The 144,179-nt window shown below is 44.2% G+C and overlaps 1 protein-coding gene across 1 annotated transcript; it reads left to right on the top strand.

Moving 5' to 3' along the window:
• The first annotated feature begins 32,637 nt into the window (after positions 1-32,637).
• Positions 32,638-141,593, top strand: PAQR4 (progestin and adipoQ receptor family member 4). Its single transcript, XM_085618493.1, has 3 exons — positions 32,638-34,403; positions 111,522-111,740; positions 136,201-141,593. Exons 1-3 carry the CDS (start codon positions 33,947-33,949, stop codon positions 136,632-136,634), a joined length of 1,110 nt encoding a protein of 369 aa, XP_085474619.1. The 5' UTR covers positions 32,638-33,946; the 3' UTR covers positions 136,635-141,593.
• The last annotated feature ends 2,586 nt before the right edge of the window (positions 141,594-144,179 follow it).

Genomic DNA, 144,179 nt, shown 5'->3' with positions numbered 1-144,179 from the left:
GCAGCTGCCCGGTAGGAGGTGGAGGCAGCATTGTCCAAGTGAGAACAGGCCCATTCAGGTGTGAAAGAAATCTCTTCCCCCTACTCTAAACGCAGCCCAGGTCTACTCAGCACAGCCCTGACTCAGCCTGGAAAGGCAGGACACATCGAACCCCCCAAAGTGGCAGTATGAACAGAATGCACATCCCCATCCCCTGTCACTACAAGGACAGACAGTCAATACACAAAGCTAGCAGTGGCACATTGGATGGCTAAGCAAGAAAATACCTTCTTTCTAAAAGTGGTATTTTCACACCCAGAATGTAAAAATCATCTTTACTAAAAGATGCATCTTTAGATTCTAAGTTCAGGCATATTAAACTCTTGTCCCAATAGGAAGTTATATTTATAAGATGTTATAAATAAACTCCCATTCTATCCTATGGGACAGATAGCCTCAATACTGAAAAAGGAAATTGGCAGTATTTCACTATCAGGACATGTTACACACATTAGGGCACACCCTATCTTTCCCATAGACTGCACCCTGCCCACAGGGGTACCTTGGGCCTACCTTAGGGGTGACTCACATGTAAGAAAATGGAAGGTTAGGGCCTGGCAAGTGGGCGCACTTGCCAGGTAGACATGGCAGTACTAGACTGCACACAGACACCGCAATGGCAGGCCTGATACTCTGTTGCAAAGCCGCTTGTGTGGGTGGTACAATCAGTGCTGCAAGCTCACTAGCAGCATTTGGTTTACAGACCCTAGGCACACAGAGTGCACTGTACTAGGGACTTAACAGTAAACCAAATAACCCAATCATGGCTGCCTGGTCTAACACCGCCATTTCGTGATGGTAGGCGGAGGCCCCCATGTCCATGCCGTTGCATTTTTACTCATGGTCAGGAGCAATAGATTGGCAATTAGCTTTCTTCTGCGCAGTGGGAATCCTACCCACATACCATACTTGTGCAACAAGAGGGACGTATCCATTTGATAGTCGGTATTGTTACTAATGGTTTGAAAAATAGACAGTGCCAGGTCAAATAAATAAAATCAGCTGTTCAATATTTAGTGGGCACACCCACCCAGCATGCTCGAGGCCACCATATATGCCCCATACTCTATATGTGCGTGGTCCACAGTAAATGCACCTGTGCGGCAAATACACATTTGACATGAATACTGGGCATTACAAAATAAACAATTCACTTTAATGCAGATTAATAGGTGACTGGCATCACAGATCTATACTAAGAATCCAATTGTGTGGACAATGAAATTATGCAGCAATGAAGGGCAAAAGTATGCAGCAGGGCTGACTAAATTTGGCAGCAGAAAAGGCAAATTACCTTCTCGTCTATCTTCCATGAGCCAGTCCTTACCTGCAAAATTTCCTCTACTTCCTGCAGAACCTGTTCCCTAACTAGCTGACCTGTAAAATTCTCTCAACATCGCTGTCACTACCCAACAGCCAGTAGATAAGGGAGGAACACTGATATCACTTATTTTCATCTAGAGTGAAGCTGTAGAATCCTATTGTCCGAAAGCTAAGGATCAATACAAAGAAGATCTGAGAAATGGTTGCAAATCTTCCCGTAAAGCAGAGAAAGAATTATTTTCCACTCACATTTTGGCAGCTTCAAATACCTCACGTGAGGTAGCAATAATTGTCCATTCTTTCTCGCTCCTGAGGCAGTAAATATTAAAATCAGTCCTTCTTGCAAACATTATGACAATCTATCTTCATTTTTTCATGATAAAATTCTGAAATTGTATGCAACCATTCCCACAAACATAACACTGGAGGTGCCTGCAGACTCGTGGGTAGAACAAAGTCCTCTACTCTCAAATATTCTTAAAATGTCAGAGGAAGTTTAGCTCAAAGAACTTGAGAAATGTAAATCAGGATCCCCAGCAGATCTTTGCCCACCTTGAATCTTATAGTTGATTGCCTCTAACATCAATCTTGTGTACAACAAAATTCTGAACACCTCCCTAGAGGTTGGCCGTTTTCCCTTCTGACTGGAAGCACTCTTTTCTTCAGCCCTTACTTAGGAAGCCTAATGCAGATCCGGCCACCTTGAGCAACTTTAGCCCATCTCCCTTTTACACGAAGCAGCCAAAATCTCTGAGTAATTGGTAAATGGCCAGCTCTCCTCCTTTCTAGAACCTAATGGCTGGTTGCACAACTCATAGGCTAGCTTCCGACAAGTTATGAGTACTGAAATTGCCTTATTTGAAGTGACCGAATATATTAAGGACCATCTTGATGCTATAATGGTGATTATGTTGGACCTATCGGCAGCATTCAATATGGTTTTACATGCCACCCTTTTGGATCGACTTAGGGTAATATTTACAAGTAAAGTGACGGAGCGTGACGTTAGCCTTCTTGGCTCAACGCAGAGTTCCGCCACTTGTAAAATGCTGGGCTGCAAGGTATTTACAACAATACGGTACAGCCCTGCGTTTCCCCCTGGGCTGGCGCTAATTACAGCTGACTAGTGCCAACGCATGCACCATTGCACCATAGTGCAAGGGTGCCTGCATTGTGGGAATGATTGTTAATGTGCAGGATGGTGTCCTCTCCTGCAAATAAACAATCTTAAATTGCGGTTTGTAACTTCTATGTGTGCTGCTTGGTGCAGCACACATAGAAGTTGCAACTCGTCATTTTTAAAATGATTTTTTATGTGCAGGAAGGGACACCTGCACATAAACAATCATGCATGGCGTTTTGCTGTTTCTAGTGCGCAGCACAATGCAGCACACATAGAAACAGCAAAAACGAAGAGAAATAAAGCATTTCTTCTCATGGTGCCATGTTAAGACCAGCTTTTTTTGGTCTTAATATTGGCGCTGCACCATATTTACACCACCCTTGTAAATATGGGGCAGCGTCAAAATAAATGGGTGTTGCGGCGTAATGCCCACTGCAACACCCATTGCCCACCGCTTTCACACTAGGTATAGCGTGAAAGGGTGCCTTATTTATAAGGCAGCGTAAAGCCACTTTAAGTGGCTTAACACTGCCATGTAAATAAGGCGAAGCCCATATCACCACAGGAAAGTCAAAAAAAGTGACGTTTCTGTAGTGAGAGGGGCTTGTAAATATGCCCCTTAGTTCGGCTGACATACTAGGGACAGCCTTCTCTTGGCTGAAGTTGTTTTTAGAGGCTAAATCTCAGCAGGTTTATCTTCATCTTTTCTCATCCCACTCTAAGCTTCTTCTCTTTGGAGATCCTCAGGGCTCAGCTTTGAGTCCCACTTTGTTCAATCTTTATCTAGCACCACTGGGCCAGTTGATTGAGTCTTGAGGTGTGCCTGTGGCGTCTTACGCGGATGATACCCAACTACTATTGTCCTTCCAGCATCAATCAGATGCTGTCCTCAGGAAGCTCAAGGAATGTCTAAAGGGTGTTGCTCGTTGGATGTATGCCAATTTTCTCAAATTAATTTCAGACAAAACAAAAGTTATTTTCTTAGATCCAAGCAGCCCACCTCCCCCTAGTCGTTGGTGGCCTGAGAAAATAATTCCGCACAACCCCTGCTTCTACAGCCTGGAAACAAGTTCTGCAGGACGGAGATGAAATCTGGCATGTAAGGACTGTGTCAGAACAGCCTTTGACTTGGAGTATTGAAGATTACTGATAAGTAACTGGGAAATAACGGGGCATAATGTGGGAGCCCACCTCTCAAGATGCAGGGGAAGGGAATGTGCAGGGGCAATTTTGCTGTCTGACCTCATTTTTCTTTCATCAAGGTGATTATCCCCTTAAATTGTTCCTATTCACCTAACAATTCCATATGCATACTTGAGGTAGAGTGCCTTTGAAATAAAAAGAATAAGCGGATAATTACCACATTTATTTAAAATTTTCAATTGCATCTAATAAATTGAAATATCGCCACAATCATTTTATCTCATTAATACTTGCAACCATAACCTATTGCGGGGTTAATTCAAAATCACTCATGCAAAGTTGAAGACACACACTGAATTCATTTGTCACTCCCTCTCTCCTGCTTTGCTTCTCTGATCCTACATAACGTCACAGAAGAACTTCCTTTTTTGCAACAATACCCACTACACAACACCTTACTAACTAGATTTATTATCTTCTTTTCTCAAACACAACACATAGCTTCCCTGACAGCACACCAGAACACTAAAGTCATATCAATCAATCAGTTGGTATTTGTATGGTGCGGATTACCAATCCAGGGGTTACACAGATGCTAAATATGGTTGGCAAAGTGCTGCCTGCTCAACAGTTCTACCCAAGCAACTCATCAACATGTGTCTTAGAGGCATTCGGATAACCTTAACCTAACCTAGGATCTCTACTATAACCTCTCAGTAAATATTTTGATCCCTTTCTGCAACCACTTGTTAAGAAGATACCCTCATACCTTCAAGACACCAGGGATGTCTTGAACCCGATCGCTAACATAGAAGGGAGTGAGGAAATCAACCTTTTGATGACTTTAGACATTGAGGTGCTATATACAAACATTCCCCAAGAAGCGACATTGAGAGTCGTGGAAACGTGTCTACTAGCTGAAAACTGGACCTCACAGACAGTTATCAGCTTCATCAGTGACTGTGCCACTATAGCAATGCGGGAAAACATCTTTCAATTTCAAGATACCTTGTACCATCAAACAAAGGGCACGTTAATGAGAAGCACCTTTGCGCCTAGCCTTGCATGCCTGTACGTGGCTGAGTTCGAGCGTCTGTGCCTTTCAAACAATAATCCTTGCTTGGATAATATTCTGATTTGGCGAATTACATAGACTATATTCCCATCCTTTGGAAGGGAGATGACAGCACCTGCAACTCCTTTTTCACGTGGGTGAACACACTGGAACCCTTCCTTAAATTCACATGGTCTATCTCCCCCACTGAAATCCACTTTTTGGATCTAACCATCACGCTGGACAATGGTGAGATGTCAACCAACACCTTCAAAAAACCCACGGACTTTACTAACCTATTGCTTTACGGGAGCCACCACCCAAAGGCGCTACGGGACAACCCCCCCTTCGGACAATTTCTGAGGCTGCGAAGAAACTGCAACACTGTCCACAGCTTTAAGAAGGAAGCATCCTCACTGAGCAAGAACTTGGAAGCCCGTGATTACCCACCATCGGTCATCAAGAGGTCCTGTGAGAGAGCACTCAATAACAACAGAGAGGCACTTCTGGAACCCAAACAGAAGGACGAGGAAGACATAATTACATGTGTAACTACCTTCACATCAGATTCCAACAGGATACAAAGAATGATCAGGAAACATTGGAAGATTGTCCAATCTGGCAACCTCAAAATCCCGATACCCACTTTGCCATGAAACGCACGAGCAAATTAAGAGACATGTTGATTTACACACGTCCACCTATTACACCTAAACAGACACAAAGGAAACTGTGGTACTCCACACCTGTAAGGGGGCACTACCCCTGCGGCCAGTGTGGGGGGTGTGCTGTCTTACAAAATATACCAAGGAAATAACCCTCAGAGACAACAAGATCTGGACACAATGTACCTATACTGATTGTAATACTAAGAACTGCATCCAGCTAATCAAATGCCTGTGTCCCCTCAGATACATCATTATGACTACCCGGCCTGTAAAGACTAGGATTATCGAACACCGGAGTAACGTTAGATGCCAGAAAAACACCATGAAAATGAGTACTCACTTCATATCTCATCCACACAGGCCAGAGGATATATACTGGATGGTACTGGAAACCAATACTACCTGGAGCACACAAAAACTGTTTGAAATGGAACAGCGTTGGATTTTCCGCCTTTCCTCCCAGTCTCTTGGACTGAATGATGATATACCATGGAACAAACTAAATAACCTAACAATAGAAACACAGTACTAGCTCTGCACCTTTTCAGTGCCCCTTCTAGACTCCCACACTGAGAGAGAACCTAGCCTCCACATACTCTGACATGGTGTATGTCTGATCCATCACTAAATCTTTCGCTTTTTCTTTTTAAAATAAGGGGGAACCGTTAGACCACCTACAGCTGTAGCGGACCCTACCGACCAACTCTGCATAATAATAAGAGGCAGGAGTTTTACTTCACTATGGACCATTACACCATACACTTAGAATAACCATTCTCGGTTTGTGTCTCCTACCAATTGAATGAGACATCAAGAGCAATGTAAACATTGTGTATGGCAGATCACCGTTCCTGATACACTAAACCAAAAAACACATATGATGCCCCCACTCACAGATGCCCGCCACGTTCATCCCCTAGCCTCACGCTGCCAAGTACCGGTGGGCATCGCCGTGTCCCATGTGACTCACGCTACTTAGTCACCAACATGGCTGCTCCGTCCCAGTAATCCAGGTTGGATGGAGCAGGGTAGGTCTGACGGCAGTGTCTTGTCCAGCAAACAAGTAAGTGGTGCAGGGAGGGGGGTTGAGTTCCCCTCTTTCATGACTGCATCCTCGTATCACAAGTTATTTAGGCACGGGGACAGTGCTGCAGATCGGAGCATATAAATTTTCCCTACTTCCACGGACAGAGTAAATCCACAGTCGCACGCACATACACTCATCATACGCTAGGGCCCATCACACTGACATTCATTCTATTACTCTATCCACACTGAATATAGGAGAGAAACCTAAACCAATCTGCATCTAAAACGAGGTCAATGCGACCATAAAGAAATTGTCCTGAGTCATGATTTTAAACATAGGAAATACATTTGTAACTCAATAAATGACAAAGAAATAACCACCCGACACTGGAATTCAAACAAATGGTTGTTTATCTAAATTAATTCAAATGAAAGTCAATCAATAGCAAAATCATTATTCTCATAGTTACCTATTCTAGCTAAATGGGTCAGGACAGGTCTCTCAGTAAAGTCTCCCGAGTCGCCGTCCTCACGATCAGCATCGATCCTCACGAGCATAGGTTCAGGAAAAAGTGGCCTTAGACCCTCCCTAGTCTAACATTATTTATAATAAAACTTGCAAAATAAAAGTTACAAACAAAACTCTGAATGTCCGTTGAGCCGTTGAGCAGAGCGAGCAGGAAAGGATGTCGTTTGGCAACATTTAGAAAACCTCCGCTCAGAAAAATCACAAAAATAAAAACACGGAAGAAGGAAACTCGAGCTGAGGGAACGATACATTTATGAATGCTCTTCCTTGGTACCATAGTGAAGCCACCGCACGTTATCTCAGTTCATTGTGGCTTTATTCTTTTCCAAGGGCAAATGGAAGCAAGCCCGGAGCTGCTGTCCTCACGGAAACTTTTAATTCAGACAGAGGCTGTGGTCAGGTGACTTCCAACCATGTTCAGCAAGGCCTCTTGTCAAATCTCAGTCACTCGAGTGCAGGCTGTAAATAGCAGCCATCTTGGTTTAGGCCAAAACGGACCATCTTAATTAAAAGAAACACAAAACAACGTTACCACATCGTAATGATTATACAGTGTTAATCCCCACTAATACCCTTATGTGTATGTATTTATCTAGCCGTCTGCAACACAAAGAAGCATTAGAGCACGTTATTTAAAAGTGCAAACACGAAACAAATAGCACCTTTGCGACACTCATTTAATTAATTTGCTCACCAATTTAGTTCACGTATTAATAAGGCAACATATATGCATTCCCGCGTGTAATTTTCTCTTCATTAGTAATGTTGGTTAATCAAAACTTCTAACAAAATTAATAATTAATGATTATAAATTAGTAATTTTAATCATGACATATAACATAAACTGGAGTTTAAATCTCAATAAATTTTCAATAGAAAACCCTGCTCCAGCAATCCCCCCTTTGGTGATATATATCACCACAAAAACCAACCCAAAAAAAAATGTAGTCCCAATTTTTAGGAGAAATTGAAAATGTCTTTTATGACACAACATTAAACACCAGATTCTCTTTCATTATCCCTCTTCGACTCCAAGTAAACACTCTCACTCAATTCTTCTAATTCTATTTCTTGTGGGTCTCTCTTTGACCTCTTTTGTTTCTCTGCAATATTTCCTCTAATTATTCTCTTTTTCCCTCCCCTGTTTTTACAACACAAACACCCTAATCTAAGCATCAATAAAGCAACAATCACACATGTCAAAGGAAATAATATCTTACCAATAATGGTACTACCTATCTTAGCAATAAAACTCTTAACAGCTAGTAGCTTATTAGCTATTTTAGTCCAGATACTTTCAGCTTCCAGTGGTACTAATTCTTCATGCAAATCAGTAATATTTTTGATATAGACCTTTAGATCTCTGCTTTCGTCAGGAATGTAAGTGCAACAATGTTGAACTTTCAGCATTCCACAAACTCCACCCTCCTTGGCCAATAAAATATCAAGGGCAAGTCGATTTTGCATAGACATGGCACGTACGGCAATCATCTCCGTATTCACCAAAAGAAACCCTCCAGCGGTACTTGTCGATAAGCGATCCACCACTGTTGACAGTTTCCGGATTCCATACGCATTTAAAGAAATTCCCACTGCTGGAATTAAAGCTCCAAAGATATCACCTACAATTTCTGACCAAGTTTCTCTCTTAAAACGTGTTAGTAAATTAATGTGTTCTACATCTTCTATTCTATCTATATGAAAAATCTTTGGAAAGACCAGGCCAACATAACACGTGCCATACCAATGGTCAGGCAACCTGTAATAAGCCCTATTCCCACAAATATAATACATTCCCGGGAAAACTGGATCTTCACCACCTTTAAAACCCCATCCTGTTGCAATAAAGTATGTATCATGACACTCACTAGTCCCAACAAAATGACTATCATATTGGGATCTCCTTCTGGTAATGCATAGTTTACCCTTCTGTGGTGCATCTAAAGCCAAAGTTGGACTGGCCCCATCCTTCAACTCTTTTCCCATCTCAATATCCCATATTGTCTCACTCACTTCATATTTCCCTGCCTTCTCATGCATGCTCACTCTCCTTTCCTCTACCAAGTCTAGGAAAGCCTTTTCTTCTTCCTTCAAACTACAGGTTAAATTGTTTCTAAAAATGTAATCTAATGTTAATTCTTCTGCCTCAATAAAAATCTCACCAAAAATGTTAGCTTCTTTAGCTGGATTCAGCTTCTTATCCATAGGTAATTGCCTAAAAATGTTATCTTTGTTAGACATTTCATAATCTATTTTCCCTAACAAATAAAAAACACTACTTAGCACACTACATGAAATCCCATACGTAGCTGGTAAATGGTGATAAGTAACACCCTCTGAAACGGACGCAGGTAATTGCATACAGACGTAGCAATCCCTAACTTCCATTGTCTTTACGTATTCATACAACAACTTTGAAAAAACATTGCTAGAAAAATCATTAATTGACCTATCTTTATGTATGTAAATGTTACTACTTCTAGTTGGAACTACTTTCTGTGAATTCTTCTCTATGTTAGTTATATTCTCAGTATGTATCCCAAAAGTGTCTATTGTAACCCTAAAGGTAACTAGTAAAGCTACTACACCCCATAATAGCATTAATAATCCAGTACAGCAGCAGCACATTCTACACCATCTTTTCAAGAAGGCACATCTACTTCGATTATTTTCTGTGTTAGCCATTTTACTACTTTGGCAGTGTCTTTTGACTTAGCCTCTTCTACTCCACTACCGAAATTTAGTACTCTAGATTATTTCAAACAGCTAATTTCAGACTTTTCTTTTCACTTTTCTCCAAGTGACTCCTTCAGTTCACTCAGTTTGGATTTTCATCACTTTTCACTTCTTCTTCAGCAACATCAAATTGTATCAGATCTTCAACAACATCCTGTGCATCCGACTCTTCTCCAATGTCAGTCAGGATAACTTTCAGGATTCCAACAGTTTTCTCCTCAACCACTTCTCGTACGGTCCCCTCTGGATTTCCTTGACTCTCTGCCTCTTCGCCTTCAGACAGTGCCACATACGTCCATTCCGGTGACCTATACTTCTGGTTAGGTTTTCTGATTCTCTTGATCTCCTCTGGTTCTTTTGAGACCTTTTGTTTTTCACCTTTTGCTTGATTCTGACTCGACACCTCGTTCACCTGTTCAGCTTTCGATGAACTTGAACTTGTACTTGCTCGTGTCAGTCTGTACCTTAGCCTCTTTATTCTGTTAGGCCAAAGATCTCCTCTTACACTCCTCTTCGGTCTCACTTCTTTATTATTTCTCTCTCCAATCCAAGTTCTCTTTCTCAGAACTCGACCCTCTGATTTCTCATTCTCACTCTCATCTGATTCTGTCTCATTTGCCTCTTGTCCATGAACAATTCTCTTTTGCTCCACAGTCTTTTCCACCACCGATTGAGATTTCCCTAATTCTGTCCCTCCTCGGGTCTCCGACACGCAATCTTCTTGCTGTCTACTTGTCCCTTCACCTAGCTTATCAGGAATGTTCCCTACACCTCCTCGGGGGTCTTCCGCAATCTGTCCCTCTCTATCTTCTACTGACCCTGCTTCTTCAGGTGTAATCTCAAGTGGATTTTCAACATCTGATTCAGGCGTAGTCTCTGTGGAATTGCTCTCTTCTCCTCTTTCTTCTCCACTGTTCGTTGGAACTTCAGGCACTCTTACAGAATCTGATCTCTCCTCTGAGACTCTCAATGTTTCTCTTGAAGCCTCTCTTGGAAAGAAAAAAGAATCACCTGACTCTCTTTCTCCTTCCCCTCTTTCAGGATTCTTTTTTTCTTCTCACTGGTTCAGTTTCTGCATCATCACTGGAATCTGACTCTTCAAAATACTCCTTACCAGTCCCATCCTTTGGATTTGGAACTCTCAAAGTATGACTTGCATGAACCCAGTTCTTCACACCAGCACACTTTACTGCAGTTGTCGTAGTCAAAATGACTTGTCTTGGCCTTCCCTACCTTGGAACCAAGCAATTTCTTCTTCTGTGCACCTTAATCCTCACCCAGTCCCCTGGACTCAGATCATGGGCTTGCTTCTTCTCAAGTGTGGTAGCGTCTTCTCCAACCTGGTGAAACACAGAATGAACTGCGTCAGCCAGGCCTTTACAGTAATCCAAAATCATGTCATCAGTTATTGTCATCAACTTATTGACAGGCACGAATGCATGTCTCATCGCACGTCCCATTAATATTTCATGTGGACTCAACCCTGTGGTTCTATCTGGAGTAGACCTAATAGTCATAAGTACTAGAGGCAAGACATCAGGCCATTTCATTCCAGTGGCTAAACACATCTTACCAATTCGGTTTTTGATTGTGCCGTTCATCTGTTCAACTACACCAGAAGCCTCTGGTCTGTATGCACAATGTAGCTTCTGCTGTATGCTCAATGCTTCACAAATTAAACCCATGAGCTCATTGTAGAAGTGTCCACCTCTGTCTGACTCAATTGTCACTGGGAACCCGTACCTAGGAATCAACTCTCTTAACAGTAACTTTGCAACTGTTATTCCATCATTCCTCCTAGTCGGATAGGCCTCCACCCATCTTGAGAACAAACAGACTACCACTAGAACATACCTCAATCTGTTCACTTGGGGCATTTCAATGAAATCTATTTGCATTCTGGTAAAAGGACCTCCTTCTCTGCCTATTGTTCCTAGACTCACCACTGTCTTTTTCCCAGTATTGAACTGCTGACAAATCAAACATCTTTGACAGATGCTTTCTGCAATTAGCCTGAACTTTGCATTGTACCAGGTTTGTTTGAATGACCTAATCATCGCGTCCCTCCCCAGATGTCCCTGACCATGATACATCCTTGCCATTGTTGACAGCATGCTATTTGGCATGACTGGTCTTCCATCTCTATAGATCCAAACATGATCTGTCTCTCTTGGGGCACAACCTGCCTTAATCCAATCTCTCATTTCCTCATCTCCTGCTTCATCCTGCAACTGTTTCACTTCATCCCACGTTTCTAGGACATTAGTAAACATCACAGAACAAAAAGACATTTGCTTTTCTCGTCCCCTGTTAATCAAATTATTGTTCTTTGCACAATACTGTGCTATGTCATTGGCAAAACGATTACCAAGAGTAACAAAATCATCTCCTTGTCCATGAGCAGCACACTTCACAACTGCTAATTCTTTAGGCAGCTGTATCGCCTCAAGCAATTTTCCAATCACCTCAGCATTCTTTATTGGAGTCCCACTCGACGTCAAGAAACCTCTCTGAAGCCAAAGTTGGCCAAAATCATGAACGACTCCAAATCCATACTGACTATCAGTCATCACAGTCACCCTCAGATTCTTCCCAATCTTGCAAGCTTTTGTCAATGCCACCAATTCAGCCACTTGAGCAGATCTTACTCCTTTCAAAGACGAAGCTTCCATAACTTCTGAAACTTTGCACACCGCATATGCTGCACTCAGCACACCATCATCAGTTCTCAGACATGATCCATCCACAAACAGCACATGATCACTCTCAGGCAATGGCAAATCTCTTATGTCGGGTCTTGGTTTCGTGCAGTAATCAAGCACATCCAAACAATCATGATCAACATCATCTCCCACATTCACATTGTCAGCATCTGGCAACAAAGTTGCTGGATTCACATTCACACATCTCTCGAGAGTCACATTTGATGCTCCCAGAATGATTTTCTCATATTTAGTCAGCCGACTGTGTGACATATATTGAGTCCTGCTTCTTGTCAAAAGAATTGCCACATCATGAGGTACGAATACCCGTACAGGATATCCCATTATTATACCCTCACTCTGTTCCAAGCTTCTGCATGTAGCAGCTACTGCTTTCAGGCAACCTGGCAAACCCACAGCTACGGGGTCAAGTGTCGATGAGAAGTACGCAATTGGCCTTCTCAGTTGTCCATGTTTCTGAATTAACACTGAAAGTGCACATCCATTTCTCTCACTGCAATACAACTCAAACTCTTTCTCATAGACTGGCATTCCCAAAGCAGGGGCTTCACACATTCTGCTCTTTAACTCCTCAAATGCTGCCATTTGTTCTGCATCCAATTCCAATGGGTCTTTCACTTCACTTTTGGTCAATTTAATCAGTGGCTTTGCTATCAGGGAGAAATTACTTATCCACTGACGACAATAACCCACCATCCCCAGAAACATCCTCACTTCTCTTTGGGTCATTGGGGCTCTCATTCCTCTGATAATTTTGATCCTGTCATCGGTCACCTTTCTCAGACCTTTCTCAATATTGTGTCCAAGATAATGCACCTCTTTCTTGCAAAATTGCAATTTGGCTGGAGATACCTTTAACCCTCCATCTGCCAGATGATTCAGTAAAGCTATGGTATCTACTTCACAAGCTTCACGTGTCTTCGACGCCCCAAGTAGGTCATCGATGTACTGTACTAGTACTGAGCTCTCAGGCATGATCAAACTCTCCAATGATTTTTTCAACAACTGATTGAATATCGAAGGACTCTCTGTATACCCCTGTGGGATACGACACCATGCCAAAATACGCTGTCCAAACCGAAATGCAAAAATCGGCTGGCTATCATGATGCAATGGAATTGAAAAGAAAGCATGACACAAATCAATCACCGTATACCATTCAGCATCATGAGGAATCTGGTACAAAATCACTGACGGATTTGGCACAATGGGACAACATGACACCACAATTTTGTTAACCTTTCTCAAATCTTGTACAATCCTGAACTTTCCATTAGGTTTCTTTAGCCCCATTATCGGTGAATTACACGGGCTACTCAGTAACTCTCTCAAAACACCCTGTTGAATCATTTTATCAATTATAGGGGTTATTCCTTCAATTATCTCTGGTGTCAATCTGTACTGTGGGATATTAGGATAAACAATCCCCTCTTTCACTGAAATCTTCACTGGATCTACATTATTCATCAATCCCACATCTTCTCCAGTAAAATCCCAAACCGCTGTTTTTACTGTGTGTCTCAACTCCTGAGGCAAATCATCTGGATTAAACACAGCATATGCACCAACAATCTCACTCTCTCTATTGTCTAGAGTCATCCTGTACAAGACATCCTCATCTGGTGTCTCAAAAGCTATTCCATCCGGAGTACAGAAAATTGTACAATTCATCTTGCACAATAGGTCCCTACCTAACAAGTTCACTGGACTAGTGTCACAGACTACAAACCTGTGCATGTCTGAAAATTTCCCTATTCTTACCCTTACTGGTTCGGTAAATAAAGTCTTAATCTGTGTATTTGCTACACCAACCACTTGGATTGCTTCGTCCGAGAGAGGAAGATTTCTAATATCTGCTGACCTGACAGTTGATCTCGTCGCTCCTGTGTCTACCAAAAAAGTAACACTTTCCCCATTTATTTTCCCATCTACAAATGGTCCTGCCTGGTCTATTTCTAGAGTTGCACCAAGTATGCACTCTTCCTCCTCTCTTCAATAGTCCCCTTCAGACTCACTCCCCTCATTCTTTTACCAGTACTGCTGTACCAGGTTAGAACGTCTCGGTTTGTTTACCTGCTCATCATTGTAGAATCCTGAGTCCTGGTTATACTTTTGGGACCCTCTATTCTGCGGCAAGGGCGGTTTTGTCTCTTGGCTCTGCTGTCTGACAACCTTCTGCTGTTGTTGCTGTTGATTACACCCCTCGTTCTGCACCTGTTGATTCAAGGGTTTATTCTCATTACTCACTAATGGTGGATTGGTACACTCGGATCTCCAATGCCCCAATTGTCCACAGTTGTGACAAGGGAACTTTTTCTTTGCCTCTTCTAGATTCCCTTTCCCTTTTCCTGCATATCTGGGTCTATTTCCTTGATTATTCGCCTGTTCCACCATCTGTGCTTCTTGTCTTTCAGCAACCTTCACCTGTGCCCACATTGCTTTCTCTTTCAGCTTTCTCTGTTTTGCCTCAATTTCATCACTGAAGTACTTTGCATGTCTCAAGATTTCATCAATCTTTTTACTCTGCCAATCAACTGTATGCTCACGTATTCTTTCACTGATTTCAGGTCTCAAGCCATATACAAATCTGTATACAAAATGACTCAAATCCTTGTCAAATCAAAATCAAATCACAAAAAGGAGCTAGAGGGGCAGAGAACAGGTCATCCCCCACTCAGAAGTCTGTATACAATAAAGGACCTGTTCCCATAGTGAGCATTCGATTCATGTATCCATTGATGTTGTCATGTAATTTTAGACAAACTATAGAGCACGTGTTTCAATGTCATCAATGCTGCTTCAAGGTATGACTCACTTATTCAAAGAAAAAAAGAAGTATTCAAACGAGATAAGGAAAAGACTGTCTTTTTATCCAACAATAGTAATATCTAAAACCACCCCCATGTGGAAAAAAGTGTAGGAAAGGAGTGATGGCGCCTCACGGTAGCAACACCATAGAGGATAAAGCAGGAAGGTACTCGCCTGCTACCTCAAGATCTCATCATCAGCTGCCACCACTCCGTAGAAAGGAAATGTGTGTGGGAAGGTGTGGACAAGAGATTGGGTAGTGACCCAACACGTAAAGACTGCTAGGGTGTGTATAACAAAAGAAAGAAAAGTAGTGCAGAGAACCGTGCACCGTAATAAACCCCACAGTGTATGTACACAGATTTGAGTTGGTTCACACTAGCTTTCTACTTTTTATTCTGTGCTGTGTGACCACTCATATTTAAAATGCCGACATGTTTCATTGCCAATTGGAAAAACTCACGGCAACTTCTTCAGGGCGTGGGGTATTGTCATTTCACCCTTTAGCCTTGCTTGATCAGTTAAAAGCAGTTCTGTTGGAAAAAAGACAGACAAACAACACATATCCAAAATATTTGGCTTCAGGTTCAGAGGCGCCCGTTACTGTATGTACACCTTTCCCAACTGAATGTCCCCCAAAAATGTTTACCGGGATGTCGCCCATCGTGGGCATACCTTTACCCTCGGGCTTGTGTGCGTATAACAGCGGTCGCTTGTTCAGGGCTCATCCCCTCGACTCCTATCATGAGTCTGTAAATACACAGTGAAAGACACAGTGAAAGACATGAATCGGAAAAGTTAAGTTAAGAGTTTTCTAGAGGAAACAGATATAGATTTCCCTCCATTCCCTGTGAGATGAATAGCTGTTTCTCTTTATTGCTGTTGTGTGTCTCTTCAGGTATAACTCCTGCTTAGCCAGGGTTAGCGGGGGTTGATCTTATATCAAAAGAGGTGCTCCTTTTAAGTTCTACCCGCTGTATGGGGTATTATCCCTCCCATGTCTCGCTCATGGTACGCTTTTTAGTACCTGATGTGTGGCTCATACTTAGTGTGTCTACTTGTATTTTAGTGGTGCCAAGCTCTTAATTAAAGTTTCTAGACAATTGGATTACGTGACAGGTCTGTGCGTACCCTTTTGAAAAAAGGAATCCCCCCGACCGAGTCACGTTTCCTAGTGCAGGTGTCCCTTCGCCTATGCTCTATACCGCTTTTTACGAAACCCCCTCTGTTTTGGAAGAAAAAGAAAATAATCGGACTCACCGATATGCTGTGCGTGTCTGGCGTTCACTCAGCACTGCAACAACGCAGCCGTTGTCAGCCGTGATAAAAGCGTAACCTCCCGGATCACGTGGCAGCGCTAAGTCGGTCCCGCCCACTTCAGGTCGTACTTGTAGTCCGGGCCGACAAAACGCGCCATCTTGGAATGGTAATGTGTGCCTCTGCAGGCAATCAACGTCTCAGTATACGAGCGTCCGTCCACCCATTTTCGATATTAATTTTACTCTTAGATGAATAATTCAGGCATATCATCACCCCGGAGTTCCGTTTATAACTATTGGCTTGTTTCATAGATACAGTATGGCGTCAAGTGTAATCTGAATCATAGCTGTATTTTGAAATGCTGCAGTGGACGGTGTCAACAATGCCGGGTGCCCCTAGGTTTCTCATTTTGTGGTCCTGGTTTCTCATAAAATGCCGCACTCCCATATCGCGCCCTCCTTTTCCAATGTTGATACACTGACCCTAATGGCTGGACTTATACTGACCATCAGGGGGAAGGGAGGAAGAGGTATGAATGAATGGTACATGAATTATGTGTAAACCTTATTCCACTCGATGGAATCATTCGGATTGAATGGTCAGTATAAGTCCAGCCATTAGGGTCAGTGTATCAACATTGGAAAAGGAAGGCGCGATATGGGAGTGCGGCATTTTATGAGAAACCAGGACCACAAAATGAGAAACCTAGGGGCACCCGGCATTGTTGACACCGTCCACTGCAGCATTTCAAAATACAGCTATGATTCAGATTACACTTGACGCCATACTGTATCTATGAAACAAGCCAATAGTTATAAACGGAACTCCGGGGTGATGATATGCCTGAATTATTCATCTAAGAGTAAAATTAATATCGAAAACGGGTGGACGGACGCTCGTATACTGAGACGTTGATTGCCTGCAGAGGCACACATTACCATTCCAAGATGGCGCGTTTTGTCGGCCCGGCCTACAAGTACGACCTGAAGTGGGCGGGACCGACTTAGCGCTGCCACATGATCCGGGAGGTTACGCTTTTAATCACGGCTGACAACGGCTGCGTTGTTGCAGTGCTGAGTGAACGCCAGACACGCACAGCATATCGGTGAGTCCGATTATTTTCTTTTTCTTCCAAAACAGAGGGGGTTTCGTAAAAAGCGGTATAGACCATAGGCGAAGGGACACCTGCACTAGGAAACGTGACTCGGTCGGGGGGATTCCTTTTTTCAAAAGGGTACGCACAGACCTGTCACGTAATCCAATTGTCTAGAAACTTTAATTAAGAGCTTGGCACCACTAAAATACAAGTAGACACACTAAGTATGAGCCACACATCAGGTACTAAAAAGCGTACCATGAGCGAGACATGGGAGGGATAATACCCCATACAGCGGGGAGAACTTAAAAGGAGCACCTCTTTTGATATAAGATCAACCCCCACTAACCCTGGCTAAGCAGGAGTTATACCTGAAGAGACACACAACAGCAATAAAGAGAAACAGCTATTCATCTCACAGGGAATGGAGGGAAATCTATATCTGTTTCCTCTAGAAAACTCTTAACTTAACTTTTCCGATTCATGTCTTTCACTGTGTCTTTCACTGTGTATTTACAGACTCATGATAGGAGTCGAGGGGATGAGCCCTGAACAAGCGACCGCTGTTATACGCACACAAGCCCGAGGGTAAAGGTATGCCCACGATGGGCGACATCCCGGTAAACATTTTTGGGGGACATTCAGTTGGGAAAGGTGTACATACAGTAACGGGCGCCTCTGAACCTGAAGCCAAATATTTTGGATATGTGTTGTTTGTCTGTCTTTTTTCCAACAGAACTGCTTTTAACTGATCAAGCAAGGCTAAAGGGTGAAATGACAATACCCCACGCCCTGAAGAAGTTGCCGTGAGTTTTTCCAATTGGCAATGAAACATGTCGGCATTTTAAATATGAGTGGTCACACAGCACAGAATAAAAAGTAAAAAGCTAGTGTGAACCAACTCAAATCTGTGTACATACACTGTGGGGTTTATTACGGTGCACGGTTCTCTGCACTACTTTTCTTTCTTTTGTTATACACACCCTAGCAGTCTTTACGTGTTGGGTCACTACCCAATCTCTTGTCCACACCTTCCCACACACATTTCCTTTCTACGGAGTGGTGGCAGCTGATGATGAGATCTTGAGGTAGCAGGCGAGTACCTTCCTGCTTTATCCTCTATGGTGTTGCTACCGTGAGGCGCCATCACTCCTTTCCTACACTTTTTTCCACATGGGGGTGGTTTTAGATATTACTATTGTTGGATAAAAAGACAGTCTTTTCCTTATCTCGTTTGAATACTTCTTTTTTTCTTTGAATAAGTGAGTCATACCTTGAAGCAGCATTGATGACATTGAAACACGTGCTCTATAGTTTGTCTAAAATTACATGACAACATCAATGGATACATGAATCGAATGCTCACTATGGGAACAGGTCCTTTATTGTACTCAAATCCTTGTCACCCAGGTGTTCATCTCCACTGAACTGTTTAAAAGCCAGTAGCAGCCTTTCATAAAAAGCATGAACTGATTCTTTCGCCTCCTGATGTGTTCGATCTATCTTAACCCAGTCTGTCTCTTTCGGGGGTACCTTATTTTTCAGGAACACAATTACCTGCTCGTATTTCTTCATAACCTCTGGGTCTGGTGCTCCCGTTTTCGGATCTCTTGGATACTCCTTAGCAGGCCAATCTACAACTATTTTACACTCTGCCCACAAGTCTGCTGGAACAATTATATCAGACAGACTATTCAGGTCAATCCACAGCACTTTTGACAATTTCACAAACCTGTCTACCTGCCTATACCACTCGACGGGCTTTTCTCTCAATCGAGGGAAATCATTCGTAAATGACAAAATATCCTGTCTAGTCCATGGGACATGTACATATCCTCCTCCAGGAATCTCTCTCATAGGATAAGCATCTACTGTTTTCTCTTTTTCTCTCATGGGAAAAGCTGAGTAAGTCCTGTCCACTGAATCTTCCCTTTTCTTGTACCACCTATCCTTCCATTTTTCCACATCACCCCATTTTCGCAATAAGGCAATCATTTCCTTAATCTGCCCTGTCTGCCAACACCATTTAGATTCTCAATGTCCTTGTCGGTGAAATCCACCCTGTAAGGCTTCTGCAAAGCTTTCACCTTATCCATGTCAACTCCTTGTTCTCTCGCTATTGCCTTTAACCTGTCATGTGTACTTTTAGCCCTCCAGGTGATACTCTTGCACATGAATAACAACTCTCCATCATGATGGTTTTTTAATATCTCTGTAGGAATTGTTCCTGCAATAAGCTCCTCCAATTCTATGCGCAACCTGGCTACATCAATTGCCTGTGAATCTTTGTCCTTCTTTTGAAGAACTTTCAACCAATCATTCAAAGCTTCAGCTGTTATTTCAGTAGACTTTTTCACTGCACCCACTTGTTCTGCCATCCTCTGTGGTTCCAAAATCGTTCCTCCCAAACAACCAGTATTCAATCCTGAATTAGGCTGCACATCTGATCCTCCACTACATGTGTCATGTCTCGACTGCCTCAAATTATTTTCACCCGTCCTCATTCTTGATTCCTCCAAAGTGCAAGAACCAACCAAACCATTACCTACATAGGGAACTGTCAAACCATTTTCACCCATTCTTTGTTTATCAAAAATAGGCTCAACCGGACCAATTGTTACAGGTACTGTAACTGCTTCAAGATTTTTCGTCAGCTCTCTAATTTTCTCAGTCAGCTCAGATGTGGTTCTGGCTAATTCTCTTGTTTTCTCATCACCAATTTGATTCTCTCTCTCTCGCTCTCTCTCTCTCTCCCTTTCCGTGAAAGAGCTACCACTTTTCAGATCAGGTGTCACAACCTTAGTTTTAACAATTCGCAAAGTATCTCTTATCGGAGTAGCGACTGGCGTGCTCTCTTCTGGTTCTGGTCTATATGGAGGTGGTCTCTTGTAAATCATGTCATCCAAGACCTCATCCTCATAATCATTAGCCCCATACCTTCTCACTTCTGTATCAGGCACCTTTTCTGCACCTTTTCTCCCTTCCGCTTCTTCAACAGTTCTCATAGGATATAATCCCTCTGACATACTAGCATCACGCCATCTCCTCATTCGATCATGATGAGTCTCACGATCATATTTCCTCCCGAACATATACCTATAATTGCCTCCACTCCTCTGCTTTTCTCGCTCATGCACCTCATCTTCCCATTCCACCAACACCTCAAACTGTGTCGGCCTTAGTCTAGGCTCTAGACACATAATTTTTTCCCGTAAATTTCTCAACACGGCCAAATTAAATGAACCATGTTCCGGGAACGCTAAGACACCATCTTCTTTAGTATACTTAGCCCAGTTATCTAACCATATACAGGTATGATATCCATATTTCGCAACCATGAAGGATGCAGGAGTTCTTGTCGGAGGTAGCAATTCACCTTCTCTAGTTATTATGTTCTTATCCTTGTCGAACCATCTTTTAATTTTACCGAACAAGGATTTCTTTTTCTTTTCTTCCGGTTGATAATACATTTTCGCGCTTACTACAACCCTCTAGTCCTTTCCGCAACTGTACGATCTTTTGTCCAATAACAGCGCGACTCACACCAACGCACCAATCCTGGAGCGTCTACGTCACCCTGTACTCCTACCAATCCCTGCGCGGCTCACACCAACGCACTAATCCTAGCGCAAGCACTGTTACAATCCACTGCCCAATCACAGCGCGGTCTGTATGACGTCAGTAGTCGCTGCAGTCACTTCTGCTCTGTCTCCTGTCACTCGTCCACCCCTCCTTTACAAAGCCTTTTCAGTAGACTTCGTTTCAGATTCTACAAAATCTATTAGTTACAACATATAAACATCTCCATTGTCTGCTTCGCTAACCACAGAATAGTAAAGAAAAGTCTTTCTCACAAGAATCCCGATTCTCTCTAGAACAGCGCTTACCTCTGCTCTACCACGGAATTATTACTTTCGTTGACACAGTAGCACATCCCTCTACTCTGCCCTTCTAACATGCATCCATTAACTGTTTCCTCTAGGACTGCTCCAAAGAGTCTCACAATCAACTAAATGCTCATACATTCACGCACTTTCACACCAGAAAATGTAGCACATGCACACAGAATCCTGCCTTTCCCGAGAACAGCGAACAGTCTGTCCCACTACAGAATTATAACACACATTAACCAAGCAGTGCTTACCTCTGCCCAGTCCTACAGACAAGCTCAGAGAATACCTATTACTACTCCAGCAATAAGCTTTAACGGCGAACCTTACGGATCCCTGGGACTTAAGACCAGAATTTCACAGATAACCTTCGCTACCATACACACTCCTTTTATACTGAAAATATGTCCCTAATAGTAACACACGACAATGTCACTGATTCCGAACCCAGACAATGTGACGCGCAACTTCAATTGTCACACGTTTTTCCCCGCATACGTACAGGGCCAACAATCCCGTCTTTCCCGAGAGCAGCACTCACTTCCCTCTGCCCTACTACGGAACCGTTACCAGCTCCCCACGTTCCAGAAGCTGTACACACTACATAGAACTCAATACGACGACTTCAACATATAGTATTAGTACATATACCAACATCAATCAATAAATCAATAAATCCAAAAGCCTATGTAAAGCAATCTATCAGATCAAGACAATAATCTAAAACCATCATACTGCTACCAAGAAACTGCTGCAGATCGGAGCATATAAATTTTCCCTACTTCCACGGACAGAGTAAATCCACAGTCGCACGCACATACACTCATCATACGCTAGGGCCCATCACACTGACATTCATTCTATTACTCTATCCACACTGAATATAGGAGAGAAACCTAAACCAATCTGCATCTAAAACGAGGTCAATGCGACCATAAAGAAATTGTCCTGAGTCATGATTTTAAACATAGGAAATACATTTGTAACTCAATAAATGACAAAGAAATAACCACCCGACACTGGAATTCAAACAAATGGTTGTTTATCTAAATTAATTCAAATGAAAGTCAATCAATAGCAAAATCATTATTCTCATAGTTACCTATTCTAGCTAAATGGGTCAGGACAGGTCTCTCAGTAAAGTCTCCCGAGTCGCCGTCCTCACGATCAGCATCGATCCTCACGAGCATAGGTTCAGGAAAAAGTGGCCTTAGACCCTCCCTAGTCTAACATTATTTATAATAAAACTTGCAAAATAAAAGTTACAAACAAAACTCTGAATGTCCGTTGAGCCGTTGAGCAGAGCGAGCAGGAAAGGATGTCGTTTGGCAACATTTAGAAAACCTCCGCTCAGAAAAATCACAAAAATAAAAACACGGAAGAAGGAAACTCGAGCTGAGGGAACGATACATTTATGAATGCTCTTCCTTGGTACCATAGTGAAGCCACCGCAAGTTATCTCAGTTCATTGTGGCTTTATTCTTTTCCAAGGGCAAATGGAAGCAAGCCCGGAGCTGCTGTCCTCACGGAAACTTTTAATTCAGACAGAGGCTGTGGTCAGGTGACTTCCAACCATGTTCAGCAAGGCCTCTTGTCAAATCTCAGTCACTCGAGTGCAGGCTGTAAATAGCAGCCATCTTGGTTTAGGCCAAAACGGACCATCTTAATTAAAAGAAACACAAAACAACGTTACCACATCGTAATGATTATACAGTGTTAATCCCCACTAATACCCTTATGTGTATGTATTTATCTAGCCGTCTGCAACACAAAGAAGCATTAGAGCACGTTATTTAAAAGCGCAAACGCGAAACAAATAGCACCTTTGCGACACTCATTTAATTAATTTGCTCACCAATTTAGTTCACGTATTAATAAGGCAACATATATGCATTCCCGCATGTAATTTTCTCTTCATTAGTAATGTTGGTTAATCAAAGCTTCTAACAAAATTAATAATTATTGATTATAAATTAGTAATTTTAATCATGACATATAACATAAACTGGAGTTTAAATCTCAATAAATTTTCAATAGAAAACCCTGCTCCAGCAAAGACACTCTCTGCCTCCGGATAACAAAGGGTTTTGTACTAAGTGGGGCCAGACCTTCAGCTCACTTTTGGATTTCAAGAGGAACCTCTGCCAAGAGAAGAGATGGAAGAAACTGAGGAGGAGTACTGCCCCTTTGCTATGTGTTGTCTGGGGTTGGCCTGCAGTAGCTGTTTCTGCCAAGGAGAGGAACTGTGTGTGCATCCTGCTTGAGAAAGTATCTCCAAGGGGTTGGATGTGGAGCTTGACCCTGTTCAAGAGGACTCAGGAACAGCAAAAACCTCTCAATCCTTCTTGGCTCCGTCTTTAGAACCACTAGTTTCAGTTGCAGCACAAGAAAAGGTCAACCTACTCTGTCACCGAGTCCGTCGTAGGAATCCGTGTCCTGAAAGCCCCGCAGAAGGCACCGCCGCACTTTGCACCGCATCCTTGGTCTCACCAATGCTGTCTGGACAATGATCGCTGAGCTGCTTCTTGCACCGCATCCTGTGGGCAACGCATTTCGCACCGCCTCTTCTCACCGAGCCTGGACCTCACCAACACCGTAGCTGCCATACACGAACATCTATCGGCTCCGTCACCTGCACCGCAGCCTGGCAGCACCGCATCGAGCACCGCCTCTTCCCGTACCGCAAGCCTTGGCCTCACCGTCACCGAATTGCTGCCTGCACTTCACCGTGAGGGCACCGTGCCACTTCACCACAAGCGCGATGGTTGCCACGACCAGTCCGTACCAACGTGTCAGCCGCAACAATTAAGGTATTGTCTACTAGTCTGTCAATGTTTTAGCTGGCCCGTACAAATGCAGTTGGCTGGAACTGTCAGAATCTGTCATTTTCAGCATCGCGGTAGCCTCGGATGGAGCTACTTACTTGGAAGAATTGTTTTTTGCAGCTATTTTTGCATTGTAAAGGTTATCTTGCAAAGTAACTACTTTTGCAGTATTGTATGTGGACTTTTTGTCGTATTTGGTCATGTTGGTTTAGATAAAGGTTTGCTTATTTTTCTAAACCTGTGTGGTGTCCATTTGTAGTAGTTTCACTTTATTACTGTATGTGTTCACAAATGCTTTACACACTGCTTCTGAGATAAGCCAGTCTGCCTGTGCCAAGCTACCAAGGGGGTGAGCAGGGGATATTATAGAAGTGTATCCCCCTTACCCAGACTAGGAAGAAGGGTACCTATTTGGATAAAGGTGCAAACCATTGCCAACTAGAGACCCCATTTCTAACAGGCGGACTGACGCTGCCTACCATGATGACCTTACTGGCACGTTCACATCTATGTCTACGGTGCCTATACAAAATAGATTAAAACAGAAGGGGATCCTTTGATGTCACATTTACCCAGTAGATCCTGTGCCTTTCCTGAGATTCCTAGCCCTAATATTAAAGATGACCAACATAATATACAGTCATTATTCTTGATGGGCACTGAGACAACCATAGGCAAACTTGTGATTGCAAAATGCTTGCATAACCTCTAAACCTAATCTTTGGATGAAGTCTCATGCCTGGAAGGGTGACTGCAACACGCTTGCCTAACCTTCAAAGGTGGAATGATAAATATTTTTTATGTTTCTGCTTGCATATTATGTAAATCACTTGTCCGTAAAGTATGACTCTATATTGCTGTGTTACAAGTATATTAAAAATGTATTTTGACATCACCGTGGATACAACTTGTCCTGAAACAGTGAGACTCACATTTCTATTTAAACCTACTTAAATACAGTATTACAAACAGAGGGATGCTTGGAGGGATGCAGCTTCTTGTTTGAAGGTATGCAGTCCCATGTTTGGTGGGATACTGTCCCATGTTTGGGGGGATTGTGTCTTGGTTTGGTGGGATGATGTCTCATGTTTAGGTGGATCGTGTCTCATGTTTGGTGAGATGATGTCTCATGTTTGGTTGGGTTGATGTCTCATGGTTGGTGGGATTATATCTCTTGTTTGGTGGGATGATGTCTCATGTTTGGGATGATGCCTCGTGTTTGGTGGGATGATGTCTCTTCTTTAGTGGGATGTCTGATTTTGGTGGGATGGTGTCTCATTTTTGGTGGTATGATGCCTTGTGGTTGGTAGGATGATGCCTCTTGTTTGATTTGTTTATAAATCTGTTTATTGAAGTTTAATGGAGTTTACAGTACATTTTGAAGCCAGAAGAACTTACATTAGTACTTGTATCGATGATAATTACCCAGGCAAGTGTACATTAATTGATGAGGGGTGGGTACATCTCCGTGCCTCATACCAACATTGGAGGCTTCTCGACTGTGGCGGCAACCATAAAGTCCCTGGTGTTATCATGCCACAGAAAAACTATCCCCGATTGACAAATGCTAGCACTCCACCCACTCTCCCCTAGTGTGCCTCCATAAACAGTTAGCAAACCATAGAATAACAGGGGCAGAACTTCAAGTGCCCAATCAAAACAACAACAACAGCCAAGTCCGGTCTGTGTTCTAGTATCACCTATCGCTGTCCCTTAGTCCGTCCCCCCATCCTGGTGCCCCTCATACAAACTGCTTTGCAGACAGAATCACAGTTGCTTTTGCGCCCCACCTGGCCAGCTATGCCCTCGCTACAATGCACCATGCCTCTCATCTGGGTTGACTGGTGCCAGGCCCCTCTAGGGAGCGCCAACGTCGCGTTCCTGACAAATCACTGCAGGATCCCCATCTGATCGCATCATGGTCTGCAAAAGTGCCTCCCACTGATTTGCTATGAGCGTCTTCCTGAGGCCTAGTGTTTCTTCCCTCAAGAGAGCCGTGCCCTCCGCCTTGGCCCACACCAGGAATGAACCCCACCATGCCCGTACGTGTGGTGGATCAGCCGCTTTCCAGCGTTTAGTGAGCAGCCGCTTTGCCACCACTAACCCCAGGTCGATAAACCGAGAGGTGACTTTCATAGCTGGAGTTCTGTGGAAGAGGTGTAACAGGTAGGCTGGCCATTCGAAAGGGATATTATGAACCGTGCATGCGCGGAGCACCTCTCGCACTGTCTGCCAGTACGAACACAAAGCGGGACAGCTCCACAGCATATGGATCAGTCCGGCATCTAGCTCTGCACAGCGAGGGCAGCCCGCATTTGCACGATGGAAGTATCTGTTGATGGATTCGGGCGTGAGGTACGCTCTATGTAAGATGAAGAATTGTATTTGGCGGAAACGCATATTCCTAGGGATCTTCGTCGGGCCTTGCAGCGCCGGGTCCCATTCCCTGTCGGCCATGGGCCGGGCCAAGTCTGCCTCCCACTTACGACGCAGCGGGACCAGACTGATCGCAGCAAGTGTACGCAGGGAGGCCGCAAACCACCGAACCAGATGCCTCCCCTGTCCCATTACATGGAGATATTGCATCATAAGATGTTGTTCCGGTTCCTCCCTGAGATCTCCCCAACGACTCGTGAGCGTCGCTATCAAAGACCGGTGACGAAGAAAGTGGCCAGGAGCCAGTCCCGTCTCCTCCGCTAGAGAGGCGAACGAGAGGAGGGCACCCTCCCGGTAAAGATCCCCCAGCGGTTGTATGTCTACCGCGCTCCAGTCCACAAGTTCCGAGGCACTAAGCACCCCCTGCCCGCTAGGAGAACCCTCGAGCGGTATGGCCGGGGCGTACGGAATCCGGGCCCGGGTGAGGTAGAGACTACGGCGGTAGCATTTGTAGGCCGCCACCACCACAAGGAGGGGCACAGGTCACGACACTTTCGCAGCCGGGTGGAATAGCTTGACGATGTCAACTAAAGGGAGGGGGGTTGCTGCAGTCGCCGTGTCATCGCGCCCTCTATCTGCCAACCACCGGGCTATCCACTGTAACTGCGCAGCCAGGTAATAATGCTCAAAGCACGGCATCGCAAGTCCCCCTTGGTCAGTGGGGAGGTACAGCTTGGGCAACGCAACTCTGTGGCGTGCATTACCCCATATAAAGTCCCGAAGTGACCGCGCAAGGGCTGCGAAGAAGGATGCCGGTATATACGTGGGTAGGTTAGCGAAGTAGTACAGGAGTCGGGGTAAAATCACCATTTTGATTAAGGCGACTCGCCCTGTGACCGTAAGGGGGAGGGTACCCCAAAACCGCATTTGAGTCTTGACTGCTGCCACGGCCCTGCCCAGATTGCCCTCCACGAGATCCGCCGGCTGACGATATATCTGGATACCCAGGTAACGGAAAGTATCCGGCCGCCATTGGACCGGCACACCCCCAAGATGGTAGTTCGGGTCCTGGGTGTCGGCTCGAAACGCTTAGAGGCAGGACCTAGCAGCATTCACCAGGAGGCCCGAGAGAGCAGCGAAGTCGAGTAGAATGCGCTCCAGTTCGGTCGGGATGTGAGCCACATCTCTGACGAAGACCAGAAGGTCATCCGCATAAAGCGATACCTAATGCGTCGCATCGCCCAGAGGGATGCCATCAGTCAGCACCCTGCGGAGCATGGCGGCGAGGAGCTCTATTGCCAGCGCAAACAGGAGGGGCGAGAGCGGGCACCCCTGTCTGGTGCCACGGCATATTGGCTTGGTAATTGTGGTTAAGGGATGAGAGGGGTGTGTGAGTTTGGGGTAAAGGGAGAGTGGATGCAAGCTACAACTGGAAGTGAGGGAGTATAAGATTTTGTCAAAAAATAGGGACAGGGGGAGAGGAGAATGCAATGTTGAAAGTAAGGTTAAGGAATGCATGGCATACGGGACCGTTAAGGAAAGGCATATGTGATTGTGGAGGGAGTGAGGAGAGAAGGACTTAGAAATGAGGTGTTGAACGAGTGGTGAGGGAGGAATTGTATGAATGCATCGGGGGTGCGATGAAAGGGGTTGATGAGGAAGTGGATTATACTAATGGTGTGAGAGGAGTTGTATAAATGCAGAAGGAAAGAGATGTGAGGGACTCACGGAGATGGGTGTTAAACTAATTCTGTGAGAAGGAAGGGGTAGGAGCCTCGTTGCGCAGAATAGAGGGAACAAGGGTTCAGCAGAGAGATGAGTTTACTATTAGAATAAAAAGTTAGCATTTGTTTACATTAGGGGTTCGTTGTGGTAAATAATGATAGGTTAAATACACAATAGGGTAAATTCATAAATATGCATACTGATTTAATATTTACAAGTTGCTTACTGATTAATGTTGACGAAATAAGATGCATAACAATGGTTAATATGGTAACAGTTATTTGTTTTATTGTCATTTCATAGTACCCCTGACGAAGGGCGCTTGTAGCCCGAAATGCATTGGGTTTTAAATAAACACTGCTTTGGACGAACATGTGCAATTTCGTGTTTAAACACGAGGTCCGGATGGGCACAGTTTGAACATTAGAAGTTTGGTAAATGGCATAACATCCCACGTGTGGAGGAGAATATAAGTGGAACTAAAACAGAGGCTAAAAAGGATGAAGTACATGATTAAAACAGATAAACAATGGAGTAAACATTGGAGTAAATGCCACAGAGGTGCATTTTTGCTGTGTGATTGGCTTTTGGGTGAGAGTACGCCCCGATCCACTATGTTGTCATTAATTACAGGTGACATATGGGCAAGGCATCATACCAATGTGCACGCACTCAAGGAGGAATTTGATAAGCTGCATGAGAAATTAAAATATCCCAACAATTGTATTTTAATTATGGTCAGACTGGCCATGTTAGTTCATGGTAGGCCGCAGAGCACGTGTGCCTGCCATGACTCAACCATGAAATACTTCATGGCTCAATGTTAGTCGTGTACTCCTGAGGTGTAGGTGCTGGGCCTGCTAAGAGCATTCCTGCAAGGGCTGACTTTAGTATGCAATCCGGCACGGGACAGTATTTAAAGCGAATATGCAAAAGCTCACCAGTACAGCGGATAGTGGAGCAGACCAAGAAGCGCGCGCTCGGTTGCTCGTCAGGATTCGTACATGTTGGCGGCGCTCGCTCTCGCTTCACACAGGAGGTGAGCCTCCACTCTCGCGCCCGTCATTTCCGTTAAAAACGAATGTGCGCCGAGAACCCTAGGGAAATTCCGGCGCGTGTCTTCCTAACGACAATTGGTCGCACCCTTTCTAGGCACGCTTCATCTGGAAAACGGCCTAGGCGCGCACTTTTGACTAGAGCTAGTGAGCATTTTCACGCCGCCAGCGGTCGGGCGCGCGCTTCCTGGAGAGTCTGGGCCAGCGCGCACTCTGTGAGGAAGATGCTGCTGCTCCTGCTGTGGGAGCGCGCGCCGGGGGCGGGCAGGAGGAGTCCGAGGAGAGGAGGCGGTGGGTGCTGCGGTTGAAGACACGAGGGGGAACTGCCGCTTTCCCTTTCCAGCCGTATCCGGCCCGGGGAGCTGGAGCAGGACCGCGGTGGAGCCGGCGAAGGGTCTGCAGGAGCTGAGCCACCAGCGCCGGGTCCACCACCGGCCCCCAGGGCCGGCGCTGCCGGTGGGCCGCCGGGTCCAGCCGGAGAGCCAGAGCCTGGGGCCGAAGAGGGAGCAGGAGGTGGAAGGCCGGCGGCCTGAGGGACACAGAGCAAGGAGGACACTGAGCCTGACGTAGAGCGAGGGGTATAAGGCGGCCCGCCGGGGCCGGTACCGGGAGGTGAGGCCGCCCACTGTCTGGGACGCCTGGTACCGGCTCCGGATGCACACTCATTTTGGAAGGCTGAGGCCATAGACCCCCATGCAGATTGCTTGTGTCCAGCAAGCTATCCTTGAGATAGTGGGTGCTCACACTGCTTGGAATACCATAGGATGAAGAGCTTCTAACCTTTGAGGACACGTCGTCTTATGTCCTGACATTTTTAGGAACATGGAATACCTTGAAGACTGGGACCACAAACCGGCCGTGAACCCTTGGAGCACAGATCGCCTGCCAGACTAAGTTACACTGCATGTCTGCTTTGGGTCATTCCATAAGATGTACTAATCGCTGATCGAAGACGGCCCGTTGGTATTGCATGGCCATCAGCGTGGAATCTCATGGTATCGAATAGCCATTTGAGGCAAGACCTTGAGCCTCAAGTGCCTACCCAAAGGGGTGTTCTCGAGTATCTGCGGGCATCAGATTTATCTAAGAGGGTGCGGTGTATTGAACGTGGACCTGATTGGAGTCTAACAGTTTATAACACCCATTTGTGGAGCAGTTGATTCATCCCAATAGTTGTTAACAGGCATTTAGAGCCTTGTCCCTGTTAAGGAAGTTCCCATCAGATTTTTTCTAAGTCTGAGGTTTTTGTGCTAGAGACCTATTAACCTTGGGCTCACGACAAGCATTGAAAGTTGACATCCTGTGATCGCTGGTATAGCCATCATCCCATGCTAAGCATTTGTAGAATGCTGTACTCTTTGACAACAAATAGAGGTACCATCTCATCCTGTGGAGTAGTAGAGATGTCATTCCATGACAATTGCTGTTTGGGACGCTAGAACACCGTGAGAATTGGTAAACTGACATTGCTACAAAAAAGTCAATCTGCCTTCTAACCACGAATACAGCCATCGTTTCCCATCATTCACAAGCGGAGTTAGAGATGTTGTCTACAGAACACCGCTGGTGGAAGTGCCATCCATAGAAGACTATTATTGATGGAACTGCATCTCACAACAGGATATGGCAGAAAGATATTTTCTCCACACAACAAGCAGTTGACTTCCCTCACTGTTGCAAGAATAGCCACTCTTCCCTTGCAATAGGAACTTAATCTCTGACAGTAAGCTACTAGTAGATTCTCCATCCAACTAGTAGTATTTTCAAAACCTCCATCTGATGCAAATGTTTTGAGGACTACGTGACTAAAACACTGATAGTGGTGCATGAAGGGGACGAACTAAGCCAAAATATCGAGAAGTGCTGCTTTTGCACGTCCACAGGAGCCCTAGTAGAAACTTTTTTTTGTCGATAAGCATTGATAAAATCAATTTTGGTTCATAACAATCCCTTATTTTCCTAACCCAGACCTTATTTTCCATAAACCACTCTGAGCACCATTCACCACCCTGACTCACTGACGGAAAAAATATTCTTCTTGTTACAAGCACTGGTAGATCCGTTTTCCTCGACACACACAACATTAGTAGAGCTGCCATTTCTTGTATGGGATGTGTACTCTTAGAGCCACTGCAGCATTCATTCTTCTCTCTTGACTCACGGTGAGTAGCAGTGTTGACTGTCCCTTGATAGCCTAAAGCATTGTTGGAGACGAAATCTTGCCCCTACAATTTGTGCTAGAGCTACTGTCCTTCAACAAGCACTTATAAATGTGTCATTCTCAACTCATGACAAGCATTTAGAGCCACCCTCCTGAGACCAGCACTTGTGGTACAGTTGTTCTTCCTCTAAGAGGAAAAGTGTTTGGGACATGTGCGTACACCCACCTCTTATATGCCCAGTCTCTGGCTCCTTGATGTTGATGCATTTTTATGTCTGTGCCCACTTCCCACTTTTGGAGAACCTCTTCCCACATCGGACTCTCGTTACTCGTTGAGATGTCCATTTGCTGTATTCATGTCTTCTACGCAACCTTTACTTGCCTGACAACTGTTGCTCTATACTGTCGTTTTAGTTTTTTCCACCTTTGATACTGAACATTGACTATGGTGTGTCGAGTGTTTGTGGTGTCCGGGTGAAGCAGTCATAATCAACCTTCAGCCAGTACCCCATGTCAGCTAATCTGAACATTGGTGCTTTATCAAAGCTGGCACTTGTACTGTGTTCGTTCCGTTCCCCAGCTTATGTTCATAGCGATTATTATGTGCCTAGGGCTGAAATTAGAAAGTAATTATACTGCTTTAAAGCCAACTGTTAGCTCTTTTTAGCTGTGACATTTAGAGAGGTGCGTGCCAGCTCCTATCACGTAGTGGTGTTACGCTGCCTCTGGGACAACTATTGCTTATGTCAACACCTGACAGCATCCTGTGCCTATGCAAGGGATTGGGACATTTATTTCCATGGCCGTTACTGGCATTGAGTTTTGTCTCCTCCGGTCTTAGCTTGACATTCAACAAGAAAGCTCTCACTTTACTCATGGCTGGCATTTGGAGTGTCTACCCACTTTTCATGCGTGGCGCTTGAAATGCAATTACCATGTGCCTAAGCCTGATGTTTGGTAGGCCCTTGGCATCTACCTGACATTTAGAGAGCTTCTCATTGGAATAATTCAGGTCTGAAACCAATATTTGGAGAGTCCTTAAACCTTCTTGGCATTTAGAAAGCCCTTTCTCCCACCCCTGACATTAGTTAAGTCTTTACCCTGCGTTGGTCAGTGGTAAACCCCTTAAACTTGAACAGCATTTGGCAGATTAATAAACCAGTGCCTGAATTTAGCACCTCTGCCCCTAGGCCTAACACTCAGAATTTGTAGCTGGATATCAAACTTTAGGAGGATCCTTACCAAACTAATGACCTTTGTGGAGGCACTTATCCAAGTTTGACATTGGTAGAATTATTACCCCATGCCTGACATGTAAAATTCTTTTCTCCGTACCGCATCTGATGTCCAAATTTTGTATTCTGCCCCTCGGGAGCATGTTTTGAATTATTGGGAATTGTGTACATATAATCAGGACCTCAGGAGAGCCCTTGCCAGGCGCTGAACAGTGTGTTGGTCCAGAAAGCCTTTCTCTTGCCTTGCCTGATATTTGGTGCTTTTAATTGACTTGTCAGCCTCTGCGCCCACAAACTACTGCCACCCTCACCTTCATGTCTGCTTGTGCCAGTGAACAGCGAATTCTGACCAGGTTGCAAAGAATTGTACCTAGTGCCATGTTTGACAGAACCCTCCCATCAGTGCTTCTTCTCAATTGTCACTGATGTTTTGCATACTTGAAGGGTTACACTGACTGCTTGTCGCCCACTACTAGTGTTGCGACTTGTCCTCCACCATATATCGAAATTTGTGCTCAAGAAGCTCCTTGGTTACCCATCACTTGCCTGCTCTGCTCAGATAACCAGTAGTTTCTCCCAGTGTCGAGCCTCGCATGACTGAAACCTGCTGCCAACTTTGAATATATGAGGCTCTATGGACATTGAGAAGCTCATCGGGCACCTCTGCCGCCCTTTCCGTGGGGTAGCCTTTGCTAGTGCTTAGTGTCAGCGTTGAGAATTGTTGTCCACTGGGATCTCGAATCATCCAGTGATCTTCAAAGACTCGTGGTCTTGTTGGCATTGAATTGGACCCTTGGCCAACACAACGTTTGGAAGCACCGTCTCCTCTCCCGTGCTCTTGCATTTGCCGCCGACAGTCCCGGGGCGGTTACTTGTCGAAGAGTCCGACATCTCCTGACCCGTCACCCGTCGTGGGATCTTCGCCTTTCCTGTGGCCCAGAGTCATGGCCAGCGTGAGCTGCCTGCGCAGGGGGCTTGCAGCTCATTGACACTAGGAGACTTTGTGCCAGTTGAACTTGAGAGACGTGTCGGCATGCGTCTCAGAGGCTGACCTCCGGTCACTAAGGAGCTAAGAGGACGCCCGCCTCCTCCCCGGGCGCTTTGGTGGGAGGGTCCTCCTGCAGGAGACCTGCACCTCCGCCCTGTCCATGGTAGGCTACTCAGGTGATTGCTGCGAGTGCACCCGCCGGGCCCCGGCACTTCCCTGCGACTGCTGCGCACTCCGTGCCGGCTTCAACAGCATCACCACGGCTGCCAACGGGTTCGTCCGCTCTCCGTCCGTGCCCATCACGGAGCGCTGCTCTCTGCTGGCTGAGACTTCTTCGCGCCCGGCCCCCGGCGAAGGCGCCCTGCCCTCGGTGCGCCTCCGCGAGCGCCCTGGGCGGGACCCTTGGGCTCTGGAGCCGGGGGGAGCAGGGTCCCATGTGTCCCGGGCGCGCAAGACCTTCCTGGCTGGACCACGGCTGCTAGACTGGGCTAGCTGCCCCCCGCACCTGCAGTTCAACAAGTTTGTGCTGACCGGATACCGGCCGGAAGCGACCGGGGGCGAGTGCGTGCGGAGCCTCTTCTACCTTCACAACGAGCTGGGCAACATCTACACCCATGGTGAGGACACTGGCGCTGAGCGCGCGGGTTGGGGCGGGCATCGAAACATAAGTGGGGTAAAGTTATGCCACACATCTGAGTGCAACGGGCTGGGCAACATCTACACCCATGGTGAGGACGCTGGCGCTGAGCGCGCATGTTGGGGCGGGCATTGAAACATAAGTGGGGTAAAGCTATGCCACACATCTGAGTGCAACGGGCTGGGCAACATATACCCCCATGGTGAGGACGCTGGCGCTAAGCGCGCGGGTTCGGGCGGGCATCGAAACATAAGTGGGGTAAAGCTATGCCACACATCTGAGTGCAACGGGCTGGGCAACATATACCCCCATGGTGAGGACTCTGGCGCTAAGCGCGCGGGTTGGGGCGGGCATCGAAACATAAGTGGGGTAAAGCTATGCCACACATCTGAGTGCAACGAGCTGGGCAACATCTACACCCATGGTGAGGACGCTGGCGCTGAGCGCGCGTGTTGGGGCGGGCATTGAAACATGAGTGGGGTAAAGCTGTGCCACACACCTAAGTGCAACGGGCTGGGCAACATCCACACCCATGGTGAAGCCCCTGACACTGAGGGCGCATGATGGGCTGCGCATAGAAACACTGGCAGTACCGCGCATTGATCACAATGTGATGAGCAACTTCAGCGTCCGTGGTGAGCACCCTGGCACTGAAGGCGAATGCGGGGGTTGGGGGTGCATAGAAACACAAGCATTGCCATGTATTCTTATCGCCACAAGGTGGGCAACCTCTACACCCATTGTGTGGACCCTGGCACAGAGGGTACATGCAGAGCGCATACAAACACAAGCAGTGCCACGACTCTAAGCTCAATGAGTTGGGCAACTTAAGCACCCCTTGTGCGGACCCTGGCATTCGGGGGCTCATAGAAACCAAAGCAGTGGCATGCATTCCTATTAGGACGAGCTGGGCAACATAGACACCCATGGTGATCTGATTACAGAAAGGGGCGTTTGGTGTTACAACGTGAATTTAGATCGACTGCTCTGATTTGGTAATATACCTGTTCTAAGAAAAACTATATTGGTAAGAAGAGTTATGTCATTAACCGTTCTTGAGTACAGTAAGTACCCGTGGGTGTCTTTCGTGTGCCACCAGATTGACACCTTGTATTTTCAGAGCATGTCCACGTCTGAATCTCGAGTACCTGTAAAATGCTTACGCTGCACCTCTTCCGACACTTAGACCAGCCTTGCATATTAGGAACAGTAGGGAAGCGTCAGAAGGATACTAGGTGACAATGTTGATCAAGTGCAGTTGTGCAGAACAGCTTACGTTCCCTGGATGGCACCTGCGGCAGGTGGTCAGACGTCCACCTCTGCCCTTTAAGTTGGTTTCGCCTATTGCGAAAGCCATCCTAACAATCTGGGGCGTAGAGTAGAGAGACTGTGAGTGTATGGAGTGCTTCTTGTAGCAGAACTGGGGCAGGATGATATGTCCGTGGTCACAGAACATGTGTGAAATGGGGATGCTGTTCTAGACCCCGATCTAATTCCAAATTTGGTAGATTAGTCATACCACATCTTGCAGCCACTGTCAATTACTGCAGCAAGAACGTATGCGGAACCTGTTTTGAGGCCGTGAGCCTTGTCAAGTGTATTTCAAGTGTGGAATTTTTGCCTACGGGTGTCCTGTTCAGGCATGGCATGCGTTTAACTTCTGTGTAGCATTACTCATTCGGGGCTTTTCTGCATGTTATTTAGCTCAAGTTTACCAAGTCGCCCACTGTACTTGTAAACAGTCTGACCTTTTTCCATACAGTAAGAGCGTGCGAGAGTGTTGTGCAGGACACCTAGCGTGAATGGAACTTGCTAAATTGAAAGTAGTTAAGCACATTCAGCTACGTTTATGGCGGGATGTGTGTGGATGCGAGCGCTACACCTAAACGCTATCATTTATTAGCAGAGACAGGTATTCAGGTAACATTTCTTACAGTGGCTGACTCGATTTGAAGAGGATTGTGTTCAACTTCTCCTAAATGGTAGTTTCAGCTGATATATAAGTTAATGGTGGTTTAAAGGGACGGGATGAAGGGTCTCCGTTGATTTGGGGGGCTATATTGAAGGGCAAAAACGTGCGTTTTGAGAACATAAGTTGAACCGTCCGAATTGAGGACTGAACCATGTTTGTTGGTGAGGCAGAAACGCCAGCGTTGCCCTTTATGGACCGCTGTGTGGTGGTTATAATTGTTTTTAATACACCTGTTGTTTTTAAGGATTTGGACGTCATGTTTTGATAGTGCACTTTTATTGTGGCCCAGAGTCTTTAAAGTGTAGAACGTTACTTTGAGGGACGAAGATGTTTTTTTTGTCCATTGTCTCTATTTTTAAGGAGAGTGACGGTGTACTTGCTAGATAAAAGGGTAGAAATTAGGCTCTGAATCCCGCAAATCGATTTTATCAGACGGAAATGCGCTTTTCTTGAATTCCAGAAACGCTTGATGCCCAATAGTGCCGAGCAGATCGTTTGGTCTGTGTTGCACCTTTCAGAATGGGTCGCGTCTGTCATTGGCGGAGTTGAAGCGAGTCCTAATACGGGCGGAGCACAAAGGCTTAAGGAGTTAGGATCACTAATAACGTACATTGGCCTGGTTAGTTAAAAGCCTGCCACCAGAATAACTACCTCCTAATGCCTTTAAGGTGCAGGCGGCAGTGTCGCTGGAGTAACATGGGAGTATGTCAGGGAGGGGTGTAGCAACGGGGTGCAACTGCCCCAAAAACAAATGCATACATGACATGGTAATTTGGGGGAGAGGCTGAGTCGGGTCTTCTGTCTTTGTTTTTTTTTGTAGTTGTCTTGATTTCACGAAGAGGTTTTAATGAGTTAATGTTTTATATCAGCAACTTAAATATATATAGCGACCGATTTACCAAACAAGCATTGGCGATGCCAGTAGGTCTGCTTTTTAAGGAATGTTGTATGGTAACGTGAAGCATTACAAGTAAATGGCAATGGATATGTATTTGTGTGGAATCAGATAACTGTAGAATAATATTGGTCTGGGTTAAAAGGTAAGGTGGTAGTTTCACTGTCAAGCAAGTTCTAAACATCTCTGTAGTTTAATTACTGTGCTCCTATCTGTGCTGCTGCTAGAGAAAACAACATACATTATTTCGTTATCTAAGACACTTTAATAGCATTTCAATGTTATGTTTGTACCCCTGAAAGATCAAGCTTTGGCAGCTGGATAAACAAAATGATCACAGCTGCGTGGAAGGTAAGCACATTTTTTGTGGAAGCAAACCACTGCCCAATCGGAACATGAACTCCTGGCTCCCAGCATGTGGGCAGAGCCAAAGCCTGTCTCTAGTGATTCTCACATATTGTCTTATGAAAGATGTGCTGTCAAGCAAGACCATAAAAAGTAGTAAATCTGCACCCGTATAAATATTTCTTGATTGGATGCAAATGAACTACTTTTTTTTCTAATTCACAAATATTGGCAGTAGTAGGTTCAGAAAGCTGTACCAGTCTCAGGTTTCCAAGCATTTACTTATACACAATAAATGACCTGTTCACACGGTGATATCACAACTCGTACTCCTAACATAGTTGTCATATATTTAGACAATCTATTGAGTCAGTGGTTACACCATCTGTACTTCTACAGGAGCCGATCACCAGCAGAGAAAGAGATTACTAAAAATTAGAAACTATCTTTGTAACCAGTGATCTGTGTCTCTAAAAGCTTAAATGTGGTGAAAAACATGTGAGAATGGAATGGTGGTGCCTCACGGTAGCAACACCAGGGAGGATAAAGCAGGAAGGTACTCGCCTGCTACCTCAAGGTCTCATCATCAGCTCCCACCACTCCGAAAGGAAAATGTGAAAGAGGGGGAGAGATAGGTAGAGACCCAAACAGACAAGGTGCTAGGGTGTGTGATGAAAGAATAGCTGTGCAATGAATTTGTGCTCTAGATACAACCCTACAATTAGGACCTGGGGATCAGGAAATCACTCCCCATGTCCCTCTATACAAACTGAGCTAGATCACACTTGCTATCAATCTTTTATTCTGTGCTGTGTGTCTGCTCATTTAAAACGCCGACCTGTTTCATTGCCACTGGATAAACTCACGTACCGGCCACGGACTCTGTCTCGATTCATGATAGGAAGTGACTGGAAGAGCCTTTTGAAGGAGTGATTGTACAGACACACATAAGTGCTCGAGGGTAAAGGTATGCCCATGATAGGCTACATCCCGAATGGTTTTTAATAGACAAGTGTTGGTGCAGGGTGGAGCGATAAAACCCACGCCCTGAAGAAATTGCCGTGAGTTTATCCAGTGGCAATGAAACATGTCGGCGTTTTAAATGAGCAGACACACAGCACAGAATAAAAGATTGATAGCAAGTGTGATCTAGCTCAGTTTGTATAGAGGGACATGGGGAGTGATTTCCTGATCCCCAGGTCCTAATTGTGGGGTTGTATCTAGTGCACAAATTAATTGCACAGCTATTCTTTCATCACACACCCTAGCACCTTGTCTGTTTGGGTCTCTACCTATCTCTCCCCCTCTTTCACATTTTCCTTTCGGAGTGGTGGGAGCTGATGATGAGACCTTGAGGTAGCAGGCGAGTACCTTCCTGCTTTATCCTCCCTGGTGTTGCTACGGTGAGGCACCACCATTCCATTCTCACATGTTTTTCACCACATTTAAGTTTTTAGAGACACAGATCACTGGTTACAAAGATAGTTTCTAATTTTTAGTAATCTCTTTCTCTGCTGGTGATCGGCTCCTGTAGAAGTACAGATGGTGTAACCACTGACTCAATAGATTGTCTAAATATATGACAACTATGTTAGGATTACGAGTTGTGATATCACCGTGTGAACAGGTCATTTATTGTGTATAAGGCTCAGAGTGGGGGAAGACCTGTTTTCTGCCCCTATAGCTCCTTATTGTGTTTGGTTCCAAGCATTTACTGCCAATCATCCTCCTTAAAGTTAATGGAACAAAATGCTTGCTAATATTCTAATCACGGTCGGTCTCTCGTGGTAGCATTCCAGCCCATAATTTTTAACCCAATGCGCCACTCTAGATAGAGGGCCTAATTTTGTTTCTGAAAAATGACGCACACACCACCAGACATTTCTCCCATGGTCTGGCGTTAATTTTTAGGTCTCGCCTGTTTGAGCTTGTGCTAGGGCATGTATTCTCGCTTGCAAGACTCTTGTGTTCAATAATGAGCGTGGAACCAACCAATTGCTTACCATTCGTTTGACGTGTTGTCACTGTTCTTTGATGCCGTCTGGATGGGCAGTGCCTGCCATGTGCCACTTCCCTGTCTTTCGGTGGTGCATGCACCAAGCACAGATTAGATTAATTAGTGTCCCTCCTGTGACCATCCGCTGCTCTCGCTGTGATTTGGCTAATATTTTGTTGCTTTAGCCTTTTGCAGCTTAACTTTCAGTTACCGCTTGGATATCCGATAGGGGGTCAGTGACCAGAAATGCTATTGTTTCTTTATTTGTACAGGGGTTTACACCACCATAAGACAGCATTAAATCACTGCAGGTCGAGGTCTGACAGACAGTAGAGATGAAAAGTAAGATGATGTGGTTCATAAATAATTCTGGACTTAACCAGTGAAGGGTTTTCGAAGCCCCTAGCAAAATGGCACTTTCATTTTTTTTGGGTGCACCCTCTTCCCTAGGACAGGGTTTTTTTTTTTTTTTTTAAAGACCTTTGTTCTAAATTTCTTTGTCTTGTGGTCATATGTAGTGGATCCACAAGGCTGCTGCCTGAAGTGGTTTTAATGTAGCGCCCAAGCTCTTTACTAGTTTCACTTCAACGTATTGGCAGACAGGTTTTATTATGTTCTTGCCTCATGTAAACAGCTTTCACACTTGACTAGGTGAGACGAAGGCAAATACAAATTGTATAGTGCTGACGTTCCCCATTTTGACAAAAGAACTGGCAAAATAGACACCACCAGCTCTAAACTAGCTAAGAAGAAAACCCTCTGGGGCTGCAAAGCTCCCATGGTTTGTGAAAACACCACACTGGCTTGTTAGCTAACATTTGACTACTTTCTGTGACATGCAGTTTCACAGTTAATAATCCCTCAAATTTCCCAGTTCCTTGTGCGATTGGCTTGTCCAGTCCATATTTATTCTTTGCATTCAGGGATTGGGAATCCTGATTTTATAATTGGGCAAACAGGACTGCACATAGTAGAATGCATAGAAACTGGCCTCTTTGTACCACTTTTTAAAAAAAAATGTTTTAAGAGTTCCGTTATACCCCCAACCTCTGTTATCCACTGAAACCCATTTGCTACAGCCAATAGCTTTTCCATAGGTGTGACATATGGGGTTTGCCAATGCTTGTTTGTTTTGTACTACACCTCATCGCCATGATCTACTTGTTTATGACAGACTGTTAAAGAAAAAGAAAGTCACCCAACCGTCCACCCTAAATAAGATGGATGGTCAGGTGGCTTACCGCTGATGACCCCTACTTGGTCGGGCCTCAGGAGGGAGTTTGACTTCAATTAAGTACATTTTACTCTGCTGATGTAAAACTTGCAGTCCACTAGACTTCAAAATCGGTGGGCGCTCCTTGAGTTAGGTGGACAAGTTATGCTGTCTGCTAAACTCTTAATCGGCTCCAGAAACCCACCTAACGCAAATCAGTACTGGCCCTGCTCCTCATGGGAACAGTCCATCCCGAGGCTTGGTCATCTCACCCTTTTACCCGGCAGCCCTCTTCCTTTTTTTCTTTTTTGTTGTTGAAAATTTGAGATCCACACTCCCTGAATCTCACTGTGCACCCCTAGGGTGCATTGTCACAGCTCCTTGGATTCCAGTAATGTGATAGAATGTAATTGAGGACTGCAATAGAAAGGGTTCTGCAGTGTTTGACTGCTGTGCATCGACACATTTCTGAATCTCGGGCGTGATTTGCAGGGCACTCGCAGACATTCATCAAATGTGTGTGGGACTTTAGAGAGGACAGCGAGGTGCGCTGCTGGTACTTCTACCCACACGAGCCCCATCACTGACATAGACCAGCTTCTGCAGTTCAGGATTGAGGTGCAGAGGTCTGAGGGTCCCAGTACTACTTATAGCCCAGGATGGACTCTGTCATGGTGCATTGGCAGAGATGTGTGTGTCAGTAACGGAAAGGCTGTGGGTGCCATAGGTCATGACTAGGGTGCACTGATAAAGCTGTATGTTTGCTTCTGAACTACTACAACAGTGTGTGCAACATGTCCATGTCATTGTCGAGGTGTATTGCCAGTGAGTGTGCATGTAGATCCCTGCTCTAGGATAACCATAAGTATTGTGGTTCAGAATTTATTTGTATTGGCAGAGCGGGTGTGGGCTTCAGCTCTGGAATGGAAAAGACTAGAGGCGGGCGAACCAGCAAATAAATAGGGAGAGCCGAGCCAGGGGTCAGTCTGGGCTCTAAGAACCAAAGCACATGCTTAGCCAGCAAAATATTTGGCAAGTAAATTGCTCAACAAATCTCACGTAAACACAGAACAGAGAAGTTTCACATTTCCCAAAAAGTTTTCCTCGGAACATCGTAGAGTTTCGGTTTAGTAATTTAGTTTGTCGCTGAACAGAGACTAATTTGCTAGAAGTGATAATTTACTTGAGATGAACATAGAAACGTTCATACCACCACCTGCCCTGTCAATGATGCCCCTTGAACAAAGTAGCAAGTTAGGTGTCAAATGTCTCCTATAGGTAGCTAACGTACAAGAGAATTTTCTACAGCGCATATCCTGAACTTATGTAGTTCAAGGTGCTGTCAAATGTGATAATGAACAAAAAGCAAAAGACACACAGGTGAAGGACGGAATGCGGAGTAAATCAAACCTTTACCCCCAGTCAGTAGATCTGGGTTAAATCCATTGTTCTTTTGCACACCATGTCACCCCAGTTTAGCCCAGCCATGTGCAAATCAGTCTTGACACTGTGCCTCATGGGAACAGTCCAGCCCGAACTGCCAAGCCAGGTCCTCCTTGGATCGGAAACAAGCATCCTGGGACCGGTTTCGGGGCATCACCCCCTATCAGCCAGGCTAGCTAGAATCCAGTGAGATAGTGAGCCCGGGACCCACGTCTGGGCATACCTGGTGCACATGGGGCGAGAAAACAAGACACAGATGATGGACGGAATGTAGAGCAAATCAAACATTCGCCCGAGCAATAGATCTGGGTTTTTTGCTCACCATGTAACCCCAGTTTAGACCCAGCCATATGCAAATCAGTCTTGACACTGTGCCTCATGGGAACAGTCCAGCCCGAACTGCCAAAGCAGGTCCTCCATCACCCCTCACCAGCCAGGCTGGCTTGAATCCAGTGACACAGTGAGCCTGGGGTCCACTTCTGGGCATACCCGGCGCACTTAGGGCGAGAAAGCAAAAGACACAGATGATGAACGTCTATCATCTGTTCTTTTTGCATTTGTCGCCTTAAGTGGGAGAGGTATGCCCAGACGTGGGTCCCATACTTGCTATGCCACCAGATTCAAGCTATCCTGGCTGATGAGGGGTGAAACCCTGAAACTGGACCTAGGATGCTTGTTTCTGGTCCAGGGAGGGCCTGGCAGTTCGGGCTGGACTGTTCCCATGGGGAACAGGGGCAAGACTGATTTGCATATGGCTGGGTCTAAACTGGAATGGCGTGGCATGAAAAAAAGATGGATTTAACCCAGATCTGTGACTTGGGGTGAATGTTTGATTCAGCATTCCATCCATTATCTGTTCTTTTGCATGAATAAAAAGCAGGCAGAGTAAAGTAAAACAATTGCCTAGGATCACACAGTTTGTTCAGCTGAAGTGAGGAAGCTGGGATTGATCACAGGTTTTCTGGATTCACACTGCACAATTCAGACATTAGACTTTAATGAAGGTGATTGCACTGTGATAGTTTTCTGCATTTTAAAGTAGTCCTTGCGGGCATGGGTGGCAGCAGACCCTATGCAGAAAGACTGCAGAACAAGGGAGTTGGGAAAGCAGAAATGAACAATGAGTTAACAGCGTGGTCTACTGTAAAGCTCTGCTCGTTGTGAGCTCGAGGGTCCAAGAGGATCTCGAGCTGAGCCATACATTTGGCTTGAGGCTTCAGTGGCGCTCTGACCGCTAAAAAGGACTTTAGGACGGGTGGGATGCACTGAGCAGAACATGTTTGCTTCAGAGCGGGAGCCCCAGTGTGTTCTTGGTCAATATTAAGAAATGCTGGCGGAACGGTGAGAGTTGCTAGGTGTACCGCACGGTTGTTGCTCCTACCACCCCTCTTCCTCCCGCTGAGCTCCGAATGGAGCTGGTTTCCAAATTAAACCAGAAAAAGACGTGATCTGTAAACTGGAGCAGTCTGTTAGCTCAGCCCATTTCTCTTCAGTTCTCTGTGGGTCCTCTAAAAATATCCAGCGACAGCTACGTGAAGCTCCTAGTGCACCCACCACTCGTTCTTTCTGAGGCAGCAGGTGTAGACCTTCCATCACCAGTGTGTCCACTGTTCCCGCAGGATGGTGCATGTGGGCACACATTTCTCATCTAGGGAGGGTGCGAGGACCATTTTCACGAGTGATAGTTTTCGTGGCATCGTTTATACCCGATGATCCCGGGTCATTCTTTGCAGAGTGAGTGCTGTTTTCATCTTCAGTGGTGTGGGTCCTTAGCGTCGGTTATTACCTCTGAAGTTAGCCCTCCATAGAGAGTGAGTGCCACCTTCACAAGAAGTAGTTAGTACCTTCTAGCACCTTGGCAGCGCTAGCCATGATAAGGCTCGCCCATCCCTTCGTTCTGGTGAGGGCAAGTGCGTTCTTCCCGTGGGAATGAGTAAGGCTCCCTAGTTTGAGCGTGGTCTTACCCGGCGCAGAAATCAGGACTCGCCCTCCGAGGGTGCTGGCAGGAGATGCATCGCGTCTCTGGTTTCTCGCCCCAGAGCGCACGTGCCCTATTTTCTGTCTGTGAGTAATACTGCAAGGTGTGCTCGGTCATTGTTCATCCGCTGTAGCTCCTTGTCACGACCGGTGCACTGTTACACTCTGAACAGGACAAGGACACCCTTCAGGCTGCACCGGGCATCCGGATTAGATCTGCTGATCTCATCGAATCCGATCGCCTCTGTCATTCTCTTGGGAGCTTGGCCTGGGCTCGCTCTTCAAGCTCCTGGCAGTCTTTCAAGCCGGACTTACTTCAGCCATCGTTTCATTCTCTGTGGTGGGTTTTGCAGCATGAAAATATTAATCAGACGAGTGCTCGAACGCCTTCCAGTAGTTGTAAAAGTGCCGTCTTTTTTCTAGGTACAAGTTGGTGGCAAGGCACTGATGAGCGTAATTCTAGGAGTACGTTTCGGTAGCAGGTTAGAAAAAAAAACACGTCACATATGTGAACTTCACCTCACACTTGAATGTGCATCAACGTATTGTGTACAAATGGAGTTCTACCTATGGTACTGTCCTAAATTGCGTTCTGCTAACGATCGAGATTAAACGTTTTGTACATAAAAAAATATCAAAAGTAGCAGTGGTGTTGCATCGGGTTCCCCATTATAATAAATAAAAAACAGGTTTAATCAATCGTCGTCTGGGTGAAGGAAAGAGCTCCCTGACAGATAACACGGGAGGAGGAGAGGATGTGGCACAGCGGCCAGAGCTGCTGGAGATCTTTGTTCGAGTCTTGGAGGCTGCTGGCAATATCTTTTGATTCTATGCAAATCACTTAATCTCTAGAGGTAATGAATTGTTGTATAAATATGCTGTAATAGTAAAAGGCAAAACTTCATGAAAATATAGTTTCACCAAAGCGGATGTTAAGAGTATTTTCGGCTTAGGGAAACTGATGAGAAGCATACTAGAAACAAGCATTGGTAAATGCAGGAAAATATGCTACAGTTAATGGAAATGGAGGAAAGGTAACTGACACGCACAGGAAGCAATAAGAAGCCAGAAAAGAAAGTCCTTTTTAAGTTTATATTAAAAACAATAGCTTCAGCAGGCAAAACCTATTGAGGTGAAAAGGGACAACCAAGGAATTAAAAAAAAAAACTGCAACACATTATGTATTTGTTGGTAGTAGGTAGCGGACATTGCAAGGTTGCAGACCGCCTCTCCACCCTCCCCCTCCCCCCCTAGGAACTTCCCACAATGCTACTTTTTCGGTAATATTTATCGCATCATATTTTTCATGTGAAATATTGATTTCAAGGTTAACACTGACATCTCACCAAACCTTTCAAAGAATTTATATTCCAGGCAAGACTGCAGAGTGCTTTTGGAGAAACTGAACTACATCATCCATTTGCGCTGAAGTGCCATATGACCCTCAAGCATTCAGTTGTGCAACAGTCTAGTTTCAAAGCCGTGGCCCAATCTGACCCTCTGGTTGTGTGGACTGACAGAATAACTGTTTGAGGTTTTTTTTGGCAGGGGGCGGAGAGGCTCCTGTTGCGTCCCTCAAAAAAAGAAACCTCCATCTCGACACCTGGGAAAATTCTGCAAGTTACTGCTCTTCAGACACCATAAATCCAAGTGCTAAAAATAGATTAGAGCGGTTGACCTCAAAGCTGGCGAACCAGGTTCAAGTCTCTGCAGGGATGCGCAACATCCAGTGATTCTGGGCAAATCACTTAATCTCCTGGTGCCTAACAAATGGAGTGTGTCCGTCTGTAATGCAACTGGTGCTCATGTAAAGTGCTCTGATACCTTTGGGTCGAGTTTGCGATATATAAAACTCACTCCAAAAAAGATAACCTGTTCCTGCAACCCTGCTTTATAACTCCTGGCTCCCAGCTTTTGGCCAGAGCCAAAGTCTCTATCTAGTGATGCTCACTTAAATTGTCTGAGGACACCTCTGCTGTCAAGCCATACCATGAAAAGCAGTATATCTGCACCTGTAGTAGTAATTTGAATGGATGCTAATGTGATACGTTTTAGAATTCACAAATATTGGCAGTAGTAGATTCCAAAAGCTGCACCAGTCTCTGGTTTCCAAGCATATACTGGCAATCCTACTCCTAAAAGTTAATGGAACAAAATGCTTGCAAATATTCTAATCGCTGTCAATCTCTCGTGGCAGCATTCCAACCTATTATTTTTCAGCCAGTGTGCGATGCTAGATAGAGGTCCTAATAGAGTTTTTGAAGAAAAAGAAAAAAAAAACTGACCCACACACCTCCAGAGTTTTCTCCCATTTTTTAGGTCGAGCATTCAAGACCTCTTGTATATACTTTAGTATATATTTATTATATACTTATGTGTATGTACTTTGTGGGCTCTGGAGATCAGCCCTAGGACTTGTCTGCTTCCGCTTAGGGACTGTTCAACTGCCTCGATTTAACTGTCTTGATAGAAAACGACCAGCATAGGTCAGTAAAATACCAGAATCACTTTAGCATTCTCTAGATTCCAGTCCATAGAAATTGTCTTCCACAAGCACCCGTACACTATAATCTTTTTTCAAATATTGTATTTTCAGTGCTATGACTACCGAAGGCCCTGAATTTATATTAAAAACAGAGCTTTGGACTATACCAATTCCCGCTGAAAGGCAATATTTCTCTTCATGTGTTACCATACCTGGCGTGTCAAACATTGGGTGCTTACTTTCCCTCCATGTTAAAGAACAGTAGATTTTTCAGCACCCAGGATAATGTGCTGCATAGCTAAACACATATGAGGTCCCGAAGGCGAGACCGATTGCATTGCAAATGCTTGTTTACCTGGTGATGACAGACAATAAAGAAAAGAAAAATAATCCACCGACCAGCTACTCTAAATATGGCAGACGGTTGGGTGGCTTACCTCTGATGGCCCCTACTCAGTCAGGTCATCAGAGTAAGTTTTACACCATTGGAATACATTTTACTCTGCCGGTGTAAAATTTGCTGTGCGCCCACCTTAAATTGGGTGGTGGGTCCTTGAGTTTGGTGGACAGGGTACACTGTTGCTGAACTCAAAATCAGCTCTAGAAGCCCACCTAATAAAAATCAGTGCTGACCCTGCTCCTCCTGGGAACAGTTCATCCTGAACCATGGTCATCTCATCCGTTTACCCTGCAGCCCACTGCTCTTTAGTTGGGAAATTTTATATCCACATCCCCCGAATCTCAGTAAGCTGGGCCCCTGAGATAGGGTTTCAGGTGCATTGTCACAGCTTCTTGCATTCCAGTAATGCAGTCGAATATAATTGAGGGTGCTGGAGCGCATGACTGCAGTGCATCAACACATCTGGGTCTCAGGCGTGTATGCAAGGGCTGGTGCAGTTTAGCACTCGCGGGCATTCATCAGCTGTCTGTGGTACTTTTGTAGAGGACAGCAAGGTGCGCTGCTTGTACTGCTACTCACACAAAACCCATCACTGACCGAGACAGTGTTCTGCTGTTCTAGATTGAGGAGTGCTAGCAGAGGCCCGAGGATCCCAGTGCTACTTATAGCCCCTGTGTGACTCTGTCATGATGCATTGGCAGAGATGTGTGTTTGTCAGTAACTGAAAGGCTGTGGGTGCTGTATGTCAAGACTGAGGTTCACTGAAAGCTCTGTGTGTGCTTCAGAACTAGTACAATAGGGTGTGCTACATGTCAATGTCTTCGTTGAGGTGTATTGCAAGAGTGATATGCATGTAACTCCATGCTCTAGGGTAACCAAAGATGTTGCGAATCAGGATTAATTTGTAGTGGCAAAGCGGGTTGGGCATCAGCTCTGGATTGGAAGACGGGCGAGCAAGCAAATTAACAGGGAGAGCCAAGCCAGGGGTCAGTCTGGGCTCTAGGAACCGAAGTTCAAGCAGGGCCAGCAAAATATTTGTCAAGTAACGTTGCAACAAACATCATGTAAATACAGAACAGAGAAGTTTCACGTTTCAAATAAGTATTCATTGGAATGTAGGAGTGTTTCACTTTAATACATTAGTTTATGTCGCTGAACTGAGTCATTTGCTAGAAGTGATAATTAACTTACGATGAACTTCGAAACTTTCTTGCCACCATCCGCCCTGCAAATGGTGCTAGTTGAACTAAGTTGCAAGTAAGGTGCCAGATGCCTCCTATAAGTAGCTCATGTACAAGAGAGAATTTTATACAGTGCATATCCATAACTGATGTAGTTAAAGTTGCTGTTGAATGTGCTAATAAATACAAAAGATGCAAGGTGAAAGAACACAATGGGCCTGATGTAGAAAGGTTACATTTGCAAAAAGTGGTTTGATGTTGCCCACCAACCTTTTACGAATGCAGTCTGATTTTGTGAACAAACTTATGTAGAAATAGGTCGGTTTACAAAATGCCGTAACACAAGGGGTCGCAGAACCACCTGCCTAATTAATTTCAATTTACGCAAACCTGCCTCACACATAGCCACCCTCCCCCCCCCCCCCCCCCATCCAACCAACCCCACAGGATTGGCTACATCACAGTGATGGGAGCCTGCAAGGAATAGCAAACAGCCATTCCTGTGATTGCTTTCCAAGACGGACTGCTTTCAAAAAGAATAACAAAAATCGGAGTTTCTCCTTGGTGAAACCCTGTCTCCTTTAAAAATAAAAAAAGTTTTAAGTTTTGGAAAACTTTTGTGAGAGCTGGCAGGGGTCCCTGGAAAACTGTCTACACCCCGTGGAGTTGCCATCCTGATTACCATAGGGAAAGGGGTCCAAAGTTGACTCCTTTCCCTTTGCAAATCAGTTACCACCCCAACTTGGGAGTCAGTAACAGATCAGTGGTTTGTGACTGGAATTACAGTTGCTAATCATTGAGTGCACAAAAATTCAACCTACAGTGAAGGTGCATATCCTTCCGACCATGTGGTAACCGATGTCAGGCCAAGCCTACTGTGCCAAGTGTTCCCTAATTTGAAAGCTGGCTTCCAAAAAGAGACATTACCCAGTATCTCCTTGCTGCAGAGCCTACCCGCAGGTATTCAAACAATTTCACCTGACAAATGAGGCACTTTCAGAAATGATGATGTAGGAAAGCCACCATTTTGATATCTCTCCTGCCCATGGACACTTGGCATTTCATAACCCAGAGCCAAGATAATGTGTTTTGGCAGCCCATGATGGACATGTCCCAACTTTTTCAACAGCACAAAATATTTTACCTTGTAGAGGGATTGTCTGTAAAGGTAAAAAATGAATGATAAAATATTATCACCCCCTCCCCCCAATAGAAGGTCCAGCTTCCACTTAAAATGGATGCTACACAAACTGTCCATTTTCTGTTGTTCCTCCTATTCAGCTTGCTGACTTTCTAGAATAGCAAATGAAGTATGCAGATTCAGCTGCAACTCGAAGACCTGCCTAGACTACTTCTTGCAACACCCTCTGTAAATTCAGTATTCAGTTATAAGACGCCTTAGGTTATACCACAGAAATCCATTACTAGAAGCCTGTAACCATCGGTGACTTGTATTTGAATTTCTCCATGCACTAAAACCAGGTGTCTAAAAGTCTGCATTAAACACCTGTTGAAGGTTTGAACAGAAGGGCCTTTGCATTCTAACTTACCCCTAAACTTAAACTTCAGGGTAAAAATGTAGGGTCCAATTTGGACGGGTTACTATGTCACAACGGTGACGGATATCCCATCCGCCGAAATATAAATCCCATTATATTCAGTGGGATTTATATTTCGCTGGACGGATTATCCGTCTCCGTTCTAACATAGTAACCCGTCCACCGAGATCAAAATTTGGCCCTACATTTTTACCCTGAAGTTTAAGTTTAGGGGTAAGTTAGAATGTAAAGGCCCTTCTGTTCTTAGAACAATGTTTGGCTATTTACATGATCCTACAGGTTTTATGTACTATGTAACCATATCAAAGGTAATACTGCATTTATTTCCTCGTAGTCCTAAGTGCTGTGTATTTCGTCTGAGATAGAAAGAAATCAAACGCATGAGCTTGCTAGACCATTTAAAGGCTGAGACTGATACAGTGTACATGAGTGTTATTTAACAAGTAAAAAAATTCTCGAACGCCTATGTCTGCTGGATGTAATTGATGGTTTAAAACATACATATATATTAATTACCTTGATGTATCTTACTTTATCGTGTTAATTGGCTGTTTTAATTGAAGTATGGCTTTCTGTTGGACATTGACAAGGTTGACATTCTATTTTTTAGAAACAAGAGAGTAAAATAATGTGTTCATGTTACCAATATTTGGTTTAGACAGTGCTATGACTTTATAAAAAGTAGTAAAATTTAATTCACAGTAAAAGGTTCAGTAGCACAGTAAAATGCACTTCATAGTCTCACAAGTAGTTGCTTGAACACTAAACGTGCATAGTCTTTTTTTTACCCAGTTTGCCAGGAGTCCATGAGCACATTTACACGAACTATGGCTAAAGAAGGTAATCCTGTCAATGGTATGGTGTAGGTATTCGGTCTGGCCAGTAGGGTAAAGTGAGGATTTTGTGGGTGTTTTGTTAGCAGTCTTATCGTTGATTTGATACCTGTGCTGCTGTGCATTGGGTTTTAGGCAGGCAGCATGTGCTTCTTATGTACAAGGTTCAAGCTATGGAAGTAGGCCTTCATGCATGGAGTGCATGAAGGCAGTGTTCATTAAGAGCACCTGGGAGCATGCAAGGGGATTGATCACAGAAAGATGGGCTCAGCCTGCGCTGACGCTCTGTGGCCCTGGTCCTCTAACAAAGGGCACGCTGTGTCTTAATCCTACTTTTGCGGCTGACAATTATAAGGGGGGGGGTGTGCAGTCCTCTGGGCTACAGCGTGACCTTCGTGGTGAGCAAGTGGCTTCCACAACATTAAATCCCATGTAGGAAGAGCACCTTGGGGTAGCTGCTCTGCAACAGCGATTCATATTGTTTGTACCTTTAGTTCTTCCTTATGACACTTGTGATAAATGAGAGCGCCTGCTCTCTGCTACAAAAGTCTTGGGGTTGCATTTTGGTGCTTCTTCAGTCTCAGCAGTAATTAAATCTTCAGCTGCTAATCACGGCAGGCAAGTGAGCAGCTGAACCTTGATTTTAAGGGCTGGTATGACAGGTTCCCAGCACACAGCAAAGTCCCTTCTCTCTGCAGTCATAGAAGTCGGCTCCTCTATTGTATTGGAATGTTCAATCTTTTGATAAAGACTCACTTTTGGAATATTGCCCAGGCATCAGACTTGTTGTGGAAACCTTTTTTCAGCAGTACCTATGTGCGCCGGTAGGAGGCGCTATGGGGCTCCACACTGATGCTGTACCACTCCGGGAAATGATGTGCAGGGCCTATATAGGCATCACTCCTGCGCACTGACATCAGTTCCTTTCTTTCTGCACCACTAGATGCCACCCAGAGCTACCTCTTGTATCTTTGAGACACTTTACTTTAACAAAAATGTTCTGTGTGCAAGGGAAATGTCACCTCCCAAAACGACATGTTTTAAGTCATGTAAGGCATGTCGTAAACGGATGTCTGTGGCAGATCCATATCAGATTTGAGTGTGGTGCCTGGGGTTGAGCCACAACTCTGAGGCCTGCAGTGACTGTGTGTCAATGAAACCAAAGGTCATACAAGACTGCAATGCAACACTATGTCACCAAGCACCCAAAAATTACTAGACAAAACCAGTACAAGTCTCCACCAGCTTGGCTTCCAGGTCCATTGTTTCCAGTTGCCTTCTGGGGTGCGATTCCCAAGCTGTTTGTGATTAGTTGGCTCAAGTCCTCCCAGGTGTCCCGGAAGATCTCTGACCTGTCCTAACCCAAATCATACAGGACTGTCATGATGCAGCCAAGTTCACAGTTTGTCTTGGCCTGGACACCACCAATTCCATTTGCCGAACCATTGGAACAAGAGTCGTTATTCGCCGCCACGCATGTCTGTGTTCAATGGTATTTTCAGACAATGTTCAATCATCCCTCATGGACTTGCCTCGTTTGGGGACCAGGCAGATTTCGCTCTGGAGCGGATCAAAGAAAGTAGGTCTACAGCACGCTCCTGGGGCTTATCTGCCTTGCTGCACCAGCCCTACGATTCCCTTTGCGGCTTCGGCAGAGGTACTCCATACCGGCAGCAAATTTAGCCTCCGCAGGATGCCCAGCAGTTTCGCGGTCGAGGACAGCCACCTGGTTGGAGGCAGGATTCAACAATTCTTGCCGGGTTGACAGGCGATAACATTGGACAGGAGGATGCTGCAAATAGTCTGAAAAGCGAATATCTTGCCCTTCATTGCCTCTACACCGCACGTTCCGCCATCCCCAGAACAACTGACGGAGGGAGGGTCATCTGTCTATTTTATGGCAGGAAGTGCAAGCCCTATTTGTCTAAGGGGCAATGACAAGGGTGCCTTCACCAGAAGTAGGTTATTACCGTTACATTCTGCTGCCAAAGTAGGATGGAGGCCTATGTCCAATTTTAGATCTGCACCCATTCAATGCTTTCCCCCAGAAGGAGGAAAAATTAAAGATGTTAACACTGGTCCAGGTCTTGTCTGCCCTTGATCCTGGAGACTGGATGGTGGTGTGAGATATGCAGGATATCTATTTCTGTATACCCAGGTCTGCAGGCCCATCGGTGCTACCTGCAGTTCATGTTGGGGCAGGAGCATTTATAGTTTGCTGTGCTCCCCTTTGGTCTCGCTAGCATATCTTGAGTGTTAACGTAAGTGATGGCGGTGGTTGCAGCACACCTTCGGAGGTTGGGGGTCCCATTCTTCCCCTACATTGACGTTTGGCTGTTAAAGGAGAGTTTGCCCCAGGTAGTCGTCAACCACTTCTAGACTACAGAAAAACTCCTGTCCGCTTTGGGGTTCCCTATCATTGTGTCGATGTCATACTTCTTCTCAGATGCTCCCCTTCATCTGAGCTGTTCTGGACATGGTTCTGTTTTGTGCCTTTCCCTTAGAAAGAAGATTCCAGGACATTTGGGCAATAAGCCTGATCTTTCAGTCTCTGTCCTGGATCTAAGTGTGGTCGACTCTGACGCTGCTGTGACTGATGGCCTTCTGCATACTCAGGTAGCAAATTCAGGCTCTGCAGTGGGATCTATAGTCTCAGTGGGCCCAACATCAAGGGGACCTCACTGACCAAGGCCAGGTTTCAGAAGAGACCATAGAAGATCTGCAGTGTGGATTATTAGACTGGAAATGGCAGTGTGAATTAACTCCACCAGTAATGCCTAGTAGATCATGAGTGGCAGTTACACCCGGAGGTGGTGCAATGTCACTTCCACGACTGGGGAGAACCTTGGTTAAATCGGTTTGCCACCAGTGAGAGCACACAATTTCAGCAGTTCTACTTGTTGGAGTTTCAAAGCTGTTTCTCGCCAGGAAAAGTGTTTTGCCCAAAGTGGAACTTAGCCGTCCTTTATATCTTACTGCTGATACCTCTTCTTCGCTACTTCTGAAGAAGAGTAGGACTGACTGGGCTGAAGTCATCCTAGGGGCCTTGGATTGGGCAAGCAAGGAAATGTGGTATCCAGAGGTCCTGGACTTCAGCATCTGTCCTCCAATCAGGCTGGCCCTCTGGATTGACCTGCTGTTAAAGCATCAGGGCAGGGTTCTGCACCCTGGCTTTGTAATCTCCAAAATCACGCATGGAGACTGAGCGACAACAACTGGACTCCTTATACCTTCCTACAGTGGTGGTTGATGTTATCTTGGCAGCCAGGTGTCCCTCAACAGAAACTGTAAATGCCTGTCGTTGGGACAAATTTGTGGGTTGGTGCGGCACATGCCAGATTGACCCCTCCATGCCAAGTTATCCAACATTGTTTGTCTCTCACCAGGAAAGGCTTTGCTTTGGGCCCAGTTAAAGGGAACCTGTCAAGTCTTTCAGCCTTTTTAGTGTTGCCAGCCCAGCCCTCATTCTTTAAATCACTGGTTGTGATGTGTTTTTTGAAAGGCCCTCGACACTTGTTTCCTCCACCTCCTTTTCTCGAGCAACAGTGGGACCGTGACTTGGTCCTGACATGTTTGATGTGCACTCCCTTTGAGCCACTTCACATCTGTCCTTTGCAGCTTTTCACCCTCTAGTCTATGTTTCTTGTTGCCATCACCTTGGTGAGCGTGTGAGCTTCAGGTTCTCTGTTTTGGCCCACTGTACTACCTTGTTCTCAGACTGGTTCTGCAGACGCAAACCTCCTAGCCGAAAGTTGTAGCACCTTTCCACGTTGGGCAAACCATCACCATGCCGGCGTTTTAGGCTCGGCCTAATCCCTCTAATGAGGATGAGATACTTCATCACTTGGGCCGCAAAAGAGTGTTGAGATTTTACATTGATTGATTGTACCAGTGAACACCAGAAGAACTATCAGCTGTTTGTGGAGTTTACTGGAGTGACAAAAGGCAAAGCCATGTGGAAAAGGATCATCATACCACTGGATCGTGCTGTGCATCAAGATCTGCTGTGCATTATTCATAAGCCACCAACAGCAGTACTGTAAGCTCATTCCACCATGGTCATGGCTGCTACCACTTCTTTGGCAAGAGGAGTTCATGTCCTGGACATCTGCCAGGCAGTTACATGGGCTTCTCTCTATACGTTCACAAAACACTGCTGTCTAGACAGCCAGGTTTGCTGAGAGGAGCATTTCACCCGTTCGGTCCAACAGGACTTTTTGGTTTGAGCCAATTCACAGACCCACATCCTAATAGGTACTGATCTGGTATCTATTCAAAAGATAAGGAATCTGTAATTGGAAGACTCTGTCAGAAGCACAAGTTACTTTTGGTAGCTCTTTTTCTGATAGAGATTCTGTCTAACCCCAGATTCCTTACCAATCCTTCCATCCTCCCCGTTTTGTGAATCGGGCTTTATCCAATCCATTATTAAGATCCCAAGTCCAGGAATCCACACACTGGTAAAAGCCAATTTACTATTGAAGCTCTGCATCTCGGGCGCAGACAGTCTCTAAAACCACTGATGTCAGCATGCTAGAATGGTGCCTATATAGGCTCTGCACATCATTTCTAGAGTGGAACGGTGAGGAAACTGTGGTTAGGTAGAGTTTCTACCAGAAAGTATGTTACCGAAAGTAAGTAACCTGTTGTTCTCGCCTTCTAGTGAAATCCTTCTCTGGCTCAGAGCAACTGTTCATGGTAAAAGTAAATCTTTTTCCTGCCTCAGAAGGACGGTTCAGATAGTCGGAGCTTGACAGTTGCTGGGTCCCATTCATCTACTCCGAACGAGTGCAGCACTTGAATTTTTGGGAGATCCAGTTAAGTTTGTTTTGGGGGGTGGGGGGTCCAATTAAGTTCAACTGCATCTTATTAAAGAGTTCAGTTTCTCCGAAATGTTCATTACATATTGTTCTCAGGGACCACGTCCGATGACAGACATCCCATATATCAAGGTTAGTGGATACATTGCAGACGATTCTTGGTTGGTGGGCCTCATTACTCTTCTGCCAGAACCGACCACAGGAGCAATGGAGTGTCATTTAGCACATTTCTTTTGTTCCGTTTTTACTTTGTCCATGCCCTTGTCTACAATCTTTGTAAAGATTCCTGCTTTCGCGATGCATAATGACCTGATCCAACTGATGGTAAGTGAATCAGTGGGATCAGAACAAAGGATCTACTACTGTTTCATTGTAAGTTTAGTAAATAACCAGGCTACAGTGTCCTGTGTACGGAGTGTAGAGGTATGTGCAGGGCAGGTACATGCATGGGTGGCTTGACAGATGGTGATCAATATACCCATGTTGTTTAATTATGGCAACTCTCCTTAGGGCTACACCTACACTGAGGGACCACAAGCCTGAGACAATCCAGCCCTGCCACTACGCTTCCACCTTTCTATACACACTTATCACATACTGAGGAAGTGAGCTATTGCAGGGACCTGCTACACAGGTTTTCTATGGAGAGCCTGTAGGCATCTTCACCAGTTGGGGGTAGGTAAATGGCATACACCCCACCACTATTTCATCAGCTGCACCCATCCAGTAGTCATTTGATGGCCTGGGCAGGGGTAGGTAGCGACTAGTGACAGAGGCCATATGAAGTACCACTTTGGGTAGACCTCATCTTCAGCATGGTAACATTACTCCAATGATGGGAAACTCCTTAGCAAAATCCGGTAGAGAGTATGTCAGAAGAGACAATCTGAATCTCCTGGACAGGGAAGGTACTGGTCATGTCGGAAAATAGTTAAATCAAGAGCAAGGAAATGCTATGCTATTATACCGAACCCTCTGTACCTATCTGCTTGCCTTTCAAGGGCTAACAATGACATATATGGAGATTGCTTGGGATGGCTGAGGGTTGGTCTCGTAGTTAAAAAAAATAAAAATGCAATATATTCTGGCTGTACTTAATGATTCTGTGCTTGTCATTTTTGTTTTTCAAGTTAAAGAAGTATTAAAGCTGGGTCAACGTCCATTTATCCCATTTCTACTAGTCCCTGATATTTTGTTTTAGCACCCATTGTATAAGGGTGTCCTGATTCCTCACGGTTGGTCCAAGGATTAATTTAGGCTACCAGGACCAATATCGAGGTTTAACGAGGTTATGGTAAAACAATTCCCGTACCTCATGAGTAATGGGGTACTTGTCTCTTCTTTCGGGTAGGTGAACGTAAAATGGTCTTTAATGTCGTAGGAATTGTTGGACACAGTCAAAACTTTTCACACAGATTTTTTTTTTCACCTAAAACAAAGCACTGTTGTCAGGGCGATGCCTCTCTTGGGCAATGCCCCCACACCCCGAATCAAATAAAACCCTTCCCCTAGGGGGGCCGCCCCCCAGTTTGAAGACCTCTATCTTCGGGTAATCTGGCAACATGCAGTACTGAGTCTCTGGGGACCCTTATTTGTGAGGAACTTTACCTGGACGCCGCCACTTGCCGACTAAGTGAACTGGGAAACCGCCAATTCATCTTGTAGCCTCCCCGTGTCCCTTGAGGGATTGACCGCCATATCGCCGTTTAACAACTTGCAGCACCCGCTTTGCGGGTGTCGCTGCGCGGCATTTGGCGTGGGGTCGAGGCTGCAGGAGCGCCGGAGAGCGCCCGGAAGGAGGAGGGAACAACAGCGTGAGGTAACTGAGGGCGCGTGCTGCAGGGACTCTCTAGACCAGGAGTCCCTGCGCTGCACAGGTGTGCACGGCCGCGCCCCCAGCAAGACACGCCCCCGTCCGACCAAGCTCTTAAGTGTGAAGATTTCCTGAGTGCAGTGGGACCCTTATTTGTGAGGAACTTTACCTGGACGCCGCCACTTGCCGACTAAGTGAACTGGGAAACCGCCAATTCATCTTGTAGCCTCCCCGTGTCCCTGGAGGGATTGACCGCCATATCGCCGTTTAACAACTTGCAGCACCCGCTTCGCGGGTGCCGCTGCGCGGCATTTGCCGTGGGGTCGAGGCTGCAGGAGCGCCGGAGAGCGCCCGGAAGGAGGAGGGAACAACAGCGTGAGGTAACTGAGGGCGCGTGCTGCAGGGACTCTCTAGACCAGGAGTCCCTGCGCTGCACAGGTGTGCACAGCCGCGCCCCCAGCAAGACACGCCCCCGGCCGCAACGCCTCCTTTAAGAACAGCGCTCTTCCGCTCAGCGGGACGCGAGCGGGACGCCGAGCGAAGCCCGGGCAAAGGGCGGGCCCTCTGTGGCCCTCAGAGGCCAGAGGAGGCTGGACTGGGCCACAAACCCTGGTCGGTTACACTTAGCTCCTTTTTGCTACTACTGCTAGGAAATACGGGTTATGAACTGTCGCGAAACTAGAAGTATGGCCGCTGTAGGGGCTAAAAAACTCACCGGAACTTTGGATGATTTTATCACCCGCACTCATGCGTTAATCGATGAGGGAATTATACTAATGGATAGGAGAGTGTCCCAAGACTTGGCCATGGCCAAGCGATCCTCCCTGGGCCTTATTGCACAGGCACAGACACCTAACATTGACTCTCGGACAGATATACAGGCCCTAGTACATAGCACTGGAGAGACTGGGGATCTTGATGCTTCAAACACTTTACAGGACCTGGAGGCTTCTCCTAACCTTCATCTCCTAACAGAGAGTGGAGCGCAACAAAGTGAGTTAAACACCTCTAACACCATATCCGCTACAAAAGAAAGGGGCCGGATAGAAGGGGCAATCCCCAAGCAAAATCGAAAGGCCAATAAACCATCCATTCCTAAAGGAAAGAAGGTTCGAATTCCCCCTAACCTCCCTAACATGGATAAATTGCCAGTAGTTTTACCTAGTCCCACAGGAGGACCGCATTCTATTAAGAGTGGTTTACCCTTGAGCCTTCCAGACGACACTATCATCGACCAAAGTCTGGAGGAAATTCTGGAGCTGACCGGGGAAGTTGGTAATTTAGCAAAATCACCATCACAGGAGGGGAATGGTTCAAGCATAAATAACACCACTATTTTTAATATGTTAAAAGTATTGCTGGAACCCATAGAGGCTAGATTACGCTGCCTGGAAACTGTCCTAAAAAACATACATAAGGATATAAGTGCCCCTAGTTTTACCTTGAACAACAAAACCGCCCAGGTCACCATCCCACCTAAAACGGCCAACAAGCCTTCGGTGGCTGTTAACAGAACGTTGGAGACCAAAAATGTGGCCCCCAAGAAATCTAGTAACACTCCAAACCAGGTTGGCACCAAAACAAAGCCCTCTGTAATTGACCGAACTCAGAAAACAGATCAAACCCAGAAAACAATTAAAATTAATCCAACCCCTCAGGCTACATCAAGTGATTGCTTATCACAGCCTCTAAATCTTGATGCACCCGACAGAGCCAAGGGCATGGCCCGCAGAAATGTTCACCTTCCCCCTGATGCCTGTCCCTACGTGATCATTCTCACTGGAGTTACTGAAATCCCCCCATCAGAAGTAGAATCGTACCAGGCTCTTAAAAACAAAGTATGTCACTGGCTATCCAAAAATTATCCCCTCCCGCCAAACATACCGAGCAATATTCTAATGATAGAGAGAGTTCCGTGGGTGGGAGGCAACAGAAAAAACCTACAAGGGGACTGCGTAGTGGTCACCTTTGAGAATACGGAGGTTGTAGATTTTATTTGTAGTAGTGGATCCCCTAGATATCAGGCGAGCACGGTGGCTGCTAGACCTCTTTCCTACTTTTATCTACCACAAAATCAAGCTGATAATCGATGGAGCTGGTTAAAAGGACCACATGACCGTAAATCCAGACAGAGACTTAATCCCCCCTGGGAAATACAATCCCTTGGGTGGGAGGAGGGGTGGGATGCGGGATGGAACCTGGCAAGGAGCAGAAGAGGTAGACCGCGTCAAGGCGGTCCTCTTGTTGGTCCACATCACATCCAACCTTATTATTACCACCAGTTTACAAATGGTCTAGACAATCCCTTGCACTTTCCAATAGCCAATCGCTTTGAATGCCTGTCAACCACAGACTGGGTTGACTGATAAACACAGGGCTCGTCAATTGGACGGAGTTATCAGATTATTCCTATTCAACCATGTAAGGATGTTGCTACGGAGGACTTGATTAAATTAAACTTCTCTCCTACGCCTGACAAAGGCCCGGCGGAGGGCGAGTGCCGGGGAGCGCTTACCCCTCCTAACGTAGATTCACTATATTGTAAATTTCTCACCTGGAATGTGGCGGGTTTAAATGTAAAGGCTCTAGATCCCATATGGCAAGGGTTCGTAAAACAATACGACATCCTGGCAATCCAAGAAACATGGGACACCACCACAAGTTTTTCATTGGATGGTTTCCGCAGTTTTTCTACTCCAGCAGTTCCAGGAGCAAGAGGAAGAGCAAAGGGTGGCCTCCTCACACTGTGTTCTCTGGACTTGGTGGGGGTTTTTAAAAAACTAGATTCCGCACCCATGAACACGTTAGTTGTGGAGTGGACTCTACCTGATTCAAAAAATGTTTTGCTTATTAATTTCTATAATTCCAAGGAGGTTTCCTACGCGAATGAGCATTTGACCTCCCTGTTAGACTTCCTGTCAGTCTATAGACAAGATTGCATTTCCGTCCCAGAGATGGTAATCCTGGGTGATTTTAACATTCACCCTTGTGAGGGAGATTGCTATAACGATAGATATGGGGGTTTACCGACCGAGGGCATTCCCCATTTTGAACACACGAACGAGGGTGAGTGTCTTGAGACTTTCCTTGCGAACTTAAACCTATTTGAATTTGATCAGGGCAAAAATGAACCCAGAGCCCCAACCTTTATTGGGAGAGACGCCAACACCGTCATAGACTATATTTTTGTATCAACTGGGGTCCTGTTAAAGGCATGTGAGTATAGGGTTGTTACTGCTAGTTTCAGTGATCATCATCCTGTCCTTCTAATGCTGGACCTAGACTGTTTCCGGACCAGTAGATTGACAGGCGTGGCAGCTTCAAAAGACTTGACGACTAAGGACCAGGGAAGGCGTCTAAAATGGGGGATGATTGTCCCTGATCAATTCTTCCAAACATTAGCCCAAGAGTCGGAGGCTAATATGGCAGTGTGCTTAGATCCAACCGCCCTGGGCTCTGATGTAGTGGCTGCATATGAGGAGATATGTGTAAGGATCTCTAAGAACCTGGAGCCAAGGCCAGGCGCACAAAGGAATAAGAAGATTTACAAATGGTTCAACAAGGAATGCTCGCTAAAACACAGTGCCCTGTTGAAAGCACTAAAATATAAACCCAGAGACAGGCCCTTAGTGGCTAACCTAAGGAAGGAATACAAAATTGCAGTTATTAATCGCAAAACCCAAATTAAGGAGGAAGCTTGGGATAGTTTACTATCCATTGATGTATTGAGAGACAGCAAAAAGTTTTGGGCCACTGTGAACCAGCCTTTTTTTTCCGAGGATGGGAAAACTGATATGGACTGTGTGATCGAAGACGATAGATGGCTAGGCCACTTCAAACAGATTTATGAATCCACAGCATTAACTTCACCAGTCAGTGCCCATGCTTCATCCCACCTGGTTATGGACTTTAACACCACCGAGGTTGAAAGGGCGATTAAAGACACAAGTAAACACAAGGCCCCGGGACCTGATGGGGTCCCCGCAGATCTCTACATCCAGTATCCGCAATTTTGGTCAAAAATATTAACCAATGTTTTCAATGCGATACCTGCAGCTGTTTTTCCTTCCTCCTGGTCTACCTCTATTATTGTGCCCATCTTCAAGAAAGGGAACAGGGGGGACCCTGCCTGCTACAGGCCAATCTCCCTGTTGGACTCTGCCGTTAAGATCCTGGGCAGAGTCATTCTGCAAAGACTGGGGGATTGGCTTGTGGAGAGCGGGATCCTTTCGGAACTACAGTATGGTTTCAGAGCACATAGAGGGACCATGGACCAATGTTTAAACCTTCACCTTATTATTCGCAAATACACCGTGGTGAAGGGGGGGCTTCTTTATTTGGGATTTATGGACTTATCTTCTGCTTTTGATTTGGTTAACCGTTCAAAATTGTGGATTATTTTGCGTGACTTGGGTTTGGACACTACTTGGGTTAATTTTTTGCACGACCTCCATCAAAATTTGTCCGCCTCTGTTAGGGTAACAAGGGAAGGAAGATGTACGGCGAAGTTTAGGTCAGGGAGAGGGGTCAGACAAGGCTGCATCCTGGCCCCTCTCCTCTTCACACTGTATATTAACTCCTTGGGGAAATCCCTGAACTCAGCTACCTTGGACATGCCGCGTATGGGGGGGCTACCTATTCCGGTCCTCCTATACGCGGACGACGCTGTTCTTATAGCTCGGACTGGTACGGGCCTGCAAAGACTATTAGATCACTTTGGTGGTTTTATGGAAGCCTTGGACCTAAAGATTAACACTGCTAAATCTCATGTTATGGTTACAGGTTCACGGAAGAAAAATATGAAGGTTAGGTCCTTCAGCTGTAACAGTTCTCCAATTTCGAGGGTACCCTTCTTTTGCTATTTGGGAGTCCCCTTTGACGAGAAAGGAACTTGGGGTGCCCAACTGAAACTAAAGGAGAATGGAGTTAGCATATCCACCACAGCTCTTATGCATTTCTCCAAAAGATTGGGTTCGAGACCCATGGAAGCCATGACTCGTATTTATAGAGCCAAATGTGTGGCAATTGCATCCTTTGGGGCTACGTTTCAGCCCCAGGCATCCAAATTGCAGAAAACAATTTTATACGAGCCTTGTCATCACTCCCGAAATCATCTCCTACATATTCAATCCATAACGAAATAGGCTTGGGACATGTCACTGATCTCTTAAAAATGTCCCCACTGTTATGTTGGATTAAAACCTGGACAAATGAGGAGATCACATTGAATCATTGCATTCTCAAAGATTGTATGACTCTGGATAAAGCAGACAGCATACCGTGGCTAGCGTATGTTAGAGCGGCATGCGCTAGGCTAGGGCTCTTTTCCACAGAATCTTAAGAAAGAGGATGTAAGGTGGGTCAAGCAGCACTTTCGAAATATGTTGGAAGCTGAGAGGGAAACGGTTGAGCTTTGTAAACCAATGGTAAGATCATTTTACCAACTTTCGTCGTCCATGGCTATGGAACCTTATTTAAAATATGTAACCAAACCATATCATCGTTTCCTACTTAAAAGGTTCAGGTTCAACCTGATACATCTTGTGCTTGGCTCGTACACAAAGTGGGGTACTCCAGAAGATTCCCCACCCTGCACCTGCGATTTTTTTTCCACACAGGACACTCTGCACCTAGTTATGCTTTGTGAACATTATTTGGTGGCCCGTAAAAAATTTCTTTTCCCTATCTTGAAAGACTTAAACTTTGCTCAGGTACGGCCGGCTCTATTATACCTACAGATGTTGAACTCGGTACAGGTCACATATGGTGTAGCTTGTTTTTTGGTGGCAGCCGTTAGACAAAATAAAACAAGACTTGTCCCAAAAATCAACCACCAAACCTGACACTTGAAATGGGAATGTTTAAAATATACTGAAATGGGAACTCCCTATATCTATTTTTTAAACTTGTTCTTGTAAATCCTTTTTTAACATGTTTTTTTATCCAGGACTGGCAATCACTTTTAAACTTGTTTAATTGAATTTTAACCTTGTTTTATGTACTATGTATTGCTTTTATGGTTTTAATTAACCGAATAAAGTTCTTTGACTGACTGACTGACTGAGTCTCTGGAAACTCGAGCTGCTTCTCAAAGGTCTTGTGGGGTTTTGCTCTTTTGGTTGCTAGAGTTAGATTTCTGCTTTTCTACACTGTTGGAACAATTGCGCAAAAGAGTTCTGCCAATACAAGGGCTGTTCTTGTTTGTGTTTTGGGGACCAGCCAATCTCTTCACAGAGCATTATCACACTAGACTTTTAGGAACTGTCTTTGTAAGATGTGATGTGTAATCCATACCCAAGGCTAGAGTAAGAAAAACAACGCATTTGCTGATGCAGTTCAGGTTTTGCAGGCATGGGGAGTGCTGGCTGGGGAAGTCTCAACTCTTGCCATCACCCTTCTCTACAGTGAATGCAGGAGCTGCAGCAGTGGAACCATGTTATGATGTTAAGTACGCATTCACTATGGCATTCAGGCAGCTCGGTTTCAAATGACATACACATTTAGACATGTCCTCCCCTTGCAAATTGAGTGAAAGATGAAAACACGTCCCCACTATGGGGATTGGTTTACTGGATAATACATTGTGGGTGGGAGACAGGGCCCATGGGGATTATGCGGCAGGGGAGGGCCGAGTTATACAACACGGTTGAGTAAATTATGCGGCCAGAAAAAATGATGTGGTGTAATGCGACACTTTTTGTGATAGTATTTCATTATTTTGCCATTTCTACTCTTTTTAACACTGTCTGGGCATTGGTTGCACCTCATTTTAACACCCTGTATGCACCCAGGCATGCAGGAATGTAGTAGGAGTAAGGCTATAGGCATGTTACTGCCTCCAAGAATTCCAGGATAAAAACAATCACTTCGTTTTTTACACCAACCCCCACACTGATGCAGAATAGGAGTTTTTCGTAAGGAGCGGGTATACTTCGACCTGTGCAAAGAAGTTACGTCAAGGCATGTATGGATTCAAATACTATTTCCAGTCACATTATAAGCAAAAAATGTAGGGATCCGCAGTGGACGTTTATAGATTCTCAAAAATTCTGGTTTGTAAAAAAAATTTTTTAATGAAGAGCTGCTCAAATCATAAGACCCTGGTGATGCTTGGTCTTGAAATAAAGATTTATGTTGGGGGCATAATAAGCCTCATTTCAATTGCATTTGCCGTCGGCAAGGTGGCGTGAAGATCAATTCATGGCCCTTGACATACGGTCCCTGAGATAGATATATATAGTCTACCAGGAAGGGGTGCGGGTGCAGTTTATTTGCACGTCATTGTAGGCAAATATGCAACTGAGCTCGCGTGCCGTCAGAACAGGTTTTGTTTCCGCGTCAAAGGTAACCCCGAGCAGCCGAGGCTTGTTTCAATATTTACTGTGTGCAAATGAAACCTATATTTTTGTCGGGTTTGTCTGGGAACATGCTCCCACAAGCGCCCCTGACTATGTGGTTCCTTCTTTGGATCTCTTCTTTTCCTAAGCTGGAACGGCCCAGTTTCTCCTATGTCTCTCAGACTGTTGTGCCTCATTCTCTCATCAGTCTTAATCTGGCAGTCTATTGGAAAATGCTGAAATACAAATGAACGTGGTCTCTAACATTAGGCTTTTCTACAAAAACGTGTGTGGACATTCGAGAGCAAGACAGATTAGGAGGAGGGGGTAAAGCTCCTACATGTCTTTGAGTGTGTGAAATGGGACAGATATGGCATATGTTGTTGGATTGGAAAGAATGGTCTAATTTTTCTCATCCATTAGCTGTCTTCATCACTTCGATATGTGAAGTGAATCCAGAGTTTCACTGAAAGAGTAAGATCTTAAAATCTTCTGGGAGATGAAGATAGACGTTCTTTTGAGAAGATGTGGTGTGTAATACATTTATGGTGGCCTACATTCTCTCGGCTCCAAATTGGAGGATGCAGGCATTCCAGAAGAAGTGAACGGATAGATGTAGATTCTCAATTTGTTGGAAGATCATGCACTAGGACCTGTGCACTGCCGGAGCCAAAGTTGGAATTTGCTTCTTGTGGTAATTCGTTAAGTTCTGTATATGATAAAGAGTTCACAGGTATAAAAAGTATTATAAGCTCTAGTGTGCGGTGACGGTGCTTACAGGTCTTTCTTGTCACCATTTTTATTGCACTGAGACTTTATTTCAGTGAGTACAGACTGCTAGCGTAATGAAGTAGCCATGCAAGGTGTTAAGTGAATTACAAGTGCAGTTCTAGTGTTTCACATGTTTTAATTTCTTTGCCTGCTGCAGATCATTTTAAAGGTACACTAGTCTCAATAACGATCATCTCCTTTCTTCTGATAGCCCTATTGGGCTATCTCAAAGAAATTCCAAGGCAGGTCAGAAAAATGACAGCTCTGGCCTGCCAGATGGCCCAAATGTGGTTAGTGATGCGCTAGGGTAGAGGTCCTAAGCCTAGAATTAAAGACTGGATATCAGAATTTGTGTACTGAAAAAATAACACTGAGACTTATGCAGCAATGCTACCGTCCTCTTCATGGCCTCGATAAATAAGGGACCTGCCTACCCAGTTTCTAACAGAGGATAATACATGATTTAAACGAAGGACAAAAGTTAAGAACACTAATATCCATGGGAGAACTTACTATTCACGACAATATATGTAAGGAGTAATAGCATTATATACTTTTAAATTAACTGCAGTTGAATGTGAGATACATGAGAGAAATGCTATTGCTGTCAATGAAAAATTATCGTTACAAAAGCTATCATGGGAGAGACCTAGGACGGAGTTGGTAGAAATGGATATTCTAGACATGTAAGTTGTAACATTAACATGGATAAATGTAGAGATGAGAAAATACATGAATAAGGACAGAGTCTGTGTTGGACTGACAGGTTGCATGGAAGATCGCACAAGCCTTCTTTGCTGTAGTGTACTCTACTTCTTTTGTGCTAATTGTAGAAATAATGTGTGGTTTACGATCTAAGTGCAGTTTACTGTTACTACCATCATTTTATTTCTTTCATGGTTGAATGAATTCTTAATAAAAAGGCACATTGGAAGGACTCCTCAAGTATCGCTGTACTGAATAAGAATCGTCACAGAAGCTATGGTGTTCTTGTCTACAACAGATGTCTGTTGATTGATATGCGAACTGTACGTATAGATCGCTAACCCCATTCAGGCAACTTGGTGCTCTATCAGTGAGGAGCTTTTTGACTTCTAAGTGTTGACTACAAAATGAGTAGTGTTCTTTTTGAATGCAAAGGTGAATGCACTGTTTTCAGAGTTGGCCCGGTTACTTACTGATAATTTTCATTAATCTGAGTCCTGGTCTTTCTCATCACAGTCCTTAACTTTTGAGCATTTGTCATAGTCTACAGATGTTTCTTACCTAACCAAGAAAAGCTTGAAACTATTCCTATATGGCCACCTCTTTGTGACCCCATCTCTACTCTCCTCCCTTATGAAGAATTAAAGGAGGAGACCACTGCTCAGCATCCTTTGTGTCAACGTTTACCGCTTTAACTATTTGCCCTTAGAACTAAGTTTTGCATAAATGTAGTGAAGTAAAGCACAGCCACAGATGAGTGAATCTTCATTCAGGCTTTGTTTAAGAAAAGACATGCAGGACCCCCATCCCTATGGCACAAGAAATCCTTCCCTAGATGAGGTTAATACACACATGGAACTTCAGTAGAACCAATGTCACTGCCTCCATGAGAAACCACACCAATGCTGTCTCGCACTTCTTACCTGGGACGACAGGGTGGATTTTTGCAGGAAACTTGTCTTTTTGCAGATATCCCCCCACTTGATGCCCCCCTTTGGACTATTAGATGCTGGTTTTCAACTCTTAACAGTGCACTGAAGCCTGCTAAACAGGCCCTAGTGTTAGTGTTCTCTTCCTAAAACTGATCTGTGTAAATTGGCAACCCCAATTGACAAGGAATTTACCCCCTTGTAAGTCCCTAGTATTTGGTACCAGTGGTACTCACAACATGGGTGTTAAAGGGGTCCCCAGGACTTACAGCACTGTTAATGCTACCCTGAGTGACCTAAGTAAATTACTGACAGCAGGCCTGCCATTGCAGACTACGGGGACAGTGTAAACTGCCCAATTTCCACTTTGCCCTCACAATGTGTGGCAAAGTCAGTGCACTGCTTTTAATATATGCCAGTCACCCCTAAGGTAGGCCTCTTGAGCCAACCAAGGAGGCTGGGTGCCTTATATCAAAGTTGTGGGTGGACATATAAGTGAAAGGTTACATGTCCCTATAGTCACCTTTACCTTTAAAGTACACTATAAGTGATAGGCAGTTCATAGGTTAACATTGGCTGGCATAAAGGCTAAGCTGAGGTTACTAGCTCCATTATGGTACCACCTTGGTATGCCATTTTTGGTATCAAACAACATGCCTTCTCACCCCAGACACAAATCCCATGCTGAGGGTGAGGTGACATGCACCCAGGTGGCTACCTTGGAGGTTGCCAACCTGGTTGCCCCAGCTTCTATGTGGTCTGGCTGGTATCCTACATTTGCTGCTGCTTGAAGGTGATTCAAACCTCCTGCCAGGCAGTGTGATCACTCCTAGGAGTCCGGAACAAAGGCCTGGGCAGGAAGAAGGTCACCTTCTGTGGTTATAAGCTTTCAGGGATTTGGACACTTCAAGGAGTTTTATTTGATGGTAGACACTTCTCAAATCTAGTTTTGCAAAGTACTGCTCTCCCTTTAATATAAATACCACCTAACTGATGTTGGGAAGGAGGAAACTGTCCTGAATACACTGGTTGGGGCACCGCCATCTACCATCTTGATGATGGCCACTGATAAAACCATCTCTTTCGGTATGTTCTTAAGATTGTCACCCATCTAGCTTTATGACTTACAGATTGAACGGTCTCCTTGAGTATTCTCTGGTCATACCGTTTCAAGATACCTAACTTTGATTGGAAAACAGACTTAGTATTCCATAATATATCTTTCAAGTGGGTATTCTCAATGACCGTAACCTGATCAGGAGCCCAAGGATTGGTAATTATGTGTAGTTCGTATTGATGGTCCCAGCCTAAAATGGGAGGTCCGTCCTTGGCTATATATAATTTGCATGAAGTCGATCTTAAAACACAATTCCAGCCCATTCATAACCCAATACCTCTAGGCTACCTCCCTGATAGCCTTTAGAGTCCATGTTTTTGGGTTCCAGCACCAGGCTAGGCCACCTTTTGAGCTATTTTAGCTTCAGATATACTTACCAATATGGTGATGATTCCTGCTTATATCTAACTCTGCCTGTTTCTCCTACTCTGATTGTTCACGGCTCCATCTGCACCAAGGATCTTAACAGGCTTGTCCTCTGTTCTGTTTTTGCCACCTTCTGACCATATCGATGCAGTGCGCCCTTTCTTGACGCATTTTCTAGATTCTTTGCCAATACAAAACAGAACTTTGAGACCGAAGCATGGTAAGTATTACCACAAAGTCTAAAAGATCCTTTACTCCATTAACTGTTGTATCTGAAACCTCCTGGCTTCTTGTTGGATGACATTCTTGTGCCTACAGCATTTACTTCAGTTAGCATTTTTCCATGATCGCTGCATCTGAGTAAATATTGCTTTACCTTTCCAGTGCTAAGCAATAGTAGTTTTTACCTAGTAGGAGAAAAGTTTGCTCCATGCAGTACTTAAATATAGTTTTAAAAAATCTCAACCTACTCCAATTAAATGAAAGGTGGACCAGATTGTGATAGAAGCTTGTTCGACATCGGTAGCTAAAAGCCATTTATTCAGTTTGCGTCCATCCAAAGGGGACTGCCAGAGAAGGCCCTGCTTATGCGTGTCACTGATTAGAAAAAAATATATCATTGTGCACTCTTGGTGTGGCTGTCACTAAGTGGCTCAGACAGTGGTGCTGAATCTTCCTGTGTAACACTTCTTATTAGTATTTCACAGGTTAGGCAAAATCGTAACCTGTTGCATTCAGTAACAAGGTTACATCACTCTTTGGAAAATCAAGCTCAGCCCAAACTAAAAAAGTGGCCAAGTTGACCATATGATGTCAACTAGATGTTCTTGTATGCAATTGGATGTGAATGCCTTTCGAGTTGGAGGACCTTTTCTACTGAATGTTGGGCGCACCGGATATCATGTGCTTCTTAAAATGCTCTAGCTTTCCACTGCGACTTCGGGTCTCACTGTTATAGGAGCATAATTTTTTTTTTTTTAATAACAATTTTTATTAATAACAAAACCGCAGCAATGATGACATTACAGAGGCATCTCAGCAGAGAATACAATTTTTAGCATCACTTTGCGACCCACAAACCAACAGGAGCACATAAGATAACATTCTGTGAATGGGTACGTGGACACTCTGAGGGCTACAACTATATTTGCGGGTCATGAAGCATCACTAATTATCATTGTTCTTAGTTGCCCAGAGTTTATACCATCATGTCTGCACCCGCCAATAGGAGCATAATTAACACATCCGGAGCCTTCAGGTCGGCGCCAGTCACATCTAATCAGTGTACATGTCAGAAGAACAATATTAATCCTGTGCAGCCCAAGGAGTGGAGAGGCGCTTAGCTGCAGACTCCAATGTTATAAGGTGAGAGCAGCAGGTATGGGGTTCTCTTTCGCCAGCACCAGCTGTACTCTGCAGCACAAATCGATGTAGAAATACATCCCGTGTAGAGAACTTCAAAGTGAGGATGTTGCATTACATGGCGGTTCCTGGGTGCCCCTTTTGGGGCTTATGGGACTAAACGCTGGCTAATTGTCGCCAAAATGTTGTAACACCACGGTTTACTTTACCTTTATTTAGGAGCAAGCCTCCAGAGGTGTATCGGCGGCAGCAGCCCCAGTCCAACAGCACATGAACTTTTTCCCTTGTTTAAGTCAATGCAAGGAATGGAACTGAGTGGACAGGAGTATTCTCAGTTCCATTAAAATATGTCTCACAATAATATTCTCTGATTGCCACCATCTTAGAAACAAGGAAATGCAGTGGATGTGCACACCAGGAGAGACACGATAAGAAAAATTATACCTCAGTGAAGTTTTTAGAGGAGGAATCCTGCAAACACTTAGGCCCACTAAACCAGGTCCCAGACGGTCGACTCGGGAAAAATATTAAATAAACTACCCAAACGCAATGCCTGGGACACATGACTGAATGTCAGAACTGGTAGATAGAAATTTAAAAGAAAAATTCTTACAAATACGGGCAGCAAATGTACTCCCAATTCTTCAATCCGTATTTTTAAATTTAAAATATAGCTGCAAGAAACGTACCTGAATGCCACTAGGATGGGCAAACCTCACTGTCTCCTGAGACAAGAAATGAAACAAAATGTTTTAGGGATTATTTCCTGCTTTAGTGTCTCCAAAGGAAGGAAACTAGGAGAATGTGGTCACAAAGGAGAAAGCATAGTGGAGTGATTTTAAGTTTGCCTGAATTGGTAAATAGTGTCCGTGGATTGAGACAAATATTCCTTATGAAAGGACTGAAGCAAGGATTGACAATGAGGTCATCTGTAATGGGGATGTTGCTACATTATATTTTTCTTCCCTTTGCTCCATTTCTGAGACAAGCACTACTATGAGGTGAGGGAGGGAGGCAGGCAGGCAAGTAGGCCGGCCGGCTGGACTGGCTGTAGCGGGCATCAGGTGGGCTGGAAGGGTGTGGACCAATTTGGCAGCAGTGCTGCAATATCGGCCCCCCTGTAACGAAAGCAGCCGCACTGGAGCACTGCCCAGCTGTATTGCCAGGGCTGGTGTGTGTTCCCAGTCCAGCCCTGGGGCCAAGCAGTAGCCACAAGAAACCGTTATGGGCTCAAGGTTCCAACAGGACTCTGAGGTGAGCCAGGGCGAGGCTTCAAGCTTGAGCCTGGCTCAAGCTTTCAGTGACTTATAATATTCTAGTATATCACCACAGGAACATCACATGACTCACCCACCTTTAGAATAGCTGTACAAAGTAAAAAAAGCAGTGATTTTAGCTGATGGTGTCCTGCCTTCCCTTACCATCAATATGGGCCTTTTTTCTGTCTTTATTTTGCTTTTGTGTCAGGTTAACACGTGATCTGTATTTATTTAACAGTGTACTATTTATCTTAGAAAATTGTACGAAAACACTGTATCCTGGTTTTAAAGAGGATGGAGAAAAATGTATACATTTAGTCAGTGGCTTAAGTGCACTATGTGTGACCAGGAAGCCTGGGTTCAAATCCCGGATTCTCTGCATAATCAAATTGTGTGATCTAAGTCAAACCAATTTACTTTATGTATCTAATTTTCTTGCTAGTGACATTTTAGAGCACTTTCAAGTGATTCAGTTTAAGACGGATTGTGTACAAAAAACTCACTTGTATGCTTTATCAGCCTATAATGTTCTACCATCCATAACAACAATATTGGCCATGATGTAAGGGACACAAGATAATTAGTCTACTTTGTTCACTCCTGGTGGTTTCAAGAGGGAGGGCTGATGAATATTTTCAAGTTCATGTTTAGAAACTTTCATAAATGTCAATGCAGTGTTGGGATGTAATGTACTAGGTTGAACCCCTACCATAGGTTCTTTTTTAAAGATCGTATTGTAATATGCCAAAAGAGGTTACATAGCATTATAGCAGCAAGGTATGTAGCAAAATATTCCATTATACAGTTCAAGAAGAAGAGTGCTGGGCTACATATATTTATGAAGAGTTAGCACACAATTTTTACATTTTCTGTGTAACAGACTGACCTAATAAGAAACTGTCCAGTCGCCACTGCTTTAGCTAACAGCGTAGGGAAGCTGAGCAATGAACGCTGTGGTACTTATAAGAAAGTGTTCCAGAGGGGAAATCATAACAGTGTTTTGGAGATAGATGACCATAGACCACTGCCATGTGTAGTTGCCTAGATGTGGCAGAACAGCTAGTACATAGAAAACAAGACTGTATGTGTTGCGGTAGATTACGGAGAGGAGTATCATCCTTGGTGCAATCTTTAAAGCACTCCATCAAAATATCCTATTCCTGTGTAATAAAGCATTTTCTCAGACCGGCTAATTCCTCCCTGTGTAACAGGGTGCTCTCAAATCGAAACCAAGAGAGCAAGACTTTGGTCCAACTTTTGATAGTCGGAGGAAGTGAATCCTTCCATTGACGTGTAATATTGCATTTTGCTAGAAGAAGAGCCAGGCTGTGGAACTTGGTGGATGGTTTCTCAAACTTGGAGCTGGAGAATACACCCAATAGGACCACTGCTGGGAATTTGTTAGTGCATGGTGCATCGTGGTGGACAGCAACTTGAGAAGTCTCTGCCAGTATGAAAGGAGTGTGGGGCACGACCAAATCATATGAAGGAAATCGACATCCAATTGCATTCAGTGAAGAGATGTAGCTGTGGCTCCTGGGTATATTTTGTTAATTTGTGCAGGTGTATGGTAGGCTTAGTTCAGAAAATTCAATTGAATTTACTTAAAATGGGAGTCGCAGGATACTTTGTGGGGATATTCCAATATTTTAGCCCAATCTGCATTGTGCAAAGGTTTACCCTTGTAGGTCTCCCTGTTAGTATGGAGAGAAGCCATGGAGTGGTCCCCATATTGCAGGAAAGCTCTGCACGCCCATCTCATCTGTTTGATGCCAGTCCCAATGGTGTAGAATGTCTGTTATACCCCGTGTGGATTTGGTGCTAGGTGGTGGACATGAAATAGGGCATTTAATAATTGTTTAAGGTGTTCGTAAGAAAAGGAATTGACCTGGGTGGAGACTGTAGTCTGCCATAAGGGTTTAGAAATCTAGTAACTTGCCGTCAACAAACAAGTACCCCGATTTTTGAGAGGCCCGCAGCATGCCACTGACAAAGGCATAAAGACCACAGTGACTAAATAGTGCTTTGTAGAAAATAGTAAATAAATGCCCAGATAAAGTAGTGGGGTATGGCCTCTTCTTGGATGTACCAATATAATTGACATTTTGTCTTTAATTTTGGCTCTTTGTCCTGAATTTTGACCCTTTGTCCTGAGTTTTTTACAGTCCTGTCCAAAATTTGCCTCCATGCTAGGTGATCACCTTATCTACACCACTGCATTCTACGATGTTGCGTTGTACGCCACTGAATTCTATGTCACTGCACTCTCACACCACTATACTCTGCAACACTTTACACCAATGCACTCTACACCAGTCCACTCTACTCTGCAACAATTTATGCAACTCCACTCTATGCCACGCCAATACATGACACTCTACTCCACTCTTCACCATTCCACACTGACAGTCAGTGCCACTCTCTCTTCACCACTAACCTTTAACCATGCTGAACAGCAGTCATGCTGTGTACAACATGACTAAAACACAATGCCAAAGCTGATGGATCTTGCAAAGGCAGGGCCTATTGGCTCTGCCGATGCTAGTTGTACAATGTGATTAACTGAAGAGTTGTACTACTGTTCTTTGAGGGCCCTTTGCCTACATGCTGTGACATATGTTCTGGCATGTGGGTCTCAGAGATGAGACCTACCTAATTCAGGCTGGTTTGCAACAAAGACGGAAGCTCCAATGACGATGGAGAGAGAAAGTCTTGCTTGTCGTACATTCTTGTTTGATGTACAAACCTCTTTCAGCAAGGACAACCAAGAGCCACTTATATGCTGACAAGGCCTTTAAGGGATATTGTTTAAATTCATTGGCATGGACTATTACAGTTTTCTAGTAATACTTTTCTCATCACTGATGTTTAGCCCCTGAACATGAGTACCCATTAGTGATCATACAAACAAAAGAAGCAAGTAGCGGGTAATGCACAGCATACCCTGTAGTTTCAAAATTGTTTTCGCTTAATAGATATTAACATATGGAATAGGTGAGGTCTAGTAATACAACAGAACAAACTGCCGTCCCAGCCCCCACTCCCCCTGTACACAGGGTTCAACTCCTTAATAGAAATAACATTAGCAAAGATAGTCTTAACACCAATGAATGCACTCTTATCTTGGCCAACAATTCCTTCTCCTTCCTCCCATTCCTGCTCCGCTCTGATTGGTGGAAACATCTGCAATCATGTCAAGGGGGTGCAAAATATAACAAAGGACAGGTGGATGCGGAATATTGTTAAAAATTGCTGTTTTATGTGTCTTCAACAGGTGCCTTCCGAACATGTTGGGGCGTTCACATGGCATTAGGAGTTTCAGTACCCCCTCCATCACTTCCAAGTCAGTACTGATTCAGACAGACAATAAATACCACCACGTTTGAACAGCAAGGCGGGGTTGGGTGTGGTCAGGAGGCTTGTCCCTAGTGTCTCAAAGTAGCCAAGTATGCCTCAGTGATTACCAATGTATCAACACATGTATCTGAGCCAAATAATCTATAGGTGCCATTGTGCTATAGAAAGTAATTAATTGAATAATAAAGGATCTTGCTGGTTTTAGATTCTGGTAAATAGAACAGTTATGTGCATTATTAGCCAATCCTACCATCCATGACCTTGCGGTGGTAAGTTGGTATTTTTTTCTCCTTTTTTGTATTGCTGTGTTAGTCCACGTTTATGCTATTCACATGCACCACTATGTACTATATCAACCACTCAGGAGTTTAGGTCCAGTGGCCTTAACTTGCATGAAGAAGTTAGAAGTTCCATAGTCTGGGGGTGGTTTGAGTCATGAATGCTTGTTAGTTCCAACCACCAAGTCGCATTGAATATCAGTGTTTGCACATTTATAATTAGGGCTCCCGGTTTTATGGTATTTGTTTTTTTGCCATTAACGTCTGTATTTATCCATATTTATTTTTTGCTAATTATATATGTATTTACCCATATTTATTTGGGTTTTTGTGGAAAAATTAAGCTGAAATTAGTGTATATCCACATTTATTTAACCGATAAATATGCACTCATGCTTGAATGTCTGCCAGGTTTCATTGCTGTGAACACCCACAGAAGATAAATCAGTGCACTTATATGAAAATATGCAAATTTCAGTATCAACCTTGTGCCTATCTACTACAGTTAAAGCCTCTACTAAAATTCCTTTCTTTTTTAACCCCCTTATCCATCAATACACACATCTATTGGCCTGGCAGTCATGGCAGACAGTATTTAGAATTACTCAAAAAGCAACTAAATTTCCTTTTTTTTTATCCACATTTAAAAGTAAATGCAGACAAGAAAATGAATTTTGTCAGCATTTATCTGTAAAATTCAGTAAAAACAGAAAACAGGGAGCCTTATTTATAATGTACCTTACTTTGAACAAGGGCTAACATTCTAGAGGCTCTTGCAGTCTCTGAGCCTTTGATACTTTTCTAATGGAACTGGTTAGTTCTCCAGACCCATCCTTACTTCATTTGTGATGTACTGTTCAAAATGTATCCACAGATTGTTCTCCTGATGTTGTCGAGGATATCCCCATGTCTTCTCTCCTGAGGAGATTTTTGCAATCTGGATATCACATGCTCCTTGTACTTCTGTTTGGCTTGAAACAAGATTCTATTTTTGTTAGATCAGCTTTTGTAACCTTTGGAGCCAATGATGTCAGTCAGCCACACACATGCTAGAGCCTTAAATCCCAGATATACGCCACCATGCATGACCTAAGTTGCAATCAAGAGGCAGCCCAACCTCAATCCAATCTCAAGTCACACTCTGCCAAGGCTGATGTGTTATATGGCATTTTCTAGGCTTGTACCTTTCAGATATACCTGGAAAGCTACATTGGAAAAGCCCACATACATTTGGCAATCAATACTTTCTATAGGTTTCACACAGCAATGAAACGTTTGGGCAAGACGTTCTGTACAAACCGTTTGTCTGGGGCTAAGCAACGCAATGCTGCCTTTCTAAATCTAAGTTGCTTTGGAATCAGAATGGGGAAGAGCCAGGCAGCGAGAGATGGATAAAATTACCTTGTAGGAGACTCCACTACCTAGAGTGCATACTCTTTCCCATTGTCGGAGTCCTCCCACTAACCCCTCAGCCATCGGTTTGTAAATTAATGTAAATTGGTCATTTTTAAATAAAGAAAAACTTATAAAGGTCCACATATGTGCATGAAGGGGTGTGTTGTGTATGATCTATGTATGGCACCAGCACTCAAATGCTCCGTATCGACAGATAAAGATGTAGTTTCTGCAGTACCAAAACTTTTCAATTTACCCATCTTAAGTACCACAGCGTATAATCGTCAATAGTGTACTGATACTCCTGGCACACGGAGGTTAAAGTGGGAGCGAACTAGTGATGTCTGCTTTGCACCAGGCCCTTTGGGGTGGCTGCTGTTGCACTCCAAAAAGATTACATCAGCATGCTTCTCCCTGAGCCTTAGTGGTATGTTTGTGTGAGTCTTCCCCTTTCCCCTCTTTTGTAGTGATTAAGCGAAACCGTGAAGAGGTTAAAAACACTCACTTTGGGTACATTTCATTTGATTCTTTGGTGTTCAGCTAGTTTAAATCTCTTTCACAGATCTTTTTTTATTTCTTTGAGAGGAATGAGATGTACGATGTTATAATTCGGTTGGGGAGGGTTGAAATGTGCTCAGGATGTAGGTATGTACACCTGTGATCTCCATATTGTACAGTGTACTGTGCAGCAGGTTCTTCTTGTGCCCACTGAACTGGAACTTGTTACATGCAGGTTAAAAGTGGATTTGTGAAGTAGTTACTTAAAACATGATTGGCAGGGTAAACTAGATCTTACAGTAGGCACATTAACAACGTGAGCTGTTTGGCTGGTATGGGAATAAATAATTTGTAAATTACACAGACCTCTCTGTCACTGTCATATTAACCTCTGAGGTTCCTTCACACGCATGCATCTCCAGGGGACGCATTACAGTAACATGCTATGCTATCATACCAGGATTGGAGCATGTAGCCTTCAATTTACACATCTCTGCAGCAGGTGTCTTAACCAACCAAGTAAGCAATGTAAAAGTATTAGTACTCGTATGGAACATGGATTGCTACAATAGAGGTTCAACATCGTGAGCGGTCTTAGTTGGGTTGAAATTTATAACCTGAAGGTTATACCGTTTTCTGTGGAATGAGATAAACTCACTGACCTCAAACTAGCTTAATTTACATTTTTGTTGACCAACAGTGATCTGTTTGTCTAATCTAAAAGATGCTGCCCACTTTAACAATATTCTAAATAGATTTATTGAAGTGCAAATTTTTGATAACTTGCTACCGGTTCTGGCTCCCCAAGGGCAGTCAGGAGATGTATGCTGGTATGTGCACATAGCAGCCGTGAAGAGATTGTGCATACAATTTTCAGATGAGCCCAGCGTCGTGCCGCAAAGAGAGAACTTTTTCAAAGGGAAGCAGTCAACTGAGGAAGGGGTGGAGGAATATACAACTGCCCCTAGGATTTTGGCAGCGACGTGTACATTCGGTTAGAACTTAGACATGTACATTCGTGACCAGTTCGTATTGTCATTCATCCCGAAAAATAGAAGAGTGAAGTTGCAGGAATCCAGCACTCAGAGGTCATCAATCTTGCCAAAAGCATAGAGCGGTCCCTTATTTCATCGAAAGTACTTAACGCAGATACTACTGCCAGCGCTGTGCCTGTTGATGGGGATCTGCAAATGGAGCCTTTGTGTGCTGTGAACACAAAAGGGAACACGCACAAGAATGGACAAAAGAGTCCTTCAAGTGCATGCTACAGGTGTGGGTCTAGAAACCACCTTAGTAATTGTGCCGAGTCACTTAACAATTTTGTACTGACAGTTGAGTGTAATTCTGTATGTACACCAATGAAGGGTCCAACTTGTGAAGCATACATATATGACAGTCCTCTGCAGGTCATGGCGGTCTCAGGATCTCCCATCACCATCCTACGAGACACCACATTTAATGAAAAATGGAGCAGACCGCTAAAACCCACTGATGGGAATCTGAAGGCATTTGAAGAGAAAGATTGAAAGGTTGGGATATTTTACTATCAAAGTGGTCTGCTTAGGGAGAGAAACATACATAAAGGTTTATGGGGCCATTAAAGGAAAGGACATTATGGGGTGACCAGACCTGGCGAGAATGTGTTTGTATTTAGTACCAGTGGTGTCAGAGAAAAATTGCACTCTGCAAAATCTATGCTCTCAAGGCGTTATAGAACCTTGTGATTCATCCCTGTGGGTAGCACCAATAGTGTTGGGATGGAAGAAGTCAGGAGAAATCGTACTATGTGCTGACTTAAGAGCTCCCAATTCTAACAATCTGGTGTATTGCCACCCCCTACCCAAGATCCATGAACTGTTGGCCAACCTTGATGGGGATAAGTGGTTCTCTATCACCAACTTAAGATCAGCCTACCACCACGTGGCTTTGTCTAAGGAATCCCAAGAGCTAACAACTTTTGTCACACCTTTTGGTGCCTACTAGTACCTGAGTACAGTGAAGACTACTGTCGGCTGCTAGTGTAGTCCAAAAACTTTAGGACAATCTGTTCAGTAATCTTAGGGGAGTGCATGCCTATCCAGACGCCGTTTTAGTCTTCGTTGACAGTCAAGAGAAATATAACCAGATCCTAAGACAAGTACCTACAATCTTGTTGCATCGGGAAATGACGATCAGGCGTGACAAGTATAAATTTGCCAGCAAAGAACTACAATATCTAGGTCACACAATATCCGCTTCTGGGACAAAGCCTACGTTTTTCCTTATCAGAGCCATTAAAGAAGCTAAGGCCCCCACTGATAGAGATGCCTTACAAAATACTATGCAAGGTTTGCACCGGATTATGCTCCTGCAGTTGAACCATTGAGAATGCTACTTGGAAAGGGACAGAAGTTCCACTGGTCTGAAGAAAGGTAGGATGCATTTAAAACAATTAAACATTTGATAGACATGACACTGGCTTTGAAGGCCTTCCATGAGGAATGCACTTCCATCATTACAGTGGATGCAAGTTTGCATATGTGAACTCGGTAGGGCAGTGAAGCCAATGTTCTAAAGGAGGGATGGACCTAACATGGAAAAGAGGTATGCTCTATGAATTTTCACTGTCCAGGGCATGTTAGTCCATGTTAGGTGTGATGGCTCATAATCCAATCCCGGATTTCTCGTTGCATGATTCTGGTGGTGTTATTTTGTGTTTTTGAGGAGTGGGCATAGTTGTGTTGAAACAGTAAAATGGAAACAAAGACCCACAAGTTAGGTAGCAAAGCTTTCTTTATACTTGGACTGGGACACAAATTGACATGGGAACGAAAATAAACGTGGCCGTCAAGTGAATTAGTTAGCTAAAAAAGTGGCCCATGTTTGTAAATTAGGGCAGTTTTGAACATATAAAGGCCCGCCGTATACGTGTTTTGCAAGGTATGGGAGGCTGCTTGGACTTGAGCTTGCTGCAGGTAATGTTTATCTTAACATCAGGGGAAGCAACAGTCAAACCCGACCCACCAGACAAACAAAAACAGCCCAGAAATCGGCCCACACACTGACATCAGACTAGCCTTTTGGGCACTAACTGATTTCCCTAAAGGCCAGTCCAACCCTACTTCCCAGTTGCAGTTAGTAGGCTAAAATGTATCGGGAAAGCTAATCCCCCTCGCCTGCGCAAGAATGGAACAAGAAAGACGGACAAGGAGGTAACGTGGTTGTTGTCTCTGACCCAGCACGTCAGTAGTGTTGCTTGGACACTAAGTTAGGAATGCCAAGCGTTCTTCGCGTGCTGTCATATGTCATTTTGCGTGCTAAAGCAAAGTTACAGAGCCCGTCCTAACTGCAAAGAAGATTGACTGGTTGCAGGTGATAATTGCCAAGACTAATTAGCAGTCTCGAACAACACTGTGAAGCTACCGTTTTTGGCTACTGTCCAGGCCTTCTCCCGGGCTCGCTGTGCATTGTCTGCCGGCCACCTCACCAATGAAGGGAGTGCATTGTGGCGCGACAAATCACCCCACCAGCTGACGCAGGCCCTTCAGATGTGGGATGTCTCCGTCGCGCCTTGCGATCCTCTAAATAAGCCTGTTGATCTCCAGGAGCTAAAGCTAAAAGAGCTTTACGCGCGTGGTACCTGTCTCAACCAATTAGCCCTCCCAGTGCAAAGGGGGGATTATGCCTATGTATATACCGCACGCCGCTTACTCATCGAAAGGTGACTTCGCTTCCCCCGCCTAGACCAAGATAAGTACTTGTGGAGAGAGAGAGGGGGGTATGTAACGTGCTTGAAGTTGCCAGAATCTCTGAAAAAGCTTTTGTTTAAACAAAACGCTTCTGAACAGGCTTAAAGCGCTTACAACGTCATGTGCACAAAGATCCTTATCCACCCCTTCCTGACCCTGGAACCGAATGGTAGCAAATACCCCCGATGCTGATTGTAGCTGTTCGTGGCATAAAGGCGCGTTAAAAGGTGGCTTAATGGGTGCTTGATAAGTGTAAATTGTCTCACACTCGAAAAATTCCATTTTGGTGTATGATTATTGCCAGTCACTTGAATTATGCGTCAGGAGAGGTACAAATTATGCGGCAGGGTTGCGTAAATTATGCGGCAAGGAAAGCCAAATTATATGGCACATTTTCTGATAGTATAATTTCATTATTTTGTCATTTTTGCACTCTTAAACGCTGTCTAGGCAGCGGTTGCACATCATTAGTACCAGTTTAACACCTAAACATAGAAATAAATAACAGAAAGGTGACTAGTCAATCTCTGCAAAGGGCCTTTCACTGCGTGGCAAGACGTGTTGCTGTGTTTTTTAGCAACTTTTGAACCGTTTGCGCTAGGAGCACATTTTTTGGGGTTAAAATCTGCAGATCTTGAACAGGCGAGGGATAATGTGGCAAATGCGGCAGAACCATAACTATGCGCAAAAACACAGTGGCTGCACAATCGCCAAATTTCAGTGACCCTGATTATTACCAAACTTTGGCATCTTCCACCTTTGTACTCCCTGCGGTTGTATTGAAATTGCATTGATACAGTGCTTACTTACCCGGACGAGGCATTGAAGTGCTTTACAGCGAATTTCACACTACCCGGAAGCCCAAGGCTTGTGGTCATCCATTGGTTATTGGGAGGCTTGTGCTCTCAAATAAAACATTCCATGCATTTAGTTCAGTTTCTTTGTGGTACTCATTAATGACTTAGGTGTGATCGTTAGAGGGAGGTTATGTGAAAAGCAGATGGTTGATGAAATTAATAGATAGTGTTAGGTTTTAGGGATATAGATTCAAAGACAGTGAAATTAAGAAATGCGTAATATTTATAGTAATCTTTATATAACAAAGGCATGCAAAAGGTAGAAGGGGAGAAGAGAGGCATTTACAATAAACAGGGGAGGGAAAAAATGGAAGTTCAACTCAAGGTAAAATTTTCATTAAAGGCTTTAGGAATATAGCAGGTAAGAGTTTTTGCAATAGCATGCAATCTGTGGATGTAAACCTGTAGAAAGAAACCATTTGGCTTTTAATAGCCTTTCTAGAGACACTTTAAGTTTGAAAGAGGTGACAGATACTTACCTCACCACAAAAAGCAAGGCCAGTGCTTGTTGAGACTACTTTGCAAGTGACTGTCAAAGGATGCACCATTTAAGCACATTCCAGTACCAGTAATACATGCTAATATGAAATTGATGCATTCATCAATGAAAATGAAATCTCGTCCTTATAACAAATTTGCCCGTTGTGAATTCCTCATCAACCTTGACTCACAAATTTATAGGCTAGGAGGCCCGGAGACCAAGGCCCAGGATTGCTGACTGATATGTCACAGTTGGGAGGATGCTTAGCGGGCAGACAAAAGCTCGGGCAGGAAACTCTTGATCAATCCCAATGTTTGGCGCAGCGGCATTACAATGGTCAAGGGAGATTGCCACAGTAAAGCACACATGGCGGGGGGGGGGCGGCAGGAGAGGGGACGTGCACTCCTAAAACACCACAAAAAGTCAGATGCCACATGAGTTAGGAACACATAGCCAATCAGGACCTAGCACACGCAGTGATCCCACACTCCCCCTGCCGGACATCTGGAAACGTTATCCACTGGCCATATTGTGTCCATGTGAGATCGAGACCCACCTGTGGTAACCATTAGACAATTAATTTAGGACTCCAAAGGCAGCAATCAACATTCCTCACTGTATATGGTACGCATTAAACTTTTATAACCCATTATGTTTTGTATAAAAGGAGGACACATGCTGATTGTAAATGAAGACAGTCCTTGGACCTTGTGCCTGTAACTCTTCTCCTGGCCTTAATGTTTAATTAAACAAATTGTTCCAGTTTCGCAAAATACCTCTGGTCTTCTGTTTTTTAAGGGATTTAGTACTGAAGTAACATAACCATTTGACAACACCATTGAGAAAGCTGTTGTGTACATCACCCCAGTGTAAATGTGATAAATATTTGGAAACTCAGAAACGACACCTGTGTTCCTAATACAGCAGTACATTCAATACTATGAAGTACTGTTATAGTTTATGTAGGTAAATCATTTTATGCCAGACATAAACCACACATATAAACATGTTATATAAACACCTGCGAAATTGATATAACAAGGCAGTAGATAAACACGGTACAGCAATCATTAGTAAATTCAGTGTGTCATTTATCTGACCCATTCATTACCTAGTTAGGAAGGTCCCGTAACCTGCCCCCACCTGAGGAGCATCGGTCCCCACAGAACAGACACCATGGTCTGCAAAATAGATGTATCCGAGGTCACCATGACCCTCCAGCATCCACTTTAACTTGTAGTGGAGCTCACCTGGCCCTAAACATAGATAAAATACATTTGTATAAAACTTGATGCTGGTGATGAAGCTGCCCTAGAATTCTCTGCGGCTTTTGACATGGACTCTATCTCCACCCCAACAAAAATAATTGTTTTAGATTGGAGTGAGAAAGGTGCTCGACAGGCTCACTTTTGTCAGCAATTCACCTCAAGCTGTAATACTTCACTTTTTCAATCTGACTTCAAGCCTTGAGCCACTGGCAAAACTCCTTAGGCCTCACAAATTTTTAGGTCGAGCCTAGCGCGATGCGCGCATGCGCTGCTCTTGAAGAAGGCCTCTTGGAATCACTTCAGACTTTCTGCAAACTCGTGCGTGTGGTGTTCCATTTTCCGCACATGCTATTGGCCTTTGCGTGTGGCTTTCAAAAATGAAAGCACACAATTGGCCAAAGGTGGGTGCATGTCCCACCTTATCTGAAAATGTTTACTCCCACAGCGTTTAGCTGTCCGGCGCGAGCAGTGGCACGCAGCGTGCCATCTGTTGTGGATCATGTTTCATTTCAAGACCTTGCAGCTTTCCTTTCAAGGGACGTCCCCTCCACCCCGGCCAAGAGGCAGACCCCACCGCCACAAGAGTGCGCGCTTGTTTTTCCAGCACACGCATTTCATCTGTGTCCGCGCACTCTTCCTGCACCATTTTCTTTGTATTAGTATGTTATTGTCAAGACATTTGCTGTACTCTGTAGTTGGCCTCTATAGTCGCCTCTTTTTTGGTACCATCTTAAAAATTGACCACACCTTTTAACATTAGCGTTTTTTCATCACCGTGGTGCATGCTTCCTTTTACACCTCTGTGCAGCCGTGGTGCATGCTACCTTTGACATCTCTGCATAGTGCACAGCTGTGGTGCGTGTTTCCTTTCCCCACATTGCTTTTGGTGCTTGCTCGATCCAGGGGTGTAACGCAGGCCCTTGCTGGGGGCTTAATTTGAGCCGGTGTCTGCCGGTGCGCACATGGGCACTTAATTATTAGCACATGCTTTTTGTGCATGCTTGCTGGCACCGGCTGCTAAATAATGCCTCTGCTTAGCTGTGGTGCATGCTACCTTTCAAATCTCTGCACAGTGCACAGCTGTGGTGCGTGCTTCCTTTCTCCCCATTGCACAGTATACAGCTTAAAAATTGACCGCACCTTTTAACATTCAAGTTTTTTCAGCACCGTGATGGGCGCTTCCTTTCACACCTCTGCGCAGCTATGGTGCGTGCTACCTTTGACATCTCTGCACAATGCACAGCTGTGGTGCGTGCTTCCTTTCCCCCATTGCACAGTACAGAGCTGTGGCGTGTGCTTCCTTTCACCCCACTGCACTGTAGTGGCGCGTGCTTCCTTTCACCTTATTGCACATTGCACAGCTGTGGTGCGTGCTTTCTTTCACCCCACTGCACAGTGCACTGCTGTGGTGCATGTTTCCTTCACCCCACTGCACGTGCCCCCTCCATCACACCCACGTGGTTCTCTCGCTTTCTGTTTAATAAACACATTTCACACACAGATGCCCAGGTTTCCAATGTTAGCATTTTTGAACTCACTAGACCTTTCCTTACAAGGCGCGTCCTCTCCACCCCGGCCGAGGGACAAACTCCTCCGCCACAAGCTGCTGTGATAGTATGATATTATACATTTTTATTATTCCTAGCAACTTTGGCATTGCCATTATTGCCCTTTATTACACTATTTGTTCGATATTAAATCATCAGCAGCAATATTTGTGCCCCTGTGCAGCCCAGACAGGTGTGGAAATGTGCCTGGGCACACTGGTGCAGGGTCACCCTCTTGCCCACGGGTCCAAAGACCAACAAAATGGAGATCGGCACTGGAGTTGGAATAAATAACAAGTTTATTAATCATTCATGAGTGGGACCACATCCACACAACACTCAAGTGCTGCAGGGGGTAGTACACTGAATTCACAAACCATCGTCCCTTTTATACAGGTTTTCTGCAGTGTAAGCATGTGAACAGACCTAGGAAGAACAAGTTTTAGAAATAGTTATCAGCAAAAAACGGCAGATGAATAACTAACTACGTGGTCAGCAAAGTGGGAGGGGGAGCAGGAATGCTTATGGTCGACAGTTAACATCTGAGACCAGGTGCACTGGCAGCTACAAATCCTCACCACGTACATTGCTTTTAGCTGAGTCAGGAGGTCTGCTAAAATAGATAACACAAGCAGAGTGAAAAGACGAGCAGTAGAGGACGGGAAAATTACAAAGGAAACGAAATGGACACCACAGCCAAAATGGCTGTCGCTTATGCTAAGTAAATTATTACACATTTCCACAGACGACCCTTTTAGCATATGCTTTAAAAGGGGTACGATAAACATCGTGTATATCAATTGGCATCATATTGCTGACTTCTCGGTCTATTGCTAAACGGACATTTACATTTTGGCAATTCGTTTTAGATGGTAGACAAGTAGTACAAGTGGAAATACAGAGGGAACAAAGCATTGGCCCGCATTGGATACATAAACAACAAGAGAAGAGAATTACAATAATTATGAACAAGGTCGATAATATTTTCAAACCCCATACAGAAAATACGCTCCAGAACCATCCAGCCCAAGTCCATGTTCCTGAATCTTGATGTATCTCAGTGGCTATTTTATGCATTTTGGAAATGGCATCATAAACAGAAGGGCCGTGGTCAGGGATAAATACACAACTACTACTGATAATGCGACACCACGATCAGCTAGAATAACGTCTAGCACCATTCTGTTTTGTAAAGTCACAATTCTCGTAATTTGGAGTTCTTCTGTGATATTTCCAAGCGTCATTGTTGTCTGATTAGTCACAGCCTCTACTACATGGGTTAAGCGTCTGATCTTCCTACTATTTAAAGCCGCACCATCAAAGAAAAAGCGTCCCAAATTAAAGTCGACATATTGCTGTAATGCAGTGTCAGTTTGATCCATTTCATCATTATTTATCGTTCTTTTGAATCGGTTCAGGAAATATCATTTAACTGTTTTTGATCTTTATGATAAGATGCAGGTGCTAGGAACAAAGGAGGAAGCAAGAAGGATACATAACATGTTCCAGACCATCCGATTGGTAGATGATAGTAGCCTTTACTCCCACAGATAAAATAAGTGTTGTGTGAGGATAGAAAACTGCTATTGTTTGTTCCAGTAATGTTCAATACTGTGGTACAGTCACTTTTTTCCCACTGGGATACTACCAAAACTGCTCACACAAAGATTTGCTCGGGCTCTAGTAACAGTGATAACTAAAGGCCCGTTACCCTTGGCCGTTCGAGTGTTGGGGAAACATAACGTGTGGAGGAATTCCTCCGTTTCCTATACAGTTCATTTGGCTTGTGGGTCCCCTTCCTCATCGGGGTAACAAAGTTTATTAAGTTTTGCATTAAGCCCTCCTACATCAGCTAGAGTAATATTAGCAATTTCAGAGGCCCACAACAGTGCAAACCAGGCTCTACAAGAGCCATTATGCAAGAATGGCAAGGGAATGAAAGGCGTTCCTCCCTTCTGATGAGCTGGCATCATTCCACATACCCAGCAGTTGGTAGTGTTCGTAGCATTAGGAGTATGATGCAACATTTGTATGAAAGTGTTATTGAGATGCGACATTCGGTGCTTCTTTTCATGATAGGGAAGAGTAAAATAATAATGTTCGGTGGAGACCGGATTAGTAGCAGTCAATAAGTTTCGAGCCGGAGCTACTTCCTCTACAACCTACATTATTACAGCAATGATGACAACAGTCAAAGTTAGTCCAATAGCGAACATCATATTTTTACTACAGACTTTTGCAGCGTTCTATTTCTTCTCCTCCGGCATGTTCATTTTGTCGGTAAACAACAAAACAGATGGTGCCCTAAGGTCCTGGGCAGGCGTTGGTTTCTTCACCAACGTTGAGATGAGTAGTCACTAATAGGCTATCCTCCTATGTAGTCAGTCTTTACCCACCCAGGACAGTGGCTCAAACAGTCTCTTTCTGCGATGAAATGTCTTTCTTCCTCGTTCGAAGCAGATATCTAGATGTACCAGGGATCGTGTGGTCCGGGAAGACTTCCTCAGGTCTTTATGGTGACACAGTTTGTCCTTTCTCGGTAACCAGGATGTCACGGTGATCTGTCAACGCAGCTGGACTCACAAGGGCATGCGGGACTTTTCGACAATGGGTGGCATGCACCCAATTCTTCGGTTGGTCACTCGCACTGCAGTTCTGGTAGCCAAGAGGACTTGTTCCGGTCCGCGCCGAGGTGCCAAGGAACTGGTCCGTTGAAACGACTTTGTCAAGACAAAATCGCCAGGCCGCAGATCATGGCCATCACCCTGCGACCTGTCTGGAAGGGCTTCCCGTACCTGCTGATAAATAGAAGACAAGCTGTCCGTTAACTGGGACAAATAGTCACTCATCAACACATGAGGTACATCAAGTATAGGGCGAGGCTTAGGGATTCCCCAAATATTCATGGGCCTGCCAAACACCTCATATGGCGTAAGGCCAGATCGTGTATGTGGTATTGACCTGATACAAAGTAGTGCTAGGGGCAAGGCATCTGACCATTCCAAAGACGTGGAAGCCTGTATTTTAGCCAATTTCTATTTCAGGGTGGAGTTGTAACGCTCCATCAAGCCTGCTGATTGTGGGTGAAAAGCGGCATGCAATTTCTGCTTAATCCCTATCCTTTCATGACATATTCGACAACTTGCCCAATGAAATAAGGTCCGTTGTCACTCCATAAGACCCGACAAGTGCCGAATCGAGGGAAGAAATCCTTTAGGAGATCTTTTGCTGTCATGAGAGCTGTATTATCTGTCGTAGCATACGCCTCCACCCATTTACTGAAGTCACAAACCACTACCAAGACGTATTTCAGATTATTACAGTGCTCAAACTGAATGTAGTCCATTTGCAGGACCTCAAAGGGGGTGCAGTTGGTGTCGCAAACCCTCCTGTTGGAATTCGCATTCCCTTTCCAGGATTATACTGGAGACAGACCAAACAAGACTGGACAATCTTGTTAGCAGTGCCAGAAATATCAGGATGATTCCAAACTTGCATAAGTTATTTTGCCATTGAGGATGCACCAACATGTGCCGGCCCATGTGAATCATGGGGTATAAGTAGGCTGTGGGTAACTTCCATTTGGTCATATCTTTATTCCTCCAACAGCCCTCATCATCCAGGGTTCCCTCCTTAGACCATTGGTCTAGTTCATCAGTGGAGGCAGAATGTTGCATGTCCAGCACCTCTTGTCTGGCATCATGCCAATGTTCAGCTTGTGACTTCACTACATACATAGATGTGGTACTTCGCTGCATTGCGGTTTCACGGGCTGTGTGATCTGCAAAGGCATTACCTGCTCCTATTTTATCAGTCACTTTCTTGTGTGCAATACACTTAATAATTGCCACTTTCTTAGGATAGGTTAGAGCAGTAAGGAGATTATGTACTAATTCTCCATGCACTATCTGTGTCCCATGTGAGGTGAGAAAGCCCCTTTCTTTCCACAAACCCATAATTGTGTGCCACCCTGAAGGCGTACTGGCTCTCGGTAAAAATGTTAACAAGTAAGTCTGTACTAAGCTCACATGCTCTCGTCAGTGCAATCAATTTGGCCGCTTGGGCCGACTTCTGTGGGATGCGAGCTGTTTCAACTACTGTCTGAAGTGTTGTAATCATATAGGCAGCGGATGTAGTGCCATCAGTCAATTTTAGACACGAGCCGTCAACCCATAGCTCCCAATCAACACTAGGGAGAGGTGTATCTTGTAGGTCAACGTGGCCCTTTGTTTGCTCTTCAGTAAGGAATATACAATCATGTAACTCTTGCGACTGAGACTGAGTAGCTGGAAATGGCAATAGTGTAGCAGGGTTTAGGGTCAGACATCTTTTCAGCATAATATGAGGGGCCAAAAGTGTCAATTCATATCCTGTCAAGCGAGCACTAGTCAAATGCTGTGTTTTCGTTTGATTTAGGAAAGCATCAACAGAATGGGGTACTAACACAAGCAGTTTATGTGACAAAACTATTCCTTCACTCTGACGTATTGATACAGCCGTTTCTGCCACTGCTTATCACCTTGTGTCTGTGTTAAAACTGAGAGGGCACAACCTTCCCTCTCATATACATAGCGTGTGAAAGTCTTAGTATTGTCTGGAGTTCCTAATACTGGTGCAGAGCAAAAAGCTTTGCATAACTGTTGGAAGGCATTCTGACATTCACTAGTCCATGGGAGGGGCATTGGAGTGTCTTTAGTCAAAAGGGCCAACAAAGGTTTAATAATGTGCGAAAAACTGGGGATCCACTGCCTACAAAAAGAAGTAAGGCCAATCAGTGCACGGACATCTTTCTGAGTACATGGCACGGGAGTATCTAAAATAGTCTGAATGCGGTCTGGTGTAAGTGCACGTTCCTCCTTAGACAGGAGGCAACCTAAATAGGTAACCTGCTGTCTACAAAATTGCAATTTCTTTCGCAAGACTTTGTGATTGTGAGAGGCAAGAAATGATAATAACAGTGTTCCTTCTTCACACTGCTCAGGGGTATCTGCAGCCAACAGGATATCTTCGACATATTGGATAAGGGCCACCCCTTTAGGTACAGGAAAAGAATCAAGCTGCCTTTTGAATGCCCGATTGTAAATGCTAGGACTCTCTGTATAGCCTTGTGGAGCTCTACAGAACCGAAATGATCTATTTTTCAGGGTGAACCCGAACAAATAACGGCTGTCAGGGTGAATGGGTATCGAGAAGAAAGCATTCTTCAAATTGGTCACCGAAAATGTTGTGGCAGTAGGATGGCCCATAGTGAGAAGTGTAGTGATATCAGAAACTACCGGATATTGGGGAACTACAATTTTTTTAACTTCTCGCAAATCAATAATGAATCTGTAGATTTTAGTGTTGGTGTCTTTTTTCAAAATAGGAAGGATAGGGCTAGTGCAAGTGTTATAGGGGACTTCTTCCACTACCCCTACATTAATCAAATCCTGAACAATATGTGCTAATGCTTCTTCACCTTCTCGGGATATTTTGTATTGGGGAAGTCAAGGCAATGAAACACCCTCCTTTACTTGAATATGTACAGGTGGAATAGCCATTTGACCCAGATCAGTATCTGATTTAGCCCACAAAGTACTGGGTAAGGATGCCAGAGCGACATCCTCATTGATAAGACAAGATCTCTCAACCATTGGATAATTGTCATTCAAAATAACACGCACACCTTCCGGAGAACAACGTATTGTGGCACGAAAATATTTAAGCATATCGATACCCACAATGTTGTCCGGTGTAGTAGGAGAAAGCAAAAATGGACATGCTGCAGTGAATTTACCAAGTCTGAATTTAAGTCGCTGTGAAAGTGGGCTAGGTGTAGGTGTCCCATCGAATCCTATCGATGTTATTATTGTGCCGGACAGGGGAGCCCTAGGAACCAAATTTTTAGACAGAGCACTACAGGTAGCCCCTGTATCGACCAGAAACCTATTAATAGATCCCAAGACGTTTGCATCAACATAGTGACCCATTTGATCTACTGGCACCTCAACCGGTTCCTTACCCCACCCTAGGCATCCCTATGCATAATCGGAATCGCAAGGGCATCAGCAGAATAATCCGACATTTGATATTGATTTCGTCTATCAAAAGTATTAGAGTAATTTGGCCCTTGTTCAACTGCTTCAAATCTGGTGCGAGCTCCTGTACCTCCCCTGCTTCCTGAATTCCCTGGGCGTCCTCTTATACTGCCCCTTCCCCGCTGATACTGCTGACCTCGCAAAAGAAGGCACTCCGAACGCCAATGCCCAGTCTCTTTACAATAAGCGTACTGATCAGGAGACAAATTTGCTCGAGGAAGAGGGGGCACTCCAGGTGTATACATTGCACGTCCGCCTCTTCCACCTCCTCATAGAAGGCGGCAGGATTTGTCCGGGGGTCGGGCAAAGCAGCTTTAAGAGCCATCACGTCCTCTCTAGTCCAAGGAGTGTAAGCCCAATTATATATAAAATATCCCTTTGCATCATCCGAAGTTTTATCATCATTGGTTCCTGCACCCTTCGGTGGAACATATAGGGGTGCAGCTTCACGCATAGGTTTCACAGTAACTATAGTACTACTGGGTGCAACCTCTTCCCACGGAGCATCTACGTCCTGTGTTTGAGTTTGAACTGCTTCTATACCTCTCTATTTTCTAGCTAATTCTTGCTCCTTTTGTAAATGTAATGTTATGTCTCATATTTTAACCACTCGTCTAATCATATCAGATAGGTCCGAAAAAGTAAAAGTCCCCTCTGTTAATCGTTTATAATCAGTATTTATATCAGCTGGCTCTAGTTCCTGAGAAATTTGTCTATAATCAAATATTACCTCCCAAGCAAATATTTCTACAAAATAAAATTGCTCTGTATTTTTCCACTGTTGAACCATAGTTATAATGAGCGATGCAGCGTGAGGCCGACGAGCCTCCTCCCTAGCAGCGGTTTTTAATTTGCGAGTCTGTCGCCCATCTTGTTTATCTTGTTCTTTGTCGTCTGAAGACAAGTGCTCGTCATCAGAACCTCATATGGGGCTCTTGGAGTGGGAAATTTATACAGGGGGGTGGGGGGCGTTCTAATAAGATGCAATCATCCTTAGATGTATCAAATAGGGAATAGAGAGGGCGTCTAATAGAATACTGCCCATTTACCTCTAATCAACGTTCCCTATCTTATTTTTCTATTTTTTCCTTCTTTTCTTTATTTTTTAATTCTAGCGCTTTTTGATATATCGTTTTTGTTGTTCTTTTCCTGCTATAGCTTCTGCTCTCTTCGCTCTCTCTCGTACTTCTTTCTCCCACATACGCACACAATCAAACATATCCTGTCTACTTTTTCTTTTAAATAAACACTGCTCTACATATTGAACCTTTTTAAAAATCGAATGACCCATTCACTGGCCATTGCAGATCGAAATCTTTCTTTGTGTATTTGTTCCACAGTGGACCGTACATTATGGAAGAAATACCATATTTGACATACATGTCTCTATTAGGTGTCCCTTCTGGGGGAGCCGGCTGACTGTTCCGAGCTTACTTTGGTACCACCAGAGCAGCAACACCACCTACGAAGTGTGCTGTGAACAGGCATGTTTCATAAGTATATGTAAAATATTACTACTCCAAACAAATATTCCAAAATGAGAAAAATCTCCACATTACCTGCCTTCAAACTTTGCAAAGCATGAATAAGAAATCTAAACAAAAAGCCCAGGCCAAACAAATCAAGAGTGCCGCTTCAGCGACCTTACCAAACAGAAGCCTCCAACTCCCACCTGCCGATCTCTTGGTCGACCTAATAGTCACTTCAAAATAACACCAAAGAAAACCCCAGTCGAGACCTGCCACCACCTGGAGGGTCCAATCGGGAAAAACTGGAAAGTCACGTCTGCCTGCAAAGACAAAGGTCTCCTCATTTAGTGCTCTTCCTCAGTAATGTTTCGATCCTCCGTCGAGACCACTCCTTCGGACGACCGCGTCTCCAATGGGACCCCACGTGTCGGACGCCAACTGTGGAAATGTGCCTAAAAGTGGGCACACTGGTACAGGATCAGCCTCTTGTCCACGGGTCCAAAGACCAACTAAATAGAGATCGGCACTGGAGTTGGAATAAATAACAAGTTTATTAATCACTCAAGAGTGTTGTGTGGATGTGGTCCCACTCATAAGTGCTGCAGGAGGTAGTACACTGAATTCATAAACCGTCGTCCCTTTTATAAAGGTTTTCGGCAATGTAAGCATGTGAACAGAAATAGGAAGAACAAGTTTTAGAAATAGTTATCAGCAAACAAGGGCAGATGAATAACTACGTGGTCCGCAAAGTGGGAGGGGGAGCAGGAATGCTTATGGCAGCAGTATAGGTCGACAGTTAACATCTGAGATCAGGTACACTGGCAGCTACAAACCCTCAGCACGTGCATTGCTTTTAGCTGAGTCAGGAAGTCAACTAAAATAGATAACACAAGCAGTGTGAAAAGACGAGCAGCAGAAGACGGGAGAATTACGAAGGAAACTAAATGGACACCACAGACAAAATGGCTGTCGCTTAGGCTAAGTAAAGTATTACACATTTCCACACAGGAAGCACACCATACCGCCACTGTAACAGGAGGCAGACCCACCACCCCTCCCACACTTCCAAGAGACGCACAACATGCTGCACAAAATTCACAATGCTCTACAACACATATTAAAAACGTTAACAAAGCCAATAGCTCTGTCTAAACACTTATAACGCCCCAAAGGCGAGACCTATTAGCTATGCCCATGCTTGTTTCCTTTGGGCTGATCATGTTTGTATATAGGGATGATCCCCAACTCATTCTTCACTCGAATGATATCAAAAGCAGCCTTCAGTTGCATTTCATAGACTGCAATTGTGCTGTAGCATTCTTGACGGGTGACAATCCCTCTTTGCCCCATCACCTCTAAAACTGAAACCCAGAGGGTCCTGGATAGTGGTCTAGTGATTCTGGCTGTATATATTCTCCTGCTACATCTGCACAGAATTTGGGCATTATCTTATGCTCGTTCTTTCATTTTCCATGTAAAGTCACCTCGACAAACTTCACTGATTTTCCCATATGGAAGCCATATTGATTCAAATCTCTTTACCGCTGCCACAAGGTGATTTAGTGATTCAACATACAGCATCCGTACACCACCTGAAGCTTTCTGCTAAGTCTCCTCCCATGTTCTCTGCACTCTGAAACAGTCTCTTTGCTCTGTATACCTAAAATCAGACCTGCCTGAATAGTTGCGCAAGCCTTTTTCTAATCCATAGAAAAAGCATGGAATTGATTACTCTTGTGTTCTGGCCCCTACCCTGTTTGTTGATGACACCCTCCTTCTATCAAAGACTTTCAGGGGGTTGTCAACTTTGTTGCCGGAATTTTTCCTCTTTTGCGATCAGTGTAGCCTGAGTTGAACACAGCTAATTACGACTTGATTAAACTGGGTTGCGAGGAAAACAAGTTTGCGCCGTCATTATTAGTACTCCCTCCCCCCTCCACCTCCCCCAGTTGTCCCCTGTTGCCTCTGTAACTTGATCTTGAGTAAAGGCCATCGGACCTGGTGGCCAAGTTACGCCCATTAGTTTACTAGGTGGGCATCTGAAAGCTGGATGTGCTGAAACCATGCAGGGAGGGTCTTGTTGACATCATTGGTAGACCTGGAGCTTTAGGGAAGATCTCCTGGCTAAGTTCCAGCAAGGCGAACATGATGGAGCTTGGCCTGGAAGACCTTTGAAACTTGCCTGAACTTATTGACCAGGGCACCCTGAAATTGTTAAAAGTGAGCTTATGGGAAAGGCACTACGCCAAACATAGGCCCTTGGAGCTGCAGGTGTATTAACCCAATCTTTTTTTAAGTTTCAAAGTGTCTTTTTTTATTTATTAAAATTTCTTAGAAACCATCTGCCCTCTTTTTGTGAGATCTCTGTATTTAAAATTTTGCCACAGCGTTCTCCCCCTTGCGGCATTTTCAAGCACTTGGTCAGCCAACTGAGAGATCTGCGGCATGTTGTGCCTGCTCTTATTAAACGGGACAGGCAAACCTTGTCTTTTTTTCATCCCCAGCATACTCAGCAAGCTGCTCTAAATTGATCACCTCAGCATGCTATAAGCTGGGCCTATTAGATCGGTTGCACGCATTGTTGGCTTTTAAGGGCAAGGCCCACTAGCTCTATATTGCTGTACCTTCAGAGTGCATGGTATATAAACGGATAACTTTTTTTAATGTAATTTTTTAAAAATTGTATTACTGTTGCACTTTCTTGTATGTTTGCACATGCATCTGCACTTTAGTCCTTATATGCTGTTGTAGGACCACGTGTTCTACGTGATAACTTAATATTGTGCTCTTCCTTCGACATTGGTTTCATGTTTTCGCTCTGTATGGCTTTTACACGCCTCATCCCGATGAATCGAATTAATTTTATGTATTGTTTTATTAGTCTCTGTACTGAACTATATTCTTTTTGTAAGTCTTGCACATATATCTAACTGTTGTTTATCTAGGGCAGATGAGACAGGTGCAATCATGCAGACAAGCCCAAAGCTCTGAAAATACTGTCCATTGAGGCCAGTCGCCTCTGCAGGAGTAAAAGAGCATTTATTCTCTGAATGTTGCAGCAACTCTTCCACCTTGTCCAATATTGCGCCTATATATTGAATACTTGAGCTGAAAATAGGCTGCATGTCTCTTTATCGATGTGGAGATCTAGGTCTTGAATACATTTTGTTCTAGTCTCGATACCTTCTAGTAGCTTCATCTGTGAATTGGCCTTGGACTGCCTGTTATCTAAGCGTGGGTGAAGACGATCTCTTTGTGGTGAAGAAAGGCTGCCCCCAGCCCTCATAGATTTTGAGATTCTAAAACGTCTGGATGCTGTCTATTGTTTTATTCAATTTGAAATGTGATCATAAAAATCTTGCAGCTCTATGGTGTTTAACCATTCTCCGTGATTAGAGTAGATTTGGAGGAATGTCAGCATCCTCAAATTCTCTCTTCTACACATTTGCCTTTTTGAGATCCAAGTTTGAGTGAAACTCCTGTTCTGGGACTTTTTTTCACAGACTGACAGCTGGCAGAGATTGATTCCTTTTAAACCTTTGATGTTTCAGATAGACCTGCCTACTTTTTATGATTAGGAATATGTACCTCTTGCACTACGCAGCTAACAAAACTGAGAATATTGGGTACGGACCAACCAAACCTGATTTTGCATTCCTTTGTGAACACAGTTTAGTGTCTCTTTCTCTCGTTACCATGTGCCATGCTGGAAGAGGTTTTGAAAAACTTCTTCAAACCATCAGGAATGGGATGTTGGGGGGTGGGCATTGGATAACAGTCATTTCTTATTAGGATGAGAGGGCTTACCCAAGGCTGTTGAAAGCTATTGGTTTACTACTCTCGTAGTTGTCTTTTGCCATCAGTAAGGGGGCCTCTGTTGCTGCTCTTGCAACTGATGTTGCTTCAGCTGTTTTTGGCAATAGAGGGTATGAACCTCTATTGCTGGCTTCTGCCATAACTTTAAATTTGAATCTAGAAGAAATGTTTCCACTTCCCCAAGCCAGCAGATTCGTTTTGGTTCCAGAGTATGTTTTCTGTATTTTTCCAAATGTGGAGTTGGAAAAAAAGAAGATCCATCATTTCCAGCTGTGCCAAGGGTGTTCTGCTCAACCAAAAGGATGTTATGTAGAATGCCTCCGGCAGTGATCATGAGTCGAAAGTTCTGTGGTGCTTTTTCAACATTTGTTATCAAGTCAGAAGTTACATGGCCATTTGAGGACTTATATAAAATCCTCCCCTTTTGCTTTAAGGGTGTGGGTTGCTCCGTGAAGACCCATTAAGTGCAATCCTAGAAGTGCAAAGGACGTGGTTCCACTGATAATATTGCTTATTTTGCCCAGGATATACATTCCCCTGACACATTTTTTGGGAAGGGTGATGTAAGACCCAGTCCGTTGTACCTTTTCTTTGATGCAGCATCGACTAATGAATTTGGAGTCTTGTTCTCCCTCACAAACTTTGGATCTGGATCAGCAGGTCTGTATTTCTTCTCTTGCTGCTTTTGGACAGGTCCGCTGAGAATAGAGTGAAGAACATGTCAATTGATGGTTCTAGAAGGTCTTGAACCAGATAATCAGGGATTTGAGGGGGAATGACCCCCATCATTAAAGGGTATAATGCAAGAATTTTCTGATTTTTGCACAATCCTGTAGAAAAAAAGCAAAATCAATACAGGAAATAACACAAAGTGAATATTTGGCAGACATTACATTCCTGGAACTTCAGATGGAATTCATAGACACAGCAGAAGAACATATAATGTTCAAAAGGTCTTGATAGCAATTACTAAACTCCCAAATAACAAAGCCGCAGGGCCAGATGGCTACACGCCTTTCTTCTGCAAACCATTTAAGGACCTCTTAGTGGAGACTATCTGGCACCTGCATCAAGGTAGGCCCCTGCGATTCCCCAACTGCGATTATTAAGGAATAGCAACTAAGGAATCGCTAAAGCCTATGCTGTAAAAATAGCGATTCCTAAACATTTCTTAATTGTGACCCACAAATTGCGAGTCGCAATTAAGGAATGGCTTCCCATTCATTCCTATGGGCCTACAGGCCACCAGGAATGAATGGGAAATTGCATGCACAATTTACGAGCACCCAATAGGTACTCGCAAATTGCGCATGTAATTTCAAGGGTGCCAAAAGGACACCCTGTTGCGCCCCTGAAATTGATCTGTGCACACATGTTGCACACACACATGCCCCAATGGCATGTGTGTGTGCAACCTACAACTTTGAAAATGCACTTTAGTGCATTCTTCAAAGTTTTTGCTATTTACCATCTGGTATAATTTCTCTGTAAATAGCGGACCCAAATAGCAAAATCGCTATAATGACCTCGATTTTTAGTTCTTTTTTTTTGTTGCCCATCTCATGGAGAGTCATCTAAGTGAGGAGTATTGGCTCCACAGTTTGAGGAGAAAGGAATCCCAACTAGACAACAAAATTGTGTCCTGAGTCGTATGGTGTCTTCTGGGAAGAATGTCCAAAGTGAACTCTCTGGGCAAATCTTGAGGATGTCGTCCTGCCATTGTATGTTTCTGTTTAGTGGAATAGGAGCCTCCTGGCTATTCTTCTGAAAGGTGTTCGGCCTTACTAGTTGTCTCCTTTGCTGCTTTTCTCTGAGATGATCCTTTTGGATGTGCTCAACCGTTGAGCAGTCTTTGGATCATTTGTCATTAGAGTGTCTATATATAGATCCTTCATGTTTTGAGGTGTCTCTGATTTAGGCCTCCCTTCTTTGAGGAGCAAAAGGCCAAGGAAGCGCTAGAGGAGGAACGTGCAGCAACTCTGATGATAGATGCACGACTCCAAGAGAGCCTAGTGTGGCTGATGCAGAGGGAGAGAAAACAGGTTCCGTGTGTGCACTCAAATTAATATTCACAAATATTTCCCGAAATGTATCTGATTTGTTGTGCCATCTTGGTATGTGCACTATCCCAATTTGCACACCTATAAAACTAGAACTTTCGCTGATAGTGTGCCCATGCCCCAGTCTCAGGACGCACTAAAATATTACCTTTAGGTTCACCTAAGCTTATAACGATGAATTTGAAAATGATATGCCAACAATTTTGCTGCTTTTGATTAGTACTCTACACTTGCCACTCACATCAGTACATGTACAGCATCCTTTAGTGCTAAATTACCTTGTTATCCCTGATGATGGGTTGTATGGCCCTAAATGCATTTGGTCTTTAAAACCAGTTGATGGTATAAATAGATTGTATCTGGGTAAATGGTCATCTTGAGGATGTGAGAGAAGGCAGTTTAATGTTATTGGACATGCATATTACGATATGCAACTGTTACTAAAATAATAACCAACAGCGGATAATTAGTTGGCATATAATTTTCAAATTCATCATTATAAGTTTCAGTTAACCTACGGGTCTCATTTTAGTGCTTTTTGGGACTGGGAAGTAGGGACACTACTAGTGATAGTTCTAGTGATACAGAGGGAGAACATCATTGTCCAATGCCAAAATTGGCAGAAACTTAAAAGTCAAGGACTCTGCTAGAACAAGTCTTCTGTGACCAGCTACTCAACAATGATCATGAATGGGATTTTAACTTTGAGGTCAGCTACTGTAGCAACCTCAATGTTGATCTTGTTGAATGATGCCTCGACGTTGAACACTTTGCCACTACCTATAGCATGAGCCTCGCTGAAGTAAAGGATTATTTGTCAAAAACAAGTTTTGTCAGGTGTGATCACTTCTTGGACGGAGACGAGAAACCAGAGGTAGAGAACTCAGAATCAATATTTTCCTGGCACTGGCTAAGTTCACCCTGTTTGACTCTGAAGAAGATGCCCTCCCTGTCACATCTACCTGTAAAATCTCTTTTGAAAGGCTTCACAATTGATTAAGAAGAGGGAGGACTGAAAAGGCATACTAAGCACATGTAGACATCCATCTTGATATTGCGTCTGTAGAAAAATGAGTTGAAGAGAATAACACGTTGATGGTAATAGGATGAATAAACACCTACCTTGTAAAACAAATATGAAAAAAAAACACTAAGTCAGCTTTTCCTAAACAATGGGTCACACCCCACTGGTGGGTCACAAGCGGATTTTTGGTGGGTCACGGAAGTCGAAGCAATAAATAAAGATGCCTTTAACTTATGTATTTATCTTGTCACATGTGCTGCGCTTCAAAGACAGAGGTCAAATGTCAGGCTATGTCATCTGAAAAATTGCTACTTATATTTTTTTAACATGGGGATTGGTGTTTACCTTTGCAGTCAGAGAAAGAAAAGTAAAGGGAAGCATGTGAAAATATTGTTAGGGTATAGACAATGTGTAATCTAAAGCTGTATGAAGTCATTTTTTGTATCACACAACAAAATGTAAATACCTGAACTGTATACATTCAGCAGTTTGGAAGCAAAAATGAAGCACATCGTTGTAATTCTGAAGTGTGATGAAAACAAATATTTTATTAGGATCAAAACAAATCAAGACACTTACTTGGTGATGCACAAATGATCAAAATTAACTGAAACCCCATTTTCACACATTATTATTTGTGTGCAGTGTACTTGTATCAGTAAAACTGTATGTCTGTGCAAACTTAGTGACCATTTCAATGGAAACTGTGCTGACTGTAAATGACAGTGGGCTATCGCACAATGTTTTAGTTACATTAAAAAAATCACCGCCTCATGTCAAGCTAGATGGGTTGTGAAACTTTGGCGCTCCAAAAATTGGGCCGCAGTTCTAAAAAGCTTGGGAAGCACTGCTGTAAGTGAATGCAACCACTCCACAATAATTTTAGTCAAAAGGATCTAAATTTTCTCGGATTCTTGCTCTGGGAGTGGAAGAAAAAAAACCGACTTGAGTGGTTCAGTTGTGCCTGATAGGACAGGGCACATTCTGAAATCATTTATGGAGCAGTGTGAGTTTTCACTCCTGTTACACCTGTGCATGGGTGCACCATTTCCTTCTATCTTTAGTTTAGCATGAAAAATGTTAAAGCAGGGAGGTTTTCAGTTGAATGCACTTTTTCAAAATACTGATTTGATTTATTTGTTTACTTTAATAAAAGAAGAAATAGGATGCCTGCTATCTTGCTTTTGTTATTTAAATGTTCAGAACAACCAAAATATTTCCAAATATGTTGCGGGATCCCACTCATGCAGGGATATTCTATGATACGAATATCATAAAGAATCTCATTGTGGAATATGAAAGTATATCAGACTGCCATGTACTCTAAACCTTTCTCAGAACGTGAATTGGTGGTGGTAGAGGAAGGATGCTGCTCTGTGACTACCTAAGTTGAGACTTTGTGAGTTGATCTTTGCAGTGGCAACCATCAACATTCTGCAGAGATGCAACAAGGCTGGGATTGCATATCACCTGGTGGGTGTGCTTTCTAAACCTTTTGTGTGCCGGTATACAGCTAGGCTCTAAATAACAATGGCTTACTGTTGCTTTGCTGCTCCAATTAACAAACAAGCATTGGCAAAGCCAATATGTCTCGCCTATGTAAGAGCTGTTGGCTTTGCTAATATGTTTTAGCCATGTTGTACAGCAGCGTGGCTGCTCTTCAGCATGGCTAGAAGTTAGTGAGGTAAAGGAGAGTGGAGTGTCATAAACTGGAGTATTATGGAGTGATGTAGAGTGGTGTAGAGTAGAGCTCAGTCGCATGGAGTGTCATGAAGTGGCATAGAGTGGAGTGGTGTAGAGTTTCATGGAGGGAGTAGAGTGTCAGTGTGGAAGGGTGTACAGTGCAGTATATTTGAGTGGCGTAGAGTGTTGTAGAATGGAGTGGCATAGAGTTGACAACAGAGTGGAATGGCATAGAGGGTGTTGCGTACAGTGGAGCAGTGTATTGTAAAGTAGAGTGCAGTAGATTGTTGTAGAGTGGAGTGGAGTAGTGAAGAAGAGTGGAATGGCATATAGTAGGGTAGAGTGTTATTGAGTTGTATTGTATTGTAATTATATAGGGCTTACTACCCCTGAAGCACTTTTTTGGCGAGTAGCACGATACTCCGGAACCCATAAAGGATTACTATTGAATTAGTATAGTGAAATATGAAAGTAATTTGAGTGGTGGATAGGTTAGTCAGTTATTTGGATTCAGAAGGATAGAGGAGGGATAGAAGAGGGGAAAAGGTTTGCATTTACATAGCGCTTGTTAACCCTGATGGGGTGTTGAATCGCTTTTTACGGCGAGTAGCACGCTACTCCGGAGCCCATAAAGGATTAGTAGTGAATTCGTATAGTAAAATATGAAAGTAATTTGAATGGTGGATATTAGTCAGCTATTTGGATTGAGAAGGATAGCGGAGGGATAGAAGAGGGAAAAAGGTTTGCATTTATATAGCACTTCTTACCCCTGTTGGAGTGTTGAAGCACTTTTTTGTCGAGTAGCACGCTACTCCAGAACCCATAAAGGATTGGTGGTGAATTAGTATAGTGAAATATGAAAGTTGAGTGGCGTAGAGTGAAGTGGCATAGAGTGGAGTAGAGTGTTGTAGGATAGAGGGGAGTATAGTGGCATGGAGTGGTTTAGAGGGAGTTGATTAGAGTGCAGTAGTGTCGTAGAGTGACTTAAAGTGGAATAGAGTATTGTAGAGTGGAGTACAGTGTCATAGAGTGGAGTAGAGTTTAGTGGAGTAGAGCATCGTGGAGTGTCGTAGATTGTCATAAAGTGAACTAGTGTGAAGTGGTGTAAAGTACAGCGGTGCAGAGTAGATTGACGTAGAGTGTATTGGCTTTGGGTAAAGGGGTGTAGAGTCCACTGACGTAGAGTGGTGCAGAGTAGATTGCAGTGGCGTAGAGTGCAATGGCGGGAAGTGGCACAGAGTGGAGTAGAGTGGCATAGAGTGCAGTCGAGTAGATTGCAGTGGCGTAGAGTAGATTGTTTTAGAGTGAAGTGGTGCAGGGTAGAGTGCAGTGACGTGGAGTGCAGTGGTGCAGAATAGATTTGAGTGGCGTAGTGTGGAGTGATGCAGTGTAAAGTGGCATAGAGTGTAGTGGCGTAGAATGCATCTAGGTAGAGGAGTGGAGTGGCATAAAATGGAGTGGCATAGAGTAGTGTGGTGAGTTCACTGGTGGATAGGGCAGTCTTGCAGAGTAGAGTGTCGTAGGATGCAGAGTTATAAAGTGCAATGGCATAGAATGCATTGGCGTAGATTTGAGTGGTGCACAGGAGAGTGGTGTATTGTAGAGTGCACTGGCATAGAGTAGAGAGGCGTGAAGTGGTGTAGAGTGTAGGGTTAGAATGGAGTAGCATAGAGTGCAGCACGGTGGTGCATAGTAGCTTGCAGTGGGGCAGGGTAGAGTGACGTAGAGAGCAGTGGTGCAGAGTAAAGTGCAATGGTTTAGAGCGGCATAGAGTGCATTGGCATAGAGTAGAGTGTTGTAGAGTATAGTCGAGTACAGTGCAGTGGTATGAGTAGATTGGTTTTAAGCAAAGTGGGGTAGAGTGCAGTGGGGTAAAGTGGCATAGGGTAGATTGTAGTGGCGTAGAGTGGAATGGTGCAGAGTGGCATAGAGTTGATTGTTTCCAAGTAGAGTGAAGTGGCGAAGAGAGCAGTGGCAAATGGTAGAGTTCTATAGAGTGCAGAAGTGCAGAGTAGATTATAGTGGTTTGGCGTAGAGTACAGTGGTGCATATTGAGGTAGTGTGGGGTAGAGTGCATTGGTGTAGAGTGGAGTGGTGCAAAGTTGAGTGCGGTGACACAGTGTGGAGTGGTGCAGAGTACAGTGAAGCAGTGTGGAGTGGTGCAGAGTAGATTGCAGTGTCGTGGAGTGGTGCAGAGAGGAGTAGGGTAAAGTGGAGTATGCATGGATTGGTAGCGCACTGTCATTACAGCCAACACATCTTCAATTGAAATGACCATTACATTTGCAAAGACAGTGTTACTGATAAAAGTATACAGTGCACAAATGATAATGTGTGGAAATGTCATCACCTAATGATTTGTTTTGATAGTATTAAAATGTTTGTTTCCACCACACTTAAGAATTATCAAAAAATGTGCTTCATTTGTGCTTCCCATTTTCTGAAATACCTGCACAGTTCATTTACAGACATTAAAAAAATGGTGCTAGAAAAAAATTAACATCATGCAGCAAACCCCAAGTAGCCAGCATGATTGTCACACAAATCCTCTCACTTTGAAGTCAGAGAAAGAAAAGTAAATACCAAGCTTCCTGGAAGACAGAGCTTGACATGTGACCTCTGTCTTAGAATGCACAGCAAATGTGACAAGTTAAAAACAAGATTTAAACGCCTGTTTATAGAAATTCTGTACTGGTGGTAGAATACAGTAAATAGGGTTTGGTAAAGGGAAGGGACGAACTCAAGCTGGACAGCTTAAAACAAATAAAGCCAGCAAATAGAAAGCAAGCAAATGAAGCCAGAAAATAGAAAGCAAGCAAATGTGAGTTACTAAGCACAAAGTCAATAGTAAGCAAATGGCGGAATGCATTCCCAGGGAATCTTTCTGAATGTCCCCAAGATGTTGTTGGCAAACCAGAAAGCTGCTCTGTCTGGTAGACCTCGACCTAAAAACTACCTGGTTACTGCAACTTCTCAAAACGAGGAAAACTAAAGAATCAACACAACCTCCAGCAAATTTGTAAATGACTCCAAACCTTTATTTTCCTCCATTTTCACAACTAAAATTCCATGTTTTATTCTTAAATCTTCATTGCCCTGATTTAAGCCTAGATTTCTGCCTAGGATTTTCTCATCAAAACTCATCTGCAGAGTTGGTGTTGTATCATTGTGGACACAGCTTTGTTTTCACCTGCATTATTTTCAAAGTTCAACATTTGCAGTGGTGATAGGGCACAGAGAAACACAGCAATGTGTGTTCTCTGTGTAAAGAAGAGAGCGAAAGAGAAAGTTCTTGTGAGAAACAGGAGCTGAGAAAGAGGTATGTGAGCAAGAAAAGGCATACAGTGTAAGAGAAGTCAAAATAAGCGGGCTTTTATGAAGGAAAAGAGCACATGAAAGAAATATACATTTGTGAGATTAGCATTTAATTGAGAGATAAGGGTGGGAATGCATTCGATTGAGAAAGAAGCAGTAAGAGATGAGTGAGGATCTTTTACAGAAACTTGTGAGGCGAGACTGAAAATATGTGAAGGAAAGATGTGCTAAAGGAATGTATGAGGGAATAATGGGATGATAAGGAAGAGTACCGTTTGTATGTGTGTTAAGCAAAATGAAAGCCCCTCCATGCAAAATGATGTTGGCTGACTTCGGAGACTTAAAAATAAAATGTAATTACTCACACTTTGCCTTTTTAGGTGTGGTGGTATCCAAGCTCTTTTCATTTTACTAAAATTATATCTGTATTTTACTTGTAGGGGCTTTCAGTCCGCCCTCTTCATTCATTGTCCTGTTGTGTCATTAGAATGTTTCTTCCACCTATAAGAAGCTGCAGCTTATTGAATTTTATCAGCCACTGGCTAACTTCACTCTGAGTTTCCTTCAGTGCCAGATATTTTTATGGCAGAATGTGCTTTTTTCAGAGCAAAATATTTTTGCTTTTAGCCACTTTTTAATAATATTTGCGAGGGGTAGTCCCCTCATTCAACAATACATTTGTAGAAACTCCATAACAAAACAAAATAAGCATCAATTAAGTGTTAAACAGTTAAGCGGGTAAGAAGGTAGAAATAGCCTTTTACATGTAGAGGGGAGCACCATACAGCTACTGGGCTAACAAAAGCACTCCCTGGAAAAACAAACATGCATGCTACACAGTCCTTATTTAACAGAACAATGCAAGTAGAAGCTGCACTTGGCAGAAGAAACAACACCATTCAAAAAACAATGTGCTCTCATCCGTCTTCCTGAGCCCATTGCTGGGCTGGGAGTTGGCATCATTTAGGTAGAGCTGCACTGTGGTTAGTCAGTGGCTTTAGTGCCTCTTGTCAGTAGTCTGTAAAATGCTCCTTTGCTTATTGGTGTCTATAGCAAGGTTACATCAAAGAACTAGTTAGGAACTGCCATATTACGTTCTTCATTGATGTCTATTTTTACTGTTCCCGTTTTTGGGATTCTAGGAAATTGCAAAAAAACAACTATGTAGATATATATATATTTTCGCTCTGAGCAGTGACACAGCTGCGTGTCCTTGTGCAGGTGCAGACGAAATTACACGGCTTTGCACAAAAATGCCGACGTCGACGCCACTCGTGACACAAGGCCTGATGTCTAAGTACAGTGTGTCTTTGTCCCAGTCATGCTATAGATCTGCAAAGTGTCCACCTCGCAATGTATCTTCAGTTACAGCGCCATCATTGGATGACTGTCTATGACGATGTCTAGTGAGTTTGTGTAATATCGTCACTTTATGGAACTACTGAAACTGACCCTCCAAGTTTAAACAAACATTAGAAAAGCATATAGGCCTCGCCTTTGTGACCAATTGGCTTTGCAGCGGTTTTAAGCCACGCTGCACTCCTCGATGAGGTGCAGCGTGGCTAAAGATAAGAATACAAAAAAAGCCTTTGACCACGCAGCCTGAGGCAATTTGTAGCCACATGCACCACTTATGAGCATGCCTACAGCAGGGTTGGATTAGGATTAGAAATCGGCCCGGGCACGCAAAGAAAAAGTGGCCCACATTTGCATATTGCCTTTCCTCAAAACACTGCTTCTGCGAAATTTTATTTAAAAAAAGAGGGGGGGGGGGGATAAAATAAAAACACGGATTAGTTTACACTAGTGAAACACACCTGAAATCAAGTGAGGCCACTTTTGTTCAGACCCCCTGCCTGCTCAGTATGCACACATTAATGGGCGAGCACAGCGAGAGAAAGGGAGTGACACCTCAGCCTGTTGCTAAATGGGAGGTAATGAGCGTCCATCGGCCTCCAGGAAGGCCACTCAGACACCCACTGGCTGTATCTGAACAACCGAGACACCGCCCAAGTCGGCCCCCCAGCCTGCTCAAAAAATCAGCCCACAGCTGGAACTCGGACACCGGCCCCTCGGGCATTGCCCGAGTGCCCGCGTTACCAATCCGACGCTGGTCTACAGGACAACTCATGCATTTGTTTCTTTTAAAGTTACCGATCAAAATTGGATCGGTAACTTCAAAGGAAAAGTAAGAGGTGCCAGCCAATCAAGAAGATTGGAAATGGATAGTGCTCCATAGCAGTGGCAAAAACAAGATTGACAAGCTGGGACACGAATCAGAAGCAGACAAATGAGTGACAAGGAAAGCCAACCAATGGTAAGCAGTGGGTGGACTTCAAGCCCATCTATGTTGTTGGTGAGCCTCAGTATGCCTCACAACAGACAGCATATACCCTGTCTAGTATGCTCGACCTAAAAAGAACCCCTCTGTCATATTCGCATTTAGAACCAGTGTCCCTATCCCTTTTTTTTTTTTCTTGCTTGAGGTTAACTACACTATTGCTCCAAGGACCTTTCAAAAGGCAGGGACTGATAAGTAGGTATTAAAGTACTGTCGCGCATTCCTGCCTGGAGTTCACTGAAGGTTAAACTGTACTGGAAGTGGGGTCTGGTGTACCCCTCACTAATCTAAAGAGATGACTAACTCATGCAGGTTTTCTGAAGCAGCGGTACATGACTGAAGTTCCCTAAAGCATACTGCTTCTAGAAGTATATGTGTAAGCAGGCGTTACGATTTGCCAACCTACTTCACTTCTGTCCGAATACTTTCCTATGCACATAGTACTGCTGTTTTTCCTAGAGATGTGCTGCTGCCTGAAGTATAAGCACCATTGTTGGTCTTGTTACCACAATGGCCCGTCTCTCAGTATCTACCCAACAGGAATGGGTAACCCTTTTTGCTCAAGTGTACTATACCAATACTCAGCCATCTACTTGCATTCGTTCTAATGTATCTCTTCTGCAAATATATGCTGCAACTGTCTGACTTGCAGTACCTTTCTAAGGCATCCCCTAGGCAAATATGTGCTGCAGCCAACATACAATGCCCTTCTCAGGCATCCCTTGTGCACATAATGGTTGCAGCCGACCTGCAGTACCCTTCTCAGGCATCCCTTGGTCAAATATGTGCTGCAGCCGAGCTGCAGTACCCTTCTAAGGCATCCTTTGTTCAAATATGTGCTGAAGCCGAGCTGCAGTACCCTTCTAAGGCATCCCTTGGTCAAATATGTGCTGCAGCCGAGCTACAGTACCCTTCTAAGTCATTACATGCGCAAATATGTCCCTTAGCCGACCTGCAGTACCCTTCTAAGGCATCCCTTGCGCAAATATGTGCTGCAGCCGACCTGCAGTACCCTTCTAAGGTATCCCTTGTGAAAACAGGTGCTGCAGCCAACCTGCAGCACCCTTCTAAGGCATCCCATGCACAAATATGTGCCGCAGCCCACCCGCAGTACCCTTCTAAGGCATCCCATGCACAAATATGTGCCGCAGCCCACACGCAGTACCCTTCTGAGGCATCAGATGCGCAAATATGTCTTTAACCCTACTGCAGACTCCTGAAGAGGCTCATCCAACAAGAACTGGACTTCCAATGGAAACAAATGCATGACTCCTGGAATGACATAGTCCAGGTCACATGGCATCTGAAGCAAGTGCGGCATGCTGGCAGATCCCAACGAATCTCAAGCACAGCTTCCCTTCCATTATACATCGGACAGAGTGATACAACCAATGCCCCAGTGGAGGGCTGGGGAGCTCACATGCAGGAAATCTCGACCAGAGGATCCTGGTCAAGCGAAGAAAATAAGCTCCACATTAACATTCTAGAGCTCCAGGCCATACGGCTGAGTCTTAGAGCATTTCTTCCAAGGCTGGCAGGTCAAGCAGTTCTCATAAGAACAGACAACACAACATCAATGTTTTACATTGTGAAACAAGAGACTGTGGGACTGGCCCATCTCCCATTGCGTGGACATTTCTGTGAAGCATCTTCCTGGACGGCAGAACGATCAAGCCAACTCGCTCAGTCAAACTTTATCAGAGTGTCACGAATGGGAGCTCGACCTAGACCAAGTGGATTACATCTTCCACAAATGGGGCCATCCCACATTGGATTTGTTTGCCACCCGGAATAACAAGAAATGCCTAAATTACACCAGCAGCCTTTGGCAACCTGGGACCAAGAGTAATGCATTTTTGAACAGATGGTCCAGCGTCTTTGACTACACCTTTCCCCCATTTCTCCTGATCCCCGTGGTCCTAAGGAAAGCGAAAACTGGCAATCGCACCTTGGTTCTCATTGCTATAGCCTGGCCTCGCCAGTACTGGTTCAGAGAACTCCTGAATCTCTGGGCACGCCCTTCTGTACCATTGGAGATGCATCCTAAGCTACTCTCCAGGCACAACATAGACATTCTACACCACAACCTCCGGTGATTTAGCCTGACGGCATGATAACTGACAACCTAGAATAGGGTCATCTTGGTCTCTCAGCAGAATGTGGTAACATCCTGGTTCAAGTCTGAATGCAGGAACCTATAGTGCCAAATGGAAACGTGTTTGTGTCTGGTGCTAGACCAAAGTATTCAATCCAGTGGCAATAACACTTTATCAGATACTTCCTAATTTACAGAATCAGGCAAAATACTCCTCGGTATAAGTGCATCTGACAGCAATCTTACAGATTTGGTAGAACGGACGACAACTCGGCCAAGCTTTTCTCACAGAGAATCATAAAGTAATTTATGAAGGGACTTTTCACAATCTTCCTCCATATGACACCCACAATCATTCCGTTTATGTTATGCTTTTATGGTCTTTCTAATGACAGAATAAAGATTATTGACTTACTGATTGACACCCACATCACTCTGGTAACTAAATATGGTCTTGAGCCAACTCATGTTGCCTCTGTTCAAACCCACTCTTAAAGCATAGTTGAGGTTCCTTCCTGGAAATTATTCCTTCTCTTGGCGCTTACATCAGTGGCCAAAGTAGAAGAAATACATGCATTAACTGTAAAAGAACACTACCTTTGTTTGAATAAGGACAATGTCATCTCATGGGGCAAACCCAAGTTCACCTCCAAAGTTCCTCCTCTTCTTTCAGTTGGCACAAAAACTTTGAGGTTTTGAGCTGCTGATATTAGAGAGGACATTCTTAGAAAACCAGAAGCCATGTGTCTTTAAGTTATCCAGGGAGCGCCTCTTCCATGATTTACAAACTTTTTAAAAACTTTAAGGCTTAAGAAATAGAAACTCAAGTCCTCTACAAGTTATATTCTGAAGACCGAGGTCTGACTTTACCTCCTATAAGGGAGTGAATGCTTAACCTCTTCAGTGCCCATGACGAGATAGTCTCGTCATGGAGCACGGTTGCGCTGTGCCCATGATGAGACTATCTCGTCATGAACCCCACCCACTAATGTAACGCCCGGCACAGGAGGGGGAAAGGGCGTGGCACAGAAGGGGTTAAGGAGATTGTTAGACTGTGAAACTTTGTGTACTTACTTTAAGACAGCACCTTAAGAGGGGCTGAAGCTGTTAATCTGATTTATGACGTTTTTTTATTCTGGGAATTAGCATGATTTGAAGATAAATCTAGTGCCCTTAGAACCAAGCTTTACCTCACTACGTCAGTGGACGTCTTGCTGATGTGGGACAATACTAAAGGCATCTTTAGATGAAGCATGGAAGAATGATGCAAGAATACTATCACGAGTGGTCTTGTCGAATTAAGCCCCATTGGTATTCGGCTTAGAAATGATCTTAGAGAGCACTTTGGTTCTATTAGGTTCCAATACCATCTTCAAGTTTTTTTAAATCAGTATTTATTTGTTGTGCACAGTAAATACCAGGACATAAATGTAGGCTCAAGGAGAGGAGCGGGAGGGGGTTAAGAGGAGAGGAGGAAAGGGAACAAGAGAAATAAAATCAATGAATGAACAAAAAAGACACATCTCAACGTTCAGATGTAAATTGGGAATCAGGCAAGATATTGTTTACAGTGTTTTTTTATTTTTTTTTATTTTTATAGGCAGTTTGAAATCCTTAAGTGTCAAGGCATTTCTGCAAAAAGAGGGAGGGGGCATTGTTCCATAGATCTTTCCCGCTGTGGCAAGGCATTTCTCACCATGTCTTTGCCATTTGGAGGTGATGAGTTTAGTGTTCTTTTGGAAGGGAGGTTTCTTTCGGTCTTGGTTGGCACGTAAACGTCTGTGTGGTACTGGGATCAGTTTGTTTTCTATGAATGAGTTTCCTTCAGTAGAAATGAATCGAACTGACAGGCTCCTTGCTTACTGAACTCCTTCTGAATTGTTGAAAGCCTGCTTATAGATAAAAAAAATCCTGCAGTGCCCGTTGGATGGGAAAACCGTAAATGGAAATTCACACATGGAACCTTGTCAAATAAACATTTGCAATGCAATAGGTCTCGCATTTAGCAGCGTTTGAGCTGTAAATAACAATGCCTTTTATTTACATGTTGTTTTTAAAACAGATAAATAAAAGGCATTGCCATTTACAATGCCAATAGCTTAAACTCTCGCGAATTCGAAACCTATTGCATTCCAAATGTGTTTGGGGCCTGTGCTATAAAGATTTTTTTTAAAGTGTTAGAGTGTGTCCTGCCTGCATCAGCAGGGAGCATAAAGCTATTTCAGAAAATAGTGCTCGGAGGCTGTAATTAAAGCCTGCCTGTTAACAACACATGTAACAGGGGGTGTCCTCAGAGGTTACAAAATAAGACAAGGCGGTACTAAGGAGGGACTACTAATCCTATTAACCAATGAAAAGCCACAGTTTACAGTGGACAATGACACGCCAATGAAAAATATGGGCGGAGCTTCAAGTCCATACCTGAATACAGTATGCCTTGCAGAGCAGCACATGCGCTGCCCAGGCTCGACCTAAAAAGGAAGTGGCAGAGTGCAGTCAGACCAGGGGTTCTCTAGTTACAGGCAATGCAGGTATATGCAGTGAGTGTCCTCTTTGGAGAATTGGGTCTGGCACACATAGCATTGCTAGGAGCTGGTCATAAAAGGCATACATAGTAGGAAAATAACATCATGAAGGCTTGTGGTCTTACAAGAACCTTGAGCTGATAAGAACTGTACCTTGTGCTAAGGACATCCATTCCAGACTGGTGGAAGAAAGAGACAGCTGTGGGAAGCTGAACCATACATGGGGAAGGAAAGTATGTTGGGTATGCTTGCACATAAGGATTATTGCAGTTTTTTTTGATTATTTAGGTGGAAAAGATGTTCCGCTCTCCTGATCTGCAAGTAGGACTGACCGTGAACCTGGGAAAAGTGGCACTTGACATGCCAGTAAAAGCCTGCAACCCTTTCTTGTGTGAAGGTGGGGGGTGTAGACAAAATGTTTCAGAGTAGCTGATGAGTGCATTTGTTTGTCCCCATGTCCCCCCACTTCTCTAACACTGCTGTTGTGATTGTTTTTTGTGCTATAGGTATCCCGCTGCTTGGTTTCATCTTCCTGCTTCCACTCAGCATGCCCTGGTCGCAAATCACGGTGTCGTGGCTTGGTGTGGTCCATTACTTGGCTTGCATCACTCCGCAGCTTGGCAGTGTTCTCTACCATCTCTTCATGAACCACAAGGGGGGTGCCCCTGTCTACCACACCCTCCTCACAGTGGACATGTGTGGCGTCTGCATGGTGAATACACTTGGTGAGTGTTGCTATACAGTTGGGCACAATGGATGAGGGAAGAGGAAAGGGGTGATACAGTGAGGCGCATGACATCCACTTTGGATGGCATGCACTATGGCTGTCATATTTCCTATTCACAGAAAGAAATCTGCACACCTGGGCATTGTATATCGGGCAGTCTCACACTGCAAGCTCATGGTGATGTTTGAAGCCAAGAGCCAGTGGATACAACTTGAAAACTATGCTACAAGATGAGCAGGCATGTGCACAATCCTGTTATTTTCCCTTGTTTTTCCTGTACCACAGGAGGTGAGATACTGTTCTTACATCCCAGCCCCATCCGTTGCAAGTATACAGCATTCTTTTATTGGGCAGTAATAAATCAGATGCCCTATCATTCTAGGAGAGCTCGCAGCTTAGATCAACAACCGGCAATAGTCTGCCCTATCCACTCTTAAACTTTATCCTCCTTCTCCTGCCTGGGCTGTACTCACAAAATAGTTTTCACTGCTGTGTGGAGCTGATGGTTAGCTTCTTATCTGGGGATTTGGGCAGGTTGTCCGTAGAATTTTAATTTAGGAAGGGATGGGCGATATTTATTAGATTACTCTGCTTTCTGCTTTCCCAGCATTGGATCTTTCATAAATTCACATACTTGAATCTTTCCCTATCATAGCTGAGAGTCTCACGGTAGCCTTGAAGCAGCAGTATACTGTGATAAGGACTTGAGAGGGCATTACACAATTGCATATAAGTAACAAGACGCCTTCAAAGAGGAAGACTCACATATCAGCAAATGAGAAGAAAGCACTCTCTGGACACCACTCCCTCTAGATTCGACCTTACCTCTGATTTTCTAACGCTTGGTACTGAGGTCTGCTCCATTTTGTCATTCCTATTTCAGTTTTAGTACTTATCTGGAATTTTTACCATCTCTAATGACACTTACTCTGAATTTGCTGCATTTGACTATGGCCCATGAAAGGTGTTCTTTTTTTCTTCTTCATAGAAGAAAAGACGTCTTCGGGTACTGGAGCTCCTATGGGATAAAATAGGCTATACTTGGAAGATCCTCACAAGAAATACATCTTCTGGATCTACAAAGATATAAGCTCATGGACTGTAAGATCTGCAGAAAAGTGTCTTCAAAACACTGAATTACTGTGAAAATTGCCTTCTGAGGTGGCCTCAGAATTAAGGTAGAACCAGTGAACCTTCTCCTGAGAAGAAATCAATCCAATCTGCTGCTGAAAGACCTTAAATATGTCAATTAGAGGAAGGTAAGGCTTCAAAGCAAGGAGCCGCAGCTGAGTAATTGCTGTTTATCTCCTCAGAACCCCCATGTAAAGCTGTAAAGAAGTCTGACAAAAAGATTTCTAAAATTATTGTTCTGTCTGTTTTTTCTTTTACCACATCTTTATCTCACTGTAGACGACTGCCTCACCAACAAACTCATCATTGGCAGGTCAGGCATTGTCGACATACTCACAATCCACAACAGTCGATAACCCTAATAAAACTTGACAATTCTGTTAAATAGATCCCAGAACAAGTAAGACACAGTGACTTAATTGTCAGTAAAGGGTATTCCTAAAGCTTTATAGCTTTCAGATACTAAACCGAGCAAAGTATCACCTCTCCTGCCGCAAAAGATTCTGGAAATGGAGGACAAATCCGGAGGACAAATCTCAAATTGAGAGTCCATTTGGCCATGCTACAAGCCAGACACAACTTCTGGTAGATTGTCAAAACATGGTGGAGGATGACAATGTAGAATTATGATCAGGCCCAAGGAGGCCTGGAAGATGACAATCAAAACATGTTCCAAGTTGCACTGACCTCTGTAAACAATTAAACCATAATGTTACTGATGGATACATCTTTCTCCAGATCCTGCATCAGAAATATTTGTTTGCCAGCAATGAATTAAGTGCTTCCACGTGGTGCTAGGGGACACCGGCTGCAACTCAGTTTCCAGTGTGCTGACATCAGTTCTTTTTTTGTTTGTGCCTCATCCACATGGTCCGGAGCTCTTTCTCTATGTCTCACTGATAAAATTCTCAGCTTTTGACCGCGGCTAGGTTAAATGTCTCCTCAAAGAGCCTTACGTTTCAAGCCTTGTAGAACGTACTACAAGCTTGTTTCTAATATTTTCCCTTACAGAGAAAGGTTTGAAATTTCCTCCTGACAAGGGCAGAAGTAAAACTTATCCAGTTTTGGATCTTTATTATATTCACATGCCTGAATCATTCCCTGTCGTCGAAGTGGGAGTCTCCCTTCGACGACAGGGAATGATTCAAGCATGTAAATCTATTAAAAATACAAATATTGGATAACTGTAGTTACAGGTAAGTAACTTATTTTTTTCTTCCAGGGTTGGAGAAAAAAGTGGTTGGTGGAATTGTGAACTTATTACCGCTCAACAAATCTACGCATGCATTTTGCTTGTGCTAAAATGCAGCTCACATATATTTTCTTGGAGTGTGATTTTTTGACTTCTGTGAATTCATGAAAACTGTACATCTGCACTAATGCAAGGACATATGCCATGGATGCACTTTTGGGACTTTAAGAATTGGGCCCCTATTTAGGTCTGGCGTTAAACAAGCTCTTTTGTTTTTATTCAAATTCTATCTCTCTCTCTCTCTATCTACCGGCTGGCATCACTGTGAGTGACAGCATTCTGCTCTTTCACAAGGAGCATATCGTCATGCAAAGTAGTTTCGTTCAGTGCCAGGAACTGACTACTGTGGCAGTGTGGGTGTTTTGGGGCCCAAGATATTTTTGCTTTTGCCAGTGTTTTTTGTAATGATGAGGGGCGGCAGCTCCCACAACAATAAAGTATGTTTATCGCAAAAGTATGAAGTATGAAATCGCAAATTACCACCAACTTGAAGTTGGTGGTGATTTGCGATTTCTTAAGGAGAAATCTCACAACTTGGATGCTTTTCACATCGCATTTAAGGAATCGCAATTTGCGATTCCTTAAATGCTTTCACAAAATAAGGAATCACAAATTTTGCGATTCCCTATTTTGCAAGGACCTTTTGGGATGATACATCCCAAAAGGCTTTTTCCCGTTCGCAAACGAGCCAATTCTGCGAATCGGCCCATTTGCGAACGGGAAATGGGCTTCATACATATGCCCCTTAATAAATAAAGAGTTTCCTTCATTTGCATAGGGCTATGCCCTCATGAAAATGAGCTAACAACTCTTTAGGATAGTGCTGGTGTTACTTATGTGCTGGCGCTATCTGTATTACAGAAGGGGGTACACAAGCTTCTATAGCCCTTCTGTAATACCAGTGTGCCCTGGAGGCACGGAAAATGGGGGCGGCCACTCGTTGCACTCCCAGGGCACTTTACATGATTCACGCCCAGGAGTTGAAAGCAGAGCCCGTGTACTCCACAGTTGTGTGTGAATCTGTGAATGTAAGGATGTTTGTAAGAAGCAGTGGGTGTTCCTGTGTGGGAACATTTGTGTGTGAGTGACAGTGAGAGTTGAGTATGAGGCAGAATGAGTGTGAGTGAGAGAGCGAGAAAGTGAATGAGGGAAGGAATGAGTGAGATGTGTTAGTTAGTAAGAGTGTGTTTGTTAGCGAAGTTTATGCTTGTAAATCTGCGACTGTTCATGGTGTACTCAAGATAATTCTTGGCTCATGGGATTACCCATGGTAACATGTCACTGCCATACTGGAGGCAATTCTTGGCATGGCAAAATGCAGATGCTGACATACTGGAAGTCATTATTGGCATACATTGGGCACCTTTGGCAAAATCCTGGTACTGGCGTACTAATTCTGTGCAACAGTGGCATTTTGGGGGTCAGGTGGCGGGGGGGGGGGGGAGTCAATCATGTGAAAATACGTTCTCTGGCATACTAGAGATAATTTTTCACATTGGGTCACCCACTGTGAATAGGGCTGTATCATTGGCAAAATTCTGGTGCTGGCATATTGTATGTAATTCCTGGCTTAAGGGGGAACTTGATGACAATGGCACACTGGAGGTAGTTCTTAACATACAGGGGGCACGGCACGCAACGTCAATTTGGAAAGAAATGAGGTAAGTGTGCAGCACATATTATGCCCCATCATTTTTAGAGGTCCTCAGCTGCCACCTTCTTGTTGAATTCCAAATTTTGTCTACTTTTCAGAAATGTACAGCCTTCAGATAGAGACTTCTTGCTGCAGATTCCTCACTCTTTGAATATTCTCCGGGTGCCCGACTGGATCCGGAAACTTTTTATCAGTCCTTTTGTGCGCCGGAAGGTGACACCTTAGAGCTCCGCACTGACACTGTTCTGCTCTGGAAGTTATATCTGGGGCATATATAGGCACCACTCCCCAGGCTGACATCAGTTAATTTCATTCTGTGCCTCCAGGTGTGTATCCAAAGATTCCTCTGGTCTCTTTGATACACCTTACCTTGATTTTCCAAATTTCTGGTGCAGTTTGCAAGGGATGCTGCTCCTTAAACAACCAGTTTCGAACCCTGTAGGGACTGTCGCAAACAGATATCTGTGATGGATCCACAACAGATGTGCCTGTGGTGTCTCTGGTTGAGGCACTACTCGAAGACCTGCAGAGACTGCCTCGATGAACCCTGAAAGGCAACAGGAAATGTGAGGTTAAACGTTGTTGCCAAGCATAAGAACACTCCATGCCGGAACCGCTCCAAGTCCTGGTCCGTGTCAAGGATTTGGTCCGGGTCCTGGACTCTACAGAGCCACTCCAGGGGCCAGTCATCACCATGCTCCAACACTTCCGTTCAGCATAAGAAACTGAAGAACTTGAAGCTGAGTCCGACTGCTTCACTTCACTTGCACTCCCCTGAACAAGTGCGTGGGCAGCATCAACAGTTTAGATCACACTCTCAAAATCGTTTGACTTCAGAGCTGATTCCACAGCTGGTTCTGTCACAAACGGAATTTCCAGGGCCTTCAGCCACGTCCGGTTGAAGACTTCACCACCGCTATGCTTCAAGTCTTCAGTTTCTTACTTACTTCCTCTGGCTCGCATTTAGGCTCCAAGGAGCTGATAAGCTTTCCACCTGGTGCCTCTGAGCCCCTCCTTCCTCCGTCTCCTGTTTCGATACTATGTCCTGCTCCCAAAACCACACCTGGCACAGGTATGTTGATGCCAATGCCGACCTTGCCCAAATCCCATCGATGCACCCATTTCTACTCTTGACTTACCACAAGGCAATGAGTTTGCTGAGCCCTGTCAGGATGATAACTGGTATGAGGACTTGCAGGAGGCCAGTGGGCTAAACACCTCCCTAGAGATGACTCTTTTTTTTTTAATCCTCCTGTGCTGGCCACAGAGGAATTGGCATCCTACGCAATGGTCATGAGCGGAGCGGCCAAAATCCTTGATCTCCATCTCCCCACTCTGGAGGGAAAAACTAATGTTCTAACCATGTTCATGCAGCAGGGCCAGACATCTTCTGAACCCCTCCTACCTTTCAATGAGGCTCTGACTGGTACCCTTTTTGGAACCTGGGCCAAGCCATGCTCTGGCCTGCCATTTAATATACAAGTCACCAGACTTCATTGTACTCTTCCAGGCGACCCAACTTTCTTGTCCCGACATCGATCTTCAGAAAGTCTTGTGGAGCTAGCTTCCACCAGCTGTTCCAACACTTTTCCTCCCACTCATCCTGATAGGGGATCGAAATGAGTGGAGACATTTGGTATGCTTGTCCACTAGTTTGGCTCTGTGTTACGTTAATGCTACCTGTTTGATGGGCATTATAGTCACGCCCTTTGGGATTCAGTGGTATAAGTCCTCTCTGGTGTGTGAGAAGATCTTAGCCCTCCATTGTGCGTGCGATTGGCACCAGCATTGCCATCCGCTACCATGCATGGCTTCTCTCGACTAGGTTCTCTGGTAATGTCCAGTCCTTGTTGTTGGACATGCCCTTCAATGGGACTTAATGTGGGAGAGAGACAAACAGCTGGCGTGCACTCAAATATTTGAAATAATACCAGATTTAAGACATTGTTCAACAACTTAAATTAAGCTTGGTGTGCTGACCCTGAGGTGGTTCCACCCGCCACCAAAATTCAAAATAGCGTAAGAGACTAGAGCGAGATGCACTAGACAGGGACTGCACTACTCTTGAAACTCAAAGCTGAGTAAAGAACAAATTAAGCATCATTGATCTATTTAGCAAAGCAGTAAATTGTGTTCATCATCAAACCATCAATAATCATTTATAAATGGAAGTAACAAATCGTCATTTCTTCTTGTCAAAGTGTTATTTTATTCACACTTCTACCAAGATCAAAGCAAACCAAAAAATCATGTTTACAAAATCCTATAGTACATATAATATAGCTTAATCTTCCCAATGCATTTCGGGCGCAATGTTCGCCCATCTTCAGGGGATATCTGGAAGTGAAACATCAATCAGTCATATGCAAAATCATTAAAAGATTCACAACGAAAAAGATTTACGGAAGGCAATTCTGGCGTCACACGGGTATTAAGACAAGATGAAAAGTTAAGAATTGAGGCCACTGAGTTACGTAACCAACGAGTTGGTGAAGATTCTGATAGGTATATACAGAGAGGAGGGGTGGTCCCAAGCAAGAGAGCAACACGGATAGAAGCGGAGGAGTAAGTGAAACACCATGAGCGAGTGAAAGTAATCACACGTAAAAAACGTGAAAGAATTAGACCGTCACCAAACCAGGAGATCGAATAGTTACCTTGAAAAGCTAATGTAACTGGAAGCTATCCGGAATTGTAAACATTACAGGGGACAATCTAAAGAGAGTGAAACCTGTGTCTTAAAAATAGTCAAAATGAAATGTGGGGCTTTTTGAGTCATAAAACAAACTTGAGAGAGCTTACCGAGAGTTCTGTCAGCCCTAGCGAACACTAGAAAACAGTCGATGACTGTGTTTACAGACACGAGGATACGGCGCTGTGGTGGAGAAGACAAGAGCCTGCGGGTAATGGATACGGGGGGTTAAACACAACGCTGTGTGCACTAAACGGGAAAATTAAATGCTTTTTAGAGAGTCAACCAAGGTACCTGGGGGTTTCTGTCGGTGTCTGCAAAGGTGGTCCGTAGGTTCGTGGAGCAGCGAGTAGTCCCGCACGTGGATTCCGGTGAAATACGGGTGCACGAGTGGGAATCACAGTATGAGAAAGTGAAGAGGGGCTTATAACGCGCGGGACCAGGAGCGGCCATATTGGATTGGGAAGTGTGTTCAGTTAGACAGAGAACGGATCGGAAAGTGAAAAGGGTCCAGTGTTGAAAAAGCGTAAAAGGACAAGATGTGGAAACAGAGTGAAAAAACGCACCTGTGGTTTAAAATATCGACATAAGAAGTGCATGCACAAATTTTGAGAAAAATAAACGGAATCCTACCTATTTACAATCTAATAAGAAATAATATTCCCTAAATTAACATCCTACCTATTTACAATGTGAATCGACGAGAGGTACTAACAATATCTCTGACAGTAAGAGCATTTCTATTGGCATCCTGCCTATTTACAATCTGGATGGAAATGGAGATTCTAACAATGTATCTAACGAATGACACCATCGCACATGTAAAGTGTAGTAAATACATGGGTGAATACAAATATCTTTATTGATAAGTCAAGAGGTGATGTTAACACCATCGCACATGTAAAGTGTAGTAAATACATGGGTGAATACAAATATCTTTATTGATAAGTAAAGAGGTGATGTTGACAAGTCTCCGAGTATAACGTGATATGTCCTAACTGTTACAGATATGCGTGTAAATGTTTAGAGACAAAAAAGGTGGAATATACTGTGTGTGGCACAGAGCCCACGAATATATGAGGGGAAAGTGGGGTGAAACAGTGATGGAACATACCAAACTCCATAATGAAGCAAAATACAAATATATTAGTGCTCTAATGCAAAGTAGGGACTACTGTGTCCCCCCCTTTTTTTCTTTGAAAGTGCAAACGGAGGTGCTTACAGGAAGCATGCGAATTCAATTTTATCATTGAGACCCTTGGGACTCAAGGTATTAAGATACCGAATCCAGAAGGACTCCCTTTGAACAATGAACTTGCTCATGTCACGATCATTACAACATTTAATGACTTCGATCGCACTGAATTTGAGTTGAGCAATCGTGTGATGTGAATCGCACCAATGACTAGCCAATGGTGAAGATGTGGATCTAGTGCGAATACGGCTTTTGTGCTCCGTAATGCGAGTACGTAAAGATCTCTCAGTTTTGCCTACATAATATAGGCCACAAGGGCATCGAATAATGTATATGACATTTGAGGTGTTACAATTGGCAGTGAAATTAAATTTGACTGGCTTACCCGACCAGGGGTGAGCCAGAGACACACCTGTAATAACATTATTACAGTGTGAGCAATTGTAACATCTAGTCATCCCTTTAGGTGCCACATCGGTGATAAGTTCTCGTTTTTTGAGAAGTTCCTTCAGGTTGTTAGAGCGTTTGTATGCAAAAAGCGGTGGATTTGTGAACAGATTCCCAAAGTCTGGTTCAGTCTGCAATATATCCCATCTGGTGAGGATCGTTCTTTTGATGGCAGGAGAGAGGGTCGAGAACTTGGAAACGTAAACTTCCCTAGTTTGAGTGGGTTTGAAACGTTTCTCAAGGAGTGTTAGTCGAGACACCTGGTTCAGGCGTTGAACTGAAGATTCAATGAGTTTTCTGGGGTAACCACGTGCCAAGAACTGAGTTTTAGTCTCTTCCAGGGTGGTGTGAAATTGTGCGTCATCAGAGGTGATGCGTTTAATTCTCAAAAATTGAGAATAAGGAAGATGTCTTTTCAGAGATTGCGGGTGAAAACTGTCATAAAGTAGCGTGTTGTTGCGGTCTGTGGGTTTTTTGAACAAGGAGGTAACCAAATGGTTGGATGATAGTTCTATGTGTACATCAAGGTACGAAATTGAATGTTTGTCCAGTGTGTGTGTGAACTGGATTCTAGGATTGAAATCATTTAGAGCTGCAAGTTTTGATTCCAATACCTGTCTGTTGCCTTGCCACATAATGAAAATATCGTCAATGTATCTACGACACGGGTACTCATAGTACGGCCCGCGGGCCGTTGGCGGCCCGGCAAGCCTTCCTTGGCGGCCCGCGGACCTTGCAGACAGTGCCTGTGCCCTGTGCTTGTCAGCGAACACCGCCGGTTACAGCAGCGAGGAGCTGTGAGGCCGGGCGATTCTTTTAAAGGCCATTTACTTGTTAATGAGGCTTTGTTGTATTTCACCTCTTCTTAGCACCCCTGCATCTCCCCTCTGATTGAGTGGAGATGCAGGGGCGCTAAGAAGAGGTGAAATACAACAAAGTCTCATTAACAAGTGAATGGTCTTTAAAAGACCTGTGAAGTACTTGGGTGCGGCGGCCGTGTGCATTCCCTGGAAGCCGTCTCAGCGCGGGGTGAGGTGACAGAGGACAGCAGGGTGAGGTGATGGAGGGCAGCAGGGAGTGAGAGCAGGGGGTGAGGTGACAGCGGGAGGAAGACAGAGTGCAACAGAGGGAGGAAGAGGGAGGGAGAGAGAGGGAGAGGAGGAAGACAGGGAGAGGAGGAAGACAGGGAGAGGGGGGAAGACAGGGAGACAGAGAGGGAGACAGAGGGAGGGGGAGGGAGGGAGGGAGAAGGAGGGAGACGGAGGGAGAACGGAGGAGGGAGGGAGGGAGACAGAGTGAGAGATAGATAGATAGATAGATAGATAGATAGATAGATAGATAGATAGATAGATAGATAGAGAGGGCGGGAGACAGAGTGAGAGATAGATAGATAGATAGATAGATAGATAGAGAGGGCGGGAGACAGAGTGAGAGATAGATAGATAGATAGATATATAGATAGATAGATAGAGAGGGCGGGAGACAGAGTGAGAGATAGATAGATAGATAGATAGATAGATAGATAGATAGATAGATAGATAGATAGATAGATAGATAGATCGATAGATAGAGAGGGCGGGAGACAGAGTGAGAGATAGATAGATAGATAGATAGGGCGGGAGACAGAGTGATAGATAGATAGATAGATAGATAGATAGATAGATAGATAGATAGATAGATAGATAGAAAGATAGATAGATAGATAGATAGGGCGGGAGACAGAGTGATAGATAGATAGATAGATAGATAGATAGATAGATAGATAGATAGATAGATAGATAGATAGATAGATAGATAGATAGATAGATAGATAGATAGATAGATAGATAGATAGATAGGGCGGGAGACAGAGTGATAGATAGATAGATAGATAGATAGATAGATAGATAGATAGATAGATAGATAGATAGATAGATAGATAGATAGATAGATAGATAGATAGAGCGGGAGACAGAGTGATAGATAGATAGATAGATAGATAGATAGATAGATAGATAGATAGATAGATAGATAGATAGATAGATAGATAGATAGATAGATAGATAGAGCGGGAGACAGAGTGATAGATAGATAGATAGATAGATAGATAGATAGATAGATAGATAGATAGATAGATAGATAGATAGATAGAGCGGGAGACAGAGTGATAGATAGATAGATAGATAGATAGATAGATAGATAGATAGATAGATAGATAGATAGATAGATAGATAGATAGATAGATAGATAGATAGATAGATAGATAGATAGAGCGGGAGACAGAGTGATAGATAGATAGATAGATAGATAGATAGATAGATAGATAGATAGATAGATAGATAGATAGATAGATAGATAGATAGATAGATAGATAGATAGATAGGGCGGGAGATAGATAGATAGATAGATAGATAGATAGATAGATAGATAGATAGATAGATAGATAGATAGATAGATAGATAGATAGATAGATAGATAGATAGATAGATAGATATGCATACCGGGTCTGGTGGCTCAGTAGATGAAGGCGTCTGCTGCAGTGGCCTGTGTTCAACCTCATGGTCATAGTTTTTTTTTTGCTCTAGCCCCGCCCCCTCCCCCACTGGCCCCGCCCCCACCGGTGCGGCCCTCAGCCAGAAACCACACTGTAAATTTGGCCCCCGAGAGAAAGTTTGTGAGTACCCATGATCTACGATATATGACGAGGTTGTCTGTCCATTCACTATCATTGAGGATGTTCTCCTGTTCAAATTTCATCATGTAGATGTTTGCGTAGCTGGGAGCTCCCGCAAAACCCATAGATGTCTCGTGAGTTTGGAGGAAAAATGTATTTTTCCATTTAAAGTAACTGTGAAATAAACAAAAGTGTAAGAGTTCCAAAAGAAAAATTTTGTTGGCATGAATAGTGTCCATTTGGAGAAGTGCCCATTCAATAGCTTCAATGCCCTCAGAGTGTGGGATCGAGGTGTATAAGGCAACGACATCAACTGTAAGTAACCATATATCATCAAAACTCTGAAGATTGAGGTTATTTAGTATTTTCAGAAAGTGTGTGGTGTCTTGTACATATGTTGAACCAGCCTGAACAAATGGTTGCAAGAAGTAATCCAAGTATCGACCAATGGGGTCGTGGATGGAATTACACCCTGATACTATTGGTCGAAACGGAGGATTGATCAGACGTTTGTGTATCTTAGGGAGTGCGTAGATGACTGGTCTACGCGGATGTTTGTTGTACAGGAAATCGTATGTTTTGGTATTAATCCACTCCATATCTTTAGCATGTTTAAGAATGGTGATCAAGATCTCCTGAAATTCAACTGTAGGGTCCGATTGTAATGGAACGTAAGTGGACTCATCAGACAGCATTTCATTGATTGCGGATTCATAAAAACTTGTGTCCATTATGACCAATGCGCCACCTTTATCAGCCGCTTGGAATGTGAGGGAGGAGTTATTCCTCAAGCTTTTCAATGCTGTTTTGTCCTGTGGTGTCAGATTCTGATGTTTTTTCGAGGGTATACTGAGATGTGATAAATCATGTTTAACCAGTGATTCAAAAGTATCTAACACTTTATGCGAAACAGGGGATACAAAAGTGCTCTTAGGTTTAAACTCCTTGTATTCCATCTCACTAGTTATCGGGGCGAAGACCATTTGGGTGGAAAAGAAGTATCGCAATCTTAGTTTTCTCATAAATTTGTAGAATTCAACCTCCGATTGAAATGGAGTGGTGTGATAAGTGGGAACAAAGGATGTTCCCTTATTAAGAAAAGCGATTTGGGAATCTGACAAGCTGGAGGAAGAGATGTTCACAACTAATGTTTTTTCTGTCTCCTGCCTGTACTTTGTGTTTTTGTGCTTTCCGCTACCTCTGCGGGGATCGAAATGAGTGGAGACATTTGGTATGCTTGTCCACTAGTTTGGCTCTGTGTTACGTTAATGCTACCTGTTTGATGGGCATTATAGTCACGCCCTTTGGGATTCAGTGGTATAAGTCCTCTCTGGTGTGTGAGAAGATCTTAGCCCTCCATTGTGCGTGCGATTGGCACCAGCATTGCCATCCGCTACCATGCATGGCTTCTCTCGACTAGGTTCTCTGGTAATGTCCAGTCCTTGTTGTTGGACATGCCCTTCAATGGGACTTAATGTGGGAGAGAGACAAACAGCTGGCGTGCACTCAAATATTTGAAATAATACCAGATTTAAGACATTGTTCAACAACTTAAATTAAGCTTGGTGTGCTGACCCTGAGGTGGTTCCACCCGCCACCAAAATTCAAAATAGCGTAAGAGACTAGAGCGAGATGCACTAGACAGGGACTGCACTACTCTTGAAACTCAAAGCTGAGTAAAGAACAAATTAAGCATCATTGATCTATTTAGCAAAGCAGTAAATTGTGTTCATCATCAAACCATCAATAATCATTTATAAATGGAAGTAACAAATCGTCATTTCTTCTTGTCAAAGTGTTATTTTATTCACACTTCTACCAAGATCAAAGCAAACCAAAAAATCATGTTTACAAAATCCTATAGTACATATAATATAGCTTAATCTTCCCAATGCATTTCGGGCGCAATGTTCGCCCATCTTCAGGGGATATCTGGAAGTGAAACATCAATCAGTCATATGCAAAATCATTAAAAGATTCACAACGAAAAAGATTTACGGAAGGCAATTCTGGCGTCACACGGGTATTAAGACAAGATGAAAAGTTAAGAATTGAGGCCACTGAGTTACGTAACCAACGAGTTGGTGAAGATTCTGATAGGTATATACAGAGAGGAGGGGTGGTCCCAAGCAAGAGAGCAACACGGATAGAAGCGGAGGAGTAAGTGAAACACCATGAGCGAGTGAAAGTAATCACACGTAAAAAACGTGAAAGAATTAGACCGTCACCAAACCAGGAGATCGAATAGTTACCTTGAAAAGCTAATGTAACTGGAAGCTATCCGGAATTGTAAACATTACAGGGGACAATCTAAAGAGAGTGAAACCTGTGTCTTAAAAATAGTCAAAATGAAATGTGGGGCTTTTTGAGTCATAAAACAAACTTGAGAGAGCTTACCGAGAGTTCTGTCAGCCCTAGCGAACACTAGAAAACAGTCGATGACTGTGTTTACAGACACGAGGATACGGCGCTGTGGTGGAGAAGACAAGAGCCTGCGGGTAATGGATACGGGGGGTTAAACACAACGCTGTGTGCACTAAACGGGAAAATTAAATGCTTTTTAGAGAGTCAACCAAGGTACCTGGGGGTTTCTGTCGGTGTCTGCAAAGGTGGTCCGTAGGTTCGTGGAGCAGCGAGTAGTCCCGCACGTGGATTCCGGTGAAATACGGGTGCACGAGTGGGAATCACAGTATGAGAAAGTGAAGAGGGGCTTATAACGCGCGGGACCAGGAGCGGCCATATTGGATTGGGAAGTGTGTTCAGTTAGACAGAGAACGGATCGGAAAGTGAAAAGGGTCCAGTGTTGAAAAAGCGTAAAAGGACAAGATGTGGAAACAGAGTGAAAAAACGCACCTGTGGTTTAAAATATCGACATAAGAAGTGCATGCACAAATTTTGAGAAAAATAAACGGAATCCTACCTATTTACAATCTAATAAGAAATAATATTCCCTAAATTAACATCCTACCTATTTACAATGTGAATCGACGAGAGGTACTAACAATATCTCTGACAGTAAGAGCATTTCTATTGGCATCCTGCCTATTTACAATCTGGATGGAAATGGAGATTCTAACAATGTATCTAACGAATGACACCATCGCACATGTAAAGTGTAGTAAATACATGGGTGAATACAAATATCTTTATTGATAAGTCAAGAGGTGATGTTAACACCATCGCACATGTAAAGTGTAGTAAATACATGGGTGAATACAAATATCTTTATTGATAAGTAAAGAGGTGATGTTGACAAGTCTCCGAGTATAACGTGATATGTCCTAACTGTTACAGATATGCGTGTAAATGTTTAGAGACAAAAAAGGTGGAATATACTGTGTGTGGCACAGAGCCCACGAATATATGAGGGGAAAGTGGGGTGAAACAGTGATGGAACATACCAAACTCCATAATGAAGCAAAATACAAATATATTAGTGCTCTAATGCAAAGTAGGGACTACTGTGTCCCCCCCTTTTTTTTCTTTGAAAGTGCAAACGGAGGTGCTTACAGGAAGCATGCGAATTCAATTTTATCATTGAGACCCTTGGGACTCAAGGTATTAAGATACCGAATCCAGAAGGACTCCCTTTGAACAATGAACTTGCTCATGTCACGATCATTACAACATTTAATGACTTCGATCGCACTGAATTTGAGTTGAGCAATCGTGTGATGTGAATCGCACCAATGACTAGCCAATGGTGAAGATGTGGATCTAGTGCGAATACGGCTTTTGTGCTCCGTAATGCGAGTACGTAAAGATCTCTCAGTTTTGCCTACATAATATAGGCCACAAGGGCATCGAATAATGTATATGACATTTGAGGTGTTACAATTGGCAGTGAAATTAAATTTGACTGGCTTACCCGACCAGGGGTGAGCCAGAGACACACCTGTAATAACATTATTACAGTGTGAGCAATTGTAACATCTAGTCATCCCTTTAGGTGCCACATCGGTGATAAGTTCTCGTTTTTTGAGAAGTTCCTTCAGGTTGTTAGAGCGTTTGTATGCAAAAAGCGGTGGATTTGTGAACAGATTCCCAAAGTCTGGTTCAGTCTGCAATATATCCCATCTGGTGAGGATCGTTCTTTTGATGGCAGGAGAGAGGGTCGAGAACTTGGAAACGTAAACTTCCCTAGTTTGAGTGGGTTTGAAACGTTTCTCAAGGAGTGTTAGTCGAGACACCTGGTTCAGGCGTTGAACTGAAGATTCAATGAGTTTTCTGGGGTAACCACGTGCCAAGAACTGAGTTTTAGTCTCTTCCAGGGTGGTGTGAAATTGTGCGTCATCAGAGGTGATGCGTTTAATTCTCAAAAATTGAGAATAAGGAAGATGTCTTTTCAGAGATTGCGGGTGAAAACTGTCATAAAGTAGCGTGTTGTTGCGGTCTGTGGGTTTTTTGAACAAGGAGGTAACCAAATGGTTGGATGATAGTTCTATGTGTACATCAAGGTACGAAATTGAATGTTTGTCCAGTGTGTGTGTGAACTGGATTCTAGGATTGAAATCATTTAGAGCTGCAAGTTTTGATTCCAATACCTGTCTGTTGCCTTGCCACATAATGAAAATATCGTCAATGTATCTACGACACGGGTACTCATAGTACGGCCCGCGGGCCGTTGGCGGCCCGGCAAGCCTTCCTTGGCGGCCCGCGGACCTTGCAGACAGTGCCTGTGCTCTGTGCTTGTCAGCGAACACCGCCGGTTACAGCAGCGCGGAGCTGTGAGGCCGGGCGATTCTTTTAAAGGCCATTTACTTGTTAATGAGGCTTTGTTGTATTTCACCTCTTCTTAGCACCCCTGCATCTCCCCTCTGATTGAGTGGAGATGCAGGGGCGCTAAGAAGAGGTGAAATACAACAAAGTCTCATTAACAAGTGAATGGTCTTTAAAAGACCTGTGAAGTACTTGGGTGCGGCGGCCGTGTGCATTCCCTGGAAGCCGTCTCAGCGCGGGGTGAGGTGACAGAGGACAGCAGGGTGAGGTGATGGAGGGCAGCAGGGAGTGAGAGCAGGGGGTGAGGTGACAGCGGGAGGAAGACAGAGTGCAACAGAGGGAGGAAGAGGGAGGGAGAGAGAGGGAGAGGAGGAAGATAGGGAGAGGAGGAAGACAGGGAGAGGGGGGAAGACAGGGAGACAGAGAGGGAGACAGAGGGAGGGGGAGGGAGGGAGGGAGAAGGAGGGAGACGGAGGGAGAACGGAGGAGGGAGGGAGGGAGACAGAGTGAGAGATAGATAGATAGATAGATAGATAGATAGATAGATAGATAGAGAGGGCGGGAGACAGAGTGAGAGATAGATAGATAGATAGATAGATAGATAGATAGATAGATAGATAGATAGATAGATAGATAGATAGATAGATAGATAGATAGATAGATAGATAGAGAGGGCGGGAGACAGAGTGAGAGATAGATAGATAGATAGATAGATAGATATATAGATAGATAGATAGATAGATAGAGAGGGCGGGAGACAGAGTGAGAGATAGATAGATAGATAGATAGATAGATAGATAGATAGATAGATAGATAGATAGATAGATAGATAGATAGATAGATAGATAGATAGATAGATAGATAGATAGATAGAGAGAGAGAGAGAGATAGATAGATAGATAGATAGATAGATAGATAGATAGATAGATAGATAGATAGATAGATAGATAGATAGATAGATAGATAGATAGAGAGGGCGGGAGACAGAGTGAGAGATAGATAGATAGATAGATAGGGCGGGAGACAGAGTGATAGATAGATAGATAGATAGATAGATAGATAGATAGATAGATAGATAGATAGATAGATAGATAGATAGATAGATAGGGCGGGAGACAGAGTGATAGATAGATAGATAGATAGATAGATAGATAGATAGATAGATAGATAGATAGATAGATAGATAGATAGATAGATAGATAGATAGATAGATAGATAGATAGATAGATAGATAGATAGATAGATATGCATACCGGGTCTGGTGGCTCAGTAGATGAAGGCGTCTGCTGCAGTGGCCTGTGTTCAACCTCATGGTCATAGTTTTTTTTTTGCTCTAGCCCCGCCCCCTCCCCCACTGGCCCCGCCCCCACCGGTGCGGCCCTCAGCCAGAAACCACACTGTAAATTTGGCCCCCGAGAGAAAGTTTGTGAGTACCCATGATCTACGATATATGACGAGGTTGTCTGTCCATTCACTATCATTGAGGATGTTCTCCTGTTCAAATTTCATCATGTAGATGTTTGCGTAGCTGGGAGCTCCCGCAAAACCCATAGATGTCTCGTGAGTTTGGAGGAAAAATGTATTTTTCCATTTAAAGTAACTGTGAAATAAACAAAAGTGTAAGAGTTCCAAAAGAAAAATTTTGTTGGCATGAATAGTGTCCATTTGGAGAAGTGCCCATTCAATAGCTTCAATGCCCTCAGAGTGTGGGATCGAGGTGTATAAGGCAACGACATCAACTGTAAGTAACCATATATCATCAAAACTCTGAAGATTGAGGTTATTTAGTATTTTCAGAAAGTGTGTGGTGTCTTGTACATATGTTGAACCAGCCTGAACAAATGGTTGCAAGAAGTAATCCAAGTATCGACCAATGGGGTCGTGGATGGAATCACACCCTGATACTATTGGTCGAAACGGAGGATTGATCAGACGTTTGTGTATCTTAGGGAGTGCGTAGATGACTGGTCTACGCGGATGTTTGTTGTACAGGAAATCGTATGTTTTGGTATTAATCCACTCCATATCTTTAGCATGTTTAAGAATGGTGATCAAGATCTCCTGAAATTCAACTGTAGGGTCCGATTGTAATGGAACGTAAGTGGACTCATCAGACAGCATTTCATTGATTGCGGATTCATAAAAACTTGTGTCCATTATGACCAATGCGCCACCTTTATCAGCCGCTTGGAATGTGAGGGAGGAGTTATTCCTCAAGCTTTTCAATGCTGTTTTGTCCTGTGGTGTCAGATTCTGATGTTTTTTCGAGGGTATACTGAGATGTGATAAATCATGTTTAACCAGTGATTCAAAAGTATCTAACACTTTATGCGAAACAGGGGATACAAAAGTGCTCTTAGGTTTAAACTCCTTGTATTCCATCTCACTAGTTATCGGGGCGAAGACCATTTGGGTGGAAAAGAAGTATCGCAATCTTAGTTTTCTCATAAATTTGTAGAATTCAACCTCCGATTGAAATGGAGTGGTGTGATAAGTGGGAACAAAGGATGTTCCCTTATTAAGAAAAGCGATTTGGGAATCTGACAAGCTGGAGGAAGAGATGTTCACAACTAATGTTTTTTCTGTCTCCTGCCTGTACTTTGTGTTTTTGTGCTTTCCGCTACCTCTGCGGGGATCGAAATGAGTGGAGACATTTGGTATGCTTGTCCACTAGTTTGGCTCTGTGTTACGTTAATGCTACCTGTTTGATGGGCATTATAGTCACGCCCTTTGGGATTCAGTGGTATAAGTCCTCTCTGGTGTGTGAGAAGATCTTAGCCCTCCATTGTGCGTGCGATTGGCACCAGCATTGCCATCCGCTACCATGCATGGCTTCTCTCGACTAGGTTCTCTGGTAATGTCCAGTCCTTGTTATTGGACATGCCCTTCAATGGGACTTGGCATTTTGGGGACAAGGCTGACCCCGCTCTCAAACGTTTGGAAGAGAGTTGGGCCACTGTTCACTCTGGGCCTTTCTGCCCCTCCTCACCAATCGCACAGTTGCAAACGCTTCTTTTGTGGCTTTGGCAGAGGTGTCCCTTACTGCCAGGCTGTCCATCCCCCTCAAGGGACCTAGCAGTTTTGCAGGAGAGGCAGTCTTCATCCTCCTACAGATGACTGCAAACCTCCTGTCATCTTTGGGGTTCACAACCAACATGCCGAAGTCACACCTGACTTTTTCTCATACGCTCCCCCTCATCAGAGCCATTCTGGACACTGTTCCATTTCTTGCCTTTACCCCAAGAAAGAGAGTCCAGGACATTTCAGCCTCAGTCCTGGAATTCAGTGAGGTCGAGTGTGAGCCTGCTGGGACTGATGGCCTTCTGCATCACGCCAGGTGGCATATGCGGGCTCCACAGTGGGATCTGAAGTCCCAGTGGGCACATCAAGGGGACCTCCGACCATGTTCAGATTCGTACGACCTGCTGTTGCAGCAACAGGGCAGGAATCTGAGCCACTAGGATGACTTGGGCCCGGTCAGCCCTTATCCTTTTGAGAACTTGGGGCAGGAGTGGTATCAGCAGAAAGGAGTATAAGGAGTACAGAGTTCCACTCAAGGAGGAACACGTCTCTGAGCGAGATACATCTTGGAAACACGCAGAAGTGGTAACGCTGCACATTCTCGGCGGTGGCAAACAGATTGAGCCAAGGTTCTTCCTATATGCAGAAGAGACCTTGCACCAACCTTGGGTGTTGCTGCCATTCGTGATCTGCTAAAAGCTGATGGTTGAGCTGCCCTGGCATTGTGATCCTGCCAGGTGGTTCACCACTAGGAATATTTCTTGGTGGTACAGTCATTTCCAGAGGTGCAATGTCACCTGGCACAGAGTCAGTGATGCCACCCTGCGCATGTTGTTGCAGTACCACACGTGTGGCCTTGAGTGGAACTCTGTACTGCTTTCCGCTGATACCACTCCTGCTCCAAGTTCTCAAAAAGATGAGGGCTGACCGGGCCCAAGTCATCCTAGTGGCTCCGGATTGGGCACAGAGAGTATGGTATCCAGAACTCATGGCCTTGAGTATATGACCTCCGATCAAGCTGCCCCTCCAGTACGACCTGCTGTTGCAGCAACAGGGCAGGATTCTGCACCCAGACCTTCGCATTTGCCACCTTAATGCTTGGATATTGACTGGGTGACGGCTGAACACCTCAGTCTTTCCCTGGATGTGGTGGACCTCTGGACTCCTGTATGCCTTTTTGCCGATACCACTCCTGCCCTGAGTTCTCAAGGAGAACAGGACTGACTGGGCCCAAGTCATCCTAGTGGCTCCGGACTGGGCACAGAGAGTATGGTTTCCTGAACTCCTGGCCTTCAGTATATGTCCTCCAAACAAGCTGCCCCTCCAGTTGGACCTGCTGATGCAGTAAAAGGGCATAGCTCTGCACCTAGGGCTTCACAATCTCCACCTTTGTGCTTGGAGATAGAGCGACAACAGCTAACCCCTTCGATCTTTGATGTCATCTTGGCAGTAGGCATTCCTCGACGAAAACTGTATACGCCTGTTGATGGGACAAGTTTGTGGCTTGGTGCGACACTCGCCAGATTGACCCCCTCCAGGTCAAACTGTCTGACGTTTTGTTGTTTGTTCTCTATTACCTGGCAATGCCTTTCTCTGGGCATAGTTAAAGGTTATCTTTCAGTCCTCTCTGCTTTCTTATGCTTGCCTAATCAGCCGTCTTTGTTTAAATCACCAGTTGTGATGTGATTTTTTTTAAGGGGCTGCAACACGTTTGCCCCTTCTCCTTTTGTCATGCCCCAATGGGACCTTAATCTGGTCCTGACTTATCTGATATGCACTCCTTTCAAGCCGCTTAACAGCTGTCCTTACTATCAAGACCATGTTTCTCATTGGCATCACTTCGGCATGGCATGTGAGTGAGCTTCAGCCTCTCTGTGTCAATCCACCATACACTTCTTTCTTCCCAGACAAACTGGCTCCGCGAGCACGAAATCCTTCCTGCCAAAAGTTGTGAGGCTTTTTTGCATTTGTCAAACTGTCACTCTACTGGCGCTCTATGCTCCACCTCACCCCTCTAAGGAGGAGGAGAGACTTCTTTGCTTAGACCCCAAGAAAGCTCTGAGCTTTGACATAGTTCGCAACAAAGACCAAATGGGTGGAGGATCAAGTCTTTGTGGGGTTCTTGAGTGAAAAAAGGCAAAGCAGTGCAGAAGAGAACCATCTCCTTTTGGATCGTTCTCTGCATAAACATCTGCTATGCATTGGCTAAAAACTGCAACCCCCAAAAGGTCTGTGTGCTTGCTCTTTGAGGGCCTAAGCTGCTACTAGACATCTGCCAGGCAGCTACATGGGTATCCCTAAATATGTTCATGAAGCAATATGCCTGGATAATCAGGTTTACTGAGAGGAGCATTTTGCCTGTTTGGTCTTGCAGGGATTTTTGGTTTGAGTTCATTCACAGACCCACCTCTACGTAGGTTCTGCTTTGGTATTTATTCCAAAGGTGAGGAATCTGCGGCAGGAAGTTTCTATCAGAAGAACAAGTTACTTACCTTAGGTAAAGCTCTTGTAGAGAGACTAGCTAACCGCAGATTCCTCACCGACCCTCCCAGCCTACCTTTTCTGTGGTTGAACTCTATCCATTAATAAACTGTCCAATTCTAGGAATCTGCATACTGTCTACCAATTGTTTGCTTCTCCAGATGCAGACCCCAAAAGCAACTGTCAGCACACCTGAGTGGTGCCTATATAGGTCTTGCACATTAGTTCGGGAGCAGAATGGTGTCAGCGCAGGGCTGCAAGGCACTACCTTCCGGCATGTAGAAGTACTGCTGAAAACCTTCTGGATCCTGACTGACTCCTGGGGAATATTCAAAAGGTGGGGAATCTGTGACTAGATAGTCTCCACCAGAAAGAGTGTTACCTTCTGGGTTTCAGACCTTCTTCCACCACAACCTGCAAGTAGAGAAAGGCCACACAAAACAGGACAAAATGGACTATCATTGTGGTTTTTGTTTTTTAAACAGCTCTGCTTGTTCCTGAAAGCAGGGAAGAGGATTTACCTTAGCACAGTAAGCCTTTTGTTGATGCTATTTTAGAGAAACAAAAAGATATTTTGTTGCAGAAGGAACACAAAATGTTCCTGTATTTTGGCTGTTTTCTCCGTTCCCTCCAATACTTTGGAAAAAAGCATGTAAATTTGGCCTAGATCCCTTTTTTGGGGGGAAACATTATAAAGGTTTTTAACGCACAAAGTGCCCCTAACATCAATACAAAGGCTTAGCACACTGGTAGTATCTCTTTCCACGGATGGCAACTTGTTCCATTCAAGCCTATCAAACACAGCTCATTGTTTGGAACAACTACTAGAGCAAGGCATGAAGAAATAAGGAAACATGTCTTCAGATAGGCTTTTATGTATGCATTGGCATAATTTAAATGGGCATACTTAATGTGGAAAAAAACGTTCAGGGATCCCAAGACGTAAGCAGGAATTTTCTAATGTAGCTTATAAATTCAATAGCCCCAGCTCATCCAAAGGGCTGTAGGGCCACGAGTAGTGTCTGTCAGGCTGAACAAAGGGCAGCCTCACGGACACTCTTCTTGTTCACATCAGGCAGCCAGGAGCTAGACAACGTACTAAATGCTCATGCTCCCGGCTGCCTCAGCTGAACTTTGCCAGGCTGAGGGTTTCACAGCCCTGTTGCCGTGACTCCCTCAGCCTGGCAAAAGTGTCTTGAGGTCCTCCCCCTTCGTGATGAAAAGAAGCAGCACTGATTACTTCGGTTTTAATCCCTGAAGTGCCCATCGTCAATCGGTGACACTTGGTCAGAGTGGGGTGGGGTTAGCAGTCTCACTGACGGGTGAGGGACTGCGACCGAAGGTCAGCCAATAAGGGAAGGCAGCAATTCCAACCCGCCTGGGACCTTCAAGGCTTCCCTAGCTATAGTGAAGGTACGTTTTGTGTTTGGTGCATGCGTTCATGAATGTATATTTGTCAGTGAGTGTTGTGAATGGGTGTGTATGTGTGCGCGTATGTGAATGCATGGGTGCGAGTGAGTATGTGCGGCCCCCCCGTTTTGGTAAAATTGCCGTCTACCACTGAAATTCGATGGAACACTTATGGTGTAAACCTAGGATTACAAACATGAAACTTTCCCATATGTAATCATAATTAGAACATTGGAATGTTGAGTGCCCCATTGAAGACAGTGGAGTGCTCCTGGCTTCTAATGGCCGGTAGAAACTCGTAGCATCAACATTCCAATGTTTGTTCCCAGCTGTTGCTGTGAGCAAAGGCTTCATGGAGCTCTGAGGGATTGAAACCTCCTCGCCTTTGTTTTACACATTAGAACATTCTGCCCTCTAGGGGTGGAAAGGTTATAATAGCGTTAGAGCTCTCTATAGCGGGCTCCACCGGCCGTTAAAGGCCCTCTTCGTTGTTAAAGGCCCTTGCCTTCGGCTCAGGCCTTTAACGCTGGAGCAGACCTTTAACAGCCGGTAGAGCCCTATGTGGGCACTGAGGCTATATTAACCTTTTGGATGAAAATTGGATTTAAATGTATTTACACACGGTTTTATGTAGCACTGACACGTCATCTTGATAACTTTGAAGCACTAGGAGGAAAGCAATCAGCCAGTGAAAATAAAAAGAAACTGTTTTATAGGGAAATGGAGTTATGCCCAGTTGTAAGGGAATGTCCTAAATCCGGCACTCTTTATTGGCTCCCATGATGCAGATGCGGATGCCTCTAGTTCAATGACATGTAGCAAAGTTCAGTTTTCTGGAGTTTCTGGAATGGTTCTGAATAGCTGCATTCACAGGCTGTGGAACAATAATTGTTCTCTTGATACTAAGCAGTCTTGGTTGGTTCAAGACAAGCTAGCAGTAGAAACTGTTAAAAGGAATTTAAGGCTATCCCAGTGTAAACGTTGTCTTCATTCTTGTGTTGGTATTTCAAAACAAATATTTTAAAAAGTGTTCGAGCTACACACTAGCAACAGGGAATTTTGCAAAAAAGGTTATGAATCTACAATGCAAACACAAGGAGATGATGGACGGAGTGCTGAAACTATTCAAACACTCACCCCCAGTCACAGATCTGTGTTGAATCCATCATCGTTCTTTAGAGCACTTCGCCACCTCAGTTCAGACCCAGCTATATGCAAATCAGTCTTGACCCTTTGCCTCATTGGAACAGTCCAGCCCGAACTGCCAAGCCAGGTCATCCCTGAACCGGAAACCAGCATCCTGGGACCGGTTTCGGGGTTACACCTCTCATCAGCCAGGCTAGCTTGAATCCACTGGCAAAGTGAGCAAGGAACCCACGTCTGGGCATACCCTGCCAACTTAGGGCAAACAAAGCAAACACAAGGAGATGATGGACGGAGCTTTGAAACTTTTCAGACACTCGCCTCCAGTCACTGATCTGGGTTGAATCCATCATCCTTCTTTAGCTCACTTCGCCACCTCAGTTCAGACCCAGCTATATGCAAATTAGTCTTGACAATACCACAACTGTGGAAATATTACAGGTATGTAACTTTCCCTTCGGTCAGTAACTGAAATGTTTTCTGTCAGATGCAGGTATAAAGTCACCACAGCCTAAGACGAAAAACTACCTGAATGTAAACCTATTATCTCAACTGAATTTAGACTGCTCGGTTTATTTGTCCACAAGCATTCTTTGTGCAAACGAAACTAAATAAATATCATTTTTTTCTTAATTGGTGATTTCTTTTTCTTGCTTCCAGGAGCCCTGCCCATCATTTACGTCACACTGCTTTGTTACCCGTCCACGCGGAGTGCGGCCTTGCTGACGTACACCGGTCTCTCCAGCTACGCCATCTACTGTGCAATCACCGCCAGCAGCAATGTCACTCGCCTGCGCTCATTCGCGTGGCAGGCCTTCTTCCGCTTCCTGTTCTTCTACCTGCGATGGGTGGGTCTAGGCACGGGGCATCCCTCCTCACTGCGAAGCTACCTGGTGATGGACTCCCTGGCTTTACTTGGAGGCATGATCAACATCTCCCGCATCCCAGAGCGTTGGAAGCCTGGCAAGTTTGACTACTGGTTCAACAGCCACCAGATCATGCACGTGCTGGCGGTTCTGAGCATCACATATCTGCACTGGGGAGTGGTGTCTGACCTGCTGTGGGTCACCAACCATGTCTGCCCAGGGGACTGACCCTGCTTCGCACAGCAGCAAAGAAAGAACATTTCGGGGCGCTGCGAGCCCATGTAGGATCAAACACCCCCAAAATGGGGGGAAGAGAAGTTATCCAAGTAATGTACTTACAGCGTTTTAGGTGTCTGCAAAGATTAGCCACGCAATACAAGTTCTAACCTTTTACTTGAGGGTTGGGAGTTCATTCTAACCCAACATACCAGTATGAAACCGAGAACTAAACTTGACCTCAGGGATTTTTGTGACCGATGTGAGGGCTATGGGCAGCATGACCGATATCCCGGAAGTCTAAACCCCTCCTTCCCAGCCAGACATGTTCTCAAGGGTGTTGAAAGTGGATGGGGAGTCACAAAAGTCCCTCTCTGTCACCGTTTGTGACATTCGCCCTCCCAGGTGATCAGCTCTAACTGGGACCGTGGTCCGACCAATGTTTCTTTTCTGGGGTGACGGAGAATAGAATACCTGGTGCTCTCAAATCACTTTTGAGATTTCTTTTTCTATGGGAGGCACGGCCCAGGTCAGATCCCTGGGATAGGTGGATAAATATACACATTTTTAGTATCTAAAATAGTGTTTACATATTTCCATCATAGTGCGAGTGAGAGGTGTGTGTATGGGACAGAGCACGAGGTGTGTGTGTGTTGTTTGAGGGTACTTGCTCAAGCAGCAGTGCACCTTCAGAATAACTTTTCTGGATGTATTTTTATTATCTCATGCCACTTCCGATGCTTTATACCAGCAGAATATGTTATATGATAGAAGGGCAGCTGCTTTGTAGGTGGAGCTGCACACGCTCCTCCCAGAGTGGATTGTACACAGATATGGCCTTCTTCCGGGTGTAAAAGAAAATGCAGAGCAAGAAGGCCAGTTACAAAGGGAGCTACTCGCCCCCTCCATTCTTAAACCTGCTCCAGGTTCCCTCTGTAGGTGCCAAGAGGCAGGTCCCGCCAGTGGTGCCAAGCCCAGTGTGTTTCCATGTAAGATCACAGTGATAAGACACAGGTTCCATATTTTGCTGGCTGCAGTTCACCCTTCTGTCGGCTGCTTCTCAGATAACTTGCTACAACCAAACCGTTTCAAACATATGACTTGACAGAATATGGAACCGTCTCAGCCAGTGAGATAGCTGAACAAATTAGGGAAAGGCAGAAAGTTGGTGACATGGGTGGGGGAGCAGTGGATGGTTACCCCAGAAGTAAAAGCAAATAGGTTCACTTTTCTCAAAAAGCAAATAGCAATGTGGAACACCTATGACGCTTCATCAGCTACTTGATTGATTTAATGTTTTCTGTTTCTGCTTCATCCTGGTGCGGGTCAAATCTCATTCTTTGCCCTTTTAATCCCCCTGAAGATTAATTTTACAGGTTTCATGAGGGTTCCACCCAAAGAATATCCATACACAGGATAAGAAACAGTTGAGTACGTATACTCCTTGGTTTTCCAGCATTGGATTGTCGATGTTCACTTGGCATGGTGAAATGTCTAGTCTGGCAATGTAGAATAATGAAATGCTTGAAGCAGTTGTGTGGTGTGCTAGAGTGTGTTTTCCTTTACCTTGATCCCAAACCACTTCCCTCCACCTGTATCTTAACATAGGCACCAGCAGTGCACCAGGATGAGATTGATGTGACATATCATAGTGCTGCACCTACCTCTTTCTTTGATGTTCTAGTTTGCAGGATTGGCTTGGTCCACGTTTTAAGGATGGACCTAATAGGCAGCTATGAAAATTTGCCAGTATTTGTTGAATGTCGACGAAGAATGCATGAAGAAGCCACATCACTGTATCCGCCACATGACGAATGTACATTTGTGATCACACTTTTACATCAGCCTAGCGAACGTCCAACTCATTCTGGGCAAGGTGCACTGTACTTCCCAGCCCCCCCCCGCCCCCCCCACACACACACACATATTCCAGTTTTCAGAGTCCTTTTGCTCTTTCTATTCCTCCTGCTTTCTTTGACGGGCAAATGCTCATGGAGTTCAGAGATGCATGCTCATGGAGTTCAGAGATGCAGATCCTGGTCCAACCAAACACAGAAAGGCAGGAGCGATGCAAGTTGGTGGCTTGTGAACATCATTGTCAAGTGTGTGTGCCACCAACCAGTCTACAGTTATGTGACGAGCATGTATTGACTTCTGCTCTGAATTGTCCCCAGCCACTGCTGGGCTTTTGGTCCCATCAGTGTTTGAATGGAAATATAGAAGTGCAGGTACTCCTTGGCCTAGAGTATCTGTTTACTGCTGAAAAGTTACAGTACTCTTCCGTTAAAAGCATTGAGATACTGCTGAGAAGTGCCAGTACTCTTCCGTTGAAAGCATTGAGATAGTGCTGAGAAGTGCCAGTACTCTTCCGTTGAAAGCATTGAGATACTGCTGAGAAGTGTCAGTACTCTTCCGTTGAAAGCATCGAGATACTGCTGCGAAGTGCCAGTACTCTTCCATTGAAAGCATTGAGATACTGCTGAGAAGTGCCAGTACTATACCTTCCAAATTAAAGAAGTGGAGGTACAGAGTACCTCATAGTACTACCCATTTAAAGTACTGGTCTTAATGATCTTTGGTTTTCCACTTCACCTACACAGCAGGGGACAGAGGGTTTTAGAACTCTTGCTGTAGCTTCCATTGAGGCATACTTGCAGTGTGGCATATAATGTCGGAAGAGTGCTATGGGCGTTGGAGCACCTAGTGATCCACTTTTCTGTGTTCTTTATGCAGCCCTGACACCCCTCTCTTTCCCTCAGCACCAGTCCGCTTGTGGTCCAGGAAGCCTCGCAGAGGCACCGCTGTGATCCTCCATCATGAAAAGCGCCTTGGCCATTCAGGAGCATGTGCTCCCCTTTACCTTTATGGTATCATCGTTCCTTCAAGAGCATCTCTATTCTTTTCAGTGTCTCCTTGCTGTTTCAAGTAAATCTCAACTCATTCTTTAAGATCCTTGTACTTCAATAAAAATGTTCTTCCAGGATCCTTTCTTTAAGTATATCTTAGTGGCTTGCATGCGCTTTATAAATGTATCCTCTTTTGTTGTGGAAACCTGAAGCAAGCACTTCCAATTTTGATTTGCTGGGGAGTCCTCTTTGTGCTATTAATCATTTGGTCCCAATTTTTATTTTGAGTACAGCCTCTTACTTATCTGAGATGTAATCGTCAACCCAAACTAGTCATTTGCGTTGTCTTTATCTCGAAGACGGGCTTGCAGGTTACCCAGCTCTTTGAATATACTTTTGCACTTAGTTGCATTTTTGTCCTTTTTTTTTATTAAAGAAAAACTGTTGATGCCAACAAATCTTTCTATTAGCAGCAATAAACACCTTTTGTCAGGCCAAGCGGCTGACTGCACTATATATCAGACCGTATCATCAAGAAAAAGGTGGCCAACGACAAATGTTTCATCAGGAGAGGATCTGAGTATTTCATTAATGCTGTAGTAAGTGGCTGCGACTCAAAGTGCCAAGCATTAGACTGCAAGCACCCCCAGGGATATCCCTGTGATACAAAACTAGGATCAGCAGTGGGCCTCAATTGAGGATGAATTTCTTGAGGTTTGGACTTCCCGAATTAAGCCATAGAGTGATGGCAAATGTAGCTTGATGTGTACACGAACATGGAAGCCTTATAGAAGGAGAGACCCTTTCTGTTAAAAGTATTACTGGGAAACCTCACAGTCACCAGAAATTGCAAGTCTTCCTTTTTCAGACAATGAAAACAGTCCTGAGAAGAAAACATTAGCCCCGTCTAAGACCTCATCAAATGCATCACTCTGAATGGCTGCTGAGTAACACTGCTTCACTTACAGCATGGACCTTGCTAATGCCAAACTATCAGAGGTTACTAGGTTTTAGTGCTGCACTGGTGTCTGCAGCTCAGCAGCCAAAGCACTCCCTTTGGTGTGTTTCCTCCAGAACCATACTTGACAGACAGCTGATGTCTTTGCTGTACCTGTGTTCTTGTTCTCCCATTTTGACCTCCGTCTATGCTATGTTTTGACTGGCCTCTGAGTATCACAGCCACATTATTTATGTATAATCCATTGAAGACCTGGCTGAATGACATACTGTGGCACATCCCTGCTATACCAGTGTCTGTGCTCCCTTTAAGAACTCCGCTCACGCCATACACTTACTATCACTGCTACTTTTTAATCTACTCCCTTTGGGGTAGAAGTGGCTATCATTGTCACCTATGTCTATCTCTACTTCTCTAGTTGAGCTACACACCTCTTCCAATTTCTGATTTATTTAACAGAATGGATGTAAAATAAGTGTGATCTTTTGTTTTTGTCCCTTTAGAAATCTTCATCCAACGATGACTAAGGCTTTCTAACAGGGCTGGACTGGGATCAGAAACCGGTCCTGGCAAACTGCTCAGCCCCCCCTCCCACACACAGGGTGAGGGGGAATGCAGCTGAGCAGTTTGCGAGGGCCGGTTTTGACCGATTTTGTTACAGGGAGACGATATTGCTGACCCCCGGTAAACAAAAACATCCTCCCAGGGGCCCAAAACTAGCCCCCACCCTAGTAGCCTCCTGGGGAAAAGCCCGGTGCCTCCTATGGCCAGTCCGGCCCTGCTTTCTAACCATAGTCACTACCACGTGTGGGTCTGTCAAAGAAACACTTTTGGGGATTGTTCCTTTACAGGCTTGTTTGTAGAGGGAAAGGTATATGCTTTATGATCTGAACAGGAATACTTTAATAGTGGTGGGGCCCATGGAAAGCAAGGTTTTTAGATGGATATTCATGTATACTATCTCAGGGTATGGGAACGCCACTGGGCGATTCTTCCATTAGATGAGGCTTGCAAAAACCAGCATGCCACCGATTCCTGCGATTCTCCAAAAACCTTGAACCTCATTGTTACCAGTGTTTATTCTTCCAAGAGAACTGTCTGTTAGAAACTTGAATTGTTGCGTGTTCCTCAGCACTTGAATTAAATAAAACACATTTACTAACAAAACTGGCGTGGTTTCTGTGGCCTGTCTCAAAATATACCCTCTTTGTTCATTATTTTGGCATTGGCATTTTACAGGTAATTGTACTGCAAATATATGAGAAGCACAACAGAGAAAAAAATAGATTTAGTTTTTTACCATTTTGGCGTTATAAGGGGATTGTTCACACTAGCTGAACTAGTTCATACATGCAACCACACAACTCAATTTGCCGGCAACCATTGTAGCTTCCTTGTTCTTGACTTCACATGAGAATATTTCAAATACTTTCTGTCGACATTCAGCTCAGTCGGCTTCAGAGCCACGTACAGCACTGAGACGGCTCTGGTCGAAGGTGCTGAAGCCATTCGGGAAACTCTAAATTCAAGAGGTAGGGCAGCCTTGATTCTGTTAGACCTCTCAGCGGCATTCGACACTGTACCACATTCCGTGTTCCTGGAAATTGGAGTTTCGAGGTGTGCCTGGAGATAGTTGAAGTCCTTTTTTGAGGGCAGAACGCAACAAGTCTGGTTCCCCCCTCTCTCTTCCGCCCCCCAGACTGTGACCACGGGAGTGCCACAAAGGTCTACTTTGAACCCCCTTCTCTTTAACATATGTCACTCCCCTGATACAGATGGCTGAGGAGCTTGGTGCCAAGATCATCGCTTATGCTGATGACACCCAGCTCCTCTTCACATGGAAGAAAAATGATTCCTCCACCTCCTTAGCTAAATCCTTTTTGTCAGCCGTCTTTCGATGTCTTTCCGCGGCCCAGTTAAAGTGCAACGAGGAAAAAACGGAGATCCTTCTCTTTGGGAACTTCTCCCCACAGTTCCGGAAATTGCTTTGGCAAGATTAATAGCCCATGCCAACCTCCGAGGGTCTACCCACGAAAAACTTAGGAATTTGGTTTGACGAAAAGTTGAACTTCTTTATTCAGATCAAGAAGCTTACAAGTCAGTGTTTTGGCACACTGAAATCCCTAAGAAAGTTTCTACCTTTTCTCCCTAGGTCAGCAAGGAAAACTGTCACCCGTGGACTGATATCCGCACGCCTCGATTATGCTAATGCCTTTTATGTTGGCCTGCCCAGCTATCTTCTGAACAAACTGCAGGTAGTACAGAATGCCGCTGCCAGAACTCTTCTCAATAACCCTATCAAGACCAGCGTGAGGCTACACTGGCTGCCTGTGACAGAGAGGGTTAAGTTTAAATCCCTTGTTCTGGCACACTCAGCTCTTTATGGACACAGTCCTGCTTACCTGAGAAAGTACTTCAGGTTTTATGTTCCTTCCCAGCAGCTGCATTCAGCCACGCAGCTTCTTGCCAACGTCCCAAGATTTCACCTTAAGAGTGGGAGGGAGCTCTCTTGTTTTCAGGGCACCTTCGGCCTGGAACCTTCTTCCCTTGGACCTCTGCAGCATTCAGGACACCAAGCTCTTTAGGAAAAGACTCAAGACTTTTCTTTTTATCTAATAGTCTATTTCTGCCTTTCCTTCCACCAGGTTCGTACAGGGACACTCTGAGTAGCTGTGCATGCTACAAATAACATAAACATTTACACACTAATGATAGGGCATATTTTATCACAAAATATTTTTGTTCTGTTATGTCCCAGCTCTTTCCATTTCTCACCTTGTGGGTACCACCTAATGTTACGACCGGAAACAGCTTCTATATCTTCTAACAAGGAGCTTTATTAACACATAGCACATATAAATGCTTTATACGCAACATGCCTTTCTTATATTCACCTTTGCCAGCTTCCTTTGTTCCTACGAGTGGTGTGGATAGGAACCTGTCTCAGTCATATTTAGAAATTCCTAATACGGGACCCTGTCCCTGATTGTCCTTGATCTCAATCTTTCTGTGATTTTTTTTTAACGTTTTTTTCTCCTTTTTTATTCACCTCGGAGCGTTGAAGCATAAACTATCCATCTTTAAATTACGACTGTTGTGTCATTCATCATGTAACAGTGACCTGCATAACCTCTGCATCTCTTTCTTGCAAGGCAGTCATCTGCTCAAGCAATCTCTGAAGCAACGCAATTGGTTCTTAAAGGGACCACCATTTTGCCAGCAATACCTACTACTTCATGGTTCCTTCTATTCCTACCTCACTGCTGTCTTTGCCTTCACCATCTAAGAGTGCAGATTCACAGCACCATAAGAGACATGAACAAGTTGGTGAACCTGTTAGAAAGGGAAAACGTAAGGAGCATCATTGCATTCATTCAACATACACCAAAAGGAAATAATGTCCTAGAACTTCAGATCCTCCAGAGTGTCGAAGACAGGCGCATGTGACTAAATATATTTCTCCTCCTTATCCACTAGAGAAGTCTCTCCACATCCCACTTCTTCATTGGAATCTGACCTAAGTAACTACTCACTCAGAATGCGTTATTCACCTACTTCTCTGGTATCTACAGGGATGATGATGTGGGTACTTTCCAAGAGAGAGCCAACAGAGCAGTTATCAAGCCCATCACTGAAGCTGTCTCCCTCGCAAGACCTTTGGAAGCTTTGGCACTTGATCTGATGGAGCCTACCATGCATACCTTCCTGACACTATTCTCCATTAAACATGTGCCAAGATAAATGGAGAAAAAA

Source organism: Triturus cristatus, chromosome 7, assembly GCF_964204655.1.
Source record: "Triturus cristatus chromosome 7, aTriCri1.1, whole genome shotgun sequence".
NCBI classification, from domain to species: Eukaryota; Metazoa; Chordata; class Amphibia; order Caudata; family Salamandridae; genus Triturus; species Triturus cristatus.
The sequence above is the reverse complement of the archived record's forward strand: the minus strand, read 5'-3'. Positions and strand labels throughout refer to the sequence as shown.

Bases quoted from the DNA above. Each gene is read 5' to 3' on its own strand.
- PAQR4 (XM_085618493.1), top strand. From the start codon at position 33,947: ATGGTAGGCTACTCAGGTGATTGCTGCGAGTGCACCCGCCGGGCCCCG. The intron at 34,404-111,521 runs GTGAGGACACTG...TTTGTGCTATAG, and splicing joins GGGCAACATCTACACCCATG to GTATCCCGCTGCTTGGTTTC. The intron at 111,741-136,200 runs GTGAGTGTTGCT...TCTTGCTTCCAG, and splicing joins CTGCATGGTGAATACACTTG to GAGCCCTGCCCATCATTTAC.